Source organism: Spermophilus citellus (genome assembly GCF_964194105.1).
Source record: "Spermophilus citellus genome assembly, chromosome: 12".
In the NCBI taxonomy this organism is placed as follows: Eukaryota; Metazoa; Chordata; class Mammalia; order Rodentia; family Sciuridae; genus Spermophilus; species Spermophilus citellus.
The window spans coordinates 85,961,999-86,106,177 of record NC_138198.1 but is presented as its reverse complement, the minus strand read 5'-3'; the positions used below and the strand labels follow the sequence as shown (position 1 = coordinate 86,106,177).

The 144,179-nt window shown below is 41.2% G+C and overlaps 1 protein-coding gene across 3 annotated transcripts; it reads left to right on the top strand.

Moving 5' to 3' along the window:
• The first annotated feature begins 42,703 nt into the window (after positions 1–42,703).
• On the top strand, positions 42,704–143,358 carry KCTD1 (potassium channel tetramerization domain containing 1). Of its 3 annotated transcripts, none has more exons than XM_081263496.1 (5): positions 42,704–43,199; positions 92,696–92,874; positions 118,454–118,598; positions 138,776–139,081; positions 143,047–143,358. In XM_081263496.1, the coding sequence occupies exons 2-5, from the start codon at positions 92,711–92,713 to the stop codon at positions 143,203–143,205; spliced, it is 774 nt and encodes a 257-aa protein (XP_081119622.1). In that variant the 5' UTR covers positions 42,704–43,199; positions 92,696–92,710; the 3' UTR covers positions 143,206–143,358. The 3 variants fall into 3 exon arrangements, with proteins under 3 accessions (XP_081119622.1, XP_081119620.1, XP_081119621.1); XM_081263494.1 differs by lacking the exon at positions 42,704–43,199 and adding an exon at positions 43,498–45,357; XM_081263495.1 differs by lacking the exons at positions 42,704–43,199; positions 138,776–139,081 and adding an exon at positions 43,499–45,357.
• Positions 143,359–144,179: the final 821 nt, after the last annotated feature.

Sequence of the window (144,179 nt, the reverse complement as noted above, 5' to 3'; positions counted from 1 at the left end):
GTATAAAGCTGTGGAGCATCCCTCTGTCCAGTAAGACCTAAGACATGGTGACAGTCAGCCCTCCGTGTGCTTGTTTTCACTTCCACAGATACAGCCAACTGAAAATGGGAAATTCTATAAAAAGTCTTTCATCGGTACTGAACACATACAGACTTCTATCCCTTGTCATTATCTGTACCCCGAACAACATAACTATTTACATAGCATTTGCATTGTATTAGGTATTATGCTAATCGTGAGATGATTTAAAGCATAGAGGAGCAGGTATTGCTTATATGAACTACTTGGCCATTACCTATAAGGGCTTTGAGCATCCTTGGACTTTAGTACCAGAATGGGGTTTGGAATAAGTCCCCACCGACAGTAAAGGATGACTGCAGTTATACATTCAGACATTTGGGGAATGACATAAAACACAGAAAAGGGTAAAGAGGGGCCAGTGTGCTGGGGGTGATAGTGGACAGAGTGGAGAGCAGCCCCACAAGCCTCTCCTACCCAAGTGATGGCTACTGTCCTCTCCCAGGCTCCTTCCCCCAATGCTACAGTGATCAGAGGAGTATTTTGTGTGTGTGCCTTTCTTCAGATCTTTTGTGTCACAAATTTATCACTTAGCAGTAAGAACTGACCGTTGAGTCATGTCCAACTGGCATATGACAAATGAAGCCCTGAGTGAATCAGGGGAAACCCACAGGTCATAGAATCCCACCCAGCTGGGATTTCCTTGGCCGTCTCCACTCTCACTTGGAAACAGGAAATTAGTGAGGCAAATAAAAGAGATCAGAGAGGATGACTATTAATCCTTTTAAGGCAACTGATGGTGGTACACTGAAAGTGAACAGGTAACTACTTTTAGTCTCCGGACAAGGCTAGTTGTGAATATGATTGAAAATTTCATTGAGAAAATTTTTAGGAATTTTTAAATTTCAAGGAGTACTCTTGACTGCCCAATATGAGAAATTACCTATAAAGGAAAATCCAACACTGCATAGACTTGAAAATCACACATGGGAAAGTGCCAGGGTTTTAATGAGTCCCCAGAATCCACGTTTGGAAATATGATCCTCAATGCAACTGCATCGAGTGGTGGGACTTAAGGGATGTCTAGGTCACCAGGGCTCAGCTCCCATGAATGGGTTGGTGTCACCATTGTGGGGAGGGGTTCCTTATCTAGAGAGTGGGTTTACTATAAAAAGCAAGGTCAGCCTCTCTTATTCTTTCTTGCTCATAGGATGTAGCTACAAGTTCTCACTAGATGTAGCCCCTTGATCTTGGACTCCTCAGCCTCCAATGCCGTAAGCCAAATAAATTTCTGTTCCTTATAAATTAGAAGTCTGTGGAATTCTGTACAACAGCAACAACACAAAATGGACTAAGAAGCATAAGACAAGAACCAATATGTGGTTAGTGACAGATGTGGTGCAGGCAGGGTGAGGGTGGCCTGCATCACAGAAGGTACAGTGACATGTGCTTATAATCCTGGCTACTGGAGATGCTGAGGCAGGACGATCACAGGTTCATGGCCAGACTTGGCAACTTAGCAAGATCCTGTCTCAAAATAAAAAAATAAAAACAGGCTTGGGATGTGGCTCAGTGGTTAAGTGTCCAGGGTTCAATCCTTCAGTACCAAAATAAATAAGCAAAAATAAATAAAATGGAAGTGTCTCAGCTTCAATCCGCAGTCCAAAAATAAAAACAAAAAATGGAAAGAACAACATATACAAGAAACTTTATTCATAGTTTGGAAGAAAGATAAAAGAGAAATGATTATATATGCTAAACATTCTAGAAATTGTTTTTTCATTCACACAACAGGTATTTTTGGTGATATCATACAATGGCTGGTCCTTGCTCTCGACTAGCTCAGCCTAAGGGAGACTTAGTTCTGTGCAAGAGTAACTATGTGTTATATGCCATTTCAAGGTATGATGCTCATCAAAGAAAGTGACTGGATCTTCTCAGGCACGGACAAGAAGCTTTCCCAGTTAAGATCATATTTGATCTGGGGCTTGATAGATGAGTTAAGGAATTCACTAAGCTGGGGGGAAAAAGCCCAGCCATCTCAAGGCAAATAGCACATGCTAAACACTGTATGCTTGACCTGTTGCCACAGTGAATGTTGCAAAACAAGCCTCCTCAAGCTTATGGCTTAACACAGCAACCATTTATTATGTCTCATGAGTCTCTGTCAGCTAGACCTTTCTGCTGATCTGAGTCTGGCTGGGCTGATCTCAAATGGGTTGGCTCACAGATCTGAGGTCAGCAGGCAGGTCAGCTGAAGGCTTGCATGGTCAGAATTGGCCTTGGCTGGGATGATTCATCGGCACAGCACTTGATTTATCATGATCCAGCAGGCTAGCTCGGGCTTGCTCTAGTGACAGAGGTCCAAGAGACAGCAAACCCTCATGCAGATATTTTGCACATATTCCATTGGCCAAAGCAACTCAGTCCAGATTCAAAGCATGAGGGAATAGACCTCATCATTACTTGACCAAGAGAACTAAGTCACATTGTAAATGGAGAGGATAATCAATCTACCACAATTATGAAGATGTAAAAGAATATGTTAGTGGGAGACAGGGGAAGAATTTAATGTATCTTGAGCACATACCTCAAATAGAAAGGGAGACGGATGGAAGCCTAACTTGGAAGAGTAGGGTTACATTATGATCTCTGTGGAAATCAGCTATCTTTGTTGCAGAAATTGACAAGCTGATCTCATATATCCTCAGAATAATAAAAAATAATCTTGATAAGGAATGCTGGAAGACTCACATTTCCTTCAATTTCAAAATATTTCATAAGGCTCTGGTAATGAAGACAGTGGAGTACTGACATAAGGACTGCCATAAAGCTCAGTATGGTAAAATTGGCCTCAAAAAGCAGTTCCGGGGGAAAGAATAGTCTTTTCAGCAAATGGTGCTCAAACAACAGGATGTCCACATATGAACGAAAGTGACAAGAAAGTGACATAAAAGACATCATACATCATATCATATACCGAAGTACCATATGCAAAAATGAATTCTTACAACTAAGTATAAAAGCTAAAACTAACAGAAGAAAACAAATAAATCTTTGTGACCCAGGATTTGTCCATGGTTTCATAGATATGACACCAAAACCCCAGGTGACAAGTGAAAAAAAATAGATAAATTGGACTTGATCAAAATTTAAAACTTTTATTTTGCTTCAAAAGACATCATCAAGGGAGTGAAAAGAATAGACCATTTTTATAAACCACCATCTGACAAGAGATTTGTTTCCAAAATATATAAAGAACTCTTATGATTCAACAATAAAATGATAAGCCAATTTAAAAATGGAAAAGTGGTTTCAATTGACATTTACATGTTTGTATTTATAGGACATACCCCATTCCCAGCCCTGATGTTTTCGTCTTAAGGGGAGGTAGTATTATGGTAACAAGCAGCATCATTTATCTGAGTTTGAAGAAGCAACCTGGGCTTGGACAGCTCCTCTTCTTCCTCTCATGTCCTTCAGGCATTTCCCTGTGCTCCTTCAAGCCATAGTCTTGAAGGGTTTTTTTTCCCTCCCTCTCCAGCTGGGCAAGGTCTAGGTCAAATTCTACCTGAGACAGAGTGGGGGAAGTTTGCCTATGTCTGTGCTGGGAAGCTCATTTACCTGCAAATGTATTTTTGATACCTATGTGCAGATGCATTTCTTCATTGATGTTTCTAAACTCAGTTGGAGAAAAGAAGTGATTTTTATTGGGTCCCCTTAAAATCCTAAAGTTTTTATTCAATGAGTTACGTCTTTGAAAGTTAAAAATATAGAGCATAATGATGATGGGGAAATCATAGTAGATCCTGTTTGGGTGTTCTTCTTTCTCCTTCCCCTCTTTCCTTCCTCTCCTCCATCTCTTCCTTCTATTTTTCTTTTATATGAGAAACCAAATACCCACCAGATCCAATAGCACACACCAGTAATCCCAGCTACTCAGGAGGCTGACATAGGAGGATCACAAGTTCAAGGTCAGCCAGAGCAACTTAGGGAGACCCTGTCCCATTTCCCCATCACTACCCCCAAAAAAGGACTATAGATGAAGCTCAATGGTAGAACACCCCGTGGGTTCAGCCCCCATTATGGCAGGGGTGGAGGATATTTGCTGCATTCCTGGCCAACCTAAATGCTTTTGGCAGCCTGGGAGTAAGAGGGAACCATGGAAGTATTTCGTTATCCCAGGATTAATGTTAACCCAAACCAAGTGGTGGAGGATCAAAGGAATGAAATGACAGAACTTGAAGCCCCGAAGGAGATGAGAGATGGTGAAGACCAGCATTTATTTGAGATCCCAGAACAAAGTCTGCAGGCATGAGGAAGGGTCACAGGAACAGAGAGACTGGCTTCCCTGACTGTTAGCAATATCACCAGGAGGTTTCAGCCATCTGTAACCCACTAAAAAACTGCAAAGGAGGTCATTATTCTTCCTCTGTCCCAGAAAAGGAAAATGAGGCTCAGAATCACCAAGTAGTTTGCGTGAGGTCACACAGCCGGCAAAGGCAGAGCCAGTATTTAAAGACAGGTGTCTCTACTGTTAACGCCTGTCCTTTTGGAATTTTGTTGGTGGTGTTTTTTGTTTGTTGGTTTGGTTTGGTTTGGTTAGTTAGTTTGCTTTTGTCATTATGTCAGCTATCTCCAGGGACATGAGGAAAGTGGAAAATAGGCAGTTGCAGAGAAAGGGACATTATAATGCCTGATCTTTCAGAGCTGCAGCAGTTCCAAATGAAGATAAAGTTGAGAGCGTGGCCATGGGTGTGGGTGGCTGAAGTGGGTGAAAGACAAGACCTCTGGAGTAGAGAAGGTCAAGAACAGAAGGGGCTCATGTTGGAGAGATCATCAGCATGGTGCCTAGGAGACTGAGCCTGAACAGAGGTTGGGGAGAGAACTAGAGATTGGTAGATGTGGACTGGTGGGTACAAAGCCATCACAGCTGGATGACAGTAGCCATGGAACTACAGTAAATGAACAAACCCAAGGTGACTGTGGAATCTCACGTTTTTATCTTTTTCGTGTTTTTCTCTAAAGGATATGATACCATTTGATAGGGCCATGGGTATTGTCATGTATTTTACTGCAGAAGAAATAGTTTGGAAACTTTGCTTTGAATTATCTTTTTCTGGCAAATGGAAAAAAAATAAGTTGTTCCTAAGTTTTTGTGTTATAAGGCATTCTTTAAAGGATGGGTTTTAAGAATCAGATAGTTCTACTCTTAAGATATGTGACGCCTGTCTTCGCAACAGCCCAGGTGGCTGAGGCAAGAGGATGGTGAATTCAAAGCCAGCTTCAGCAAAAGTGGAGTGCTAAGCAACTCAGTGAGTCCCTGTCTCTAAACAAAATACAAAAACGGGCTGGGAATGTGGCTCAGTAGTCAAGTGCCCCTGAGTTAAATCCCCAGTACCAAAAAAAAAGAAGAAGAAAGAAAAAGAAAAAGAAAGAAAAGAAAAAAGAAGAGAGAGAGAGAAAGAGAGAGAGAAAGAGATGCTTGCTCGTGGGGTGCAGTGGTGCACGCCTGTAAATCCCAGCCACTCAGGAGGCTGAGGCAGGAGGATTGCAAGCTCGAGGCCAGCTTGAGCAACTTAGCAAGACTCAGTCTTAAAATAAAAAACAAAAAGGGCTGAAATGTAGCTCAGTGATAAAGGGCGCCTGACTCAATCTCTAGTACTGAAAAAAGAGAGAAACTGAGAACTTAATCCTCATGCTCTTACTATGTAGTAAAAAAGGCTCTGCATGAGGCCTTACAGTCACGCTTTCCTTAATGATGGGGACATGCTCTGAGAAATGTATCATTAGGCAATTTCATTGTTGGACACACGTCATACAGTGTCCTTATGCAGACCTAAGCGGTATAGGTCAATCATTCAATATGGCCTCTGGATGCAATCAAGGGATGGCGTACTGGTGCACACCTGTGATCCCAGCTACTCGGGAGTCTGAGGCAGGAGGATCACAAGTTCAAGGTCAGTCTGGGCAACTTCACAAAACCCTGTCTCAAAATAAAATTTTTAAAAGGGCTGGGGATGTAGTTTAATAATAAAGTGCTTGCCCAGCATGTGAAAGACCCTGGGTTCAATACCCAGTACCAGAGAGAGAGAGAGAGACAGATAAGGTCAATGCAAGATGAATGAGGTTCCTACCTGTGTCTAACAGCATACTATTTTATAGTAAACATTTTTAATAAATAAAAGAAGTACATTCTCAAATAATCAAAAGAAATATATAGTCTAGAAAATGAATAAGCCAGTGATAGTTATTATTACCACCAAATATTGTATGTAATATACACAATTGCATGTGCTATATTTTTATCTAACTGGTAGTGCGGACAGTTTGTGTCACCACAAATATGTGAGTATTGTGTTGCACTACACATGGCCACAATGTCACCAGGTGAATGGGGCTTATGGAGCCCCATTATACACGCCGTCCATGGTTGGCCAACACATTGTTAGGTTGTATTGGACACAGTAAAGACTTTCATGAATATGTAAAGGTGCTAGTAGAAGTTGCCACTAAAGTAACAAAGTAGTAGTCATGGTTACTGTATAAGTGCATAATTTCGTGTTCTGATGTTAAAAATAGTTTATTGTCCCAGGATTTTTGTTTGCTTGCTTTAGGTGGGACTGTAGAGCCGCAAGAGAATTCATATGGCTGACTCCTGTATGTTAGTCTCCGAAGGTTCTCCCACCCCCTCCTTCCACATACTTTTGAGCATTTTCCTGCTTATTACTATTTCTGTAGGAAGTTGGCCATGATGGTGAGGCAGGGGTAATTCTAGCATGCTGAACAGAACCCGGGATGTGTCTGAGCTCTGCAGTCAGGTAGACTTGACTCAGCACTGCTTTTCCTAGTTAGGGGGCCTTGAGCAATGTTTCTCTTTGATTGTCAGTTACCCTTTCTGTAAAAGGATAAACAGGGTACTTTGAAACTCAATCTGGAAATCACTATGGAGATTTCTTAGAAAACTTGGAAGGGAACCACCATTTGACCCACTCTCCCACTCCTTGGCCTATACTCAAAGGACTTAAAATCAGCTTACTACAGGGACACAGCACATTGAAGTCAATGTTTATAGCAGCACAATTCACAATAGCTAAACTGTGGAACCAACCTAGATGCCCTTCAATAGATAGATACACATACACAATGGAATATTACTCAGCATTAGAAGAGAATAACTTCATGGTATATGCAGGTAAATGGATAGAGTTGGAGAACACCATGCTAAGTGAAGTTAGGCAATCCCCAAAAAACGGAGGCCAAATCTTTTCTCTAAGTGGATGTTAATCCATAAGGGAGCGGGGGTGGGGGGTGCATGGGATGAGTGGAGAAACTTTGATGGGGAGGTGGGGAGGGGGAAAGAGATAGGAAAGATGGTAGAATGAGATAGACATCATTAGGTACATGTACGATTGCACGAATGGTGTGACTCCACTTCATGCACAACCAGAGAAGCAAAAATTCTGCTCCATTTGTGTACAATGAATTGAAGAGCTTCCTACTGTCATGTATAACTGATTACAACTAATAAAAAAATGCATAAAAGAGGTTGAACTAGGTTTTTTTTTAAATCTTATTTTTCTTTTAGGTATATTAGTGGAGTATATATATATATATATATATATATATATATATATATATACATTTAGAGAGAATTTTTTTAATATTTATTTTTCAGTTTTCAGTGGACACAACATCTTTATTTTATGTGTTGCTGAGGATCAAACCCAGCGCCCTGTGCATGCCAGGTGAGCGCGCTACGGCTTGAGCCACATCCCTAGCCCAGTAGAGTATATTTTGACAGTTATAAAACATGGAGTATGTCTTATTCTAATTAGGTTGAACTAGTTTTTCACTATATTTTCATATTATCTATCTAATCTGAACCATTGATTGTATATTCCCATTAGTGTGGATAATAAATAATTACCACTCCTGCTCTGTCAAATAAGCCAGCAAGGACTTGGAGTTTACCAACAGGATTATTAGACATGGGGATGTGTTAATAATAATAATAATTAAGTAGATTCCTTTAAAAATTATGGCTTATAAAACATACAAAGTGGACTCTAGACAAAATTTTATTGATAAAATGCTTTACTTTATGTATATAATAGATCCAGGTTTCTGGAGTTAGAAATATCAAAAATGCACACAGGCCATTTTCACCCACAATGGAACATAACCAGTAGCCTAAATAAGTCAATATTTGCAGCTGCATCATGTAACCTTTTAACATTGCTCTGCAAACAGCTATTCATTTTCAGCAGGTACAAATGTGCCAGACAAGCAGAAAAGAAGGCCTGATGAAGTTTATGTTGTCTAAGAGAAGCCTTGCTAGAACAAACAAGAGCACATTTTTAGATATTGCTTCATCAGCTATCTTTCTAAGTAGATAGGACAGTGTAAAAATTTGTTTAGGATACTTTGGACTGCATATAATAAAAGACTCAAAATGGCCTAATATATTTCTAATAAATAAGAAAAATAAATTGTCACTTCAGAAGTACAGAGATAGGACTGTTCCAGGGTTTAGTAATTCAGCAGTTCAACCACAAAATCTTAGTTCTGCCTTCTCAGAGAAGTTTCCCTCATGTTCACAGGAAGGCTACCACAGATCCAGCTCATCAGTAGTTCTGACTACACAAAATCAGAAAAGGTGCTATTTCTTCCCATGTATCTTTATCAGCTGGTGCATATAAGTTTCCCAGGGAAGGTGTGAAAGGCATTTTCCTCTTACCTCACTGGCCAAAATTACTTTGTGTGTCCATTTCTGTGAAGGAGATGGAATCATTCTGCTGAGGTAATATCAATCAAGTTTGATTGGTGTAGGAAGAGAGCAAATGTCCTTTGATATATGTGGCTAACAGATACCTAAATAAAACTGGAATTTTGTGGCCAAGAAAGGGAATCCCCAATGGGCAGGCCAGTATAGTGACTCCCACATATTTTGAAAGCACTGTTGGCATGCCTTTAATAACCTTTTTTCAAGTTTACTTAAAGTCTGAATAGACTTCATAGGACTGTTTGACGTGGAGAATTTCAGAAAACCTGGGTTCCACCACTGAGATCTGTGTCCTTTGTTCCAGTTACTTCATTTCTTTGTGCTTGTTATTTCTATAAATATGTGTCAGGTAACCTCAGGAAGGGTTCGTGAGGATGAAACAAGAATATGTTAGTTCTCCATTGTTGTGACAAAAATACCCAAGAAAATCAACTTAAAAGAAAGATTTATTTTTCTCAGTTTCAGTGGTTTTAGTCCATGGTTGATTCAATGGCTTTTGGAAATATGGTGAGACAGAACATCATGGCACCAGGAGTGTATGGTGGCAGAGGAGGCTGCTCACCTCATGGAGGCCATGACTCAGGGTTGGCCAGTTCTGACTGGGGACAGCACAAAGAATAAGTAAGCCAAGCCACATGGACCTCTTCTCCACTTCAACCAGAATAATACCCTAATCTGTATACTCCGTCAAGTAGGGCTTCCTGTTACATTCTGTTGCAAAAGGGTTTCTGCTACTATAGTAGAAGGTGTGAAAGGCATGCACTGGCTGATCTCTGCAGGGTTTTCAGGAAACTTCAGACCCTCTCTTGGCTCTGCAGAGTCTTGTCTCTTACGCAAAATTCCAACTGGCTGGCTTGAAGTCCCTCTCCAGTGGGCTCCTCCTTGTCCGTGCATTGCTTCCTTGACATGGCTTACAGGTCCTGAAAATAATTCTGATGATGGGTTTTGCACACATCTGCTACCTTGTTTCTAATGTCAGTTGCCACCCTTCAATGCTACATTCAGCTTTCCCACATTTAGCTCCCAGGACCAATGTGTTAGCCATTCTTTATGACTCTGCAGAGTTTTCACTAATTCCATACTCACTCATAAGCTCCACCTATGTTCAAGCTCTCTGTTTTCCAGAGAGTACATTTTTTTTTTTTGAGCCTATCACTATGCCAGCAGTTCTCAAAGTATGATCCTGGAACCCCTGGAGGGTTCTTCAACAAACTAGACATGGTGCCCGTTAGTTCATTATTTGTCTCTTTCACTCTCATTTTCCTCAATTGTACAGTGGAGTTTTCCAGAGGCCACGTTAACATGTGATATTGCAACAGATTTAATGCAGAAGTAGACATGAGAATCCAGCTGACTTCTATTAAGCCAGGCATCATAGAGATTTGTAAAAAAGCATAAAATCATGCCACATTCCTCACTAAATCTTTTGTTTTGAAAAATAAGGTAATTTGTACTAAAATATGTTACATATGCTCACTTGTAATGGCTTTAGTATTTTTAATGAATTTTAAAATAAATATTATAAAGCTTTCTCAATTTTAATTTCTTAGATGATAAATACTGAGAGATATAATCCATATAAAAGCTTTTGGGGGTCTTTAATAACTTTGAAGGCTCTAAAGGCATCCTGAGGCCAAAGAGTTTGAGAACTGCTGCTTTGCACTGTGTTGTCCTAGAATTTCCCACACAGTGCACTATATTTCGCAGTGTAATCTGGAGCATTCCCCACAAATAGGAGTTCTGTGATAATTGCTGAGTATTGACTTGAGTTGGAAAAGGCTCCCAAGCTACTGGAAAATCTATTGAGTTAAAACTGTGCCAGTCTTGTTTACTTATCTCATATTTTTATAAAACACTATTATTGAAATATGATACTTTTAAAGTTTTAACTACAGTTCATCATATTTGATAGATTTAAAAATTATTATCAGGAGCAACCTAAGGAGTGCTTATTGCTCACATTTTGCCAATTTTGCTTAAAAATATCAGATGCATCACACAGCATAATTCAATAAAATGTGACACTTTGAATAATAGTTGCAAAATATGTAATTACTTCTCTGACTTGGACCATTAAACTGAATGAGATTCCATTTTTGCTTTCTTGCCATTGTACCTGGACTTTTCCCAGTTAGAAAATTCTTTATTAGTGTGCATACCATTAACCAGACACTGTGAAAGTTAAAAGTCAAAGAAAACTACAGATCATTGAATTGAAACCCCTCATTAAAAAATGAACAGAGGCCCCAGCATGTTAATTACCTTGCTTAAGGTCACTCATTAAGTAGCCAAGCAAAAACTTCTGACTCCAGTATTTATTGCAGGGCCTTGGTCCCACATGGAATTCTTTGGACAGGTAAAGAATTCCATTTGGATGGTGAGTTTAGGCTTTAAGTAAATTATCAACAGGGGTAGTGATCTTACCCTAATTAAATATTTATTTGCTGAAAAGCATTGGATACCAAAAGCATGCCGGTGATAGAAATGAACAGGAAATGAACAGGAAATCACCTTCCTGATAGACATTAAGTTCTGGCTACACAGGTAGAGCCGTCAGGGTTCCTGTTAAGTTCACCTTTCTCCTCTGCTCTAAAAATCAATATCCAGCCTGGTATCAAGAGGCAGAAAAATATTCAGGAGGTGTCACCCCAAGTCAGAAGCAGGAAACACCTGGCAAAAAGGGCTTCTCATGATCTGGACCTACCTGCCAACTCCACTGTCCCTTCTGTGCACTTCCAAGCTCCACTGGGCCCCTTGCTCATCCCTGGAGGAAGCTGTCACCTTCTGCCTCCCTCTCTTGTACATGTGACTTTCCATGCTTGCAACTCCTTCCCCTCAGGTCCCCGTGTCTCCTGATCTGGTGAGCTCCTGACAATTTTTAGCACTCAGCTTATATTTCATCTCCTCCAGGAACCTTCCCCCGCCCTTCTGCATCACCACACCTTACTTAGGCTGGGTCAGGAGTCCTCAGTGCTCTCTCAGAACATCCTGTGGCTACTTGTCTCCACATGCCTTATCTTTCTCTTGCACTAAAATGAAAGCTCCTTAATGTCAGGGATTGTACCTTAGTCATCATGGTACCCCCTGGACCCAGCTCAGTGCCTGGCACCTAATAATCTCCTTATGCATAAAAGTGAAGGAAATGATTGAATGAGCTAATAGAAATATAATACAAGTCACATAGATACTTTTTAGTTCTCTAGTGGTCACATTAAAAAAAGTAAAAAGAAACAGATGAAAACAATTGTATTAATATATTTTGTTTAACCCAATGTATCCAAGCATTATTTTTAACATGTAATCATCAAAAGACATTAGTAATGATATGCAACTTTTTTTTGCCTCCTCTTCAAAATCCAGTATGTATTTTACATTTACACTATATCTCAATCTAGCCACATTTTAAGGCAAGTGTCTACTCTCTTGGACAATACAGGTAGACCCACTCCAAGAAATTTCTGTCCAGGGTATTGTAGCACATTCATTGGGCCACCAGAGCTCTCACTCCCATGCCTTAGAATCCTGGACTTCTGCACACAGAATGATGGAATGATCAGAAGTAGACAAAACCCTCAGGACCAACCCCAAACCCAGCTGGCTTCTGGAAAATGCAGAGAGACCAAGCAATGTATAGAATTTTCCCATGCTCCTCCCAACCCCCAGTGTGTGTGTGTGTGTGTGTGTGTGTGTGTGTATTTTGCTGGAATGGAACCCAGGGCCTCTCCCACATGTAAGTAAATTCTCTTTCGCTGAGTTATTACCCCAGCCTAGAACTTGTGTCTTGAACTTTGGGATGGTGCTAACTTGAGAATGCAAAACAACAGCTCAAAGTCAAAATCAAGGTAAGCCTGGTATTTAGTTGAAGGGAGACTGGGTAGCTGTTGTGCATATTAAGAAAGTAGCTCCCATTACTGAAATTATCACCACCTTTCTCCAGTTTCTTTAGGAGCTGGTTTTGTGTTGATAAAAATGTCCAACAATTTAAACAGAAGGGATGTCTTGAAATTTCCCAAAACAACTATTAAGGAAAGGTCGTGTAATCAAAATGATTACAGAAATAACTAGTGACCTCCCTGTATTGTGGTTGTGTTAAAAATTTAGATGATAACAGGATCAGATGAAAGAATCCTTTATTCATTTTAATGTCACTTATCTATAGTCAAGTGCTTTTGAATTCCTCTAAGATAAAGGAGAGTATCTCAGATATCAGTTGCATAGAATAAAGTCACAACAAAAGCAAGGTTACATGCATTAGATGATTTGGAAGTTGTCATTGTTGCTATAGTAAGTCCTTTTTCCCATCTCTAAATAAAAGCCAATGCTCACTTCTGCTCATTAAGCTTTTTTGTTATTATGTACCACTATCAGCCCTGGCAGAAATATATAATTTAAAAGGGAAATTCCTCATAATGTTAATTATTTGCACACTTTCAGACTTTTCTGTATTTATTCAATATTACTTTCAAAATTAAGCTCATACAATTCTCATTTCAATGTTAAATACATTTGTTAAATATGATAATAAGACCCAAAAAAAGGTACAAAATAAAAATGAGGCTCCCTTCCTGTTCCCCAAATACTTTCCTCTCTCAAATGCAATCAACACTCCCAGTTTCTGTTTCTTTTCTGGGGGGAGTACCAGTGATTGAACTCAGGGGCACTAGGACACTGAGCCACATCCCCAGCCCTACTTTGTATTTTATTTAGAGACAGGGTCTTACCAAGTTGCTAAGTGCCTGGCTTTTGCTGAGGCTGGCTTTGAACTTGAGATCCTCCTGCCTCAGCACCCCACCCCCATCCACTGGGAATTACAGGTATCTGCCACCGTGCCTGGCACCAATACCGTTTTCTTGTGTGTGTGTGTTTTTTAAAAGGTGGTCTATGCATGGAACTTCATATAAATTCTTTTTCTTTTTTTATTTAACAAATGGTATCATTCTATACACACTCTTTATACTTTTTTAAAAAACATAACTTGAAGATCTTTCCATGATGAAAAGCTACCTCATTCTTTACTAGGGCTACATGGTATTTTATAAGCTGCATTAATTTATATTTTTCCTATTGAGAGACAATTAAGTTACCTCCAATATTTGGAATTACAAATAATGCCTTCATAAATAATTTTGCAAATGAGTCATTTCAAAAGTGACTATTTCTACAGGATGACTTCCTAGAATTAGAATCACTAGGTCAAAGAGTATATGCATTTTAATTTTTGATTAGATCTTGCCAAATTATGCTCCCTAGAAAGTTTTACCAACTTTTAATTCTGTGAGTACAGTGTGTCCTCATTTTCTGAGAATGGGGAAAATAGTATCTCAGTTTGTTTTTCTCTTATGTAATTGACCATCTTTTCATAGGCTTAAGGAGTCATTTGCAGTTACTTTTCTATTTATATCCTTTGCCTTCTTTTCCACAGGGTCATTGATCTTATTGATTTGTGGGAGTTCATTAAGAAATAGGCTCTTGATGCTTTTTTGAGGTTTATCATTAGTCTGTTGAATTTGGACATGATGGTTTGCCATGCAAAAAAAGATTGTATTATTTTTTAAATATTTATGTGCCAAATTTATAAATATTTTCCTTTATAGGTCCCTAGATGTTATATTCATTCATTCATCGAACAAGCATAATCCCCATGGATCACAAGGTTCTGGATTCTGGGGATGCATCAGGGGGCCAAACAGACCATGGGTTACCTTCAGGGAGTTTATACCCTACTAGGGCTATTTCAAGGGGCCAAACATATTGCACTCAAATTGTTTTTGTTCATTTTACTTAACACAGACTGTGTCCATATAGAGACCTATTTTTTTCCAGCACATGTCATAAGTCTTACATAAAACCAGCTCCTTACTGAGCACAACATACACTTTCTTCAGCCAGGGGTCAGCAGCCTTTTTCTTATAGGACCCAATCATAAATATTTTAGGATTTGTGGGCCACAGGCTCTCATCACAACTGTTAATTGTGCTGTTGTAGCACAAACAGAGCCACAGACAATGTTTAAAATTAGCAAGGCCATATTCTAATAAAACTTTATTGATGGCCTCTTAAATTTGAATGTCATTTACGTATCATCACAAAACATACTTTTTAATGATTTGTTTACTAACCATTTAACCAAAAATGGGGGGGGGGATACATTTTTAGTCTTCTGACCCTATAAAAGGAATCATTGAGTTGGACCGGCCTGCAGGGCTCTACTGACCCCTGCAGCCTCCGATGTCCTCGGAGCTGTGAGTTTCTGTGGTTTGAGAATGAGATTTAGAATCAACAGGAATGTCTGTCGTTGTCAATGCCAACAGAGGTGACAGGAGAATAACAGCAATGATGATAAGTAATAAATCACATATTCGAGCTCCACGCTAAGGCAGTTGCTGAAGAAAACAAAGTCCTGGCCAGAGCAGTGGTGCCCGTCAATCCCAGTGACTCCGGAGGCTGAGGCAGGAGGATTGCAAGTTCCAGGTCTGCCTCAATGATTTTGCCAGGCACTGTCTCACAAATAAAAAAAGGGCTGGGATGCAGCTCAGTAGTAAAGCGCCCCCTAGGTTAAATCCACAGGAAAGGAGGAGAAAGAAAAGAAAGGGCTGCTGCCTGGCGCTGCTAATGCAGCAGAGTTGGTAAACACAGAGTGCGACCTGTCCTTTAATCCGAGTACAGATCTTTGAGGCTTCAGGTTCCCCAGGAATCACTCTGAGCCTCCGCGGATGCTTGGCGCCCTTGGCTCCGCCCCTCGGGGCGGCAAACCCCGCCCACCGCATAGAGCCATTGGCGTCCTGTTCTTTGAACCCAGGACACCTGACATTCCAGTGTTTTGGGTACTAGAATCAGGACGAGAGCTTTGCCATACTCATGCTAATCCCAGATCTTGGAACGGAGCTTGGCACCTGGTGGGATGACTGAATGAGTCACCTCTCTTCCCAGGTCATCCACTTGGCATTGGGCAGGTGGAGCCTGAATTCTCCTAAACTTGGAAAGCCTTACTAAAAATGGAACTTAGCTGCTTCAGAGAGAATCCGTGAGAACCAGGTTACTGTTGGCTGACTTCTCGATGTGGCTGGGTAGATAGAGGAGAGGAACTCACATTTTCTTCACTGCCCTATTCTTCTGCTGTTACTCAAAAGATAACCCTCTGTTCCTTCCTTGGCACCAGAGACCTAAGCCCCATGCGAGGGTGCTCAACGGGGGGAAAAATGGCTTCAGTTTTCTCCTTGCACCTTAAAAGTCAAGGACAAACCCCCTAGGCACCAAGTATTATTCTCGGGCCTTGGTTTGGCCATTTCTGGACTATCCACGGTTACTAAATGTTTCTGTGTGCTAACAAGGAAGATAGGAAAATTTGAAAGTGGAAAATATTACTTATGCTTTTTTTCATGCAATTTATGGAAAATCTGGCTTTTTTCCCCAAAAACATTTGTATATAATATGTACGCTCCAAGAGAGCACAACTAAATTCTAAGAAGGCAATTCAGCCTCTAAATTGGGTTGAACATGCCAGATGACAGTTATTGAAAAAGAAAAAGCAAATCTACCTTTGTATTCTCTATAGTCACCTGAAGATAGTTGTTTAATTAGTTCCTAAGGTTGCACATTAAAAAACAAAACCAAAAAAACCCCCAAGTCACCAAACATGGTTTGATCAGTAAGTGTATAACATAACATTTCTGGACACTTGGGGGGGTGGTGAATGTGGTTTGTGCGATTTGGGGCAGAGAGAAGAGGAATGTTTGATGTGGTCTTTGCCTATACAGACAGAGCAATTACAACCAAGTGACATAAACTTGCAAAAGGATCTTTGGGGCCTTATTGTTGCATCATCATACTGAATCTTAATTTTATCCCTTGTGAAATTAGGGTGGGGAGTTAATCACTAATGTAATTTCCAGCTCTCAAACTTTTTGTAAACTTAAATACCACCTGGCACATTCAAGCCTTTGGATGGTGTGTGTGTGTGTGTGTGTGTGTGTGTGTGTGTGTAAGAAATAGAGAAAGAAAGAAAAATCCCATGCTGCATAAAATAATTTTCTTTCCACTGTAGGTGTTAAAAAATCCAATAGTTATGTTTAAAGCATCACTATAAGCCCAACTAGGTGCTAGAGATAAAATAGTTTGCAGTCTAGTATGTTTCCTACTTCTAATCTCCATCTTCTATATGTATTCAGTATTTGGTAGAGTGAAAAAAAAAAAAAAAACAGGTAACAACACATCCTGTGGGAGCTATATGGGACACATAAAATAAATTTGGCTTTGTTGAAAAGCATTCTTATTTCCTATGCAATTGGCATGTGGTAATTATATTTGCTTTCTAATTCCTAATGAGCACTTCTTAAGTAATTGGCACCCTGTTCATGCTTCCCAGTACTAAGAATTATACTGGATAACCTCCACGGAAGTGGGTATGTGTAATTTGATGAACTGGAAGGGGGAGACAACCACTGTAATTGAAGTCAGTTTCCCTGGTGCATTTAATATTGGCATATCAAGAAAGGGAAGGGAAGTCATATAAAATTATGATGAAAAGGGAGTTTCTCAGACATTTCAAGAGCTGCTTCATATAGTCACCTAGGGAAGAAGTGGGTAAACCCATGGTATTCCCATGGCCTAGAGCCCAGAAGTCTGCAAGGGAGAATCCATAGAAACTGCCAAGGTCAGTTCAGTTGAGATCAGCAAACCTAATCCAACATGAACTACAAGACATGCACTTTGCTAGGGACAAATAAAAAAAAATGAACTATGCAGCTTTAGAAGTTCTTTATAATTCGACAATAGTTTTTCCAATGCTTTGGCATAGAATATAAGAACAAAGAGTGATGATAGTTTGTGATACAAGCAATTTCAATTCCTTGATAGAGTTTTAATAAATATATTTTATTAAAACCGTTTGGGTCTTTTACAAACAACAGTGTACTACCAAAGTTTGTAAAAGTGATGGAAGGATAAAAATGTGTCATTATTGATACAGAAGAACTTTGTTATTATTGCTTATTAGGAAGCAAGATGAAAATGAGCAAGGCCAGGCACAGTGGCACATATCTGTAATCCCAGTGGCTCAGGAGGCTGAGACAGGAGTATTGTGAGTTCAAAGCCAGTCTCAGTAATTTAGTGAGGCCCTGAACAACTTAGCCTCAAAATATAAAAAGGGATGTGGCTCAGTGGTTAAGTACCCTTGGGCCCCTGGGGTCAATCCTTGGTGAGAGAGAGAGAGAGAGAGAGAGAGAGAGAGAGAGAGAGAGAGAGAGAGAGAGAGAGAGAAAGAAAGAAGCAAATAGGAAAAACTATAGTGAGTTACAGTGATGGCAGCGAAATGATAATCTTGATTGGCTTTTCCTCACATCTTTAGCTTGTTTCCAACACAATTCAAGTAACAGACAGCATTGCATTTATGGTTAGTTGGTACAAAGAAATGCTTGTGAATTTATCAGAAAGAAATAATCACATTAAAAAAAGAACAGAAGAGAACCTAGTTCCAGAGACAGTCCAAGAATCTCATGTATATATCCCAACTATTCTACAAAGCCCATCAAGATAATAACAAAGATATTCCATAAAGAATATGGAATATGGAATATGGTCTATAATACTCACAAGATAGGTGTTATTAGCCAACCAAAAATAAATAAATAAATATATAAATAAAATCTCAAAAAAAAAATTCTTGAAACCAAAAGCAGAGGCATTGTATAGAAGAAATGGAAACTGCTCAAGACCGGATGTAAATATCATCAACTTTGACAGTGATGGATGGTGTAATTGAGAGATGTTTGAAGGCTGGAGGGAAGTGGGTGCTTCAACATCTGCGAAGCACCCAGCACACAGTAGAGTACCAGTAGCTGATAACTAAGGTTGATGGGACTATACAGAATTGTAAGTGCTTTATATAAGGTTACTAATGTAACCACTAAAATAACAAAACATAACAACAGAAAGGTCAGGAGGAGATGAGAGGGTAGAGAGGAGGTAGAATCACAGTACTAAATTCCTCAAGTTATCAAGAAGCTGATTGATCCTAAGTAATGTTGAGAAATCAAGAAATACTTTAGAGTTTTAGGGATAACCACCAAAAGTATTAAAAGTAGGCATGATTACAAGCATTTACCTGTGAGGTATGGCACAAGCAAAGGGCAGACATGGGCAAAGGCAATTTTATTCTTCATTTTATAGAGTTCTGTGCTGTTTGATTTTTTGAAACAAGTGTACCAACCATTTTATGTGATGAGTAAATAAGTAGGTAAATGAATACCTGAACAAATAGAAATTCTAAACTTAAACATAAAAAGGATGAGATGTTTTGTGTATTCAGTATAAAAGAGCAAGACAGAATAATACCTCAAATATAATGCCTGATGTTTCAAGAATGTTTTTGTTGGTATATTAAATACATGTTTATAAATATAAAGAAAAGCCTTTAATAGTGTCTTCCTCTGGAGGGAGTGGGGTTGATGAGGAGGGATGGAAAGAGACTCTGTTTTTCCTTTATGTGTTTTTTGAATTATTCAAAATGGTTACCAGGACCATCTGTAAGTCTTGAAAGCATAAAAACAATTTTTAAAAATTAGTAAGCTAAAATCAAGAGATTGGCAAAAATACATTAAAAATATTAATACACGTCTACACACCCAGGTATCCATTCACCATTTTAACAGACACCGAATTCCCACTGTGCATTATGAACGAATCAGAGGAGAAACCACAATAAACAATACAACCCCTGTCTTCAAGGAATCTGAATTCAATGGCACAATGGAAAATGAACACAATTATGATACATGGTGATAAATGCTGTGATAGATGTAGGAACCGAATGCTGCAGAAAGATAAACAAGAGACACCTGCCCCTAGCCAGGCAGCATTAGGAAGACTTCCTGGAAATAACTACGGCCAAAAGGAATACCAATATGTCAGTGTTAAGGTATATAGAGGGCATTTCCTTCTGTAAATATTTGCACTTAGACATGCAGATTGTCTGGAATGTGCAGTTATTTATATGAAGTAAAAGCAAGTAAACCATGCTAATAATAGCAAGAGAACTCCTGATGTTCTGGCTGACAGATCCTCCATCCTTAGCTGTTTTGAGAAGCTCCAGTAATCAAAAGATATGTACTGCGTGTTCAGCGAGGCTTTGGGGAGGCATGAGGAGCAAGGGGAGATAATATTCTGAACTTCCCGAGCAATCCAAATGCCCTGGGAAATTTGGGGAGCATAATGAAGTAGAATGAGCACAGACTAAAAAAAATGTACAAATATTTGAATAATAGTTGAGCGTCTTTCCTTGGATGATCCCAAAGCACTTGAGCAAATAGACTCCCCTTTTCTATCCAGCAAGCCCAAGGCTGAGAAAGGCATTTCCCCAGGTCACAATGACAGTGACTTGCACAAACTGGAGCACACGGTTCTGACTTGGAGCCTTTGTTAACTTCCCCTCTCTGAGAGACGGGAGGAAAGTTAGAAAGGGTTCTATCCAGAAGGTGGGTCGCAGGATCTGGTGTTCACCCTCTGGGTTTCTCCATCCCTGCCCGGTTTGCATGCACACCCCGTTCTTGGGAGACACTGCTTGTGGTTTGAGAGGAACTCAGGCCTTGGCAAGGCGCTCAGCGTGTTCAAGTCTGCATGTGTAGCCCAGTTGCCAGGACTCTGCAATGCTTTGCTGGCAGGTTAGTTATGCCCTGCAGTACTTTCGGTTGGTTTTTATGGTCTTTAAAGCCACCGTGAAAGTCAATGGGCCTGGAATTCAAACTTCTGAAATATTCTTCTCCATTGGGGGGCTTTGAGTGTTCAAACCTGTTTCTTTTTGCAACAGGATTCTCAGCATTTAAGACAAGATAAATTCGATAAGACAATGGCAGAGGAAACTGGAGGTTTATGTCTCCAGGTGGGCTAATTTCCAAATTACACTGGAGAAAATTGCTCAGGATAATTTCACAGATTTCCTCCATGGTTGGTAGTGGCAGGATTGTTGCACCTGCAAAATTTAATTACACGTTTATTTTTTTTTTCTACAGCGAAGATATCGCTATAATTGGAGGTTGCTTGTCTTAGCCAAACTTGTTTCTTGTAGAGCCCAGGAGAAACAGTTTTATCCTGGGAATGAATAATGATGACGTGGGGCTATCTCACATAATTACTCTGCAGATTTCAGGTTACTTCATTTTATCTCCAAAGAAATCACCGGAATAACCTAGGTGGAGAGTTTTGATCTTCACTCCAACTCACCTTTGTCTTCATTCTATTGGGAGACCATGACAGACTTGAAAGTGAAATATGGTACATTCAAATTCTGTCTGGAGGGATTGATGCAAGGTTGTTTGATTAATTTCATATTGGTAGGTATGATGAAGGCCTGGGTGAATTCAATTCATTTTGACGGATATGTTTTAAGTAACTTCTATGCTCAAAGCACTGTGACAAGTTCAAAAACAAGGAAGTCCTGCCCTGAGAGCACTTGCACTCTTGAGGATTAGGAAGGGGTGTGTGTGTGTGGGGGGGTGTGTATGTGTGTGTGTGTGTGTGTGTGTGTGTGTGTGTGTGTGTGTTGTAAACACTAAAGGGAAAGCATGTGGTGACTGGGACCCATTTTTAATAATGAGTAAATATTTCTTAAATGTCTTGTGGCTACTAGAGTCCCTGAAGGGCATCAGTATGGAGTCCCAATGTCAACATGAAGCAGGTGCTAATTTTTAAAACTGATATCAGCTCATTTATTTATCAGCTTTTATAAAAGGAGAGAAAAAAAGAGTGTTTGTTCTCTATTATTTGGTTTTCTCTTAGTTGGGCAGCTTGTTAAAATTATTTTATTACTTATTAATTATGATCCAAAAGAGATGATAGAAAGATGGGCTCTAAGAAGAAGGAATCATGGTGGAATGAGAAACAGATCACAGCATCAGTGAAAGGGTATCTGGGTCTGAGGCCTTGCTAATGAATTTGAGATTATGTGTATAGCGAGGTTATATTATCTATGAATTTCATTGCAGGACAAATATTTGTTGTAAAAATAAGATACTGAGTCTGACAGGGAATCTACTAACAATACACTGGCACAGTCTATATCTTAGAAAAATCAACCCTTAGTAGTAACTATTCGAAGTAATTTCCTCCAAACCTAAGCCATCTCAGGGAGGGCCTCTGTGTACTTAATCTTTTCCCGGATTTTTTCCGTTCCTACATTAGTTTGACCATCTTAAAATCTAATTTACTCTAGTTGACAAAATAAAAGTGTTTCACGTGGGTTGTGGTCCCATTGATTTGGCATCTCAGGGTTTCCCACCATGGGGCGCCATTCCTCAGCAAATCATTGATTGGTTGGTTGAAAGTTACATTAAAGAAAAGAAAACTGGAGAAGTTGGCAGTGCCAAGCCATCCATATAATTCCACATTCCATTTTACAGTTCCTGTCCCGGAAGCAACCAAGCACCTCACCCATTGCCAGAGCCCCACACCCTGACCTGTTCTAGCGGGAGCATCATATTGCCACAGTCGCCCTAAGGTTTGCATCCCCTTGCCCTGCTGATAACTCTGGCTCCAACCAAATCCCACCCAAAACCAATAAAAAAGAACTGGGTATAATATGACTCATGTACTGGTTTGTGCCATGCCTGTGACATTTCACTTTCCTTGAATTACCTGAAGTAATTTTCTCACAAAGAGAAATTTCACTTGTCATCTTGTAGTGGTGTCAGCTAAGAATAAAATCCTTACTTTAACATGAGGTCATGTTTTTTTTTTTTAAATGGATACAGAATTGAGCATTATCACTATTCCACATTCATAAAGAATAAATTCACTCAGTGGGTTAATTTGTTCTTTTGACAGCGACCCAAACACATCATGCTATTGTTTAAGAGATGAATGAAACATTATGCATGTTGGTCATTCTATCAATATTTGCTACTCTATGATGTTTTTAAAGGAATGTCTATTTGAAATGGATTATGCTGTAATTTCCAATTAACATGCACAACCACCATACGATCCAAGAATGTCTATAAATAACCAGATATGGGCATTTTTTAAGTATGATATCTTGATATTTTTAATTAAGACTATAGAAGTTTTCCTAAAGTTTGGAACTCAGTTATTCATTTACTCATTTACCCATTTATTCATCCAATAACATGTATTGTATTTACTGGCCCAGTGCAAGGGACAAGGGGCAACACAGTTTCCTGTTAATGCAATAGTGAATGAGGCTCAGTCCCCGCCTTCATTGAGTGAGAGAAGGATTTTTTTTTTCATATTTGGTAGTTTCTTGGAAATCTCTATTAAGCACTTACATTCCTATAAAAGAAAGCTGAAGAATCATAGATGTAATGGATATGTACCAGTAAAAATATTTTATATGATTATTGTAAGTAAGAGAAGTGAAGAATTTGGAAATATCGTCTAGCAAATATATATCCTTAGTGTCATGGAAATTCCTGGAACAAGCTCAGAGAGAATCGAGTTATACTCGGCATGATTGTAATGGAGCTGCGTTTCACTGGGGCTCAGAGTATACTGGAGCATCCTCAGAAAATAATAAAGTTATCATTACAGGAAGACTGGAACATTCTAGGACAGAGTAGAGTTACACTCAGATGACTGATGCATCATCCTTAGACACAGTAGAGAATTTCCTGTTCAAGTCAACTGAAGCATGGTTTTCCTTGTTCCCAAAGTCTGAATCACAGGAACCATCAAGTTCTTTAATATTAGAGAAAGAAGGCAACTGAATTGTTTTCAGACCAAGGAATTGAAGTCCAAAAAGATTCAATTGGCCTCAAGACAGAACCTCCATAATAAATTAGATGTTCTCAAGCAATCCAGTTCCCCTGATGAAGATTTAGTCACTGGATTCCTTCTAATCAACACATATTCTAGAAGATTCTCTTTGTAGGTCCCCTCAGATTTTGCCCTTCCTCTTCTCTAGTCCTCTGAAGTATCTTCCTCCTTCAAATTTCCCTGCAACTCTTACCATATTCCCAGAACACAGTTTTCCTCGTGTGCTGTTCTCCTAGGCACAAACTCTTCAGTGCCCTAACCATCCCCAAAGGGTAACACTCAGCTCCCGGCTCCATGAGGCCCTCATGGGTTTTTCTAAGGGTGTGTTTAGCTCTTTGGAACTGAGTTGCTTTACCACCTACATGTGAGGACGTCCTGATTGTATTATTTGGTAAATTTTACTAATATCTGTCTTTTCTCAAATATCAAAGATAAGGGTCTTTGGTCACAGAGAAATTAAGCTCTCCCTGCAAACTAATTTGCTCTTCTCACTCATGGGCCCTTCCTTCACTTGACCTTTAACAAGCGTGTCTTATAAACCAGCCATGTGGTTTGCACTGGCTTACATTAACCTGGATGCCAGCTCTATATGATCTTTTAACTAATTGACCATAGATATCTAATTTATTCAGGGAGAGGAGAGTTAAGGACCCAGTTAGAGGAGGACTTTCATAACCCTAGGTAAACTGGGAATTATCTGTTCTTTGTGAATACTCTGCACCCTCCCTCCCCCTCAACAATTAATGTAACAGCTTAGTTGTCATTGTCAAAGAGAATCAAGGCAATATGTGCCCCCCCTCCTCCTTGCTATGAGTCCCAAATGCTTTGCAAGAATAGCCTGACAGGCTGAATAGGAGAGAAGCCTGCTATTGGGGGCGGGAGAAAGGCGAGAGAGGTAGGAAGTGTTTCTTTTCCATGACATTTGAGCTGTGAGTTGTCAGGAAGGAAGAGATCTGAGTGGGTTTTTATCAGTTACTGAGTGAAAGTCTGCCCAAAGCACTGAGCTGATTTCTGAGAGTCCCGGGTAGTACTTCTGCAGTTCTTAGGTGGCAGCTGTGTGGTGTAGTGAAGGAATTTGGGATTTGGAATCCAAGCTTTGGGTTCAATTCTTAACCCTGCATCTTAATACCTCGGTTATTTGGGGCCAAGTTGTTGAATAATGAATAATAATAGCACTTTCTCATTTTAGTTTTGAAATTTAAATGAGATAATACATGGAAGAGTGCTTTGTAAACTCTTAACAGCTTATAAAGCTAAATTACCTATTATTACTTAAAGTATCTAGGCTTGGTCCTTATGTCGAAATACTGCTTAGGCAATGGAGGTGGGGTCAATTAAGAGCCTGGATGCTTTTTAAGAAGATTAAACAATAATTCCTTTCCTTTTCCTTCAACTCAAATCAAATTTTTATGCTCAAACCAAAAAGAAAAAAGAACACTGCTTATTTTCACAAAGAAAATACATCTGGAATGCAGCTTTGGATTTTTTTTAATGTTTATTTTTTAGTTTTAGGTGGACACAATATCTTTATTTTATTTTTATGTGGTGCTGAGGCCCTGGATTTTTAACAGTACCAACAAAGGTCAGTTTAGCACAAGAAAATATCAGAGCAGTTACACCTCCAATGTTTTGCTTCCAGTCTACAGAGCTATCAAAAGTTTATTAGTGGGGCTGGGGATGTGGCTCAAGCGGTAGCGCGCTCGACTGGCATGCGTGCGGCCCGGGTTCAATCCTCAGCACCACATAAAAACAAAGATGTTGTGTCCGCCAATAACTAAAAAATAAATATTAAAAAAAAATTCTCTCTCTGTCTCTCTCTCTCTCCTTAAAAAATATTTTTAAAAAAAGTTTATTAGTGGCAGCAAATTAGTTACAAAATTAGCAGGGAACAAACAGTGTTGGCCTTGATTAAGCCCTCAATGGATCCTGTTAATTATTTTTTACTTGTATCATTCTAAGGTATAACAGTTTTAGATGCAAGAGGGTATAAACGACTGCCTTTTTATTCTACCTCATTTTTTTAATGTCAAAGGGAAAAAATATTAAAAAATGCATGAACTGGCCCATTTATATTTGTTAACTACCCTACTTTCTCCCTTGATAATTCCTCTTATATTACTTTGGCTGTATTTAGAGTCTCATTTAACATTACCTTATGGAATCTGCTCATCATGCTTCATCAAGTAGAGAGGAAATGGGTAGGAAATGAATTTTCCAATGACCACAGAAGAAAAAAAAGACCTAAAATACTGTGCTAACTTAAAAGCCTACAAATGTTTAAGAAAATGATGGCCTTGATTATCTTGATTTTGATTTCATAAACAATATTTTTCTGAAAAGACATAATTCCAGTGTTGTTTTTCTTCCAATGAGAGATTTCCTTATTTTAAAATGCTGTTGAAAGAGGGAAATCAATTAAGTTAAATTAAAAGAAATCACAATCATCATCCTCAAAGTGTGGATTCACCTCTTCCTTTCCCTGTGAAAGATGTTTTAAAAGCAATACCAAACCTCCATCTCTGGACCAACAGTTCTGATTCCCACCCACCCCGGAGTGTCTTACAACAATGACTGTACCCTTACTCTCAAGAAAGCACCATTAAAACTGTAAGTAGATTCCAGAGCAGTTGTTATATAATTTTTATGTAAATAACTTTCCAATTTCAGCACCTTTGAATTAGTAACACATTTCTTGAAACACTTGAGAAATGCCTGGGGATTTCTTATCCTAACCCAGGGAATAGCAGAAACCATGCAATTCCCTGTTCTGGGGAATGTACTAAAAAGGAAGAAGCCCTGAGTGGTGATTGCTGTATCTCTTTATAAAGTGATTTGTAGAATATGAGGCAAGTGGTATCAAAGGAGGGCTGATCAGTATTTGAACTCCATAGCAGAGTCAGGATTGGCAGAAGACCCTCAGAACCCTTTGCTTTTATTTCTTCCTTAACTCCCAGAGAATCAAAGGGAAACTTCCTTGCTCTTTTGCCTCAGGGAGAAGCTCTTTGTGGCACTGCCCTCAAGGCTAATAATGCCTTAACCAGCCTGGGGACATTTTCCTGGATGGGGAGGTGGGGGACAGATGGCTGGGTCACAATCTCCTCCTATCCCCTTTGAAAACTCGCCTCCAAAACAGAGCTTGGGGATTATTGTCTAATGTTCTCCAAGTCACCAGAGGAAATGCCAGTTGTGTGGGCTGTGACTTTGGGATGAGACCACAGAGCCTGTAGAGTCAAGTTGAACCTCCAAGTGCCAGCCCTCATGGATTTCAGCACACAGGCTGCTCCACAGAATGTTCATGCAGATGCTCTGTGAACAGACTCCCTCTCCAATCTGCAAGTTCAGACTTCCCAGACAGATTTGACAAGTTGGAAATCTCTTCTCTATACCCATCTTTGCCCTCCCTAGGCAGAGCTGTCTTCTCCTAGAATCGTTAACCAGCTCGGAGCCTGGCTGTGCAGAGTGGGAGTGGCAGGTTCTATGGTTTGTTTTGGGACAGGAGGAGCTGGGTGGAACTGGTCCGGTGCCTTTGCAATGCAGGTGTGGGGCTTGTGGGGTAGGAAATACAGCCAGGGAAAACACAGGGCAGGAGGCGGCAGAAACTGTCCATATGGAAATTGGCTTCCTACTCTTTATTTAGGTCACAGATAAAACACTATGATCCTTGGACAGATCATGAAACCTTAAAAAGTTCAAGAAGAAAATGGTTAGAACTTCCAAAATCTTGCATTGAATTACTTGGGAGAGGAAGCGATATTTCATTTCAGCTACTTGATTGCATTTCAAAATGGCAAACCATTCAATTTAATTCAGTTCAGCAAAAAAGTTGTTGGTTCCCATTCTGTGCTTTGGTTCTGTGTTAAGCACTGGGTATTAAGTTGAAAACCAGAATAGCCACACAGTTCAGACTCCACCAAGATATGAGAGTTATCTTGGGCAAGAAATGTAAAGAACACTTGTGAAAGAAACACATTTTTCTAAAATAAAACTGAACGTCATAAATCCAAAGAGAAAATTATCCAGGAATAATACACTCCTGGAATGGCAAATTCCTATAATAATAACAAAAAATAGCAATGATACTTAGTACAGATCTATTTTTGCCTTTCATCTAATGAATTCAAAGAGTTTAACAACTACTGCTGAGTTAATCCTTAGTACTAAACCTGACTTTTCCATCCTTCTTTGGAAAAAAAAAATTTTTTTTTTGGTACTAACATCCCAACATCCCATAGGGAAGAAATTCTGGAAACAAAAAAATGCTGACCCCATACCAGCATCAAGCAGCAAATAAAGAAGTCCAACTCATCCAGAAAAGTAGGGTGGGATTCAGAAGAATCAAACTAATGCGCACAAAATACAAGCCACTGAAAAAAGAAGTATACATTTAATTTCTTGCAGGTAGACAGGAATACGTCTATCATTTACCATTGGATGTTCTTGATGGGATTTCTGTACCTCTCAGACACTTATGGTATATTCTGGGAAGGCTTGCTTCCTTTTCAAAAAGGGGATTTAAATCTTCTTGTTTAAAAACAGTAAGAAAGATAGATTTTGTCTCCCTAACATGACAAGTAAGGACAACCTGATTCCACTGATTCTCCAAGCCTTTTAATGGGATCTCTCAGAAGCATGTCCCTATGGAGGGAAAGGTTATGAATGAAAGAATTCAATTGTCTGCAAAAAATAAAGTGGGACTCTGCCAGAGATGGAGATGATCTGGAACAGAACTGATGCCTAATTACAAAGTAATCCAACTTAGCACCCTCACAGGTCTGTCTTCATCTTCAAAGGGTCTTACCCATATCAATGGATTCATCACTTCTGTTTCTTTCATTGATTCCAATATGTCTGCTCATCAATGGAAAATTGGCTTAACTTTTGAGTAGAACTGACTCACACTATCATATTCTAGGGTACAGTTGTTTCTCTTTCCTTTTGGTGCTTTGTGATGTTTCCTTTACCCTGGTTTTGAATAGATATTATAATTCCTATGACCCTGTAAAGCTGTTCTTAAAAAAATGTGCATACCTGTGCATGCACACACACACACACACACACACACACACACACACACACACACACACACACTGTAGTCTCTCTGAGAAGGTATTATTATAATAAAGTAATATAGAAGTATTACCGTAGAATAAAGATCAGAGATGGCTACAGTGATGGCTACAGTCTCTAACATGTATAAGCTTGGTCATAACAGATGACAAGTATGCAAAAGGGAAGAACTCCTAGGCAGAGGAGAGTTGCTTGGAGAAATGTCCAGAACATGAACAGACATTGATGGCTCAGATATAAATCTTCCAATGCAGCGAGGCCTTTCAGGCTAAGGAAGTGGTATAAGTTAGTTGGAGTGAGACTGGAAAAGTGACCTGAAGTTTACCCAGCTAGAAAGTAGCAGTATTTAAATTCAGTGAGACTCTCCGGCTGCATGTCCAGGCTCAGCCTAAATTTACCATCTCCCTGTCTCTCCTTGTACAGCGAGGAAGATGGACACAGGGAGCTAAGAATAATAGGAGCTCAGCTTAATAGGCAATGCAAGCAAGTATATCCACAACCACGATACATGCAACAGACATCTACAGAACACTTTCTGTGTGCCAGTAATGATACTACCTAAAGTGAATACAAAAATAAATAAGTCCTTCTCTTTTGATAAAATCCTAAGGACTGTGGTTAAGGAGAAGACTAGCAATTATAATGCATACAACTGCTAAGATGAGGGTCTCCCCAAAGTGCCAGGGAAACACAGGGAGATTTTCCATAGATAGTCTGAGAACATGGCTCGGGGGATTTGATTTGAGACTGGACGACGTAATTCTGGGGTGGAGCCGTGACTCCTGTAGGTTCGAGGTGGTTGCTAACATGCATGAATACTTCCAGAATGCTAGGCATTGTCCTAAGCACTTCAGCCAGATCACCTCATTTCATTCACACGTCAATCCCCTCTCTTCTACAAAGAAAGACGTAGACACAGAGAGGTGTAGCATTTTTGCCTGAGATCACACAACACACAAGTGACTGTGTCTCAATTTGTGCAGTCAACCATTACAGGTCTTGCTGTAGAGAAAGGGACACCCAGCCTGCTGAAGCCAGAGAAGGTTTCTCTAAGAGGAGGTAACATGGGAAACCATCCCAAAAGATCTCTGGGGGTTCAGCTGTTGAGCAAGAGGCTGAGGAGGATGTCAGGCCAAGGGAATCTGGAGCCAAGGTATGCAGGACGAGGGACAGTGTTGTCAAGGAAAGAACAGCTAGTAACTGGAGGGCAGGATGGGTGGAGGGGAGTGATGGCCCATCAAGGCACAGACAGGGAGCATTTGGGTCTGGTTCGTTGGTTTTCATGGAAGAGAAATGTACATAAATAGCTCCAGTTAAGGACATGAAGGCATCCCACACACATCCGGGGATAAGGAGCTGAACACAGCCTGGACACATTGAGAGGCCACTCCTCTGCCGTGGATGGTGCTACCTCCAGTCTGGACCTCTACTCTGTTCCCTGCATCTCTGAACAGTGGAAGGGGCCTGAATTAGGGCTATGCCGTTGGAACCAGAGAATATGAAGTAAATAAGACAGATTTGACATGAATATGAGGGTACCGTGGAGGTGACTGCCAGGTTCTTAGCTCAAATGCCCTGTAGAATGGGAAATAAAGGAGGAGCAGGTTTGCAGAGTGTGTCCCCCCACCAAATTCGTACAATGAAGCTCTAACCCCCAATGTGACTCTATTTGGACACATGGTGTTTAAGGAGATAAGTACAATAAAATGAGGTCATAAGGGTGGGGCCCTGATCTGGTAGGGCTGGTGCCTTTATAAGAAGAGAGAGAGACACCAGAGATCTCTTTTTCTCTCTCCACGCTCTCACACAGAGAAGAGGCCACGTAAGGATGCAGAAAGAAGCCAGCTATCTACAATCAGGAAGAGAGGCCCCACCGGAAACCAACCCTGCTGGCACCTTAATCTTGGACTTGTAGCCTCCAGAACTGTGAGAAAATAAATTTCTGTTGTTTAAACCAACCAGTCTGTATCATTTTGTTATGGTAGCACATGCTGACTAATACGAAGGAAAAGACAACTCACATAAGGATAAAGACACCTAGATGGATTCGAAGCAAACAGTGAGTTAGAATTGGCAGGGCTTGGAGCTTCCATGGAAGTGGAGTGGGGAAAGAACTTGGAGTGGGGTGTTGTCCAGATTTTTTATCTTGGATTGATTGAGGTGAATTTAGGTACCTTTCCCTGTGTCTGAGATATGAGAGGTAGTCCTAAGCAGAGGGTGAAGCCATAGTTAGTATTTCTTGGAGAAATTTAAGTCAGAGCGATTAACCACAAGGACGTAGACAGTCTCTAATGGAAGTGGAAGCTTTTTGAATATTCTAGAAGGGTCAGGCTCACTGGAGGCCAGAGTAAAAGGTAGATCTGGACACAGAGCAGCCCTGGGGACCTCAGCAGAAACTCACATGGGAATGGGACTGGAGTGTTTCTATGGCTCTGCCCCCATTTCTTTTCTGTACTGACTGACTGACTGGCTCTCACTGTAATTCCTCAAGAGACAGGCTCCGCAGCATTCAAGTTTCTGGTTAGCCCAGGAAATGATTGGCCAGGGACCTATCTCTGGTCACATCAGTTATAGCTGCTGGTCACGTGCTAGACAATTTGACTTGACAAAAGTGCCCCATCACCAATGGCTGTGGACAAGACAGCAATATTGCCTTGAAAGGTGTAGAAGCATCAGGTATTGGGGTGTCAGGTAGTGTAACAGAAGCATCTAGTGTGAAGGGTAGGGGTGGTTTCCGGCTGGCTTGGTTTGGAGGACCTGCCTGGCTTGCAAGCAGTGGACTCAAGACATATTCAATAGATACCTGGAAATGTGAGCCACTCAGAAGAGCAGTGAAGGCCACAGAAACAGGGTTCAGAGGTGTCACCCAAGCACCTATCTACTAATAAATAAACAACAAGGGAACACACTTCAGAGTCCAAAATTCAAACTATACCAAAGTAAAGAGTATAGAAAATTCAAGTCCCTTAATACTATGGCCTTCTGAAAGTCACCACTGTGAATTATTTCATGTACTGCACCCACCCCATGTATTTACATTTGTGAAATACAGGTTTATCATTTTATTCCTGTTTTTTTCAGTAGATACATACTTTAAATTAATGGTCTTTACTTGTTTAATAAAATGCTTCAGAGATGTGCCACTCAACATCTACAAATCTATTTTTTTATGTCTACAGATAGTGTTCTGTTGAGTAGATGAGACATTATTTATTTACCATTTTACCACTTCTAAAATTCGATTATGTCCAATGATTCGAAATTATAACAATGCTTTAAGAGCACCATGTACATGTATCATTGTGCACAGCTCAGACTCTTAGAAATGAATTTCCAGGTTGAAAAGTATACACATTCTACCCACCGACACTACTACCAAATGTCCTCTAAAAAATGGTGCCAATTTACACCTCTACCCATACAGAGGTTGCACATGCTTGTCTCTCCTCATCTGTGTCAATGCTGCTTAACTATTTTGGGTCACAGGCTCTCCTTTAAGATTCTACTGAAAGCTTTGGATCATTGTTCTAGAAAATACGCCAATGTACATATATGGAACATTTTTGCACACAGCTTCTGTGGGTTTGCAGACTCCTGAAGACCATCCAGAGAACCCTCAGGTCTTATATTCAGGACCCCAGAATAGAAACATGTGAACAGTTTTCTTAATCCAGGGTCATGGGTCTTTGTTGTAGCTGCACAGAAAAATCACCCATGCCCAGCTGCTGCAAGGTGAATTCAATCAGGGTCCTTATGGAAAGGATCTCATGAATATTTTGGGCAAATTCTCCAAGTGATTCTAATGTGCTACCAGAACCATTGTAGTGAGGAGAGGCTTGAAGAAGAAAGAAAGGAAGGAATTTGATAACAGAGAGCATATAAGAGACTCTCAGAGGCTCTCAGAGGCCTCCAACCTGCTGCAGGAGCCTTAGTAAGGGCCTCTTGCTGCTTGCTGGGATGGGACCTGGAGTAGATGCACTTTTTTTTTTTTAATAGTAAGACTGTTCAGCACACACAAGTAGAATACCCAGGAAACTCAGGTGACCTAAGTTAAGCACTTTTTAAAAAGTGCTTTGCCATATTTCCCTTTTTCTTTCTTTCTTTCTCTCTTTCTCTCTTTCTTTCTTTCTTTTCAAGAGAGGGCTGCTGTTTCCCTCTTATTCAGTGACATTGGCTTTTCTTCAAATTTCCTGATTATGCTACGGTTTGGTCAACATTGAGAACCACTATGCATTATGAAGCCTCCCAAAGATTTTTTTTAAAGCCCAAGGACCAAGAGCAGAAGAAAGAAAAGCCAGCTGCAACCCCAAGAACTTGCACATGTCCCAAGGGCCTAGAAGAAAGCATGAAACATAAAGATCACTCACTGCTTTTACCTTCATGGAAAAGCAGGATTTGGAGTTGGGCCTTGAAGAAGCAAAACAAATTAGATCAGCAGAGGGATAGGAGGAATATCCCAGGGGAAATTCCCAGGAAAGGAAGCCAGGATTTTAGGGCCAGGCCAACCAGGATTGAGGCCTCCTATCATCCTTCTCCCATAGGCTCAGCTAAGGGAGTGATATGAGAGATTCCTTCCCCTAGTCCTGCTGAATTGCTGCAGGAAGGCTCACTAGGCTTCATATCCTCATCTCCAGTTCCTTCTTTCTTTACTGTTTTAGTTTATTTTTCTGTTGCTATAACAAAATACCTGAGACTGAGTGATTTATTAGGAAAGAAGTTTTATTGTGGCTCATGATTCTGAAGGCTGGAAAGTCTAAGAGCTTAGTAAGGGCCTCTTGCTGCTTCAATTCATAATAAAAAGTGGAAGGGCAAGCAGGCATGTGCAGAAGGGAGGAAAAAATACACAAGGCGGTCTTGCTTTGTAACAACTCATTTTTGAGGTACCGATCCAGTCCCTGAAGAAAGGCATTAATCTCTCCAAATAACCTCATCACTTCTTAAAGGCCCTACCTCCCAGGTGCTTGGGATATAGCACATTCAGACCATAGTGGGTAGGTTTACCCCCTTCTCCCAAGCCAGTGGTTCTCACAGTGGGTCCAGGAACCAGTAGCAGTACCTGGAGATAGCATCCTCTTAGTGCCACCCAAATCTTGCTGCATCAGACGCCCTGGGGGTGGGGCCAGCACTCCACTGTTTCCACAAAGCTGCCAGGAAGTTCTAAGTCATGCTGAAGTTTCAGGATCACTTTTTGTGGCCACTGTTGTCCACATGTCTTCCCTGTGTCTGAACTTTGCAGCACTGTTCTCTCTGGAGTCCACCCCTACAGAGGACTAAGGAGATGCAGGAGATGCAACTAAGGACACTGGGAAATTAGATCAGAACAAGATAATGGGGAACTGAAACTAAAGAAAAAAAGCCATGATTTTTTTTTCCCCTAGTACTGGGTATCAAACCCAGAGGCATTTTATTACTGAGCTACATCCCCAGTCCTTGGTAGTTTTTATTTTGAGACAGGGTTTCATTAAGTTGCCAAGGCTGACCTTGAACTTGCCGTTCTCTTGCTTCACCCTCCCAAGTAGCTGAGATTATAAGTATGCATCACCTCACCTGGCTCATGATGCTTTGACCATCAAGTGGGGTGGGTATTATAGTGGTATTGGAGACCAGATTTTAAGAATGCAGCCTCTCTGAGCCAGGGCATAGTGGCACTCAACTGTAATCCAAGCAATTTGGGAGGCTAAGGCAGAAGGATCACAAGTCTTAGGCCACCCTTGACAACTCAGTGAGACCCTTTCTCAAACTAAAAACTACCAAGGACGAGGGATGTAGCTCAGTAATAAAGTACCTCTGGGTTAATATAAACAAACAAACAAATGATATAGCCTTGACCCCAATCCCTTCCTCCCAGAAACAGTAGGCAAAACTGAATTGTGCGTGTGCAACTTCTAAGAAAGGTTTCATAACTTTCATCTGATTTTCAAATTCTTGACCCCCCAAATGCTAGAGAAAAAATTATTTTATTATTGGATAAGTTATATTACCTTTCAGGTAGTCTTTCTCACAGGGTGGTCAGATAAGTATTAGAATTCTCTGAGCTGTGTTTGTGAAAAATGCACATTCCTGGGCCACCCCCCATGACCTAGTACATCAGTATCTCTGGAACTGGTACCCAGGAATCTGCATCTTAAACAAGTTATCCAGGTAATTCTGATGTACTGTAAAGTTAACATACCTCTGCCTCGGGCTCTGAATCTAAAAGCCAGCAGTTCTAAGAAAGTTAAATAAATCATGAATTGAGAATGCGTGTCAGCCACCAAAGCCTGGTGTTAAGGTCTAAAAAGCCCTTACAATATCCCAAATGTCACAGAACTGGGAATGATGCCACAGCAAGCACTTTCCCAGGCCTCTCAGTGATCATCCACTTAAAAAGCTGTATTCTATATGTCACCATATGGACAGTAAAAAAGGCCTAGAGGAGGGCTCCTCTTCAATCCCCGACAGTTCAACTCAGCTTCCCAGGGTGGGATGCGAAGTAAGGTCATGCGTTTTTCTATGGCAGATTGAAATAAGATAACCAGGAGAAAGGCAGAAGAGAAAGCGTGGACTGACATGCAGGCCTTCTGCAAGCTCAACCCTCTCTGGTGTCAGCTGAGTTTCCTCCTTCCTGCCTGCCTCTTAGCGTGTGCTTGACAGAGGTGGCCAAATCCCCACTGTTTGAGTTTATTTTCTGTTGCTGAATTCAACACACTGAGTAATTTCCTTTTTCATTCCTAGGGATTGAACTCAGGCCTGCTTTACCACTGAGCTACATTCCCAGCCCTTTTTATTTTGAGATAGGATCTTGCTATGTTGCCGCTGTCCTCATTAAATTCCTGAGGCTGAACTTGAATTTGTGATTCTCCTGCCTCAGCATCCAAGTGGCTGGGATTCTGGGATTATAAGTGTGCAGCCACCATGCCTGGCTAAACTGGGTAATTTATAAAGAAATTTATTTCTGGGAAGCCCAAGGTCAATGGGCTGATCTGGTTGAGAGCATTTTTTTGGGTGGGGGGGAGACTCAAAGGCAGTACCGTGCATCACATGCAAGACAGCAAGTGTATCAGAGAGAGTTTTTATAACAAAGCCACTCCCTCAATAACCCACTAACCCACAAATGAATCACCTCCCAGAAGTCCCACCTCTCAAATACAATTAACATATGACTTCAGGGAGTAAGCCTCCAACACAAAATTGGGGAGACACAGTCAAACCACAGCATCCACTGATAACATATTTGGATTTACAGACTTCAAAATATGTAATACTTACACAGTAAACTATATGGGGCTGAACACATAGAAATTCCCCAGAATATAAAATGGTTTGCTCTAGGCAGTGGAAATAGAACCAAAAGGGCTGGTCTGGTCAATTGTAGGGAAAATGAGTGTGCTTTTGGGTCCAATTTACTAGCTGGGTGATGTTAGGCGAGTTAATTAACCTCTCTGGCTTTTTACTCATGTAGAAAATGGAAATCATTCTCACATGTACTCATAAAAAATAAAGTTGACAGTGCTCATGTCAAAGACCAGACCCCCATAAAGCACTCACTAAATGTTAACAAGAAAGAAATATGGCATATATATTCTTCCAGATTTCTGTACTTTCCAAATCTTTGCCAATGACTGCTTTTATAGTCAGGAAAAGAATGGTAAACCACAGTTTTGTTTGCGTTTTTTAATTTAAGGGAATGAGCCATAAAGAGAGAAAAGATTGTAAAACGGATGCCATCAACATTGGGGGAGTTTGTTTTTATTTGGAGTAAGGACAACATGTGACCCACACACACCCCCGCCCCCGGGGTCTTGTAATCAAAGGACAAACTGTAGGAAGACTGAATATGAAAGATTGCAAATCTTCTACTGGTTGGATCATAGGGTAAAAGAGTTAGGTCACAGTGTTTCCTGCTTCCCCACCCCTCTCCAAAGCAGCCCTCCTCCATCACATGCAAAGTCTGTATCTTCAGCATCAAATTAAAGAAATAGAACAAACCCATCCAGGGCTTCTTTAAATATTCAGATAAACCCATGTGCCCCTATCAGTTAAATTAAGCTTTTCTAAGAAAAAGTAAGTCAATTAGTTCAAAATGTGGGTTAGTGCTTCTGGGTATTTAAAAGAGGATTTTTTTTTCTTTTTTAGTTCATTTAAAAACACAGCCACAGGGCAAGTACATACCCACTCTTCCGTGCATCCTGTGAATTGCCACCATATACCTAGGTATCAATTTCTGCTAGCTTCAAAATCTAGTCCTTAAACTTTCTCAAAGTCATAACAATACTGAAATATGACCTTTAAATTTTATCTTGTGTTGCTCTTTAGTTAATATCCTTTATCTTCATCATCATTATCAAGATATTTGTCAGTGCCTGACCTCACTATAGAACACTGAGAAAACATGATTCTACCCTCATTGAACTTCGTCTTTCTTCATTCAACAAATATTTACTCTTTAAACTTTTGTCAACAAAGGTAGGTCTCCAAGATATTATGAAATATCATTCTGGAGCACAATTTGTGACATAAACTGCAAAGCTCATTTGTCTAAGTTGTCTAGACATAATAAACCAAGCTAACCAAAATACAAATAAAAAGATGTTTCTTAAAAAGATGAATTTCTGGAAGTGATTTCTTGGTCAAAGAATATGAAAATTTTTATAGCTTTTGGAAAGGTTGCTTAATTCTTTCTTAAAAGGCTATCCTAATTGATACTGACCAAAAAATAATAATACGAAGAAGAATAACAGAGGTTTTGGGCACCAATATTTGAGTATAAAGTGGTTTTTTTAAACATTGTTGTTGGTTTTATTTTGATTTTACTAATTTAATAGACTTCTTTATTTGAACATAGCAAGTAGTTTCAGGAACATTTTATATTCTGAAACCATTGTAAATAGCTCCCTCTTTGTTAAAAAGGGAGCTATTTACATGATATTAACAAATATCTTTGGTTCCTTCTCCACCTTAGTATTCCATTGCAACATGAACTGCAATGGCATTGAAATAAACGTTTTTTAATAGTAGGACTAATATCTACTTCAATCCCACATACCCTTTAAAGACAAATGACTAGAAGATAAATAAATACCATAACTAATTTTACATTAGACTTTGACAACCTTTACATTTGAATTCTTTATTAACCAAATGAAGTTGCATTATCAGATTATTATAACAAAGGGAGGTAACACATTGTTAGGATCCACAAACACACAATTTACTTATGGAAAACTACATTCCACTTATATATTGTTTGTTTTTAAAATAGCCTAAGAAAACAGTAGGTGATCATTTGGTTGAAAGGTTCTGAATTATAATTAGCAGATGGCAATAAGAAACTCAATATTTTATTCCTGTCAATCACTATGTAGGTTTCCTCTGACCTGAAAAGACAGGTAATACCCTCCTTGCCCCTGGAAGATTTATAAAGAACAGCCCAAGAATTCAAGAGAAATCATCTCATTCTAGTCTGGTTGGGTTTGTGGGCATTTCTTTTTCTGTTTAAATTCCTCACTGTCATTTTTTTTTCCTAAGACACAAATGGGTTCCTACTTCCAGTAGCCCAGGAAAATAATGTCAGTGTACAGGTGACCAGGTGACAAAATAACACAAAATAACAGCCCATTTCTGCCATGTTCACAGTCCAAGGCCTTGACTTAGTACTATTCTGCAAGATTCCCAAATCAAGTTACACACCAGGGTATTTTAACAGAAGGGAATCATTCCCTTGAAGTCAGTCCCATCTGTCCTTCCTTCCTTCCTCCCTCTTTGCCTATTTTTTGGTTCCTAGAGGCTGAGTGTGGTCAAGAAGCTCAGGCATGAGCTATGGAATAGAGTTGCCTGCCACAGCAAGGCCTGGTAGACCTGGCCACATGGCTTAACCCTTTAATGTATCTCTAACCTTTTTTTTTTTTTTTGCTATTGTTAATGAAGCTTGAGAAAATTAGAGCCTTAATAAATAGGAGCTAATGATTAAATGCTTACTAATATTCCAAACACTATGTTATGTGCTTTACTGACTTATTTAATTCTCAAAACAACCCTTTATAAGATAAGTACTATAATTATTATTTCCCAGAAAATGTAATAATAAGAGAAGTGGAACATAGAAAGGGCATCAGGTAAGGCAAACTAGGATTCAAACCCATGCAGTCTGGTTTCAGAGAGGAAGCTGATCCACTTTGCTAGACAACCTTTGGTTGAAGTTAGCTCTCTCCTTACACAGAACTGTTTGTGTGTTTATTGAGTGTTTCCTATGTGCCCGCTACCCTGCTAAAATATGCTACGTAACTGAATTGGAAATGAATGGGAGTTACAGTAATAAGACATAGTTTCTGCCCTTGTGGAGTTATTTTTCTTTTCTTCCACTTTTAGTTAGATTACATGGACTCAGTTTTCATCAGAGTTCAAAAAAACATTACTCAAAATGATCTTCAATTGAATTCAACAGAATTAATAGTGAAACTGAAACAAAGATATGTCAAAATAGCTTCAATATGAATTCATATTTAACCTCCAAAGCACTTTATGAATCTTTTAGTAATCGAATCAAGAGAGTAGGGCATTCTCTTTTGATTTGTTTCTTTAAAGTGATTAGCTAAATGCTTTTCTGGCCTTTGCCCAAGAACCTACAAAATCCTTTGAATTTACCAATTTAAATCCTCTCCTAAACACCTCTTAACACACAAACACCTCCCATTCAGAGATCTGCCTTCGGAAAGGTCAACATTGGTTCCACTAGGAAAAACAAAAACAAAAACTGGACCTACACTCTACTTATACAATAACAGTATAGCATATTTCTCTAGAGAAAGAATTAATGTAGGAAAATATCAATTCAAAGTAATCATTAAATTCACTTTAATTCGAAAGCAATATGTTGTCTTGTAATTACTTTTTGTCCTGGTTTTACTTGCTAGAAACTCAGATTTATGATATTATATATTTCTCACACAAAAAAGTTTCCTGCTAAATGTAGGATTTAACTACACACAGATCCTATACATTCATTCATTCAATATAAATGATTGGAGTTCTCACCATGTTGCAAGTACCAGCCTGAAACTATAAAAGTATACTGTTGAGTAGAGGAAACAGGCAAATAAATAAGCAGCTATATATAGTTGTACATGTATGTGACATATTATGTTCAGAAAACTGGAATCAATTTATGGGTCAAAAAATATGAACACTTTCATAGCTTTTGGTGAGGTTGCCTAATTGCTTTTTAAAAAGGCTTTCCCAATTGATATTGATAATTAAAATATAATAATATATTTGAATATGTATCTATATGGTATAAACTTTCATAAAGTGTGAACATACAATACAAATAGAATTTAAAAGGGGAGAAACTTGGAGGTTTTTCTCCCCAAATAACTGCTTCACTGTCTTTATGTATTTTGACAGTGTAGTAATTACGTGTTCCATATTATACTGGAATTATTTTTATAATAAAGAAGCCACAGGTCTTGCACAAGAAACAAATGTCCTTTCAAAGGAGTAATGGGCAGCCATCAGTTTTAAGTGGTGGGCTGAACGGATTTCACGATGCTAAGAGTCGATGGAGGAATTAGCAGTGTCCTTATAGGATGAATAACTAATATTGTGTCTACACAAAAATAATAAGCAGAAAGCTTTTCTTTCGCTCAGTTTGGAATTATGTGTGTACAAACACAGGATGTTTTTAAAGGATCATTTATTAAACCTGGACTTAAACTCCTTTATGAACTCAACTGTAATTTTGTGTTATTGCATTTTAAAAATTAAGGCACTTTTTTTTTTTGGTCAAGGGGGTAAAGGGTACATATTTCCTTGATCCCCCCCCCCGCATATCCCACCTGGTGACTATTGTAGTAACTAACCTGAACTAGTCTTTCCCATTGTATGGAGTATCACTGGCCAACATGTATATATTGGTAGCGTTTCAGGAGCTGGTACGACGAAGCAGATTTACAGTCACCCGATAATCAGACCAAGGCATACTTTCCAAGGTGAGTTTTTAGTACGTAATTTAAGTGCGGGTCTTGCCCGTTGTTTGCAAACAGTCCAGGCAGTACCTGAAACTGCTGTTTTTCCAACTCCGTTAAAAAGTTATTCGCGCTTGGGGTTTTTTAGTTCTGCTACTCCCCCACCTCTTTCCCCTGGTTTTTGCCAGTAGAGACCTGCCCTGGGGGTTATTTTGTCCTGGGAGCAAAAAACTATTTTCTTTTCTGGAAATACGTTGACGTCAACTGGGAGCTGTTTTTGGTTGCTTTGTTTCCCGGAGCGTCCAACCCAGCACACAGCCTCCGGCAAACTGCAAGCAATTCAAAGCAGCTCACCCTGCAGGGAATGGATCTGGTGTGTGTATGTTGAGGCGGGGGCGCTCCCCAACCCTGCAGAAGTGGGGAACCGCTCTCCAATGGGCCGAAGCATGGGCCTAGACCCCGAGGCCAACCAGGAGCCCACCCTGTAACCAGCGAGGGCTCTGGGTTCACTGCGCTGGCGGTGGGGGCTGCCAGAGCAGTGGCCCCTGCTGGGTTACTTGCCTGGCGCCCACCTGAGTTCTAAGCGCTGCCGAAATTCTCCGCTCCAGTGGCGGGTGGCCGGAAAACCTGGGGGCATCCCGGGACAAAGGGCCAGCCCTCCGGAAATAGTGCACGACTGATGTGTGCCAGCTCTTGAGCTTGGGTCCTTGTGTGCAACTGACAAAACTGCCCACCGCCCTAGGCTCTGTCAAACTTATCTTTCTACATATTTCTGGGGGCGGGTGGGGCGCGTAGTGCATTGTGAACAAAGCGGACCACCTCTCTGGAACAATTTACGACGGGTGCAACCTCAGAGTTCCTTGCCTCCCAGGAAGGCTCTCTGCGGAAAGCAGGGCGGATGAGAGGGAGAGAAGGAGAAAGTGTGTGTGTGTGTGTGTGTGTGTGTGTGTGTGTGTGTGTGTGTTTCCCCAAGGAGCCGGAGGGGGCCCGTGAGGCTGGGACTTGCTTTAACTTGTTTCGCACCTGGCGCTGTTTCCCCGACGCTGCTAGGCGTCCAGGGCCAAGGCACGCAGAAAGCAAGCAATGATCTCTGAAGAAGATGTAGTCAACTCCCACTTAGATGCCCGCGCGACCCAGAAACCTAGTCTCCCTTCCTTTCTCTTTCTTTTTAAATGATAAGTTGATGGGTGGGTTTTTATTGATGCGTAAAATTATAAACTTCCCTAAAACAAGTCGGGAGAGCCAGACAAGGGGCAAAGGACAGTTGACAGACCTCACATAGCTTAAGTGCCCAGAATTCGAACTTTGAAACAAATTCTACGACGCACTCGAGGAGCTAGCAAGGCTACCTCCCGAAGAGAGGGCCTGGCTGGGGGGGGGGGGGGCGCACTCCTGGGCTGACACCGTCGGTTCTCCTTGGGCCTGGGACTTGGAGCTGGCCAGCGTGCCAGGGGACACTCGGGTTGCCAGATAAGGGGAAAGTTAGGATGCAGTGCGAGCTCTGGAGGCGGCCAGAGTTGCTTAGCCCAAGAGAACAACAGAGGTCCGGTGCAGCACTGGGGCGCTTGCCCCTGGGTCGAGGGAGCGAGAGATGGTGACGAGAGGACGCGCCCGGAGCTTGGGCGCGCCAGGGTCAGGCGTTTGGCTGGAAGTGGGACAGCGTCTCCTATGGGAAAGCGGGACCCGGCGAGGTCTTTGGCTGCCTTTCCAGTTTCCGAGGTGCCCGCCCCCGCGCGCCGGAGGCAGCTCAGCCCCGAGGGCGAACGAATGGCGGTTGGCAAACTTCGAGTGAGAGCGCACTGGGGTTCTGAATTGCCGGAATTGTGGCGCGGCGGGGGCGGCCGAGACCCAAGTTCACTTTTTCCGACCACCTGTGTGCCTGGCCTTGGGGACCCGCGCTGCTTTAACGCCAACCTGGTGGAGCGCCTCGCCGGAGGGTGTTGTTATTTTGCTTGGGGAGCTGGGAGGGCCGAGGTCTGGGGGAGTGGGAAAGGGGTCCCTGGGGTTCTGAGAGCCTCTTGCTGCGTCTCCCCTCCCACCCGCCCCTCCCAACCTTTTTTTCTCGCTCCCTCCCGAGGCTGGCTAGACCGGCGCGGACTTGCCCCAGACCTACAGGGAGCGCCCCAGGTCTTTAATGACAGCTTAAAAGTGGCAGTTGGAAAAGTCGAAAGGGATGAGGCTGACGTGGGGCGTGTTTCGCTCCTTTGCAAGAGTCGGAAAGGGAGCTGGGAGCCGCGCTGCTGGCCCCAGGCCCCCGCGCCTCGCCGCCAGCAAGTAGGTGGGGGAGCCGCCGCCGCCAGCCCCATCCCGCTCCCAAGCCTCGCCCGCTGCGCCCTGGCCGCGGGCGCTGAGAGGGTGCGGGGCCTCGAAGTGCCTCCTCCACCCTGCTCATTAACCTGCCTGCTCCACTCCGCTCCAGGCGGCCCCAGACACGGGCTTCTCGAAGCTGCACCCGCGGCCCGCCCGGCGCAGCCGCCGCCCGGAATCCCCGGTTCCGGGGGGCAATGAGGGGGCGGTGGAAGGGGCACTGCTCCTCGGGCATTACTTAGAGACGCGAGACCGCCCCGCCCTCCCGCCGGCCCTCCCTCTCTCCCGCCCGGGCCCGCGCGCCTCTCAGCCAGAGGGTAAGTTGGGAGTGTTTCGCCCCCATCGACAGCTCTCCCTCCCCTTCCTATTTTTTTTTTCCTTCAAAGTTTTGTTAGAAGTGGGGAGCGGGGTAGGGGAAGAAGAAGGTCCTGCCAACCTCCGTCCCTTACCCTCTCCCAGTCTAACTTACCCCCACCTCCCCTCCCCTGCATCCCCTGCGCGCCGCTGCCCCTCCAGAACAGCGCTCCGGAATGACAATTGGAGCGCGGCTCCTTTAAGAGCCCGGCTTTGCCTCCCGGTAGCTGAAGGTCATTAAACACAAAAGCTCTCAGCGCTGCGGTCCAATATAGCGCATGCGCCCTGCCCGAGGACTGGCAGAGAGACGGCAATATGGCGAGAATGCCTGGCAGCGGGGACTGTAACACCAGCGCGGGCGGCAGCGCCAGCGCCGCCGCCGCCGCCGCCGAGAACAATGGGGAGCGGGGCGAGGGCGAGCGCAGTGCTGGGGGCCGCGGACGCCGCCACGGCCGCCCTCACTACTGCAGCGCGGGCGAGGAGGAGGAGGAAGAGGAGGAGGAGGACGAGATCCAGGAGGTGCAGATAACGGGGGACGAGGAGGAGGAGGAGGACGGAGGTGGGGGGCTGGAGGAGGACGAGGAGGAGGAAGAAGAGGAGATGGGGCTGGACTGGGACGAGCCCCTGGAGCCTGAGGACTCGGCCGGGGAGGAGCTGGAGCCGGAGCCGGTCCATATGATAAATATGGACCAGAGCGCTGCGCTGGAGCCCGAGGCGCCGCCGCGACTGCTGGCGCCCCGGGCCCGCGGCGGGCCGGCCGGGGACGGCGCGGAGCTGGACCCCGACGTGCTGCAGCGCCCCGAGCGGGCCCGGCTGAGCGAGAACACACGGCTGGCCACCCGCTATGCCGTGCGCATCTTCCGGGAGTACCTGAGCGAGAAAGCGCAGAGCCCGGACTTCGAGACCATGGACAAGGGGGCGCTGTGCCGCGTGCTGCGCTCCTTCTATGCCGAGGCCCGCTCTAAGAGCGGCCAGCTCTACAGCAAGTCGTCGCTCATCAGCATCCGCAGCTCCCTCAACCGCTACCTCAACGAGCCCCCGTACTGCCGCACGCTCGACCTCACCAAGGACCCTGAGCTGCGCAGCGCCAACCTGACGCTGGCCGCGGTCATCCGCAAGCTCGAGGAGCAGGGCGCCGGGCCGGTGGTACAGAAGCAAGCTATCACGCGCGCTGACCTGCGCAAGCTCTACACCTCCAGCGTCTTCAGCACCAACACACCCTTTGGGCTGCTCAACAAGGTCTGGTTCGAGACGTGCATGTACTTCTGCACGCGCGGCCGCGAGAACCAGCGGGAGCTGGAGGAGGACTCTTTCGGGTTGGCCATGGACGAGGACGGTCGCAAGTTCGTCTACTTCAAGTCCCTCGGGCCCTACCACAAGTCGCGCTCGTCGTCCTGGAGCAAGAAGCGCGCTGAGAGCAGCGACGAGGAGAACTTACCCCGCATGTACGAGACAGGCACCGAATTTTGCCCCTATGCCAGCTTCGTCAAGTACCTGTCGAAGCGCAATCCCCTGTGCAAGGCATTCTTCCAACGGCCACGGGACCACTGCAGTGAGGGCGATGTGACCTGGTACGAGAACAAAGCCATCGGCAAAAACTTGTTGGGCACCAGGATGCAGATGCTCTCAAAGGCAGCCAAGCTGTCCAAGACCTACACCAACCACTGCATCGGCGCTGTCTCTATCGCCACACTCAACAGCATAGCGGGTATTGGCACCAAACTGGGCTCTCCGGCCCCGCAGGGCTGCTACGCCGAGGCTTTGAACGGGGCGACTCGCCACCATTCCCACCATCCCCCCACCCATCCCTCTCACCACCACCGCCCCCAGCCGCCCTCGCTGGGGAACACTTATATCCTTCCCAAAGACAGCCAGGTCGGGCCCGACGTGAAGTCCGAGGCAGCGCCCAAGCGCGCCCTTTACGAGTCAGTGTTCGGGTCCGGGGAAATCTGCGGCCCTTCTTCCCCCAAAAGACTTTGTATTCGCCCCTCGGAGCCTGTGGATGCGGTGGTGGTGGTTTCCGTGAAACACGACCCCCTGCCTCTTCTTCCAGAAGCCAATGGGCACAGAAGCACCAATTCTCCCACAATAGTTTCACCTGCTATTGTTTCCCCCACCCAGGTAACCAAACCAACCTCTATGCATGAAATATTTCTCTGGTACCACTTCGGGACTAACTTTTGTGCTAAACGTATATCTGGGTAGGGGGGAAGTTTTTTAAAGTAGCCACTATACTGCATCGAATCTGACTTCACTTTTTGAAGTTTAACTCTCTTGGTGCTTTTCTGGGCAGGGGGGATGTTTACACCTAACCATAAAAGATTTGGGCGGGGATGTGCTACCTAACAAATCACTGCTGCGCAGTAATGCTAGAAACTTCAAAGTTCCCAGAACAAAAGGATTAGCTGGCTCTTAAGTGCGGGGAGGAGCACATATATATATGGAAAAGCTACTTAAAACATTTGAATAAAGTATTAAAATACTCCATTACATACTCACCATAACTTAGGAAGGCAGAAAAAGTTATAAATTATTAAAAAGAAAACATGCCAATCCCATTTCCTGTTTTTTTTTTTTTGGTAAGAAAAGGGGTGGAGACTGGAGAGAAAAGTAGTTGAGTGCCCCCTTTATATTGTATGGTGCAGTCAAATCCAATGTAAAGTGACCTTTGGGGGTGTAGTTTCCATAAACTAAATTCACTCATTAATCACTTGTTAAGGTTATTATTCAGATGGGAATTTGGTCTCTGTGCTAACAGTCAGACTACACAGAAGTGTATAGGAGGTTCCCAGCCGGCTTGCTGTGGGGCACTGAAACATTTCTGCCTGTGTCTGTCCCTAGCTCTCCCAAGCTCAACATCTAGGGTAGGAGGAAGATAGAGTGGCACTGGAGCACCAGAGCAAGCAAGCTAGCCTAGACACGGAACCTACTTGGGCAAATCAAAATCAGTTCATCTCTCTGGGCTTCAAGGGTCCTTTATCAAAGATGTGGAACTACATCCACCCTAAAGTTACTTAATCCTCAACAGTACCAAGTACCAAAGTCCAGACTGGGATTGGGGCCTAAAGTGTTAGATGCTTCTTCCCTTATTATTTTACCTAGAGTAATGTATTCATGAGTGTAATTCAAGTTACACTCATTTTTGGGGATACTCTTCTCTAGGAGCCAGAAACAAGAGGTTCTGGGGATCCAGTTCTGCAGGCAACAGTAGTCATAAGAGGTTTTACCACTTCAGCCTCCTTGACACTGAGCAGAAGTAGGAATTTTGGCCCTAAAGTTGGAGGTGTAGTTCAGGCCTTTCAGGGACAGATGTCAGGTACCTACCTCTGTGCTTTTTCCAAAGTGGAAATTCCAGTTCTGGACAAACTGACCCTTTGAGAGGTTTACTAGCTAATTGGCAAGCCTCAAGGCCAACTGAGAAAGGGGCTGTGAATGGCAATATAAACAGCACAGTTCTCTAAAAATACACAAGACCTGTAGGCTGTGTGTCTTTTCTGTACTGCTGGTATAAGTATTCCATTTCGGACAGGTAGGTTGTTTTAGAGAGTTTTTAAGGATAGGAGTTTGTGTTTGCATTTTCATTGGAAGCAAAAATAAATGTTCAATGTTCATATTATTTCCTGATAAATTAGAAATCCTTAAACCCTGGGTTAGAATTGCACCTTAGTAATTAAAAGTCTAAGAAAGTTTCTTGAAGCATATACATACTTGGAATAACAATGAAACGAGTTGTCTTGGATCTGTCTGCTGGTCTCTTGACACTGGTGTCATAGAGAATTGTGACTTAACAATCCACAAAAGATTAGGGTCTTTTTGGTTGTCATGGTCATTGTTGGTTTTGTTTTGTTATAAGGAGTTCGATCCCCCTGCTACAGTCTTTCGTTTACCTGAGATAAATCAGTTTTATAAAATTATATACTGATGCTTTTATTATTCTTGAATTATTGTCAGGTAACTCCCAAGTTATATTCACATTTGAGGGTCCATGTGTTGTTTATGATTATGACTCTCAAACAAGATCTTAGCGTTGTCTAAGGCTAAGACTTAGCCTTAAGTGTCATTTTGTTAAAACACTCCATAAAGTTGTTCTGTTTGCATCTTTCTCTTTCCCTCTATTTCACTGTGAATGGAACCTAGACATTGCACATACTAGGCAAGCTCTCTTATCACTGAGCTACATCCTCAGTCCTCTTTGCACGTATTTAATTTTTAGTTTTTCACTTCTGTTAGAATAAACTTTTTTTCTAATGAACATTAAGATGTTTAAGGAACTCTTTAGTAACTTCTGAAGAACTCACGCTGAGAAGTCTGAGCAGTTTTAAGTATGAAACAGCTGTTTATAGTTTAAGTAGAAAGCCAATATTAAACTTTTCCTTCTGTATTTATTAAAATCACTGTAATGATTGAGGTCCAGGACATTTTCCAGGAATTAATGACTGGCCAGTGGCATTTCTTGAGGCCACCAAGTCTCCTGAATGGTTGTTAATCCCCAGGAAATGCCCTCTGTACTTAAGCTTCAGTCATTATTCCTTCATTAGTTCTTCACTCTAACCTCAGTACCGACAGGCCTCATCAAGTGGTGCCTCTGAGCCCGCTGCTGACCGCATTATTACAGACTTACTCATAAGACAGAGGTCACACACTGATGCTTTGATTCTCTTCTAATGCTTTAAGTCACCTTAAAGCATTAGAAGAGGTGACTTAAAACAAAATAATGAAGAATCTACTACTTAAAATGAATTTATAGCAGTCCCACTTTATCTATGGGATATGTGTTCCAAGACCCCCCAGCAGATATCTGAAGTCACAGCTAGTAGCAAACCCTATATATCCTACGTTTTTCCCAGACTTGAATTCATACAATAAAGTTTGATTCATAAATTAGGCACAATAAGAGATTAACAATAATGATAAAACAGTAGAACAAGCATAACAAAATACCGTAATAAAAGTTATTTAAAACGTATGAATTGTTCATTCCTGGGATTTTTCCATTTAGCATATTCACACTGTTGACCTTGGGAAGTGAAGCCATGGGTAGGGGAGGACTGCTGCACTCATTTTTTTTTTTTCTTTTTAAAGTCTTGATGGTGGTAACAAGTGTATCATTTATGGGACTGGTAGGAAATGAATGCCCCCAGGGATAAAAAAGATTATGGGATTTGGGATTTTTACTCTTATGAAATATCTGGCTTTTGGGAGGTAGGTTTTGTAATGATTCCTTTAACTTGTCAACTCTAATTTGGTTCAGTGGGTTGTGTTACAAGTAAAGGGTAGTTTCAGTCCCCTTTCCCACCACTAAGCTATTGAAATGATTCAGTTAATGGTGCAGCATGCTAGCTCCTAAGTGTCATTGCATTTAATATATTTTATTTTTAATTTTATTTATTGGGGGGGATGCTAGAAATTGAATCCAGGGCCTTGCATGTGCTAAAACACATAGTATACCACTGAACTATGCCACCAGCCCACATACTCCATTTTAAATAGCTTAACACTGTATCCTGCATCATCATATTTATTCTCTTTGCATGAAAATCACAGCATTTTTTTCCTGCCTCAGAGAACAGTATGGGTAATAGAGTTTGTAATTTTACTCTAGATCATTCATTAGGGAAAAATACTAATGGAATTTTAGATTCTACATGTCATAGTTGTTGCTAATGTTTTTGTAGACTGTGCCTCTCTTCAGTACCAAACAAAAGTATGCACATAAGCTCACTGTAAGATTGTAGGATGTATTTAGGGGCTGAAGATGTAGCTTAGTGGTAGAGTATGGGCTTTACCTGAGACCCTGGGGGGAAAAAAAACTACTTAGTATTTGCAAGCTTTTGACAAAAGTGTTTGGTTGTACTTGCTTGGCCCTAATCCAGATTATTTCCAGAACTACTTTTAAGGAATTCTGTAAGTAGGAAATCTATTAGCATAAAGATTCTGGTGGTGCACATCCACTTTTTATGTTTGACTGGCCTCACTGTGAACCAGATTTGCTCCTTACAGTGTCTAATCTAGACACAGGCTCAACCACCCAGCAGATGCACACAATTGTTCCTTAATTTACTTTGGGGAAGAAGCCAGAGGCTGACAGCAGTGGGAATCCAGTTTTCATTCAGGTACTACAGTGGGAAGGAAGAAGCAATATTGGATTTATGTATTTCATAGGGAAAAAAGCATGCAATTTATCTATTATTGAAGTAATTGCTGGAGTTCTATTTTGAATTTGAGGACTAGGTGGGAAAGAGAACTTTTTCCCCCTTAAAGATGGAATCAAATGTCTATGCTTATGAAAGGAGTATAATAATTGTAACAAGACTTCTTTGCAATAGTTATTTCTTTAAGGAGCTACAAAGATAACTGCATTGTTTTAAACAGGTATTTTCCTTATTTTGATGTGACTACATTCCTTTTTGTACAACAAAATGTTTACAGTCTTATGAAAACTTCAAGTTGGTGGAGGAACTGAATGTCATACATAAGTACATAACTTTCTTTATTCATTCAGGAAATAGTTACTGAGTACCTACCATTTTGGGTTTTGTACCAGTAATCTATAAATCTATAAATCAGTTTTCCACTGGCAAGTAATCTTGGTGAGATTTTGACCTTTTTATATATTAAAACTTGATCAGAATAAAAATAAAAGTTGATACATTCTGTGTTTTGCAGCAGTCATTTTAGGAAAGCAATCTGTAATTTTATATCCTCTTTTATGTACTCATATTAATATTGCAATCAGTATTTGAAGATATAAATGTGTGTGTGTGTGTGTGTGTATATATATATATATATAATCTCATACTAGGAATTGAACCTAGGGGCGCTTAACCACTGAGCCACATCCCCACACTTTTTTTTTATTTTCATACAGAGTTGAGTTGAGTCTCAGTTGCTGAGACTGGCTTTGAACTTGTGATCTTCCTGCCTCAGCCTCCACTAGCTGCTGGGATTACAGGCATGTGCCACTGCACCTGGATATTATTATTTGTTCTTTTTTAAAATATTTTTTCAAAGAGAGAGAGAATTTTAATATTTTTTGTTTTTTTTCGGCAGACACAACATCTTTGTTTGTATGTGGTCCTGAGGATCGAACCCGGGCTGCACGCATGCCAGGCAAGCGCGCTACCACTTGAGCCACATCCCCAGCCCTCTTATTTGTTCTTGAGATGAGATCTTGCTTTGCTGTTCAGATTGGCCTTGAACTCAAGCTTCCTGAGTAGCTGGAACTTAGGCTTGTATTACTACACTAGGCAGGGTATATTATTTTAAACTGATATAAACCATATCAAATGCTAATTCACTATGTAGTAATGCTGATGTATGAAGTAAAAAAAAAATGCTGCCAAACAAGAATATGCATACCATTAATCTAAAACTTAAATCTTTTTTTTTAAGTTGTAAATGGACACAATACCTTTATTTTATTTATTTATTTTTATGTGGTACTGAGGATCAAACCCAGGACCTCACAGGTACGAAGCAAGCACTCTACCGCTAAGCCACAATCCCAGGCCAAACTTAAAATCTTTTTTGAGCTTTAAAATCCAGCTGTCCATGCTGGGGATGTAACTCAGTGGTAGATTACTTGTCTTGCATGTGTGAGACCCTGGCTTTGATCCCCAGTACTGCAAAAATGTAAAGCATATTGTCTGCCATTAAAAAAAAAATCTGGTGCTCCATGCAAATATTACCTAAGGGCCACCCTCTTGTCATTGCTAAGTACATTTTTAGTAAGGAAAAGCCCTTCTTTCCAGAGAACTGCTAGTTTTATGTGAGATCACCTAGGAATGGCTCTTGCTTTGGCCTTTGCCAGTCAAAGACATCCACTTAAGTTATATAATAAAAACTTGGTTTCAAGTTACCTTTTGGTGTCTTAGCTGCCCCTTCAAAAGCAGAATCAATAGAAGAGATCCTGTATAGGTACCTGTGTTAAAAGTCTTGGGACCAAATGTGTAAACCAGTCATCTGTGGGTCTGTCATATGACAAAACATTTATTTCTAGAATCTGTTTGACTTCTATCCATGTACTGTTTGCTGCGTTATAGCAATTGGTCAAGGTGCCTTTTTAAAGACGTCTTTGGAGAATTTAGATAAGGAATGGAGTAGTGTGAATTAATTGGCCCCAAACAGGATATTGATTGACCTTGATAAAATGAAATGAAAGAAAATGTAGCCTTAGGATTTGAAACATTGAATGAGGACACTTCAGCATTTTTTTGATGTTCTGAGATGCTGAACACATTGTTCATGGAGCATCTCTGTGCTTGCTAGTGCTGCCAAGAGGAGCAGGATTCAGATGTCACTTTCAGTGAGGATTCTCAGAGGATGGACAAGTGAGTGGATTAATCTCCTGAAGCGGAAGACATTCTCTCCTTGATACATAAATATCTGAGTGGGAACAGGTGACCCCTTAAAGTTTGGAGCGTCAAACTTCTTTTGGGTTTTAAGATTTAGCTTGTACTTCTCCTTCAAGAGTGGACATCCCAGAATGGTACTGAGTTTCTGTACATCAGAAGGAGCTTCTGTGTGTTCTGGAAATGAATGATTCCACCCCTGAGATGCCTCACTGCAGTAGGGAGATTGCTGAATGTGAGGGTGTGTTATCTCATGCCCATGACTATAGACTGGATCGCATACCCTGCTGTACTTGCTGCGACTGTAGGAAACTGAACCCCAGAGAGGTTTTAGGTTTTCTGTGATACTCTAAAACCTTCTATTTAACACTTTGTTTTCTTATTTATTTTAAGTTTTTAAAATTTTAAGACAGGGTCTTGCTATATTGCCCAGGCTGACCTTGAATTTGAGATCCTCCTGCACCTCAGTCTCCCAAATCTCTGGAATCACCGTGCACCACTCAGCCTGGCTTCTCAACACTTTCTTTGTCATTGGATTGCCTTCCTTTCAGCTCTTCTTTAACGGACTGATGGAGTCTTCTTTCACCCTTCAAAAAGACCCATCTATTATAGAATGATGAGCTTGCATTAGTGGTACTTTTTTATATGTTATGTCTTAAATTTTGCCCAACTCTTGGGTAACAGGATATTTTTAAAATAACAGAAGTAGGAACCATGTTATAGTATTGTAAGGCCAGGGTATTTTTTTTTTTAAATCACATGTGCTTTTAAATCATTGTGCATGCAGTTTGCTTTGGGTTTTTCACATTTTCAGTCCCAGTGGGAACTTCCTTTTTACAGAGACCTTCTACATTCTGAGGTGTTTGACTTCAGCTCCTGCTTTCACCCAGGCAGTGACTTTCGTCGTTGTTTTTAATCTCGTGAGGGTTTAGACAGTGTGATGGTGCAGGTCTCCCATGGTGAGCCCTTATATAACTTGAGAACTGAGGGAGGCTGGGGTGATCTTGAAGAGGAGAATGGGGGACTGGCCAGAGCCACTCAGGTGTTTTCCTCCCAGCCCCGTCTCTACCAACGCCATCAGCCATTTAAAAATCCTCTTTGTAATTTTTTTCCTGGAGGATCCAGATTCATTCACACCTGAATTAGAATTACTGCTTTCTCCTGACTTTCCGGCAGCAAACCCTGCAAGATGGGTGTTTTGATATGGTCTGGGAGGAAGAGGGTAAAAATGTGCCACCAGAAGGGGCTGACAGATTTAAGACAGTTAGGTGGTAGGCTTCTGGAGAGAGGCAGAGGAGTTGAGAAAGGAATGCTGAGGAATGACAGAGACAGATGTGGCTTCCTCTGTGAGGAGTTCAGTACCAAATTAAAATGTCAAGGTTAGTTGGGAAGCACGTAGCCATCAATTTCTAGTTTTATTTCATGCACCTAGACCAGGTTAACCCAATTTAGTCCAGAGTCTCACCATTCAGTCCCCATACTTACTCTCTGGGCAGAAGGAAAGGGAGGTATTATTTTTATATCGTCAGTTCCCATTTGGGCTCACTCCACAAAAGTAGTGACATGCACTATAAATGTATTTAAAATCTAATATTTGTAGATTTCTCTATCCCATCCTTTCTTTAAACAAAATGATCACAGATTTTTATATATATATATATATATATATATATATATATATATATGTGTGTGTGTGTGTGTGTGTGTGTGTGTGTATGTATATATATATATATTTGTTTATATATAATATATGTATATACATATAAATGCAAATATAAGTTTGATACTTTAAAAAATTCTTCATTTTGTTATAGTCTGACAAGTAAGTGCTTATAACAAGTTTCTTGAACTTGTGGGTTAATTCTGATACCTCACACGCTGTGGTTTCTGACATGTTGTTTGAAGGACCATATCTTAGAAATGTGAAGTATTTCCACATTCCTGGCTCTCATGGGTCAGTGCGTGGAGCAGTAGACCAGATCCAGGCAGGAGGGAATGCAGGGAGTGCTGGGGCATGAGGCTCTCATTTCATTGGGCCAAAATCTTCAGAGACAAGTATGATTCATTCATTGCAGAGTTTCGATGTCAACTCTTACAACCTCTAACTGATTCTGTAGCTATGAAGTGAAATATAATCGTTAATAATAACCAAGGAATACTGAAGGCTGTAAAGTGGTCTGCTGATTGGCAGCACGCACATCACTTGTTGGAAATACAGAATCTTGCTTCCTGCTCCTTCCCCTGGAATCAGCACCTGTGTTTGGGCAGGGATCCTAGGTGGTTTTGTGTACTCTGGACATCTTACGGAGTGCTGGTCTGCATGGTCTTTCATATAATCCTATGGAGCTCTTCAGAGAGTTATGGTTATCTTTCCATTTCACAAAAGAGGAAGCTAAGGTTAATAGGTATTAGGAACTTGCTTTAAGGCCTTGCAGCCGGCAAATAACTAGGCTGGGATCTGAACCCAGGCCTCTCTGGTTCCAGAGCCTGTGCTTTTTAAATCCACGGTCTATTGGTTCCAGATTTCTCAACTCTTCAAATAAAAGAATCTAGTAGAGAAGCTGATAGAGCATTATGTCACCTCGCTACATTAGGTGTTCTCCCACAACAACTGAAGAGGAGGAGGGAGCCCATGGGAACACAGCATTACACGACAGTAATGCTATGTGTGGGAAACATGAAAGAGTATTTTCAGTAGGCAGTGTGCCCATGTGGCTATGTGAGAGCCCCTGGCCTTTTGCAGGGTCTGGAGACTGGGACATCCTCTCTTGACAACCAAATCACTAATGGTTAAGAACAGACTCCAGAGCCAGGACCCTGGACCAGATCTCAGCTCTGCCCGGGCCTCCCTGTGTGTCAGTTCCCCTCCTTGGTCAGATGGGGTATGCATCTGTCCCTCTTAACTTTTTGAAAAGTGCTGAGGACATGAGTACTATTGGAACATTTGCTGTCCTTTGATTCTCTTACCACAGAATGTTACATGTGAAAAACTGCAGTTCTTTATGATCAAGTCCCAGCCTCAGGCTTCAGCTTTTCTCTTGGAAGAAGCCTGTCCAGGTGCTAGGCAGGGCCCCTGTGCTGTATCTTTTGGGGCATCCATGGACCCTGGCGAGTAGCACTGCTACTGGTATTCTGGTACACATGAAATCCCAGGGCAGGTTCCTGCACTCCAGCCCTCTCAGACTATCCCTCTGCTCATGAGGACCTCACAGACCCATGCACGGGGAAGGTTTTATTCCAAAGCCTATTTCCCCCTCCACTGCTCCCTTTTAAGATTTGCCTGTGCTGTGGTCCAGGTAAGAGTTAACTCTACACCTTCTTCTAGGTTTGTTCTGCAGACCCTTCCTATTTGTCTTACAAAGCCTTAGGAATTTTCAAGTGTTAAAGGTGATTGAATATCCCACTTGTGGAAGTAATTGCTGCCCCAATCCAAGAGACTCAAAAAAGTTGATTTAGAATGAAATCAGCAGTCAGCCTGTCAGTCTGCCTGCCTCCCTCCCCAGCTCCTCCTTTCTTTCTTTCTTCCTTCCTCAGTCCTGGCAATGGAACCAAGGGGTGCTCCATATCTAAGCTATATCCCCAGCCCTTTTTATTTTTTATTTCCAGACAGGGTATCTCTACCCAGTTGACCAGGGCGTTGAGATGTTGGGATTACAGGCATGCGCCACTGTGCCTGGCTAACAGTGTTTCATAAAGACATTAAATTTGGTTTGAAATGACTTGGAATTAAGGGTGTGATCACAATGCTGGGATTCTTAAAACTGAAGGTTGTTTTATGTTTTAGCAATCACTGTCATAAATCTCCTCATTTGAGTATACTAGAAGTAAGCCTCTGGTTTGATCCTATGTTATGTATTTTCATTTCCCTAATGCATAAATGGGTTACAGTTTTCTAATACTTGAACTCTGTCTTGGATACTATATAATAATTAATAGGCCGGGCACAGTGTGCATGCCTGTTATCCCAGCTACTTGAGAGACTGAGGAGGATCTCAAGTTCAAGACCTACTTGGGCAACTTAACAAGACCCTGCTTCAAAATTTAAAAAGGTCTAAGGGTGAGTTTTAGAGTTCCCCTGGGTTCAATCCCCTGTACTGGGGGGAAAAAAAAATAGAAGTGCCTCTTAAAGTTGAGGTATACTGATAGATGTTGTGAATAGAATACAGGGTCAAGGTAATTGGTTTTTTGATATAATAAAATGCCCACCAATTAATAACCTCTAGTGACTTGTATTTAGTGTGACAAAGTATTCTTAGAAAGTAGAAATGATTCATATGATAATGTGGGATTGGTTACCTTTGCTTTATTTTTGCCCTTCAAACATTCAGTTTTGAGCCAGCATAGCGCTTGTCGGGTAAGTTTGTAGCTTTTAGACAATCTGCTTTGTGAAGACGGCTCATCTAGAATTTTGGTTTCTCTTTTATGGCTTTCATTTTAGGGGCAGTACTGGGGATTAAAGCCCAAGGTGCTTTAGCACTGAGTTACATTTTATTTTGTGACAGGGTCTCCCTAAGTTACCCCAGTGGCCTTGAACTTGCAATCCTCCTGCATCAGCCTCCTGAGTTATTGGCATTACAGGAATGTCCCTCTGTGCCAGGCTTGTGGCATTCTTTCTGACAGAACTATATCTTTGTAGGTTTTAGATATTTTAGGTATTTCATCTTGAACAAATGTCTTTTTGTTGTTGTTGTTCAAGGCGGGGGGGATAAAAAAGAAACTTGAAGAATATTTTTTTTCCAATGGATTGAGATAGCAATTTAAAAACATGTTGCTGTAGAAACACACAGCTCTAAATGAAAGTATAACAAGAACTTCAGAAAACTCATATGGCTAGCTTCATTTTCTGTTGCCCACAACCCACTGTTCATTCACATGTTATTTTTAAAAGTGGTGGCAGGGTATTCACAGAGCTGATGAATTTGCTGCCCTTCAGGTTCGTCATATGAGGGTGGTGATGGTTTTTAAGTTCCAGGAATATTTCTCAGAGTTTTTTTTTCTTCTTCTTCTTTTTTAACTTACAGGAGGTTCAGGGAATCATAGAATCCAATTACTTATGTATGTTTTCTAGAACCATCTCTTGGGATGTAAGTTATAATCTAAAAGAGATGGAAGGTGAAGGAGAATGCTCTACAGAAAAACTCTGAAAATTGGACTTGCTTCTAAAAGCATTTATTGAGTACTTAATGCATGCAAGGGTAGGAATTTGAAAGTGGGGGAAAATGGAGATATATTTAAGAGAAGATACTGGAGAAACTGCATTGGGATCTCTAGGCAAGTCCCAAGGATGGTGGGAGAATAGGGTCTCCTCTCATCTGGTGACCGTGCACTGGTAAACCCTGGGAACAAATAGCATATACTGGTATCTAAGAATTGGGACTCAAGGCAGCCTGACTAAACTAAAAGACTAAATATTTAAATCTAAATATGTGTAAGCAGAGTTTGGAAATTCAAAAAATAAAATAAAAATATTTGTCAAAACTTTAAGCCTTTTCTTTGCTATAACACTCCAGTCCTCTTGGGAAAGACTTAGTACAGGCTGAGTGTCCCTTATCTGAAATGTTTGGAACCAGAAGTGTTTCAGATCTGATTTCAGATTTTTTTTTATTTTGGAATATTTGCATCTACATAATAAGGTATCTCAGGGATGGGACATAAGTCTGAATAAGAAGTTAATTTATGTTTCATATATACCTTATACATATAGACTGCAAGCAATTCTTTTTTTTTTTTTTTTTTTTTTTTTGTGTGTGTGTGTGTGTGTGGTGCTGGGGATTGAACCCAGGGTCTTGTGCATGCTAGACAAGCACTCTACCAACTGAGCTATATCCCCAGCCCAGTAATTCTATATAGTATTTTTAGCATGCCTATATTTTACCTGGAACCCCTCAATGAGGTCAGTTGTGGAATTTTCCATGGAGGCTGCATATCAAAGTTTTGGACTTTCATATTAGGGAAACTAACCCATCCATTAGAATTTTGATGTCTGAACTCAGAGTAAGCTGCTACACATTCACTACATATCAGATTCTCTAAATATCCACCTGTTATTAATCCTCATATTTTAAGATTGAGTCTATGTATAATAACCCAAAGAATTCAGAACCAGTACTGAGTCTCAGTTTGTTTCACTTACCACTTTTATGATCACTAAAAGCCTGGCTCCTCTGGTACCCAGCATCAGTGACATCTCATGGTCTGTGGGACAGTCTTATTAATTATCAGTTTATAAGCTACACTTGAAGAGTGCTTTACAGTTTACCAAAGACTTTACTGTAGGTGATTTCAGTGTAAGAAGCTTTGTAGGCCTCTTCTGAGCATCAGGTACTAGGCTAGGTAGAACGTGGGATGGATAAAAAAAAATCCTCTTCCTTGGAGAGATTACTCATGGGGAGGCAGACACATAATGAGAAGAATAAGCTCTTATTGTCCGATAAGTCCTGGATGCTCTATACACAGAGGAAATGCCATGGGCAGTGGGTGCAAGAACCCTGAACATACCCATCCCAAAGATGAGAAAAACAGACCCACAGAGAGCTCCGCTTTTCAACTTCTTCTACCTATGAAGAAGCCAAGTTAAAGTTCTAGTTCCAACTCCAGGTCCAGGCCTCTCACAGAGCATACTTTTTTGTTAGCTATTGTACTTGATAGCTAACAATATAAACATGGTGCAATTAGCATTAAGGGCAAAAAGGACACTGAGTACAAGTGTGTGTGTGTGTGTGTCTTTTACATACTAAGAGAATTTTAATATGATTTTTTGTGTGTGTGTGCTTTTGGAGATTCAGAGCAATAACAATGACATTATGAATTAGAGTAAAATAGAATGGCCCCGTCTTCCAAATGTCAGTGCTCACCCCAGATAGCAGTAACTAGAAGCTGTGGTCTTAGGTTAATTTGGGAACAGATTCTTAATTCAAAGTCAAGCTCCCCTGCAGAGCACTTTCTGCAGTGCCTGAGTGCTGGCTGGTTCCTTGCTGGGGGACGATGCTTGCTGGGACCAGTCCCAGGTCCCTGCCACTCCTTATCTATTCTCTGACTTTTTGGCTCCCCAAGGCCTTCAGTCTTTTCCAAATTACTCAGAGCACTTAATTAAAAGAACTAAAGAAAAAAAAATGAACATGATTCTGATGCAGAGTTATAACAAGTAAAAAGAACCAATAAAAATGGCTATAAAGTGCCTGACAAATAGAAAATGTTTAATGACACTAAGGCACTTTACGGACAAGGGTTTGCTTGCTGGCACAGGACAACAGGCCCTCCCTGCCTGGGCCTTTCCCTTGCTGGTGGTTGGCAGCTCTTGCCCAGCCAGAACAGGCAAGTAAAAGGGGTCAGCCCTCTTGGAGCAACCCGGCTTCTTACTGCAGGAACATCATTGAGAAGTGACATTCATAGACACGTAGAGCTTTTGTTGGTGAAGACAGATAAGACCAGGGATAGAAGCCATTTTGGTGACATGGGAATAAAAGGGAAATCAAGATAAAGTCACAGGAGGAAAAAAGTATAGGGGAGGCAGATGGGGAAGGCACCTCTAGTCAAAGAGGAAAAAAGTACCGTCTGTTTAGAACAAAACCCATTCCCTATTGATTCCAATAGAATCACTGTGGGATAAACCAAGTTCAAGTTGTGTGAATAATTAACTTGAATGGCCGTGGGCAAGTTACTTCTCATCTGTTAAATGGGGATAATGAGGGCACAGTAGATCCCTCTTATCCTCGGGGGATACAGTCCCAGACCTCCACATGGGTGCCAGAAACTACCTATTGTACTGAACCCTGAATACATTGTTTTTTCCTACACACACACAGCCATCATAGCTACACCTGTCACATACTGTGGTCATAACTTTTGCAGTTTGAGAAGCAAGAGCAAAACTAGCACACATTTCTTTTTCCTTCTGTATAGTTATACAGAAAATTCATGCTTAGTGTAGATCTCAGCAACATCATCATGTGATTTTTTTCTCATTAAAATAAAAAACTTCCTCTCCCCTTTGTTTTAATCTCAATATCTATCTCTATCTTCCCTCCTCCCCACCCCTCTCTGACACAGTATCTTTATTTATTTATTTTTATGTGGTGCTGATAATTGAAACCAGTTCCTCATGCATGCGAGGCAAGCGCTCTACTACTGAGCTACAACCCCAGCCCCAGACTTTCACCTTTTAAAGAGAGTATTCTACGGCTTCTCTTTGGCACATGTGAATCACCATGCATCACCACCCTTGCACTTTGGGGTGACATGAACACAATCACTATGATGCCCTGACAGGAGATCCCATAACTGAGGTGGCCACTAAGTGATTCACCATGGTGAGCCCGGATATGCTGGACAAGGGATGGTCCGCATCCCTGGGATAGAGCTGGATACAGGATCTCCTCGTGCTACTCAGAATAATATGCAACTTGAAACTTGTAAATTGTTTACTTCTGGAATTTCCCATCTAGTATTTTCATACCTCGGTTAATCAAGAGTACCTTAAATCTCTGAAGGTCTAATCTTGGATAAACAGAGGTCTAGTAGCTTATATTAAAAATTCATAGTGGAGCTGGGGGTATAACTCAGTGATAGAACACTTGCCTGACATGTCCAAGGCCTGGGTCTGATCCCCAGCACTGCAGAAACAAACAAAAACCAAACGTAGTAAGTGCTCAGTAGATAATAGTTTTTTTAAAAATTCTGTTGTTTACAGATTACTAACAGGTTAGAAAAAAACTAGAGTGTTATATACATTTTACAGCTGATCCTCAGTATTTTCTTTTAAAGATAAATGGTCTAAAAGAAATCAAATATTTATAAACACAGATGAAAGAATGGAAATCTGTAATCATTTGGGAAACTTACACATCTATGGTAAAATAATAATTAAAGAAAAATGGAAGTTTAGGAAGAATGAATATTAAATTATAGGTATTCCAGTTTGAATTAATATGTGACTCATTAAAATATAAAAATAAAGTTCTCAAACTTGTATTCCCTCATTTATATAATGAAGAGGATAACAAATATTCTTTATATAAAATTTTACAGGACTAATTTTGTAGTAATTTTCTTTCCTATGTAGCAAGTGCTCTTATTACTGAGCTACATCCCCAGCCCCCTCCCATCCTGCTTTTTCTTGAATTTTGAGATCAGGTCTTGCTAAATTCCTCAGATTGGCCTTGAATTTGCAATTCTTGTGCCTCAGACTCCTGAGTAGCTGGAACTACAAGTATAAACCACTATTCTTGGCAACTTTAAGTGGATTTTAAGCAGAAAAAAAAATAAAATAAAGTGACTTACAAATATTGACAACATGTTTTCAGCATTCAATAAAACTACCCATCTCGTCAAAAATACATAATTTGATTTTCCCTAATATAAGCCATGAATTTATAGTACTCACTTTTTTATTAGAATGTTGTGATACCAGTAAAACAGATTCTAAATTTGTTTCAAGAAACAGGGTTTTTTCTCCCCGAATTTGTTTCAAGAAGTGAGTAAAACCACTTATTTTTCTGGAATGTACAACTAAGATCTTTTAAGCTTTCATCATTAAAAACAGCACATAAGACCAGATGATATTTATAGGTTTTGTAGATAGTTTTTAAAATATTCTCATGGCCACTGAACCAGAAAGACCTCATCCAAATACAAGGAAGAATATGAAACTTTCTGGCAATGTACTACACAGAACAGTGGTATTCTTTGTGTTAAAGTGCTCATTTGAAAGAGATTATGTCATTCTCTTAACCCCCACCCCAACTTGTCTGATACATAAATCATCAAATAATTCACATTCTAAGCCTACTTCAGTTTACTTACTGGTTTAGAATTGATGTCAGCACCATCTATATCATGAAGTGTGATCCCAGCTGGATTATTAGCCTTCTCTGCATTGCTTGATCACAAGGCTATACTTCTTTCTGAGCAATCCATCCTCATGATCAACTTAGTAGCTGACATATATGTACAACATGTTACCATAAATTCCCAGTGTATGTTATTACATATAATCTTCCTAAAAATCTTGTAGGCTAAAGAGGTTAAATGACTGTCCCAGGAAGTATAGTTAACAAATGGCAAGTCTGGGTCTATATTCCAGGTTTCTCACTGGCTCAGTCATTCAGCAGTTATTTACTAAGCACCTACGATGTGCTGGTCATGGAGGACCCAGCGAGGAACACAATAGAGAAGGTCTAATTTCTCGTGGATTTGCCATATTAAATGGAAAGACAAACCTTGAAACTAACAGAACTGTCATTAAAACAGTGAAGTGACTGAGCAGCTGCTTTACACTCCTGGTAACATGCATTCCCTTTTTGGGTCCCACCTACACAGAAGCAGGTCTCACACACACTGACAATCAATCACAAGGGGCACTCCATGCAAACCTAGGGCACATGAAGTTGTGCCTGGCCTCATCTGCTCTTGGGTAGAGGTGGTCTCTGTCGATTAGCTACATCAGATTTGGAGTTCCCTAATTAAACTGTTAGGGGGACGATGGGTAGACTGTATCAGAACAGGTATTAGCAAAGTTCTTTTTTTTATGAACTCGAGTGGGGAACACATCTGACCTCCCCAACCTGTTGTCAGGTAGGGTGGACAGCTCAGTTGAGGAAATGGAGGCCCAGGGAGTTTAGGGAGCAGAATCTGGACCGGGGCCAAGAACTCACCCTGACTCACAGATGCAGAATCTCTTTCCTGGTTGACAAAGCCCTATGTCCTCACATGCTAGATTCTGCTTGGCTTTACAACATGCAGTTGGACAGTGCCTCCTCAAACCAGCCTCATCCTGGGCAGGTCTCCCACGCCACCCAAAAGCTGAAAGAGTCACTCAGGACTGAGTTCTTTCTTCTCCCAGACACATACTTTCCCCCAAACTGAATAGGTCTGTCAGAAAATGTGTCCTGTCTCCTCTACTTCTGTCAAAGAAAGCAGCTACAATGTTATTGATGGGATCAAAAGAGACTGTTAAGGTTGGTAGGCACTTGTTCCGAATTCTGAGATTAGTTTTTGAGACTGAGAGCTCCTCAGGCAGGGTTGCTGGACCCAGTTAAACCATCCTGCCCTTCCTACTCCATGTTGGACCATCACCAACCAATGTAGAAGAACCCCTGCTGAATGGGACCATGAGGATCCAGGAATAACACTTGGCCAGATGAGGTTTAGAATTGCTTCCTATCCTCAGAACCTATGCTTCTAAACTGGCAAAATGTTTGAAAATTAAAAGTTTGTAAATTAGATCAGAGTTTAAATACACAGAGGGAATTCCATTTTAGAGCTCTCATTTGTCCTTGATGTGAATTCCAATATGAGATCAGATTATTTAATGATAAACATACTTTTGTCTACAGATACAACAGTCTCTGTTGTTAATTCCAGTTAGCATTTATATGCTTTAAGGGTGTGTCTTTTTTTTTTTTTTTTAACAATGTTAGACTTCATGTAATGTATGCATTTGAGTAACTGAATTTCAACCAATGATTGAAATTTTGTAATTGATTTAGGGTTGTTTTATTCTTTTATTCACTATATGCAGAGTAGTTCTTTAAAAAAAATCTGAATTTTTTAAGAGTGTTAATAGCTTCATGATCTTTATTCATTGTATCCTTAAAATATTTTATTTTATTTTATGGTAGTGGGGATTGAACTCAGGGGCACTCGATCACTGAGTCACATCCCCAGCCCTATTTTTTATTTTATTTAGAGACAGGGTCTCACTGAGTTGCTTAGGGGCTTGAAGTTGTTGAGGCTGACTTTGAACTTGTGATCCTCCTGCCTCTATTGTCCATTTCCTGTTGACAGGAATACTGTCTCTCTTGCTCACTGCTCTATTTCCCATGCCTGGCCTACATTAGGAAATTGGAAATGCATTTTAAGGTTCATTTATCATCTTTGCCCTCCTCTCTGTAAGCAGAAAAGATCTAAATATTTTATACTCATTTGAAAATATGAAAAAACTAATTTTTTAGCTGTGAAGTTTAGAAATAAAAAGATTTTCCAGTTTCACATAAAGGAGAGAGAGAGAAAAAAAAAAAAAAAGCATCCACTACTCTTAAATACTTACCTGCTACTGAGTGCCTGGCACTGCAGTCTGCTTGGAAGGGTCAGGGATTAAGATGGCATCCCTGAAGATTAAAGTCAAGTTCTCTGTTGTCCATGTTCCAAATCTAATTTATCTTCTGTTGATTAGTTAGCACATGGTGGGAATTGCATACGTTCGAAATCTCGAAATCTCACCTACCCTGTCAACTGTGATGTCCTGTGAGTCCCAGGTGGCTCTGGTTGGCAGGTTGAGCCCCCCTGGAGATGAGGGAGGTCCAGGACTAAGATGAACTTGCCCAAAGTCAACTCAGATTCTCTGCCTGGTCTGTGACTTAGGTCTGTACCCATGTTCTTCTGTTCTTCCCCTCTGTACCCCAAGCCTGCTCATGCTTTCTTTTCTTTCCTTTTTTTTTTTTTTTTTTTTTTGGTTTTGCTTCCTCGTAATTCTCCTGTCTCCTCCACCCTTCATGGGCTCAACCTCCAACCATGGAAAGGCAACCAGGAAGAAAGCCTTTTATGAAGGTATTTATTTCACAAAATCATCCATCCATATATAGTATTTGCTCAAAGTATAGGTCCACAGAGCAAAACTGAGAATTTCTTCAGGAGGGGACTCCAACTTTGAGGACCAATGTTATAATTTGGGTTTAGGGAAAAGTGTAAAAGAAACTTTGGACATACTGCTCTGAAATACCAAGAAAATAAACATCAACCATTTCCAAAGCAAACTTCTAGAGAAGAAAGGGGAACGGACCAGACAAGGGCTTGTATCCTGTCTGTCTGTCTAGCCATCAACCTTGGGGCTTCGCTGATGTAGTTATTGTTTAGCATGCTCTTCTCAATCTCCTATTTGATTCTATTAATATCAGCATGCATCATGTACTGTATTAGGAAGTACCAGAGTTTTAAGTACAGGAGACTGAATTACAGGAAGGATGTGAAGTAGAGTGACTTACCACTAGTCCCATTATACAGGATTTGATCACAGACCCAGTCATCTTGATCATTCACAACTACAGAAATTAAAATCAGTCTTCTTAAAGTTATTTACTATCATTTGGAAATATGTGTTCCTTTCAGCTTTAAAAACAAAATCCTTGTGTACCATTTTATTTTAAATTTAAAGACTATGATCTGAGAGGACACAGTTAATAAAATGATTAAAAAAAAAACCTATCTGTTTTTTCTTTCATTCTGACACTTTTTTTTTTCAATTGGTCTGTTTCTCTGGTCCCTATCTTCCTTTGGGATTTACTCTTTGTTGTCCCTTCTGGGGGTGCAGAGAAAGCAAAGGAGGAGAAAAAAGATTCTGAACTGAGAGACTTGGTAGATGGAAATGCATGAGCAGAGGCCTTTATACAGGAGAGTTTGTGGAACATTCCAGAATATTCCAGAACAGAAAGTCTACGAGCTTAGAGCATAAAGAGGGATAGGGAAGTGGTGAAAGAGAAAATCGAAGGGCTCTGCATGGCCCCATCCTTCAAATGCCAAGGCCATGGGAAAGGTTTCAAGCTTCACCTTATAGGCAGGGCAGTTATGGAGGGGTCTTAAGTAGAGAATAGAATCCAGCTTACTGGCTCTTCCTCCTCCTCCTCCTCCTTCTTCCCCCCTCCCACTTCTCTCCCCGCCCAGCATTGAGACTGGAGATGTGGATGGTGGGTTGTAGAGGGACCCGGGCAGGAGAGGGGTGATGAAGGACAAGGACTCGGATGGCCTGCTGGGGTGAGATGTTGATATTTGGGAGTTGGCAGCCCCAGGTCTTGGAGGTGCTGGCATAGCAACAAGGTGAACTGGGGTGCTGCATATTGAAACAGGGGCCCCTGCAGGGGAGCTGGGGGGAATTTGACAGGTTTATTGGATTAGGGAGGCTTATGGGACAACCAAGCCAAAATGCTGGAAGAGTAACCAGTCTGGCAATGGGGCGGGGCATGGGGGACAGTTATCACTTTATAAGTGATAATTGAAGTCATTTGGGTAGATTATTTTGCTTAAAAATCAGAGAGAAGAACAGGACACCAAAAAACTGGAACATCTGGAGGCAGGGCATAGAAGGGGTACTGGTGGGGTAGGGCATGGCAGGATCCTGAGGACATGGTGTCAAGGGGTAGAAGGAGAAGCCATGGGGTATAGTTTCAGGAGCAAGGGAAGTGGTGGATCTCATTAAATGCAACTGAGATCTCAAGATGAGACTGCCTTCTAAGTCCTTTGACTTCTCAGCAGGGAGGCCATTAATCCCCTTTGCACCTTTATGAAAGGAGCCTTACTGGAGTTGAGGAAGGAGACGCTGCTAGAAGCTTATTTCTGTCAAGGAAGGAGCAGTGGAGCAGTATCTGGGGCAGTGGGCGGTGTTCTCTATATTTTCAAGATGAGAGAAATATAGTGTTTAAATAAAGCAGGAGCCTGTAATCCCAATGGCTCAGGAGGTTGAGGCAGAAGGATCATGAGTTCAAAGCCAGCCTCAGCAAAAGCGAGGCACTAGCAATTCAGTGAGACCCTGTCTCTAAATAAAACACAAAATAGGGCTGGGGATGTGGCTCAGTAGTGGAGTGCCCCTGAGTTGAATCCTTGGTACCCACCCCCCAAAAAAAGCAGGAAGATGGTGGCATGAGTGTATGGCAAGATCCTGATGACAGGTGGAGTTATTGGTTTTAATTAGTTTTATTAACTTTTTAATTACTTTTTTAAAAACAGGGACCAGAAAGATTGACTCAGTCTAGACCAGCACTTTGGCCTCACCTCCCTGGCCTGGCCCAAGGGGACCTTTCCCCTCTGCAGGGCTCCCAGCCTTCCCTTGGGAGTCCTGGTTTGTAAAGGATCCTGGCTCCTCCATAAAGGATGTCCCTCATCGAAACCCAGTTGAACTGGAACATCATTTTTGTTTGTTTGTTTCTTTCTTTCTTTTTTTTTTTTGAGTACCGGGGATTGAACTTTGGGGCACTCGGCCACTGAGCCACATCCCCAGCCCTATTTTATATTTTATTTAGAGACAGGGTCTTACTGAGCTGCTTAGCACCTTGCTTTTGCTGAGAATGGCTTTGAATTCGTGATCCTCCTGCCTCAGTCTCCCTAGCTTCTGGGATTACAGATGTGGGCCACCGCACCCCACTGGAGCATCATTTTTATTTGAAATGAGTCTGTGACAAAGCTGAGGATCAAGTTTATGAACACCATCTGCACAACATGCTGGGCCTGGTGTTTCTTAGAATTCAAACAGGCTTAGTGCCAGGCATGTTGGCACATGCCTGTAATCCCAGTCGCTCAGGAGGCTGAGGCAGGAGGATCACAAGTTCAAAACTAAACTTTAGCAGCTTAGTGAGGCCCTAAGGAACTTGGAGAGACCCTGTCTCAAAATCAAAAATAAAAAGGTTGGAGACTTACCTCAGTGATTAAGCGCCTCTGGGTTCAATCCCTGGTACTAAAACAAAACAAAACCAGGCTTAGCATTACTTTATTGATTTTTATTGATTTTAAGTAGTGTGCCTGTGTGCAGAGAGACAATGTCTAGATTTTAGGCTGAGTTGGGTCTGCTTAAACCCGGTAGATGTATGTATTTTATTTTTATTTTTTTTTCCTGGAAAAGTGTTACTGATTTATATATTTTTTCCTCTTATTTATCTTTTCTTAATTAATAAACTTGAATTTTTTAGAGCAGTTTTAGGTTCAGTAAAATTGAGTGGAAAGGCTGGGCACGGAGATACGCAATTATGATCCTTACTACTTGGGAAGCTTAGGCAGGATTGTGAGTTCAAGACCAGCCCAGGCAATTTAGGAAAATGATGTCTTTAAAAAAAAAAAAAAAAAAAAAAAAAGCCTGGGGATGTAGCTCAGTGATAGTGTTCTTACCAAGCATGTGCAAGGCCCTGGGTTCAATACCCAGCCCAGCAAATAAATAAAATTAAGTGGCAAGTACGGAGAATTCCCCTATACCTCCTGTCCCCAGTGCTGGCATTCAGAAGTGGTGTATGTGTTCCAATCAATGAAACTGGCACATCGGTATTGCCAAAGTCCACAGATGACATTTGGGCTCACTCAGTGCTGTCCAAATATGTAACACCGTGAGTCCACCTTTACACTATCATTCAGAACCACTGCCCTAAAAATCCCTTATGTCCCCTATTCACCCCTCCCTCCCCCAGTGATTTCCTTATTTGCAGTAGTTCTCTTCCCTGTTAACATACAAATTTGTTTTTCGGTCTCACCTTTCTGGAAGATCTGGATGGAGCTTTATTAATAGCTTTGTTTTGGTTTGAGTACACAAGAGAAAAAATTAGTCACTGGCTTGGAATTAATGACATTAAAGCAATAAGTTACTTAATTTGTGTAATTGTCCTTATCTAATTCCAGCTTTATTCTTCTCCCGTCAGTACTCCCTCCCCCTCTTTAAAGCTCTCAGTAGTTAACATTTCAACAGAAGCTTTTTTCCCCTTTGGGCACTGGAGGGAAAAGCCTGCCCTTGATCTGACTCTTCCTAAACACTGGGGGCAGTCAGCTAAGGACCTGTGGGCCTCTCCTGTGTCCTGCAGAGTGGACTTGTATTCCTAAAGGGCAAGGAGGAGATGCTGTAACTTTTTAAAGGCACTCACAGTGATCAGGGATGTTACAAGAAAGAAGTGTAGTGTGGGGATTAAGGGGTTAAAGCACTCCTGTTCCTTGTTCTGCTGCTTCCTTATTATACTTTGTACAAATTATATATATATAGAAAATCAAGGAAACTGGCCAGTGTGTATCTTGTGGTTTGAGAGCTGTTGAGGGGACAAAATCCCAAACTGTGCAGAATGCATTAGACTAAAAATATCATTTTTCCAGGGAAAGGTGCCCCGGGAATTGAGCATCTTTATCCACCTAAAAGGTTCTCCTTCACCAAGTCTGGACCCAGTGAAGCATCTCCTTCTCCTTGCCTTCTGGGTGCTGCACAAAAGGAGCAAAGAGGAATCCCTCCCAGACTTCATCATGCCCCTGTAGCTTGAGTCTTGCTCTGAGAAAGCAATTTTGCCATGTTCCTGTTCACCTGGTGTCTTTCTGTTGGTTGTTTTAGCCTCAAGAGATAGTAGCCACCAAATCACAGGTTTCGTAGGCTAGTTAGATTTTCCAACATCTGCTAAGACGCCTGCATAACTATTTAGAAACAATAAAATAGTCACCCACAGACCATGTCAGCTAACCCTGCAACTCGGCAGAGGCTACATGATCCACTTTAAGATCCCTCTAAGATCCCAGCCTCCAAAAGCTGGAGGGGACCCTGCAGAGTTCTTGAACTTTATTGGCTGGGGAAGGTCCTTGCACATGAGTGACATGGTCTCCCTACTCAAATCGCTCTTGGTTCCCCAGAAATGCATAACTAACACATGTATCAAGGAAAGGGCTGCTCCTGTGCTGGTGTCTTTTAAAAAAAAATTTAATTGGTGAATTATAATTATGCATGTTAATGGAATTCATTGTCACATATTCATTCATGTACACAACATAATTTGATTAATTTCATTCCTTTCCTCCCTTAGCTGGGTCCTCTTCCTCTATTACTGATTTCCCTTCTGTTTTTATGAAGACCACCCCCTCCTCTCTCAGAACACATGCAACCCTTGACTTTCTGAGTTTGGCCTATTCCATTTAACATTTTCCTGCAAACAACATAATTTCATTCTTCTTTATGGCTGAATAAAACTCCATTGTGTACGTATAGCACATTTTCTTTATTCACTCATCTGTTGATAGATACCTAGCCAGGTTCCAGAACTTGGCTGTTGTGAGTTATGCTGCTATAAACATGGATCACTACATATATGCATGGATCACTACAGAATGCTAACTTTGGATCACTGCAGAATGCTAACTTCTTGGATAAATACCAAGGACTGGTACAGCTGGGTCATATGGTGATTCAGTTCCTAGGCTTTTGATGAACCTTGTGCTGGTCTCTCCTCACATTTAACTAACTGTCACAACTTCTTGCATCCTTAGATTTTTTGTGTGGTTGTTGTTACTTCAAGGAAAATGCTATTTAAGATTGGCCTCCTACCTTCAGGAACAGAAGATCTGAATTCCATTGTGAACTGAGAGCCCCAGCCCTGGGGGCTGGGATCAGTAATCTGCATATCACTCCCAGTTACTTTCATTGAACACCTAATGCAGGAGCTGTGGAAATGACAGCTGGCAACCAGACTGACAAGGGCCCTGCCCTCTCAAGCTTAGGTTTTAGGGGGGAAATGAGATGGATAAAGTGGGGACAAGAAGAAAAAACTACATGGTAGTAAATGTTCACAGGATATGAAAATGAGGGGAGGTGACAAGTGGTTGTCAGAGGAGTGGGGCTTCTTAGATGGGACTCCAGGAAAGATCAGAGGCACGACAAAGCTGACCAGAGGAAGAGCATTCTAGACAGGGAACAGGTTGTGCAAAAGTTCCGGAAAACCTTTGGGAAATAGCACATTGCTTCAATTTGACTTGGGTACCGAGAAGGGAGATGAGGTGGGACAGTTTGTTGGACCTTGCTGGAAGCCAGCAGGGTGGGGGATGCTGGTTTTCAAGGGGGAATCACACCCTACAACTCAGACCTAGAACTCAGTGGAGGAAACCAGAGTGCACACACGCTGGCTGTCACAGTCTGTTGTGTGGCCTTAAGCAGATTACTCAGTCTCTAAGCCCCAGTCCACCTGTGAAGAGGAGACCCAAGCACCCCTCCAAGCAGCAGGGTTCACATGAGTGGAGGTCAGCTAGTATCCTCTTCTTCTCAACCCTGGAGGATTCTGGGAAGTGTTTACTGGTAGGGGGTGAAAAGAGTGCAGGGGAGAAGGGAGGGTAAGTTTGCATGTGAGAAATAAACCAAGATTTTAAAAGTTGGTATTTGGATCATTCTGGTTTGTGCCACTCATCAAAGGAAGGCTTTAGAGACTGGAGGCTGGAATTGGCTGGATTTTCTAAGGAGGGGTTTTTTTTCCCCCTAGGGAAATGAACTTTTTTGATATTCAGCCTTCTTTCCAGAGGCCCTTTTTGAGTGCATTGCATCCAGGCAGTGCCTGGGGACTGTGAGGACAAGGCATTTTGCTAGAGGAGGAATAGAAGTTGTGGTTCTAGCAAATGACTCTCAAGGAGCATATGTGGTTTGGTGTCTCTGGATTTTTTTTAAGTTAAAAAAAAAAGTCTTAAAGTTTAACACATGTACATGTTAAAATTTAAAAATATACCATGAAAAATGAGCCCGCCTCCCGGTTCTGACTGCCAGTCCTTCGTTTTCGTCCCCAGAGACAACCACTGTTAACATTTTCCTATGGATTCTTCAGATATATGTGTATGCATTGCATATGGTTTTTGAAAGGTAGGACTTTCTTAAATGTTTGAAGGGCATCTATTCAAAGGTTTGGGGAAAAAAATAGAACAGTAGAGAAAGAAAATGGAATAATGTCATCGAGATAGTGATGTCTGAGCATTAGTAAATTGGGAACTTAATGTAAATAAGCATCATTGCTATGGGGTAAAATGGAAGTAATATGTAACTGTTAGATTGAGCTCCTCTGTCTGTACAGCAGGATGTTTTGAAATAGGACCTTGAATTTTCTCCTTTTGTATGCATGAGGGAAGGAATCATCTGGAGTCTTCTCTATCAGCAAAGCTGAGATGGGAGCTTGTGAGCTTCCTGGGACCTTTACCTGGCCGGTAACCCCTAGCAGAGAAATATGTCCTATAAGGGGCGGGTGTGATTTGGCCAGATGCTTCTCCAAGTGCAATAGAGATCACCTAGAGCTAGACCCCAGGGCTACCTCCTCTTCTGGCAGCAGCAGGAGGTACCAGCAGGTGGCCTGGGGGTATTTGCATTAGAAGCCCCAAAGTAGCAGTTGAGAAAGTCCTATACTAACTCCTACCGCCATTATCTCTAGTGCTACAAACTCTAGCCATCATATCCTGCTTAGGTGGAGGAATTCCAGTACCGCAGATAAAGTCTGACCTTGGCTTGAGGCCACATTGGCCAACTGTGAGCATTCCCAGATCCTAGAGAAGTGGGCTGGATGTGTGCAGGGGTCAGGATAGGGGGGGATCATTCTTAATGGCACCAGCCAGGATTTGATCACTTAAACCCTAAAAGTTGTTTCACAAACCATTTTTGTTTTCCAATCTGCCAGAAGTTCTTCTCAAATTGGGCAGGAGGATGCATACCTGTAATTCCAGCAAATCGGGAAGCTAAGGCAGGAGGATCACAGCTAAACTGCCTCAGCAGCTTAGCAAGATCATATCTCAAAATTTAAAATAAAAAGGGCTGGAGAATGGAGCTCTGTGGTAGAGCACCCCTGGGTTCAATCCCCAGTAGGGGAGCGGTGGGAGGATTCTTAATTTACAAAAGGAGAAACAACAAGAGATTACCAGAGGCTCCCCACCACTATTTTTCCAGATGCAAATATATATATATATATATATATATATATATATATATATATATATATATATATATGTTAAATAGTAAGATTTCTTTTTCCATGATACCATACATTGCTTACTTTAAATATATGATTTTTCAGTTTTTAATGTCCTTCTCACATATGTCTAATTTGATCCTTAGAACAACCCCTTGAGATGGTAGGGGGAGAAAAGGACTGTTATCTATATTTCACTAATCCAAAAATCGAGTTTCAAGATAGCCAAATCCTATAGTAATTTTATACAGAGAGTATGTCATTGGGATAGTTTCCCAAGGTTAAAGGAAACACTGGTTCTGCAATAGGTATTAGAAAACATATGGTTCCACCATCAGATAAATTCCGGGGAAACAGTGCCATCCTCTTGAAACCTCATATAAATAAAATTGGATTTTGTTTTGTTTTGATTTTTGCAGTGCTGGGAATCTAACCCAGGGCTTCTTACATGCTAGGCAACTGCTCTGCCACTGAGCTACACCCACAGCCAGAGAAACATGATTAATTCAGTGTTTCCTAAATGTACTCGATCATTAACCCTTTCCCTACCCCCACTTGGTCATATTTAATCCCGCAATTTCTCATAACAATTTGGGAAACACAAGTCTACATTGCCATGAAAAAATAAATACTTTTTCAGTAACTTGAAATAAATTTCTGTAACTTTGTACTGTTCAAAATAATTTTAATTTTAATATAGAAACTCCTGAAGTCATCCATGTGGCTAGAAATAACATTTCTAGGTTTATGGAGAGGTGTACAAGGTACTGCAGGAGGTGCCTGCAGTCTTGTTTGGGTCTCAGCCAAACCAGCTTTGTGCATTGATTGAAGTACTTAGCCTTTGTAAACCTGTTTGTCTTTTTGCAAATGGTATTCTATGAATTCCTACTGTGGTTATGGTAGAGGTGACACTCAGAGCACATGACCCAGTGCCTGGCTCACAGTAAGTGCTCAGGAAATACTGACTTTAATTAGTACATAAACTGAGCAGATTTGCTGCTCAGAAGAGTCCAGCGGACTGTCTTGGGGACAGCAACGGGCTTGACTGGAAATAGATGCCATCAGATTTGATTGAACTTAAGAAAGTGGCAGTTGGCTAATGTGTCCAATCCTATACAGCTGGAGAAAAGAAATTTACCTGATTATTCATTGCCTAGGGCTGCCATAATAAAGGACATGCACCAAGTGGCTTAAACAACCAAAATTGATTGTCTCACAGCTCTGGCAGCTAGAAATTTGAGATTAAGGTGTTGGCAGAATTGATGTCTTCTGAGGGCTATGAGGGTGTATGTGTCCCATGCCTCTCTCCTGGCTCCTGGTGGTTTACTCGTTCTGTTTTTTTCCAAAAATATGGGGTCTCACTATGTTAACCACATTGGCCCCAACTCCAGAGCTGAAATGATCCTCCTGCCTCAGCCTCTCAGTAGCTGGGACTGCAGGTGCATGCTCCCACACCCACTGTCTACCTTGGCATTCCTTTACTTCTAGATGTATCACTCCAATCTGTGTCTTAACATTCATATGGCATCCTTCCCATGTGCTTATCTGTATCTAAATTTCTGGGGCCCACACTAATAAGCCTCCATCTAGTAAGACCCCACCTTAATTCATGGCATCTACAGGGCCCCTAGTTTCCAAATAAGGTCACATTTTGAGGTTAGGAATTCAACATATGAATATAAATTCAACATATGAATATAAATATGAATATCCACCAATACAATATATAGTCCCAAAAAAGAATATATGAGAGAAGAGATTTGATTAAACATATAAACCATTTCCATCATTTTAGAAGCTTTCTCCTACCTATAGACCCCCTCTCACACCCTGGCAACAAGCAATCTCTGACCCACCTCCTGCCACGCCAGAGTTTCAAGCAAATGAAACTATCTAGCACATATTCTTCCTTCTAGCTTTTTTGTTCGTGTCTGCTTTTAAAGTGAACTATGAGTCAACAAGAATCTAGTGCAGTTTCTAATAACTATAAATCCAGCCCTTAGAAATCTATAGTTAGTAGATGACAATTTTGATCTTGTAAAAAAAAAATAATTGCTTTCCTATTATCCCCCCTTGGCTCTTTATTAGTATCCCATACCTCCTGTCTGGCTGACTTTGAGCTTGCAATCCTCCTGCCTCAGCCTCCCAAGTCACTAGAATTATGGGTATGTACCACCTTGCCTGGCCTTTTCCCTGTTTATTAAAGAGGCTGTTTCTAAGGATGTATTTTTGTCTTTTTAAGTCTTTGATTACTGATATCTTGAAAATAGCTCTAATTGAGGGAAACTTAGCAATTTTGCCAAGATTAGCTCTTTAGAATATCGGAGTATGCTTGTAGCAATATTTCCAGTGCAGTGTCACAAGATCATTGTAAAGAGTAAACGAGACAGTGCATGTTTCCAACGGTGCTGGCTCCCAGTAGCACCTCCAAAACACTGTCATTGCTATCATTAGAGGACTCACAGGCTGTCACACAGACCCCTCTGTGATGATCTTGGCCACAGCTCTTCATCCTTCAAGGCCCTGGCCATTCCATACAACTTCAAGGAGTGTGGGTCTGTCCCTTCCTTAACCTCCAGTGGCCCAGCAGCTCTGCCTGTTTCTGCTATTAATCCATCTTAAAATGTACGCACTCCCTTACAAAGAGAAGGTTCCACAATGAGCAAATGTGGCCACCCCACCAAAGGAGTTCTGCTTCCTTGCTTTTGGGTGTGGCAAAGTTTAGCAGCCTTGGGCAGCAGATATGTGCAAAGAGCATTTGAACCCAGCTCCACTGACCTCTAGCCTTTAGGAAACTTAAACAGGGGAGATGCCAACCCAACCCTGGGATATTTCGTATCCCATCAATTCAGACTGGGGATTGTTCTCACCTATCTCAGAATCTCCAGTGCCAGATAAATTGGAATAAAACTTTGTAGTAATTAATAATTTTAGTTTCTTGCTTGGGACATATTAAACATTTTAGAGCAAAAATATGGAGTTGGCTGATGCCACCTTTTTAGCAGTTATTTTTAGTTTTTATTTTTTCCTAGCTCTAATTTGTCATATTTCCTCATCTCGTATCCTTCATATCACTTTAGAAATACGTGTGAATTAAGGTCAATTAGCGTGCATGTCGACATCCACCTCCAACTAAATCTCTAAATTATCTTTGTATAAATCTTGAAGAGGTAGTAATTTCCGCTTAAGTGGCAATTAAAAAGTAAGAATTATACTTAATAACCTCCATGGGGGTACCTGAGGTCTTCTGTTGTAAAAGTCTTAGCAACTACTGTTAGTCATCAATAATGTAGGTGGGTATCATCTGACTTCCATTTGGTTTTACAAGGTTATGCCGCCTCCAGTTCTCTCTGGTGAGATGGCAGAAAGAAAATAGCTGGGCAGATGTGTGCATTGAAGCCAGCACCCTCCTTAGGAGGGTACTTCTCAGCTGTAGACCACCCCAGCTCTCTAAGCCTCAGTTTCCCTTTTTTTTCTTTTTTTTTTAAACAATCACAAGCCAGCTCTTTTCCAGATCTGAATTCACTTGCTATTCATTACCAATACGTTAGCATGCATTCTGTTGTAGAGAATGGGGTTCTGTGTTACGGGCTTAACATTAATTTAGTTAAGCGTATTGTCAGATCTGACATTGAGGACATATTCATGCTAATTAGAACAGGTACAGTGAATAGACTCTCACTAGAGCTGTCTCATTAAGACTGAACTGAATTGATTTTGATGCTTTCTTACAGATTTTTAAATTAAGAGTAACAAATGGCAGCAATTGGCTCTGAATATATAGACTTTCACCTAGAGCAGCTACGGTCCCTCACCACAATTATTTTTTACATTTCAAATATGCTAATTTCTTACCTCCTCCTATCTCTCTTTATTATCATCTAAATTGTATTCGTGCAACTGAATATAGCTTTAGAGAGCAAAGTGGTAATCACTACTTAATTTGTTTAACATCTTAATATCTGCATACCAAGAACACAAAACAGGATAGCAAGTATATTATCAGCAGATGAAATAATTCCAGTGATAGAATTTACTTTTTTAGTTTATCTAAATGGCTGAATGACTAGGAATACTTGGGCCCTCTTCTTTGGATGGTAATAAGCAGGCCAGAAAATTAAGTGCCACTATTGTCAATTTCATCAGATCACCTTTTAGTTGAGGATTTCCATTAGAAGGCTAGCACATTTCAAACAAAAAGGATAATTTTCAGTTTGTCCCACTTTTCCATAAAAGTAATGGACTAACATACAAACAAGTAGTTAACATTTTAGCCTCACATCACTCAACTTTTGCCTGTGTGATCTGTAGAAGCACAGACAGGGGCTATGTTCTGTATTGCTGAAAGCATTTCCACTTACATGGGAATTCTTTAAACAGTGGCTGAGGCCATCATTAGTTAGCAAGCAGCTCTCTGTGTACAGGTGAAAAGCAGTACTTGTGAGATTTAAACATGATTGTGAAAGTCAGACAAATTTTCATTCACCATGTGTCTTAATTGAGATAGAGGCTGTATTTTTAAAGCTTTGGCAATGTAGTAAAAACTGGAAAAATAACGAATTTACTACTTTTTTTTTTTTTGGTACTGGTGATTGAACACTGAGCCACATCATCCCCAGCTCTATTTATTTATTTATTTATTTATTTATTTATTTATTTATTTATTTATTTATTTTTAGTTGTAGATGGGCACAATACCTTTATTTTATTTGCTTCTATTTTTTTTATGTGGTGCTGGGGATTGAACCCAGTGCCTCACACATGCTAGGCAAGCATTCTATCACTGAGCCACAACACCAACCCCTTATTTTTACATTTTGAGAAAGATCTCAACTAAGTTGCTTAGGGCTTCACTAAGTTGCTGAGGCAGGCTTCAAACTTGAGATCCTCCTGCCTCAGCCTCCTGAGTTGCTAGGATTATAGGCCTGTGACACCATGCCTGGCTACTACTTAAGATTCTTAATAATTAATATCAAAGTTCATTAGTACACATTCAACCTCAGTCACAAAGAAAATACTTGTAAAGTCTAAGTTTCTGGGTATTTGTATGGCATTGCATCCAGGGCAATAAAGAGAATGCTGAGTGATATTGCACAGCAAGTTTGGAACCACTGACAAAGAGGGGAGAAAGAGAAGGATGGGGTGTGAGCAGGGTTATGCTCTGGGCACTAATGTTTTTCATGAATTGCTACTTTGTACATGAGTTATTGAGTTTTTATAGTAACCCAAAAGACATAATAATGTTATTATTATTATAATATTAATATCTGAAGTACTGAGGATTGAACCCAGGGCCTCACACAGGTCAGGCAAGCACTTTACAACTGAGCTAAGCCTCCACCCCATAAAATACATTATTAGTGGGGCTGGGGTTGTGGCTCAGAGGCAGAGAATTGCCTAGCAGTGTGAGGCATTGGGTTCGATTCCAGCACTGCATATAAATAAATAAAATAAAGATCCATTGACAACTAAAAAAATATTTTTTAAAAATGCCACAGGTTATCTGGATGCCTGTGCCAAGACATTTAAAAAATACATTATTATATTATTATTATTATTACCATGTTCAGGATGGGGAAATTGAGCCTGGCATGGTGACACACGCCTATAATTCCAGAGAGTCAGGAGAATCACAAGTTTGAAGCTAGCCTTGGCAACTTAGCAAGACCCTGTTGCAAAATAAAAACTAGAAAGAGCCAGGAGTGGATGTAGCTCAGTGGTAGAGTACCCCTGGTTAATCCTCAGTACCACAAACAAAAAACAAACAAAAGATGAGGACACCGAGGTGTGAAGCAGTGAAGTCATACAGCAGGTATGTGCTACAAGTAAGATGGAAGCACCCCCTGTGGCCCTGGAGCTGTCATTCCTCCTGCCTGTGTAGCACAGCTCATGGCTTAGGAATATTTTTTCCAAAAATAATTTTTTGAAGAGTGGCTGTCAATTTATAAGATTATACCTTAAAATATTTTGCTTGATCTCAAAATGTTATTACTTGCACACAAGTAAATGTACATCTCAGCTCCTCATAACATCTCTCCTGGTCTCTGTGTACCGGTAACATGTGGCTCTATTGCTGGATGACATTACTGGAAGCTTTCTGCCTACTCCAGCCCCTGGTGAGGTTTTTGTTCCTGCTTCTGCTTCTGTTCTCTATACTGACTTTGTTTCTGTTTTATATGGTCATTGGAGAGAAGAAAAAAAGTCTATGTGAAAGATGGAGAACCATAGTGTACCCTCTTTTCAATTCTCTTCTGTAATTCCATATTAAGTTATTCAACAAATGTGTACTTAGTACCAGGCTTACTAGAGACTGGGGGCAGGGGGAAGAGGGTTACAGTGAACAAAATCCACAGTTCCCCTCCCTACAGATCCTACAGTCTGGCTCATTTCCAAGAATGATTCCAAGTAGTGCATTTTATTTTACCCCATCCACACTCTGAGAAGCAGGATGTTAGGAGGCAGATACTGGTATAGTTTAAAAACTGACCAGAAGGCAACCAAACAACTGGGTGGGGCTCTTTGGTCATTCAACCAAGTGTGGACATGGGAACCCTGGAGATTCCTCCACCAGAAGGGCTGCCTAGTTTCTTGTGGCACTGGAAGCTTTACTGTGCAGTGTGACAGCATCAATATTTTTGTCTTGGAAAATATTACCATTTACTTTATTTCCACAAAATCCCTATCAGTTCATTAGTACTTAAGTTTTCATTAATTCATGGGTGTTTATTAATGCTGTGGGATTTTTTTTCTTTTGGTTTGATGGGTGGGATGGTTAGGTAACAAATCAAAATGCATTTGAAGGCCACTGCCCTAAGGGATACATCACTGAGGTCATTTACTGGAAAAAGATCAGAGCACTCAATTATAGAGCCTTACAGACTTCCTTTATCATGGGCAGTACTGTTAATTCATTTTTTACTCTGTGCAAAAAGAAGAAAGTACTCACAAAGTACTAGGGGGAGTTGATAGGAAAAATGGTTTGGTGGTTTCACTCTGATTGCATCTGTCAGCTTTCAGTGGTACCTGTGGTCTTCCATTTTACCTGTTAAAACCACTCATCTGAACTCCTGCATTGACTCTTTCTATTGGGGTCAGGATTCTAAGGTACCTGAATCTCAAAACATTAGGCTTCAGCTCCCACCATCTTCAGAAGAAAGCTATTCAGAGACACATCACTCAGATTTGTTAGCAGCGTGGAACAAATTGCAAGCCCTAGAGACCCCTTTAGCCCTTGATTCCAAACTTGTTGTGGCCGCACATCACAAGAACCCACTCACAAGGGATCAAGTGCCCCCACTGTGGAATAAACAAGAGGACCTACAGGCAAACAAAAGGGCTTTAGAAACCGCCCTCCAGCAATCCAGGAGTCCAGTGTGACCCTTCCTCTCCTCACACGCCTGTTCTTCCCGCACATCCTTCTTGTCACCTGTATTTTCCATCAGTTTCCCCTCCCACATCCCTCTCCCGCTGTTTCGCTGATTCTTGTCACTTCTTCCTCCTCTTCCCCTTGTTTCCCATTTCTTCTTGGCCTCTTTTCCTGGGCCGCTCTGTCCCTTTCCTGCTCCTCTGACCATGACCCCCTTTAATCCCCAGACACATTGCTTTTACCTACCTCGCTCTCCCGCCCCCACTGTTGTCTTGACGTTATATACCATTGCTTGTGCTTAAATAACCGGGTAATAAAATTAAGCCCGGCCTCCTAAGAATACCCAAAACAACGCGCTGCAAGCTCCGGCCCCGCGGGAGTGCTCTAGCACTGCGCATGCGCAACCAGTGGGTGGGAGCACTACTGGGTCTGACACCACTTTCTATGACTGCACCTGTACAGTGTGTGTGTGGTAGGATAGCGGGTGGTGGTGGTGAAAGTAAACCCCAGAATGTTTTGCCTCTAATTCTCAGTGGACCAACTTTTCTGACCCTGGGCAGCTAATCTAAATATAGCCTGTTCCTTTTTTGCAAAAGATGGTGTTGGCCTTGCTTCGCCCCGCCCCCGCCCCAGGACCTTTTAAAAGACTTTAAGGTTACGGTTGTTCACAAAGACTTGGAAGTTCTGGAATCTGGTAAATAACTACTTCATATGCATTAGGCAGTGTGTAAGGTATGACTTTTTTCCTAATGCATTTCCAGTTTTACAGCAAACTTTTCTTCCCAATCAGGTTGATCTTTAAAAAAAAGTTGGTTTGTTTTTTAATCCTGTTGGTATTTATTTTAAGATACGTCTCTAAGAACACAGATGTCCCCTTTACAGTGTGAAACTTGTAAAGAATAGCTCAATGCAATAAAATACTGAGAAAGCCGATGACTTCGCTGGGTCCTAGTGCTCCTTCAAACCCTTCTTCCTAATCTCTGCTTTCCATGTGAATTCTCATCCTCTGCTCCTAAGCCAGAAGTTCCATAAACTTCTATCCTCTCCGAAGTATCCCAAGAAACAAACCTCCTGTACTAATGCCAAGCCAGCAGTTCTGCTGCCAGGACTCCTAGGGTTATTGGCCTCAGTTGACTGTGGGCAGACCTGCTTCTGTCACACCATAAAGAGCAGATGCAGAGAATGCCATTCATTTATCTCCATATTTGTTTATTCAAAACCAGTTCCCATTAGCAGCTCCAAATGGGACCATGTGACAAAGAACCAGGATGACCCAAAGACCAGAAAAGAATTTGTCCTACATCTTCTGAGGCTAAAGATCCCAGCAAACACCAGGTATCACCTAGGAGAAGAGTTTTTGGCAAACCAACAGACTTCAGGCCTGCCCCCCAGCAGAATATATGGCCCATTGGTTCTAGTCCGAAAATATTGATATTTCTTCCCTCCAGTGCCTCCCTGTCTTATTTTTATCACTGTTGCCTTTTTGTCACTGTGACTTAAGGAGGAAAAGTTTATTTGGGGTTCACAATTTTAGAGGTTTCAGTTCATGGTTGGTCGGGTCCATTGCTCTGTTGAAGTAAGGCAGAAAATCATGGCAGAAGGGTGTGGCAAAGGAAAACTGCTCAGCTTATGGCATCCAGGAAGCAAAGAGAGAAAGAGAAGGGAGGGGACTGGGTCAAAAATACTCTTTCAGGGTATACCCCCAGTGATGTACTTCTTCCAACTGTGCCCTACCTGTCTACAGTTTCCACCACCTCCCAGTAGTCCACTCAGTGGATTAATCCACTGATGAGGTCAGAACTCTCATAACCAATCACTTTCCAAGGGCTCCCCTTCTGGACATTGTTACATTGAGGACCAAGACTTTAACACATGAATCTTTGGGGGAACACTTTATATTAGAACCAGAACAATCACCCAGTAAGTCTTAGGAGAGATTCTTATATTAATTTTAAAAAGTATCATTATATATCTCTAAACCAGATTTTTCTATTCTCAAACTACTTTAAGATCACTCTGATATTTTAGAACAAAGCAAGATATAAGCAAACAAATAATACTCCAATAAAGTGATATTAAGTAAAGAATCTTTCCCTAGTAGGCATTTTGCACATTAAGCACCATATTTTATTGGTCATTTCCTCCTGCTAGTGAAAGCAAATAAAAAGAAGTAGTGATTAAAATTTAATCTTCTCAATCAGCTGATGAAAATGGTGTGATTGTTAAGAAATCTCCCCGGGTTGGCCTCTTTACACTCATGCTTTTGGAATGCCTTTCATTACATGACCAGTTCTTCATTCTTGCAAAGGAATTTAGAATTCCTGTTCTAACCTCCTAAAATACTAGCTTTCTGAAGATATTTGCATCTCAATAGTTTATATATTTTTAAAATCATATGATGGGGAGTGTAGCTTAGTGGTAAAGCACTTGCCTAGCATGTGTGAGCCCAAGAACCACCAAATATTTTTTTAAAAAATGAATAATAAATCATACAAAATAGTAAAAATTCAGAACTGGAAAGAGTATTATAGACCATCTGGTCCAACTGTATATATTATAAATGGGACAATTGAAGTTGAGAGATTTTATACTTTGCCAAGGCACATAATCCATTGGTGACTTAGCTTAGACTAAAGCTTGATTTCTTTTTTTCTGCATCTTCAAGAAAACATTTCTGAGTTTAGGAACCTTGATCCATGTCAACACCTAGTTTCCTATTTAACAGATAATTGGGTGGAGTTCGAAGTATCGTTCTTATGATGTGAAATTCCAAATATAGATGTTATTTAAAAATAATATGGCCTGGATTTGTAAGACCAAGACTGGGGCATTCTTTGCTCTACCAAGGTATTGTTTACCTTCAAAATAATTAACTTAAGGGCATCCAGAAGTAGCTCTCAGAGCATGTAAAGCATGCTCTTAAAATTTTATTTACATGGGTGTCTCTTGTCTTCAGTAATTCCATGTGCATATGGCTAATTTCCACACTAAAGTCTCAACTCCCTGAGGAGATGACTTCCATAGGGTCCTAATGTGGCCCCAAATAGAGTAGCCAGCCAACATTTTCTAAATGAATAAACAAACAAGCAAGTGAACTTTATATGAATGCATCATTATATAAAGTAGAATAAGCCATACATTTATAAAACCTATGTATCCTATTTTTAAAAACTTTTTTAATGGAGAAAAAGTCAGGTAAGTGGACACCTAAAAATCTAGGAGGAGGTTTCAAGAGACTGAATTAAGGTTGGAAGGAACACATTTGGCTTTGGATACTGTACTAGGCAAGGAATTTTTATGACCATATCTAAGAAATCAGTTAAGTCAAGCTTAGTGTCTATTTAGAGGCAGCTGGTCCTGTAGTTAGCACCTAGAATTAGGAGTTGGGGGAGTAAATAAAATGCCAGATCTCTGGGGAGAGGTGATAAGGAGACTGTGGCAGGCAGCAGGGGGGGGGGGTGTCCGGTCCACTTTCTGAGCCAGCTGGCTCCTGCCTCCTCTGTGACCACTGCTCATCCTTCTAGCCTTCCAGCCAGTTATGGTTGTCCCTAGACAGGCCGGGTGAAGGAATGTGAATGGGACGCACAGGAACAGACATCCCTTCTGGGAAAGCCAGAGCACATATGTAATAGGATAGTGGCAACCTTATCTTGGTACACAATGGCCAGCGTGTAAAATATCACAGTAAATCCATTACTAGGTAATTATAGGCTAAGCCACTTGACCTCAGAGTCAACTTCCTTCTCTGTGAAATGGTGATAATACTTAACATCGTGTGGAGGTTTCTGGTTTCAGTCTAGAAGGCCTGCCATGAGTGTTAGATGCCAGTTTGTTGCCAACCGTTGCTGCCATTTGCATTTTCCCTGCAAGAGAGTATGCAGAACCTGAGCTCTGGGAGGGTGGAGGTGTAGCTGTTCTGCACCTGTCAGGCCCCAGAGCCCAGGATGAAAGCAGTGGGGAATGGGAGGCAGGTGACCACATGGGCTCCAAGAGTGTGGAGACCTTGGGTGCCTGCCCCTTTCTTTCAGGATCAAACTAAATAGTCCTGTGTGTCAGCTGAATATGAGCGTACCATGACCTGAGGCCCATTTAATTTTCTGTTCCACACATTTCCTCCCTGGCAAGGAAATAAAGGGAAGGAAGATTATTCCTAAGTTGAGTTCCCATTTCTGTCTTTCTTCATTTAGTTCTTTTAAAAATGTCAAAAAAAGAAGAAAAAAAAAGAAATCCCTATTATGAAGGTAAAATATAGCAGCATGCCAAAAGGATTACTAATTGATTTAATGGGGCAACACTGTGCTGGGGATTTTTTTCTTTTTTAAAATAGCATTTTTTTTTTTTGCATTCCAAAAGTAATAAATGTTCAACTCCTTATAACATAAAAGAATTTTAAAATCCCATAAACTGTTAACCCTGAAACTGCCAGTCATTTGAATACTACATTTTCAGTTTTTAAAATTAATACTTATGGTTGAGCTGTAGTGTGTATTTAAAAATATCCTAGTGTTTTAAAGTACATTTTTAAAAATCTAAGCAATCTAAATTACTTGAGCTATAATAAACACATCAAAATGTCCTTTTTCCTCAAGTTCATTTTCCTTTTGAAAAAAAAAAAAACAGCAGAGAAATATTGGCAAATAGTCTTTTCATGGCCTCAGCTTGGTAATCTAATAAGGGAATTTCTCAGATGCACATTTCATTAGGGAAAAGGCATGTGGAAGCACTCACTCCAGATCTGCCAGAGAGAGACTGTGCCTTGAAACAGATAAACAATAGTGACCCTTTGTCCCGGCCACAGCAAGAAAAGTAACAACTTCAGATTAAGAAAGCATTGTAGATTAATTTAACACGGTTACGGTCATTTCGAAACAACTTTGAAGCACCCTGTTTTTTGGGGGTTTTTTTGGTTTTTTAATTTCTTTTTACTCTGTGTAGTAAGATTTTTTTAATCTGAAAGGGAAAATTGGTGCAGCTCAAGTGCCATGTCATTTAAGGAACCCACAGTGATGATTTCATTCTGTTTCCTTTCATGCACTTTCTCCAGAGCATATAGCGAGCTCTTGGTCTGCTCTGACTTGTTTTCTTTTTATTTATCTGTACTTTGCAATATCATGCTTCCTCATATCAATATCAGACGGTCTTTTTCATAGTCCTTGACTTCTCAACTACATAAAAGAGGTTCTATTCTTCTCACTGGGTACATAGAAGAATCTTCTGTACATATGGTTTGAGGGTTTCTTTGTGTGTGTGTGTGTGTGTGTGTGTGTGTGTGTATGCAGACGATCAGAAATACCCTTGCCTCTCCATATCTTCTGGGGATCGATTGTCCAACCCGCAGATACCAAAATCCAAAGATGTTCAAGTTCCTCATACAAAGTGGCATAGTAAGAAAGAGGATACATATATACGAACTGCTGTGACTTTTCCCTTTACATTCTTAGCATCAGTAAATGAATAAGATGTTGGAAACTTTATTGAAAAGCTGCTATTCACGATTTTTTTGTGTAGTGAGCTGACTGTATATTTTACTATTGTCTGTTTATAAAAGAAGAAAAATTGTAATGTATATCCTTGTTCAGTTTATCATATTTAATTGATTCTAATTTGTTGTTAGAATACTAACTCAAATTTTCTAAAAAATAAAAATAAAGAAAAATAAAATGGCACGTTCTTTGCACAAAACTTAATGCACATCTTCCCATAGACTTTAAACCGTCTCTAGATTTCTTATAATACCTAGTGCAGTATAAATGCTATGTAGATTCTTCTTATATTAATTAGTAAGGGAATAATGACAAGAAAAAAATGTCTGTACATGTTCAATACAAATGCATTGTTTTAAATATACTTCTTGTCCTCAGTTGGTTGAATCTTCAGATGTGGAACCCAATGGGTTCAGTAGACCGACTGTAAACCTCATAGGTCCTTCTCTACGCCAAGCTCTGTGTTACACACCTTCACAAACACTGTCTTATCTCCTGCCATCCTGACCTCACTGGCAGTGGGAAGGTTTATCTCCATCCTTGAGGTGAGGAAGCTGGAGGCAGGGTTTGGAACTTCTCCAACATCACACAAAGGATGGAGCTGAACTTAATGCTCAGATTCCCCAAACCCAGGGCTCTTTCTCCTGCACCTCAATATATTCTGAATATGTAACTTTTAGCTATATACTTTTCAAAATTCTCAACTTAAAAAAATGCTTTTCATTACTATTTTTGGATGGAAATACTTCAATTTATTGTGTACTTCACAATCTGATTCTGGGGTTTGATTTCTAAATGATTTAATTGTGGATGGTTTTGGTAATTAGCTATTGTCATAGAGCTAGAAGACAGAAAATCACACTTTTTAGAATGTGTGAGTTCCAAATAAGTAGACTTTATGAATTTGAAGGGGGATTTCATTACTGAAGTGAATAGAAATCTTGATGTCAAATTCGGATGCTCAGGAGGTTTTTGGTCTAATTTTTTACTGTCTTCCAAATGGTTAAGATGAACAGAAACTGTCATCTAAATTATGAGTGCAGTTCTCATCAAATGTGAAGCACTTTGGTGTTTTTTCTTTTCTTTTTAAACTCTTGTGAAATTATCAGGAAAATTCATTCATATCACTTACCAGGGTCATTCTATTATTTGTTAAAACCCATAGAAACTAGTGAGCTTATGAGAGGTACCCAGTAAACAATGCTTGAGTGAATGAAGAAACAAATGAGGCTTCTTTCAAAATACATCAACACTGCGGTTGGGTCTTGCTAGAAGATTAAGTAACTATGGTTAAGAAAGTGATGTTTTTCAACAAGACCCGTTATTGAGAGTCCAAAAGGATTGGGTCATTCCTGAAATAACACTCCCAAGGTAACCACACATTTCCATCCTAGGAAGCAGGGTCCTTGCCCAAGATACTTTGATTATAGTTGGGCTGCCAAAGGCAGATGTCAGAACTATCAGAAGTAGAATGAATCAGAATGTTCCCTTCTCCAAGTATTCTGTATGTGTGTGTGTGTGTGTGTGTGTCCTGTGTGTGCTGGGGGGCAAGTCCAGAGGGGATTAACACATTTTAAATCCAGTTTAAAATTTGTGGAAAAGTTCTGACCTATACTGTTTTCTTTTTTTTTTTTTTAACTGCTGTATTGAATGCTATGAAATAAAACATCAAATAACATATTCTACCATCAACACGCTTATCTGGAAGTGTCGCTAAAAAGACAAAGACCGTTCTTTCCCTAGCAAGAGGTGATAGACTCCAACTTGATAGTGAAATGTGACATAAAACAGCATCATACTTTCTTAACAAATAAAGTCATTAAAACTCATTTTAAACTTCAGCTCATTTGTTCTAAGCAGTGCCCCAGGGATCCTGTTTCAACAGCACACGGGTAGTTTAGACTTAGGAGACAAATTTTTCATTAGCTTCTTTTGGAAAATGCCTGAAGTCAAATCCCTTGAAGGATTATACCTCCAAAAAACTCATCGTTACTCTGCTGGGTAGGTGAGCAAGCTGCAGAAAACTGGAGGCAGCTGGGAGATGGAAATTTTGAAGATAAACTGATCAACAAGCCTGGAAATATGTGGGAAAAGATATGGGAAAGGGAGGAAGTAGAAATAAAATGCTAGAGGGATGTTTCATGTCAGAGTAGTACAGGCTGATTCAGTGAATTATATGAAAAGAAATAATACACACTTTTTTTTTTAACTGTTGCTGGGGATTGAACTCAGGACCTTGCACGTGCCAGGTAAGTTGTTCCACCAAGCTATACCCACAGCCCTTGGCTTTTCAAGAAGGCAGCATTTCAGCTGGGCACAGTGGCTCATGCCTATAATCCCAGCCACTCAGGAAGCTGAGGCAGGAGGCTCACAAGTTCAAAGCTAGCCTCAGCAAAAGTGAGGTGCTAAGCAACTCAGTGAGACCCTGTTTCTAAATAAAATATAAAATAAAGCTGGGGATGAGGCTCAATGGTCAAGTGCCCCTGAGTTCAATCCCTGGTACCCCCCTCAAAAAAAAAGAAGAAGGTGGTGGCAGCATTTCACAGAAAGTTGAGTGAATATTCAAACAAGAAAATGTTCTGATTGGATGAATTTTTTCCAGATTATTTTTAGTAGAGCTTACAATAAAGTGAGTACAACTTTGGAGAACATAGGTACACACCTGTGTGACCACACAGATCAGGAAGTTGGATTTTTTAGGTCTCCAGAGGCTTCTCCTGGATCCTCCCAGCCAGTAGCCCTGGAGTGACCAGTGTTCTGGTCTTTGTCACCACAGATGTGTCTTGCCTGCCTGTCACTTCACATGACAGAACCACACAGGACAGGCTCTGGTCTGCCTGGCTCCTCTCTGTCCAATCCAGGGGAATCCATTCTGTTTTCCTCATTGTGTGGCTTTTAATTTCTATCGTTTTTCATAATGTCATCGAGGAAGAGAGAGAAATGCCATTAGAAAGGGTGAGGAAAAGGAATGTGTGGTGTGGGTCCGATGACTTTTTTGTTCACTTCTAAAATGCCCCTTCTCCATCACACAAGCATTATGATCAAATATTGTAAATATTAAGAAATATTCAAGCCCAGTTGACTCTGCCATCCAATATGATAGGCACTATAGCCACAAGGAGCTAAGTTAAAATTTGCATTAATTAACATTCATTAAGATGAAAAATTCATTTCCTCAGTCACACTAGCCACACTCAGGTAGCTACCATAGTGAATGGTACAGATAGAGAACACTGGTGCAGATAAAGAACATTCCCATTACTGCAGAAAGTTCCACTATCTATTAGCTCCCTCCTCCTCCTCCTCCTCCTCCTCTTTCTCTTCTCCTGGTTTGGTTTTGTTTAATTATAAATTATTGTTTAATTCTGTGGCTCTCAGATCATCATCCTGGTTTCTCTTTCCTACATTATCCTACCACCTTGGGGGAAGAAATAAGTGATCGAATCCTGGTACCATATTCAAGTTTTAATTTTGAGAATGTACCATGGCTTCTCCTACTTTGGGGCCTTGGCAGTACTGCCTAGAATCGTCTTTTCAGCACCCCAATGTCTGTTAACTGCTCATCCATAAGATCTCATCTTAGACTTTCTCTGGGGACCCTTCCCATCCTCCCCCGCCACCCACAAGGCTGGACTAAGTGACCCTTCCATTAAGCTGCTGTAGTAACCATACCTTCTCCTGCCCTGATCATATGCATTTCTTGGTCTCTCTCTTCCCCTGTTCAACAAGCATGGAAGGCCAGGGCCCAGTCTGTCTTGTTCTCTGGTTGCCTAGCCAGTGCCTGGCACTGAGGAGATGTTAATAAACACTGTGGAGGGAAAGAACAATGGGCTGCACAAGGAAGGAGCAAGAACCACCTGGCTTAATACTGGGGTAGGCTTCCTTTCCCTGGGACAGTTCCAGAAGGGGTTTAGCAGAGACAGCTTTCCATCTGACCAGCTTTTGGAATATCTTCGGTGCTCTCAGCTGCTTCTTCAACAGAGTAAAGGCACATTCAAGTCCTTTGTACTCTTTCTGGTTAGAGTTTATGGCTTTCCTGTCTTCAGAAGTCATACTGAAAGATATATGCAGACAAAGAAGATGATGGGGGAAATGATTAAAGGGAAAGATAGATGGAAAGTGGAGTTGAAGAATGGTGATAACATGTTAGAAAATTCTGCTGTGTCTATCAACAGGAAGCTGTTCTTAGCCTGACAGGCTGTGTCTCCCAAAGCTGAACAACCTCCCAGGGAGGCAGCCATAACAGGAAAGATATTTTACCAGGAGAGGGGACAGAAATCCCAAGTCAGACTAGCTTGAAAAATAAAGATGGTGGCCAGGCACAGTGACACATGCCTATAATCCCAGCAGCACAGGAGGCTAAGGCAGGCGGATCATGAGTTCGAAACCAACCTCAGCAACTTGGTAAGGCCCTGTCTCAAAAATAAAATATGAAAAAGGGTTGCAGATATAGCTCAGTGATTACATGCCCCTGGATTCAATTCGTGGTACCAAATAAATAAACATGGTTATTTTCCCAAGTAGCAAGAAATCTGGAAATTGGAGGCTCAGAGTTGGTTGATTCAATGAGGACCCAGATTCTTTACAATTCTCAGCTCTGCTGTCCTGAGCACTGGATTCATTCTGGCTTCCTAGGCTTCTAGGGAGAGGACTATGGCATTGTTAGTAGGGCATCCCACACAAGATCTCAATATCTAGGTAAAGATGAAAAAGTGTCAGCTCCAGTCACTGGAAAGGGGAGGGTATTGCCACAATTGCATTCAATGAAGCAACTTGCCTGGGGCAGTGGGGCATGCCTGTAATCCCAGCAGCTTGGGAGGCAGAGGCAAGAGAATCGAGTTCAAAGCCAACCGCAGCAAAAAGCAAGATGCTAAGTGACTCAGTGAGACCCTGTCTCTAAATAAAATATAAAATAGGCCGGGGGATGTGGTCCAGTGGTCAGGTGCCCCTGAGTTCAATCCCAGGTACCCCCCTCAGCCAAAATGAAGCAACTAGAGTAGATGGGATAGCTACTGAATGATAGCTCCAGCCACCATTCAAATGCCAAGACTTCCCATCTCAAGTACTGTCTCCCAGCCCCAGTCTATGGATTTTAAAAGTTCTTTCAGTCTATGCCCATACAGAAAATAGCAAATGAAATCCCGACTTTATTAGCTAATATCAGTTAATGCCTTAGAAATGACTGTGTCCGAGGGAACATGTACAGAGCAAGAAGAGCCCAGAGATGGGGAGAGAGCCTAGGAAGGGAGCCTCAAGGTCTCAGCAAGACCAGTTCTAATCCTTGCCCCTAAGAGTTAATCCCCCATACCCAGCTGAAGAAACTGGTTTAATTTTAAATTTAGCAATATCCATCCATTTATGATTTACAGTGTAAATGGCATATATTCTGAGAAATCTGGAATCCTTCAACCAATCAGTTATGCTTTAATTTTTTTTCCCTCCTTCTATGGAGACCTCGGAGTGTTAGAAGCTGTGCTGAATGAGGTCACAGTCTAACGACAATATTAACTCTGCAAATCTGTTCATTTTCGCCTGAGCACCCTCAGGCAGAATAGAGAACGTGTCCAATTGAAAAACTATTACAGACTCCGAAGTACCGGGATGGGCTGGATTGTAACAGGGAGGGGTGTGTGTGTGTGTGTGTGTGTGTGTGTGTGTTTGGTCAGGAAATAAGTTCCTCAAAGAAGTCAGGTAGTATGTGTCTCTTAAAAATAGGAGTTATATGATTACTTTTTTAAGAGGAAAATGTGTTTGCTTTCATCCACAATTTAAAATGCTACTTCTAATACTTGTGAACCTTAACTGTCTTATATGTCCTACCATCTGTGATTTTTTAACTTTTCCCCTACCCAATACCCCTTTAACTCCCTCTCTTTGTGCATTGTAAACATCATTTTGTGCCTTTAATCTCTATTTTGCATTATTAAAAATACCCAGGAGTAGAATAAAGAATAGTGAACACCTAGGAACCCACAAGAACTAAAAGACTAACTCTTTTTTTCTGTGATGATATCTGGGCTCTGTTTAATTCAACGTGCAGAGAGGCACCACACAGATGGTAAACATTTTGTGCAAAGGCCCAATCACCACTCCATTCATAGTGGATGTTGAGTTTCAGAAAGCACATGCAGTCTCAGTCTTGCTTGGACATGTGGTTAATGCTAACTAGACTAACAGTTGTGCCCCAGGTAACTCCTCAAGCTGTTCCAGATCATGAAACCTATGATGTTTTGCAAATTTATATTTTATCATGCTGTGTTTTAAGCACAAAGACTTGATGACTTCCCCTTTGTAATCTCCATCAAAGGCATTTTTCAAAATCCCCTTAGTAGCCTTATCACTGGCTTTGGCACACATTGTGTGTATGTGTTTGAAAACAGTCTCCGGCTAAATTATAAATCTGAAAGGATGTGTATATTCTCAGTCTTACAAAATTCATACATAAATGCTATTTTAGCTTATTCCTCCATTGTATACTCTAAATATTTGACCCTCATTCAATGCCAGGGACCTGACTTGAGTTGTCTGTGGTTTGGGCTCTAATTTGAAAGCAATCAACCCTGTTTGGATAGTGTTTGAGACACTTATATTGTGTCCATGGAAAAGATATTTTATTTTCTCAAGGGTACAGTTTCCTAAACATGATATGGCTGCCACCACACGCTGTTCCCATCCTGGTCTGGTGGCTCAACTTGCACCTCTGCCTGTTCGGGCTACTTATTGCCATGACAACATCTTCCTCACTTCCACTTGGGGAACCTGGTTTCTTCAGGCACAGGATGTGAGGGTGATCTGGCTGCAACATCTGTCACCCTATTGAATGCTAGGGTTGATTTGGTTGATCTGGCCGAATAGGCGGGTGTCCCCTTCCTCCCTCACCGCTCTTCATGCATCCCTCCCAAAGCTGCACGTTCCATCCCAGAAGATGACCTTCCCTGACAGAGGAGGATGATTCTTCCGTAAGGATCTATGAGTAGCTGCTCTCTCCTGCTAGAACTTCCAAACAAGCTCTCAAGAAGTGAGGCATAGAGAAGAGCCACTTGATCATGGTTCACAAGCACATATTTATCACCTGAGGGTATATTCTTTTCTAAGTGTCCCCAGACCCACAGTCTCATTGGAAGAGAAACAGGGAACAAGCCGGTACAAACAAGTAGAATATCAGTTTGTTTGTTTTTGGTTTTGTCTGTTTTCAATACTGTGGTTTGAATTTAGGGCCTTAAACATTCTAGACAAGTTCTTTACCACTGAGCAACATCACCAGCCCTCCGTTGATTTTTTTCAATCTGTTAACTAATACATGTATCATACCTCTTTGCAAGGTTGTAACTATGTGAGCTGATGGCTAGAACTATTATGCCCTCTTTTTCTTAATTCAAAAAACAGAAATTTAAGAAAACACTTTGTGAACATAGTGCCGAAGGTCTGTTTTGATGCCATGTGCATAGCAATGAGGAAGTTTCCAAAGAGAAATATAAATCATACATATTTTATTTAGATGTATATTATTTTAAGTGTTGATTATCTTTTCATTTGGGATGAATAGAAGTTCTCCACGTGCCGTTTACCAATTGTTAAATGTGAGAATTCATTAGTATAATAAACCCTCATTGCCCTCAGAATTACTCAATTTTAAACACATGAAAGTTTTCTTTTGTTACAGAATTTGTTTTTTTGATAATCATTCTAACAAAAGGGAGAGAGCTTGATGATTTTTCAGATTTTATTACCAAGTGAATATCAGCATTATCACTGGCTTATTTTTTTATGATCCATGTATTTCCTTTCCACTGATAAGAGAAACAATGTCTAAACTTGCTTATCTCTCTGTAGGACAGTCGGCCCAATATGTCAAGACCTCTGATCACTAGATCCCCTGCATCTCCACTGAACAACCAAGGCATTCCTACTCCAGCACAACTCACAAAATCCAATGCGCCTGTCCACATCGATGTGGGCGGCCACATGTACACCAGCAGCCTGGCTACCCTCACCAAATACCCCGAATCAAGGTAATCTGGAATATGGGAGAATCAGACTCAGAAGTGCATGCATTTGATGACTTAACTGTTTTTCCTTTGACCAGCAGAGCAGCATGGCCTGGCCAAGGCCAGAGGTAGAACACAGGCTGCAGAGGCTGCTCTTGGACGTGTCTGTGCATCTTCCCCCATCACAGTTTGGTCTGCAGCCTAGTCGAGTACATGTACAAATGTCACTCAGGAGTGGAGTTCTTTGATATTTTGCTCAACCAAGCAAGATCTTTATGATTCTCAATGTCATACAAAAGGGACGATGATTTTCCCCCCCACCCCACCTCCTTTTTTTTTTTTTCCTGTCCTCTTCTTCTAAAATATATATTCTTAAAAATTCTGACAATCTTTTTTTAATCTATTCTAATTAGAGAGGTCACCTGGCCTATCACTTTGTGAACTAGGAAAAAAAACCTGAGACACTCTTATCAGTTTCCTATCAGCTTCTCATCAGCACCATATTTAGAATAGTATGCAAAAGCCCAGGAAGCCAAGATAGTCTTGTTAAAAGTCAGGGGTGGAGGGAGCATACAGCTCAAGGCATATAAATAGTACCAAGAGGGAAAACAGTTTACAAATAGGTAGTGTACATTTATGATTATCCTCACCCACCCCTTTCTAAAGGAGTTACAAGGAAGAAATTTCCTTTGCACCCTGGGACATTCCCCACCCAGCCACTGGCTCTGCCCAGATCCTACATGGGAATTTATCTTCACCAGCTTAGCTGGCAGCTGAGGGAGGAGGTATGAGCTCATGTGGGCCGATGTCAGGAGAAAGGGTGTTTCTCTACTTTCTTCTGTTCCTTGGAATTAGAGATGCACTACCTGGGCTTCCAGAGGGCACCAGTTTGCATTTTTTTTAAAAGAGAGATAGAGAAATTTTTAATATTTATTTTTTAGTTTTCGGTGGACACAACATCTTTATTTTTATGTGGTGCTGAGGATCGAACCCAGCGCCCCGTGCATGCCAGGTGAGTGTGCTACCGCTTGAGCCACATCCCCAGCCTACCAGTTTGCATTTTTAAAGACTGTCACATAAAGTGACCCATACCTGCTAGCTTATAGCCTAAGTAGATAGTACTGAATAAAACTCACCATCATCCTGAAAATGGCATGAAGACTGCTGTTTTGTTTTCTAGTTTTTTAAATCTCTGACAACTGATATTTTAGAAAAGTAAAAAAGAAGAAATATTTTTTTGATTTCCAGATTTACTTTCCCTAATCAAAATGAAATGTTGTTAAAAAATTGATTTCTATTCAATCATCCACAAAACTATTTTAAAATAAAAAAATAACTATTGAGTCTCTACCTTCCCTAAGTAGACGCTACAAAATCATGTTATAATAATGCTATTTTTAAGAGTATTATTATATAAACAGTGTTCTTTAAAAAAATGCATTTTTCCATTCCTGCTAACTTTTGCTAATATAAGTGCCAACAACAGGAAATCACTGTTGGCCCTTCAGAGGAGAGTTAATTCCAGGAGCAAGCCATAAAATGTGCATGAGCGTCAAATAATCAATCCTCACTGGTATGAAATTCACTGGTCTATAACCTTTTGCCTCAGTTTGCCTTTTAAACTTCTGATATAGGAGGGAAGTTAATACGGGTGCAGGATACCTTGTCTGAAGGGCCTGGGATCAGGGATGCTTCAGATTTTGGATGGGAGGGGGGCGTGGATATTTGCATGTAAGTAATAAGATCTTTTGGGGATGACACCCAACTCTAAATACAAATTTCATTTATATTTTATATACACCTACATATGTAGGCTGAAGATAGTTCTGTACAATATTTTTAATAATTTTGTGCATGAAATAAACTTTTATAGAGTGGAATTTTCCATTTGTGGTATCAGGTTGGCACTCCAAAGGTTTTGGATTTTGGAGCATTTCAGAATTTGGATTTGGGGGTTAGGGATATTCACCCCATAGTATGCCATTTCTCCATGCCTTAGGCAGCTGGTTTTCTTCTAGCTGCTCATTGCAGCTGGGTGAGTCTTGTTCCCTGACTAATATCCCATGGGATTTGGCTCTTTGTGCAGCTCCCTGGTCTCACCTAGCCTCTTAGCAGAGGTAGAAGATAAAGCATTAAAGACTCTTTTCCTTCAGCTCTCGTCTTTCAAATAATTTGCCACTTTTATCATTTTGATGCTGCATGTTTTAGATAAAGACCTCAAATTGTGTCTCACTTGAAGAGTCTTCTCCCTCTCTCTCTCACCACCCCCCTGTACCAGGGGAATCAAACACAGGGGTGCTTTACCACTGAGCCATATACCCAGCCCTTTCTCTGTTTCACTTTGATACAGGGTCTTGCTAAGTTGCTCTCTTGCTAAATTGCTGAGGCTGGCTTTTGAACTTGCGATCCTCTGTCTTAACCTCCCTAGTTGCTGGGATTATAGGCTTGTGCACAGCGCTCAGCCATTAGGGATTCTTTTTTAGTCCGACTTGCCGAAAAAGAGTCCATTTTTGTCCCTTATTATCCACACCCTACAAATGCACCAGATTCCTCAGATCTCATTATTCTCTAACCTATAGTGCCTTATGATAGTGGCCACATTCGGCTTAAAATGTGACCAGTCCAAACTGGTCAGCCTTCTAAGTGAAAAAGACATACTGGATTTTTAAGAAATAGTACCGGAAAGAAAATTCTATAAAATATCTCAATGTCAGAATGATAATTTATTGAGTAAAGTATATTATTAAAATTAATTTCACTTGTTTCTTTTTACTTTTTTAATGTGGCTACTAAAAAATATAAAACTGTAGTGTCTTGTTTTCATTTCTATTGGATAGTGCTAAACCATGAATAGGATGTTTACGGATCCAATTAAACCTGCCCTTTCCCCAACCTAATACTTATACACATCAAAAATTGAATTTCTCTTTCACCAACATAATTAGGAAAGAATGGTTCATCTTCCTTTCCCAAACTTTCCCTGTGTTTCCTGTCATGAGAGCAATTGCAAAAATCTTTCCCCCACCCCTGGGGCACTAGGGATGGAGCCCCAGACCTTATGCATGCTAAGCATGGGCTCTACCACTGAGCTATATCCCCAGCCCAAGTAAAATTGATTTGATCTGTTCGTTCTGTGTTTGGATGCAGACTTTGCTATTTGCCTAGCAGTTGTTAGGTGGGCAGGTAGGTTTGATTGCTGACTGCCTGTCTTCTGTCTTGTAAAATAGGCACACATATGTCTTCTTGCAAGGTTATTGGAAGGATTAAATGTGATTATGAAAATCTTGCCTTGGCCTTCTGCCCAACACTAGTATAATTTTCTGCCAAACCCGGCAATTGTTTCTTTTTAGACTGCCTTCCAAATTCCACACAGATCCCATTCCTTCCTTTTCTAGGCCAGGCAACAGCCTGACACCTGGATTACCAAGTTCTCAGGGAACTCCTCACCTGCACCTCTTGTCCTTCCTCTTAAATACCCCCACCTCATGCTTATACTTATCTTTAAGAGATATTTTTAGCATGTATCAAGACGCTTTGAAAGGAGCCTTACAAGGTAACTTCTGTTTGGGTTGCTCATGTCTAGGTCAGGTGACACTGGCTTCAGATGTTGGACTGACCATTGTTTGTTGCTTTGCCCCTTCTTGGGTCTTATGGGTTTTGGGGTCAGTAATTAAATGGTTATTTCAAAGTAGCAGTCACTTCCTGGGCCCAAACCCACATTTGAGTAAAGTATACAGAGAAGCAGCAGATCTTCCTGCTGTCCTGGAGGTGTCGGTGTGCTTCCAATTTCTGGGGAAATCTCTTTCATAGTATTAACCTTTTGGGGTTGAATCTTGGGACGTGAGGTTGCTCCACCGAATCACAAATAAATCCCGTTCTGCTTCTCTGGATTCTAGGGAGTGTCTAGCACTTCCTTTCTTATAGGACCTCTCCTGCCTGACCCAGTTAGAGCCCTGCTTGCCCTCTCACCTGCTTCTTCCTTGGGGTAACCCAGAGGAAAGTTCTGTTTTTGTTTTTTGTTGTTTTTTTTTTCCCCTAAGACTCCAGTGGGGGATTATAGTTGAAAAGTACTCCTTTGACCATAACACAGGATGGGGCTGGTAGGGGCCCAGCTGAGTGGTTCAAGTGCTTGCCTAGAATGTGTGAAGGCCCTGGGTTATATCCCCAGCACCAGGCAAGTTCCTTTCTATAAGTTCCAAGGTCCTACAAGGAAACTTTACTCCCTTTTGAGATATTGTAGATGATTTTCTGTCCTATCTCTTTTTAACCTGCCCTCTGAACAATCCCAGACCACTGTCCCCAAAGAGTGGTGTGCTGTCCTCTACAACTGAGTATCAGAAATACCTGGAAAGCATTAAAATATCATTTGAGGCTCTGCCCTAGACCAATAAAACAGGAACCTCTGCAATTTTCCTAGGAGGTCCTGGTGTTCACCATCTGGCTTTGAATGCCACCAAGATGGCTAGTCTCTGCAAAGGAATATGGGCCTCTTCCTGAATGAATAGTTCATGCTGCATCGTAATGGCCATTTCACCAAATGGTAAAACCTTTCCATCGTCATTTCTTTTATACCAAGTTTAGTGTTTGCCCACGTTTACTTAAAAAAAAAAAAAAAAAAACTCCAAGTGGTGATTCAATAAGCAGCTGATTTTTATGTCTCCCAATAAGGTTAATCACTCCCATTTTTTCACTTCCACCATCAGATGTGTTTTGCTAAAGATACCGATGTTTTCAAATCAACTGAAGTATTTTATCCATCCAGGATATACTCAGTCTTCACCGATGTTTGAATAAGATGCAAATTAGTTCTTTGAAGGTGTGCACAGGACAAAGGCTGGCTTACACCATTTCAGTGATAAACACTGATCCCTTACGGAGGATCCTGAGTCTCCAATTCTGATGGCCAGTTTGAATTGAAATTCTCAAGAGAAACACCTTGTTCAGATCTGCAATAATTTTACATCAAGTTTTCAAAAAGCCAGAAAAAAATGTATCACTAGAAAGAAAAATATTTAAATGGATATATAAAGAAGGTAGAACATGCCAGGCCTGGTGGTGTGTGCCTGTGAGCCCACCAACTCAGGAAGTTAAGGCCGGAGGATTGCAAGTTCAAGTTCAGCCTGGGCAATTTAGTGAGGTCATCTCAAAAATAAATAAATAAATAAAAAGGTCTGGGAATTTGACTCAGTGGCAGAGTGCCCTGGGTTCAAGTCCCAGTACTCAGTGGTGGGGAGAGAAAAGGAAGACAGGATGTATTTTATTGAACAGTCTGTTGGATTAATACATAGCTGGTGTCTAGACACATGGGAGGGAGGTGAACTCTTATCTTGTCTTGGACCCTACAAATTTTTGAACCAGGGATTTTGAACCCAAGGGTGCTTTACCACTGAGCTATGCCCCCAGCCCTTTTTTATTTTTTATTTTGAGACAGGGTTTCGACAAGTTGCTGAGGGTGGCCTTGAACTTGGGATCCTCCTGCCTCAGCCTCCTGAGTTGCTGGGATTACAGGCATGCAGCACCATGCCCAGCTCATCTTTAAGAGGTCTTGGCATAAGGATGTGATATGAAAAATACATTCCAAAAATACAAAAAATCAGTAACTGCTTTAGAGAAAGACACATGCCTGAGTTCAAAGCTGGGCCTCTTTCATCCTTTATTATCACCTCTAACAAAACCAATCTTAGTAGCAGCTTCCTTGATGAGTGTTCAGACATTTTCAAACCAGGAAGTGGGATTCTACAAATTATCAGGACCCATGGGGTGCCAGTAAGGTGGGGGTCTCAGTTAAACAAGAGCTCATTGTCAATCAATGACCCACAGGTAAAAGAGATCTTATTCCAGTCCCTAAGCCATCAGATCTGATGGCTTGACAGAGCTTTTGTGTATTTTAAACCCAGTACATGAGTTAACTCCCACATAAGTAGATTATGCTAAATTGGTCGCTCCGAAATAGCAGCAGAGTTACTAAGCACACTGGCGTATGTAGGTAATTGCAAAACTCAAAAGAGACTCTACTTGCAGCTTTGCAGTCGACACCCATGGCCACCCAAGGGGTGTGTGTATTCGGAGCTTTGGGGTGGAGATGCCAAGTGTGCGTGCCTTGCCAACAGTGATCTGGCTTCTGGCGTGCGTCACTCTTGGATGTGTTAGCCATTACAGGATTGTTTCTGTAGAGCTACACTGAGAGAAACATCAGATGAGAGCAATATTAAAGGATTGGCTTATACAATTGAATTCTGTCGTTTGGTTTGTTTGTCCTAAGCCAGCCTAGGGAGCTTCCTGGAATCCTGCTTCAGGACAAGGGATCCTGTGCCATTGCATTCTATGACTCCCTGGTTCCAGATTTAACACCATTGTCCCTAGACCTGGGTCCTTCAGTGTCATCACGCAGCCCCATGTTTCATGGATCTCAACAAAAATGTCCAAACAATAAGTGCCTAGACTTTGCCAAACAGTTTGCTGAACTTTCTTGCAAACTTATTGCATGGCATTGAATGGAAAGCTTTTTATGGTAACCTGCCCTTTAGATCCTCATGTTTGGTAATTCAATGTCTATATTAAATTAAAGAGAATAGTTTACTGGGGATTTTAAAAAGAGTACAAATCAAACGGCTGTAATAGTCCCCACACAAATGCAAAGGAGAAAATATCCCTGCTATTGGAAAAACTCTTAAGGAAATGCATAAAATGATGAACAGCTCTGATCTGAAGATAGGCTGCTCTTTTGAAAAAGCAAATTAGTTTACAGAGGGATTTAAGGAGAAGGGGGGGAAAAACACCTGGCAAGTGGAAAATGGAGAGCTTCTCTAGGGTAACAGGGAAATTTTTCTCTTCTCCATCTCTTCTTTTCATCTTACAATATTGCTTTTCCAAAATTGCTCCTCTGGTAGATAGGCAAAGAATAAATGAAACAATTGGCTTCAAAAGATTTTTTTTTCTTTTTTTAACAGCGAAACTGGGTTTTCTGTTTAGGGCAGAAAAGATCATCTTTTCTTAACTTTCACTGTAGTGCTGGGGAGCTCGGCAAACTTCCTTTGCCACCAGGGACAAAATAGGCCTCACTTTTAAGCAATCTGACTTCTAGTGTCTTGTATTAGAGTGTCATTTAGAGGAAAAGACAGTCACATGGTGTCTGCAGTTCTCCCTGTCATGTTCTGTCATTCATTTAGCAGATTTATTATGTACTGCCCAATGGCTGATAAAAACCCTCCCTCTCTTGTAGCTTCCAATAGAGGGGACAAACAGTAAACAAACCATCAATAAGCAGTAATTCATTAAGTCTCAGGTGAGATTAAGAAATGGAGGGAACTATGCAGGATACGTGTTGTTTAGCCCTTTCTATTATAAAGTCTAAAAATTTAATTTTATTCCCACATGGTTATTTCTCCCCAAGAACCATTTTGATTTGTTCATCTAAATTTTCAAGACAAAATCTATTTTTCCTTTTAGATTTAGAAGCAGCTTCTTGTCACATCAGTGTCCTAAGTCACACCTGATCTGTGATTACTGGCATCTTCTGAGTCCTGTTATTCATTGTGAGCTGATGGGTGGCCAATGGGTCTGTTCCCCCTTCATCTCAGTGGGAGGGAACCTCACAGGAAGCCTGTCTCCTGGGCTCCTGGCCCTGGGTGTGGGTGGCTGGAGGGCAGATCCTCTTAGATTACCTTGCTAGTGCATTACCCATAATACTGTCTCTGATTAACATTTTCTTTCAATTTGCGTTTATTGATCACTGAAGTTATGTTTGGTTTTGACAAAAATACTGAATTAAGAGACATTGAAATACAGGCTTATAGAAGCCCCACAGAGGCAAATAATCTCAACACTGACTTCTTCCTAAACCCATTCCTCCTTTTTCAGGTTAGACATGGGAAGAAGGTGAAGGCCACCCTGTCAGCCACAGGCCCTTTGCTCATGAGCCCCTGCTGGTTCCTTAATGGCATAGAGTGACTTTGGAGTAATACTGGGTGTCACAATATGGAACAACTCAGTAAGAACCGTGGGTGGGTCTATTCTCAACTTTTATTAACTTCTCACTTGTGAGCAACCTGTCCTCCTCTTAGATAGAAACCCGCCTCCTTGCAAAGCTCTCTCTCTCTTAGTTTTCATCCTTGCATTCTTGGGACCTAGTACTGTGCCTGCTGCAATAGTAGACAGTCACAGGTTTGCTTAATATGTAAATGAATGAATGGGAATCACTGTACTCAGAGGTCAGATCCTCCCAACAACAGAGAGCAAATGATTTAATAAAGTTCTTTAAATTATAAAGTAAGTTCAAAGGTTTGGCTGGGTTCATTACACATATTACCTCATTTATGTGCCATGATAACCGTGTTAGGTCAGAGGTAGGGACAGCACTGACCCCACTTTTCAGATAAGTCACTGAAACTCTGAAAAGTTGAAGTGACTCAACCTTCAGGGGAAAGCCAGCATTCCAGTCCCCACTCTGACTCTAGGTCCTTACTCTCTCCTGTCTAGTCACAGTTATTCCCAACTGCAGGGGCATAACAGAATCAATGGGGACCCTTAAGAATAAAAACAATGGAGACCCAGAAAGGAGGATCACAAGTTTGAGGCCAGCCTCAACAGTTTAGCAAGATGCTTAGCAACCTAGAGAGCCCTCAAAATGTCTCAAAATAAAAATTAAAAAGGACTAGGGATGTAGCTCAGTGGTAGAGGACCTTGGGTTAAATCTCCAATAAAAAAAAAAAAAATTGAACAATGCCTGAAGCTAGGGGTATAGCTAGCAGTGGTAGAGCACTTGCTCAGCATGGATGAGGCCCTGGGTTCAATTCCCAGTACCACTAGAAAAAAAAAAAAGCCTGAATGGCTGTGCTCAATGGTGCACACTTATATTCCAAGCCACATGAAACGCTGGGGCAGGAAGATTGGAAGTTTAAGACCAGTCTCAGCTATTTAGCAAGACCCACTCTCATAGTTTAAAAAAAAAATTAAATGGGAGGGGATGTAGCTCAGTGTTAGAGCACCCCTGGGTTTAATCTCCACTACTAAAAAAAAATTTAATAAAAAAAACCCAAAATAAACAAAACAAAAAAACAAGAAATACCTGGCCCTGCTCCCAAAGAATAATTTTATTGGTTTGGGGTAGGGACCTGGCATGGAATTTTTTTATTTTTTATTTTTAAGGCTTTCCATGCTCAGCCATGTAGTCTGTATGAGTCTGTTTTCTGTTGCTATAACAGAACACCTGAGGTTGGAAAACTTATAAAGAAAAGATTTATTTATCTCATAGTACTGAGGTCTAAGATCATGGTGATGGCATCTGCTCAGCTTCTGATGAGGGCTATATGCCATCATGCACAATTGGAAAAGTGGAGGGGGAAGTAGGCATGTATAGATGAGAGGTCACATTTCAAGAGAGATCAGAGGAGTGCCAGGCTTGCTTTATAACAAACTGCTCTCATGAGAACGGATTCATTCCTGCAAGACCTAACTCACTGCTGCAAGATCTAATCTGGGCTGGGGAGAACCTAACCTGATTCCTTCAAGAAGGCAGTTAATCCATTCATGAAGTTGGTGCCCCATGACACTAATCACCTCCCACTAGATCCCACCTCTTTAAGGTCCCACCACCTCTCAATACTGTTACCTTGGAGACCAAGATCCATCACAGGAAGCTTTGGGGGACAAACCATAGCATAGACCATCACACCACCTTTCAGAAGTGTGTTGTAACAGTGGTCTTTTAGCCAAGAGGGCAGGTTATCTACAGTACTTCAAGCCACTTTATTCTCAAGGTGACCTCTACCTTATTTCCTAGTCATCAAGAGCCTCTGGGTCAACCCTGAGGCACCTGCCACCCCTTCCCTGCCAAGGTAGCCAGAGTTCCTTGGACAGTTACTTCCCACCAGGAGCAACCTTCTCTCCCTACCTCAGTGTTATATAAGTTCCATGCTATGATTTTTCTCTGTGTATCATGACTTTTAAAAAGTTTGAATGGGATACATGGGTCTTGTTCCTAGGTGCTGGTGGGTTTCTGAAAGTTCTTTTTCTCAGGCCATCCAATGTACAAGTCTGTCTACAGCAATGAACAAAGTTGGCCTTGGACCAAAGACCTTGCCACTTGCCTGATGGCTGGTTGGTTATGACTGTGAAGAGAAACTGTTAGCAAAACAGTCAATGACCAGCTCTGACCCCAGCCCAGTGTGCCCACTGAAGGAATGGGGGACACTAGGACCCTGAGGGAGCTCTTCAGGGTGGAAGTACCTAGGCCTTGTGTCAGTCACCTCCTTCCTCCTGGGACCTTCCATTCTGCCCCTCCAACGCAGTTTTGTTTCTACACAAAACACAGGCATGCACGTGCATGCTCGCGCCAACCCAGAAAGATTTTCTTTCTTTTTTTTTTTTTAATGCATTTGCAAAATAGACCTTCTAAACTCATGCCCTGGGTTTGGTTTGGGGTACTAGGGATTGAACTCTGGGGCTCTCGATCACTGAGCCACATCCCCAGCCCTATTTTATATTTTTTAATTAGATACAGGGTCTCACTGAGTGGCTTAGCGCCTGTGCCATTGCTGAGGCTGGCTTTAAGCTTGCAATCCTCCTGCCTCGACCTTCCTGCGATTACAGGTGGGCACCACTGAGCCTGGCTTTACCCTGGGTTTTTAAACAAATAAAAGACTCCCTGTAGGGTCTTGCACGCTGTGCCCAAGTGCTTGATAAATAGCAACTGAACACTGAAAAAGTTTTGCTCTATATTTCTCTCTCTGACTTGGGGCAACTCTGCCTTCCAGGCACTGCTATGGCATAAAGGTCAAATATTGTGAATCATTAGGTGCGTGGGTGACCCTAGGACTTGACAACTGGCCTCCTTCAATCTAGGCAGCCAAGATTTACATCTTTTTATCCTCCTAGACACAAACTAGAAAGAGATTTTCTAGCCTCGTTACCCTGAAGGGAAATAATGATGAGCCAGACTGACAGAAGGGTGATCTGCTCTCCTCAGTGGATACCTCCTCCTAACCCCCCTCCCATTGGCGTTGCCTCAGGGAGCTTGGGAAAATGCAGGGTCCTGAGTTCCACCTGCTGCTTACTTGATCTGTGTCTGACAGGAAGCATGGAGCAATTCACATGCATCACCCAATCTGCAGAGTAGTACAGAGAGGGGTTAAGGTATCAACAGGCCGCTGTGGGCACCATGGGGCCTTGGAAGGAGACAGCCTGGGAAACAAGGCTTTTTTTTTTTTTTTAATTGATTCTGGCATGATTCATGTTGCTTAGGACAATAATACTGAGTGTACTTGTTTTTGATCTGGTGTGATGAATAGTGTCATTGAGCAAGGACAAGGTCATTTTTATTGTTTTTCTAAAAATCATATTTTCATGTTTTCCCCTCACCCTGCAAGGAAGCACTTTTATAATACTAAAATGCTATGGTCTATTTATTTGTTTGAAAAATTAATGAAGTATTTCATAGAAGATTCAGGTAATTTCTTGCAAGGTTAATATGTGAAAAGTACGTTCCAGTTTATTGTGTTCTATTAAAGGAGTGGAAATGCTTAAATATCTTTTCATACAGTGCAGCTCGTGAATTTCATACATCTCTTTTCTGGGGCTCACTTTGGTACAATAAAGTCTCTAGTTTCTGTCAGGCACATAACCATGATTTGGGATTTAGCACTTCATTTGGGAGCTTCTTTATAGCAAATAGTGACCAATATTAAAACATTTTACATGAACTTCCAAAAGACAAACTGCATTTTGCCTGTGGAGGGAACTTCGAAGGCATTCAACCACTGAGCCACAACCCTAGCCCTATTTTGTATTCTATTTAGAGACAGGGTCTCACTGAGTTGCTTAGTACCTCACTTTTGCTGAGGCTGGCTTTGAACTCCTGATCCTCCTGCCTCAGCCTCCTGAGCTGCTGGGATTACAGGTATGCACCACTGCACCCAGCAGTTTTTTTCTTTTTTATTAAACCAATGCAAAAAAATAAGCATTTCCAAACAGAAGCACTTATTCACGACCAAACATATTTATATGATTTTCATTTAAAATCTGAGCAAACTCACCAGCCTCAGTGGCACACGCCCATAGTCCCAGCCACTTGGAAGGCTGAAGCAGAAGGATCATTTTGAGCCCAGGAGTTCCAGGCCAGTCTAGCTAACACAATGAGCTCCCATCTCTTAAAAATAAATTCATTCATTCATTCATTGAAATAAATATTGAGCACTTAAAAATAAATCTCCTATGAGTAGTTTCTTAAAGTCACACTGAAAAATGTCTCTTGGGCCCCGTGAACACATCATTGCTCTCTACTGGAACCTGAGTTGTGGAAGTAGAAGAATCCTGTCCACCACATCTACCAGACAGTTAGCTCACTATGGTTACATAAGTCACCTGTGAAAATATCACTTATTTTTGTCAAAAATGCAGGATACAGGCCTCAATTAGATGAATGATCAGTATTCACCTTCTTCTGAAAGGTTACTCCCAAGATGACTATGAATAGAAAGTGGCAAGCTTGTCCCCAGGAGCTAGCTGAAGTGAGTGAATAATGCCCTCTGTGCTCCTGGAGGGGGCATTAGAAGGTGTGTGGCAGGAATGAGAAGTCACATGTCCTCTTGCAAGGTGTGTGTTTTCATGCAAAATTGTATCCCAGAGGCTCCAGAAACTCCAAACGGGTGGCAAAAGAAAATGATGAAAACCACCCTGAGGTTTCAGTCCCACAGTTTTATCAGCTATTTGTGGACTGTCTGGATCTAATGAAATACAGTGTCCATGGAGATGGCACTGCCCCGGACAATGGCACTGCCCCGGACAATGCTGTTTAAATGCCATGTGTTGTCAGGTTGCTTAGAAATGACATTGCTGTTTATCTTTTTTAGTGCCAATGATTATTTTTGCTCTTATGCAACTTTTCCTATCATGTTCCCCATATTGAGAAGATAAATTGCAACCATGCCTAACAGTTAACCGGAGCTTTCAAACAGTGGCAGACCTTGCCAGGCTGGGAGGGCTTCATAACAAAGGTGAATCTGAGCTCGCCTGAACTTGTTGAAGCTGTGTGAGTTCCAGGACTCCCACCCAGCCTCGTTAGGCTCCATGAGGCCCCTCCACCCTCCAAAAATTGATCTCTTAAAAACAACTTAGAAAGCCCTGCGGGCTTTAGATCTCGCCTAGAAAATAAAAACTCTTCTAGTCTCAAAGTAGCTCAGTCAATATAGAAGATGAAAGAAAGAAAGAAAAAGAGAGAGAGAGAGAAGGAGGGATGGAGGGAGGGAGAAAGAAAGGAAGAGAGAAAGAGATTGATTTTTAAGGGTATCTCACTGATCTGTCATTGAAGGGCCCTAAGGAAAGTACTTCATTAAGATGTCATTAAGATGATACCTGTAGAAGGAACAAGATGGCATGAAGGAGGGATTGTGAGAGAATTATTGGATGTATTAAAATGGATCGGATTAAAGGTTGTAACAACCAAGGAAACCATTTGGTAAAGTTCCTTTCTTCACCTGCTAGATGTCTCTGATGATTGAAAAAGCTGAACAGCAGAGATATGCTTTTATTTTTAATTACATGGCATTCTAGGTTCTTGAGGAACCCATGTGTAAATTTTTATGCAGTATTTTAAAACAGCAAAAGTATTTATTTTTCATCCAAAAGTTCTGAGTGAAGTTAGAAGAACAGCAAGTTACGGGAAGCAATGTTATCAAATGACTACTTAAGCTTTTCAACTTCTATATATGATCACCTTAAAAGAAAGAAAAAAAATGAGACGTTCCTATTAGGCAGCAATCTTCTTCTATAGATAATTTTCAGGTTAGAGCATGGTTCTGTCTTTTTTTGGAAGGGATGGGGAGGAGTATCTATAGATATACCTACTGTCCAGTGTGCCTACAGACTGGCTTGTTGCCTATGGTAAATTCTGGAAATATGATCAACCAAGCTTGAGCCCAGCAGGGTGTGGACAGTTGCTCAAGACGCACACCTACAGACTGAACATTGTTGGCCGTGGGGCCGCCAAGGGCAGAATGCTGTCAGTGGCCTCCTTGGGTATTTCCCAACCACACACAACCGCCAGTGTTGTCTTTGAATTGTGAGCTGATATAAACTTATATTTTTTCACATGTCATTTTGACTTGGTGACTCTTTAAGTAACCATGAAACATAAATTAAAAATCTTAAGCTTCTTAGAATGGATCATGATCCATCTATTTAAATGTCTAATTGCTTTTTTTAAATATCTCATGGATCCATCATGATGTGAAGAAGCAATTAGGCATTTAAAAAGAGAACATTGGGTGATGTGGGTATTTGAGATATTCCTTTTTTATTATTTATATATAATAGTGGAATGCATTACAATTCTTATTACACACACACAGCACAATTTTTCATATCTCTGGTTATATACATAGTATACTCACACCAATTTGTGTCTTCATACCTGTACTTTGGATAGTAATGATCATCACATTCCACCATCATTAATAACCCCATGCCCCCTCCCTTCCCCTCCCACCCCTCTGCCCTATCTAGAGTTCTTCTATTCCTCCCATGCTCCCTCTCCCTATCCTACTGTGAATCAGCCTCCTTATATCAGAGAAAACATTTGGCACTTGTTTTTTGGGGATTGGCTAACTTCATTTAGCATTATCTTCTACATCCATTTACCTTCTTTAGCATGTTTCTATACTTTGGAAGCTGTGTGAGGAGGACTCTTGTCCTAATTTCAGCTTTCATCTCTTCTTTGAAGGAGGAGGTTTTTTTAGACACTCACAGTCCTGGGGCTAAATCTCATCCCCTTGGCTTTGTCATTGTAAAGTCAGCCTAGATTCTGAATGTGTTTGAAAACTTCCTCCTCACTGTGAAGTCACACAACAACAGAACATATCATCTTCATTCATCTGATCACCTTTTGATACTCTGAATATTTAAATGAGACTCAATTGCTGTGTAAGACACTTGAATGATGTCAGTAATGCAGGTGTGTGTGTGTGTGTATGTGTGTGTATGTGTGTGTGTGTGTGTGTGTGTGTGTGTGAGAGAGAGAGAGAGAGAGAGAGAGAGAGAGAAAAGAGAGGAGTGAGAAGAAGGTACAGAGGTAGATTCAATCGTTTTTGTCCATACAGCTGAAAAGTGTTCAAAAGCATTTACCTGGTCTCTAGGTAAACTATATATTTGTTCTTTTTATTAAATACTGTTAAGCCTGTGGTTTTTTTTCTTATACATACTCAGCAAAAGATTTACATGCTTTCATTATTAAGCTGCTGTTTTGTTGGCACGACTGCAAGTGGGAAAACTGTTCACATGGAATAGAAATAGCTGGCTTGGCCATCGTCCTCTCATGTAATTGCTATGATGCTTGTATTTAGAGGGATGAGTGTGACATATTCCAAAACTCCATATTCAAAAAAAATGGAGTTTGCCCCCACTCAACACCAATGAGTGGGGGCAAACTCCATTCCTGTCCTGTCCTCATCGATGACCACAGAGAACAGTACAGAGTAGGCCACCTGGAAAACAGCAATCCCAGGGGGATGGGCCCGGAGTCGGCTCCATCTGTTAGAGATACTGATGACATGGATGGAAGAGTCAAGAATGTTTCAACACACAGGAAGGCACTGGTCCCATACATATGGTTGCCAATATCGAAAAGCCCAGGACTAAGGACAGACTTCATAGATAGCTGACATTCCTTGGGAACGCTTGCAGAAGAGTTTGTCCTGTCACAAGAAACCTAGAGCACAACTGCAAGATGAAGAAAGATTGGCAGGAGGTGCCAGAGCAGAGGACACTGGTGTTCTAGGACAGATGGACATTCGGAGTTGAAGACAGCATCATATGCCCAAGTTTGGTTTTGTTTTCGTTTGTTGGCAGTGCTGGTGATTGAACCTTGGGCCTGACACATGCTAGTGCTCTCTTCCACTGAGATGCATCCCCAGCCCCAAATTTTAGTATGCCTAAGGTTTTCTGGGTGGTGGGCGGGGGGGGGGGGAGAAGGACAGCATCATGGACGAGCTGGCCCTCCCTCATCAGGGAAAGTAGACCACATAGCTCAACACTCATCATCAAGTGACATGATGGCTCCGTGCCTCGGTTTCCTCCTTAATATAACTAACATATTACTTGTACATGCTTGCTAGAACTGTTGTGCAGACTTAAGCAGATAATCCATAAAGTTTTCTAGCAGAGTGCCTGACACAAACTTTCAATAAATGTTAGCTATTATAATATTTTTTAGTGAATGGTAATTATTATTATAAAGTGGGAAACATATTCTAGAGTTTTAAATGTAGACAAATGACTAAGGAGTATGTCAAAAAATATCTCCCAATGTAGAACAGACTGTTGAGAGGAGGGAGGGGTGGCTGTGGGGGCAGGCTTGTGTACTTATGTTCATGCTTGCCTGACCAAATAAAAAGCAAGAGAAAACCTAAACAAAAACCGTGTTCACTGGGGGGAAAAATAAAAAAAAAAAAAAAAAAAAAAACAGTTGGGCTTCCAGGAAAGTTATATCTGATTCTGGAGAGATCTTAGAAAAATAGCTAATTGCCCTAGAAATCATTTTAAAACAGATACTTGTTCAAACCATAGAGCGAGCCTATGTGATCTTAAAAGTTTTCTTTCAATTCAGTGGGATTTTATAGAGAGTCAGAATTCTGTTTGGGGGCATAACTCTTAATCTCCTCAAAAAGAAGGAACATCTGCCAGAATGTCGTGAGCCCATGCCAGGTGCTTTACAGAGGGGTAGAGGGTCCCTTGGCCTGAGAGGAATAGGTTCAAGCCGGACTACACATCCCAACTGCCTGATGGGAGTTCTGGCATCCTTGTTTATTAGCTGGCTACAGCATCCTCACCTGTAAAACGGGGACCACAGTACCACCTCAGGGTTCTACAGACCCAGAACCAGGACTACCACTTTAGTAAATACTGGCCAATGCAGGTCTTATCGGATATCCATTTGTTCCTCATAAGAATTCTTTGAGGTAGGTATTGTCCCATTTCACAGATAAAGAAACAAAAACTCAAACAGATTTGGTCTCAAAGATGCTAAAGCCAGGTTTCAAACCCAGGTCTGAGTCACAGCCGAATTTTCTAGGGGCTGCTAAGACATGACTGAATGTGCCACCAGTAGCTCTCTTGTGAGCAACTGTGCACCACAGCCTTAGGTTGACACAGGAAGAGAAATGTCCTTCGCTTGCTATATCGCTACCTCACCCACTGTGTTCTTCCTGAATTCTGTGGCTGCACTCAAGCTGAGCCCTTGGTCTCAAATTTGTTCTCCAAGCCCTTTCGCCCATTCTGCTTATTCCCAATGATACCTCATTTTCTGTGGGCAGCCTTCCCACCCACCTTGGCTGGATCTCTCACCTCTGTCCCTCCCCAGCACCCACTCAGACTGTACCATGCTCCATTCAAGAGGCCCACAGAGCACTGGGTACATGATGGGTGTTCAATAAATGTAGCAAAAAAAAGAGGACTGCTTATGTAAATTCTAGTGATTTTTTCAAAAAACTCAAGATCATTATACATTTTTTTTAGTAAACAGTCAATGTACCCCTCTTTTAATTTTTTAAAATTTTCTAGCCCAAGAGTCATGAAGAGAACTCCTAAAATTCCTAGAGAGCAAGCAATGCCCTGAGGGCATTGAGCTGCCCCTGAGCTGTCAGTGCCGCCATCAGGATGAAATCTCAAAGATGCTGAATTCCTGCGTTGTTATTATAATCAGAGTTTTTCTTATATAATTTAAACTTGCATTTCCTGGCTTCCCTACTTTCTTTGGTTCTATATATCATTTAAGAAAATGATGCTGCCTCAGGGAACAGGTACTGGGAACATTACTTCCCCATAAGTAGGTAAAGATTTGTTTTGTTTTTACTTAAAAATTATTTTCTCCCTTCCCTTAAATTACTTCTATCCATTTCTATAACAAGCTCTGAAGTGATTTTTATCTGTGATCATGAAATATAGATGAAATTTACCAAGTCTGGAAACTCTAAAGAGCTATTCCTAGAATTTTTTCAGTTATAAGACTTCAAGCAAATTAAATGCTGTTTGTGATCCCTCAGACTTCGAAAACAGTAAATTGTAATTTTTTTTCACATTGCAATAATACCCAGCAAAGTAGTCCCCTTCTTAAAATAAATCTTTTTATTATAAATATTTAAAAATAAATTCATAAATAGGTTTAGAAAAAAATAGGAAGAATTCAGTCTTGAACCTCATGTTTCAAAAAGTATCAGATATTAATCTAGGATTTCTCTGCCTTTCCTTCCTCTTTGTTTACTTCCTCTCCATCTGAGCAGAAAAGAGAAGAAGGTATCTTTTTTTTGCAACACTGTCTCTTCTATTCATGTCTCCTTCCTTCCCTGCTGTCCTGAGGGCAGATTCACCCTGTAGTCATAGCTCTCCCTAGGCCTCAGGTTCCCAGGAATGCACACACACCCACCCACACACAATTGTGCAAGCACACACAAGCATACACACCTCCACCCAGACCTCTACTCTGTTTGCCATCCACCTTATGTTTCAATTATGTCCTCAACTCTGAGGTCAGAAACTTGATTGGGAATCCAAGTTAGAATACTTAAAAAACAAACAAACAAACAAACAAAAAAAAAAAAACAGAGTCAAGTTTGTGAAAACAAAGTAATCCAATAGAAAAATACTCTTTAAATCAGACTTTTAAATGCCCTCCCAAATGGTGAGCTCATGGCAGATTGCTTTACTATTTTGCTGCTTTTCACCATCTATACTTTAACAATTTTCAACAATGAGTAGGTATCACTTTTATAATTTAAAAATATCTCCAAATGCCAAAGAGGTCATTTAGAAGTGGCCGCTGAATCTCTTTGCAGCCAAATAAATCTGAACCAGAAACTAAATGAAATCTTTTCCTTAAATCCAAACCATATTTTTCTGTGGCTTGGAAACCCAGAGGTAGAGAAATAAAAGGTATTTTTTTGGCAAAGGAGAACTACATGGGTAAAAAGGCCCAGCAACTGGTGCCCTGCCCTTTTCTCATCCTCTTTATCCCTTGGTCGGGCTTTTCACTTCATTCCCCAGGGATCAACTCCACCCTCCCTGGGCAAGTCCATCCTGCAGCAGGAGTGCTCCCTCTGTAATTATCCTGTGTGGAGCAGCTGTGGAGGGCTGAAAGGATTATTCAGCTTGCCTCTAGGTAAAACAGAGCCTGGTGTCATGTGACCGGCATGGCCAGGACCTGACAGGGTGTTCACCATGCAGCAGCAGCCTGGGAAGGAGTGGGTGTGTGGAGCCTGGACACAGAAGGTGGCCTCAATAGGGTTGAAGTCCACGTTGAATTTCCTTTGCAGCCACAAATCCCATAGGAGTGTGTCCAGATTAAATGTGAGGAAACAGCAAATAACGTATAAGGTGCGTGGAGGCAGATGTGTACTGCTTCTCCCAGGACCAGTTTCCATTTCCCCAAGTCCCCACGCTCCCCCTGTTCTGACACTCCTTTGCTGTGCTCAAAGCAACCTCAGAAGTCTTGGGGTGCTTCATTTTGGCTTGCTTTGGTTTGATTGGGTTTAGGATGTGAGAAGACATCCTAAATGAAGTCCCAGAGCCTCCACTTTTTGAATGCCAGTTATCAAGCACATTTGTTTACCTACAAAATTGATAATAACCAAATAACATTAACTATTGGGACATTGAGCTCTATCAAACTAAAACAATGAAACATTTCCCAAGGGAACATGTTCAGTCTTTTTTTGTTTTAAATACAAATGAAAAGGCAGTATAGTTAGTGGTCAAGAAAGCAAACTTTAGATTCAGACCTGGGTGGGCACCTAGGCTCCATCATTTAAAAGCTATATCCCTTTGGCCAAGTGACTTAGCCATCTGGGCTTGTTTCCTTGTCTATGAGATGAGAAGAGTAAGCCATTTCAGAGGATCATTGTAGAGATTAAATGATATAAAGCCCTTAAGAAAGCCAGGTCCCTCTTTGGTACATGATACTATTCACCAAGTAGTAACTAGCATTAGAGCGGTTGTCCTCCAATGGCTTCAATGTGACAGTTCTCCCCATATTGCACTAGGGGCAGCACAGAGAGGTTTGGAGTAGCTCTGTGTCAACCCAGCTATGGATCCTTGAGGGCTATATATTTGGGACTCTGCTTATACGTTTTTAAACAGGAGGCCAAAGTAGGTCATCCTGGGGATCTTTCATTTCTAAAAGTATGGTTGACTTTTAAGGGTGTGCTGTGACAGTGGAAAGTGAGAACATGACTAACAGAAAGCATTTCAAGCTAATAACATTAACTTGCTCTTCTTTCCTCTCTCTGTTCAACCTCATTTTTACTGGTTTTCAACTTAATTGAGACTTACTTGGCAAACTTTAAAAAATACAGATGCCTAGGCCTCGCTCCCACCCAACTACATCAGAATAACTGGGAGTGGGCCCCCAGCGTCAGTATTTTTTAAAAGCTCTCCAGGTAAGTCCATTGTACCCTCAGGGTTAAGTGCCAAGGTACTATGCAAATGACAGTCAAAAGGTAGGCAAAGGAGAGAGAATTTGGATAAGCCAGAAGCTGCATCTGTGAGGAAATATTTCAGATATGGCATCTCAATTCTGTCTCACTTCTAAATATGCTTTTTTCCCCCTTAAGATCCCTGAGGGCATGGCCTGATATCAGTCCCCATCACTCTGAGACCAACTCTAAACATCTTGACCTAGCTTGTAGGGAGGGCTCTTTTTCATCTGGCATGGGCTGCTCCAGCCTCATTTTTCAATCGGCCTGAATCTACACCCCAGTGAAGAGTAATCACATGGCAGGCTTGTTCAGTTTCAGACCTTTATCACTTTGCCACCCCTCTCCTTTTAATCTTACCTCCTACCCCTGTACTTGGCCAGCTTCCTTGTCCTTCAGGTCTCCAATGAGCTTTCTCTTTCTTTCCTGCCAACCCACAACTGAGTTTGATGAGTTAGAGGCCCCTCCTGTGTACTCTTACAGTCCTTCTATACATCACTGACTCCCTGGATCATACTGCACTCCTAGCCCCACAGACTGTTGAATTCCACAAAAGCAAGAACTGTGGCACATCTCCAATCTGAGCATTGTCAGGCTCAGTGAATACTGGTCTGAAATAATTACAAAAAAAGAAAGAGAAATTCCTAAGGAACTGAGTCACAGTGAATTAGAGAAACCAGGTCCTATATGTGAATGAAGACACAAGAAAAAAAAATTCTTAACAAATGACTCACTCAGTGAGGTAAATGAGATATTAGCCCTACATTCTCTTTCTCTTAAGACCATTCTGTAAATATGCAGTATGTACCACACTATAGCAGGGAAAGAGGGAGTGGTAACAGGAAACCAGACTTACTTCCCTCCAAGGGCAACCTGATTTCCTCCCAGGTTAGGTCCTTATTTAAGTGTTCCTGAAAAAGCAACAAAAAAGAATATAATTCAACACCAATTAATGCATGTTTTAAATGAACCTTTATAATCCTAGTCATTAATAAAACATTTACAGATAAAATGAGGTGATGTTAAGAAATTTACTTCAAAGATACCTGTGAAGGAGATTAGGGCAAGAGGTAGATGTTAAATAGATGGGCCAAGAGTTGATAGCTTCTGAAATTGGATGATGATTGTGTTGGAGTTGATTATAGCATTTTCTCTGCCTTGGTTATAAGTTTGAAATTGTCCAAAATAAAATGGCAAAATGATGATCCTTTTCAAAAAGTGTGGAAGGAAATCTTTCTCCACATTGCCACGTGGGTCAATGAGTGTAAAAACAAGAAGAAAAACCCAGCCATTCATCATCTGCAGCCAGCTTGGTCTTGGTCAGTTGGAAAACAGGAATGTTATCCAAGGTTAGTAAACTGTAATCAGTTCCACATAGTTTTCAGGCACCAGAGTTTACAAATCACTGCAGTTTGACTTGTAACTCCATTCTTATGTCCGCAAGAAATACAGCCTGTGTCGATTTCCCCCTTTATTTGCTTTGCCAAACCATACTTTTCCACGGCACAGCCAGCCAATCTCAAAAACCACCCAGGGACGCCATTTTATGATTACTGGCACCGCCTTCCCTCCCCTTTTGCATTGTTTTCACAACTCAAAACGTTCCTCCTTTTAAAGCTGGCAGAAAGCAGCAGCAAAACAATTCCTTTTATTGCTTCTAACTTTTGTTGCTCGGAATAGGGAACTTGTTCTGCTCCAAGAGGCCTTTCACCTCACTCAGGTATGAGCGTCCATGACCCAAGTGTCCTCCCCTCCAGTCCTTTCCGTTTTCTCTGCTCCCACACCCCACGCAGCCTTAAGCAGTGGAAGTTTCTCAGCCACCTTCCACCACCCTGGAACCCCCACCATCCCCGTCTCAGGTCTCACAGGAGCACTTCCGCCTCACCCGGCCCTTCCCTATTTCTGTTCCCACTGAAGCACTTCCGCCCCACCTGGCCCTCTCCTATTCCTGTTCCTTTCCTATTCCTGTTCCCACTGGAGCACTTCTGCTCAGCGTGGCCCAAGGTTCCGGGGCACACAACCTCCAGCTGGTATGAAAGGGTTGGGGATGACCTGGCTACCGCTTTCAGTTTACTAAGGAGGAGAGCATCCAGACAGGACTCAGGTTCTTTCTCTTTGTCCTTTGTAACCCAGACTGAGTTTCCTGTAGTGCTGGTTGAGTTTGTCCCTTCCTTTGCTTCTTGTCTCTTTTGGTCTTGATTGAGTGCCCCTGGAGATTCTGTTTCTCCCTCATCCACAGCTTTGCCCAGAGGCCACAGCTATCTCTAGGTCCACAGGTGGGGCCGGCTTTTCTGCTCATGGTCTCTGTTCAGATTTCTCTCCTGCCCTTTCCTTTACGTCTTTTTTTTTTTTTTTCTGTTCCACCTAAATCTAAAGTGAAGATGCCTTTGTATCCATGCCCAATTTCCTGTATCCTCCAGAGGCTGTTTTTGGTTTTGAGTTTTGCATCCAAAAAACCATTTCAGTGACACTTCTTTCTATTTTGGAAAGGTCTGTGACAGTGTACTTCTCTGCCACAGTTGTTCTTTTTCTTCCTTAAATCCTGTTCCTTTGTGCCTTCAGTCTTCTAAGCATTGCCTTTGTAGAAATTTTTGTTGGCTGGCTTAGAATACCTTCTATTATCGTGAACCCATGACCCACTGGACTTTCTCATCAACCCTGAGCATTATACTTATTTTATAAGATAAGCTGAGATAATTTTATAAAAGAATAAAGACACAGAGAAGTTGATTCATTCAGATTAAAGCTACTAACTAGCCAGGCCTCATTCTCATTCCACATTCCTCAGTTATTCTTGATTCCTTTACTTATTTACTTGATATAAATTTATTAATCACTCATTCTGTGCCTGGGTATATCCAAGTCTAAACCTCGAAAAGGAGCTTTTATCTAAGAATAAAAAGCACAGGATTTATCTAAGAATAAAATGATTTTCATCTCTTCCATCTGTTTACTAGATGACTTACGATCATTAATACTGATTTATTTCAGGTCCCAAAAATTATCAGTGTAGGGGCTTAGATTTCCTTGTAAACTTCTTGCTCAGCAAATACAGATAGAAATAAAAACTCTATACCAAAAGCTTTTCAGTCAGTAATGGCCATCCTTTTGATTCCCATCAGTGTGAGGAGGTACTTTCTGGATCAGACATTATACAAATCCCCCAATGCTACTTAACTAGTTGGGCAAGTTACTCATCTTTTCAAGCCTATTTCTACATCTTTAAAATGAAGATAATGGATTTGTTACACGAATAAAGTGCTGAGGATAGAGCAAGGCATCTAGAAATCACTTAATTAATGTAGCTCCCTGTTCTTCCCCTGTCAACCAAAAATTTATCATGTTATTAACTGTAAAGAGTGAAATGTTTTAATAAGAGGCAAACCTGTCTCATTCTTTCCCATCCTGCATCAGACTGTCCTGGAAACATTACAAGTAAGTGACTAATCATTTGAGTTTTGGGCCTACCATCTGTTTGACTAATGTGTCAATAAGCATGCAGTGAAGGAATCCCAGGATGACTGTAATCCACACCCCAGATCACCACCTATAGTTTATGGAAAGCTGGATAAAAACACTAGCTCAGAAAAATTGATTGAGTTTTACAAAATCTACCCTACTATTGTTTTCTTCTTTGCATACACTATCTTCAGATAGAGAATAAATTTTAAAATTATCTTTTAAAAAATTTTACTGAAACAAACATGCACAGGGAAGCAACTCCTACTTCTTTGCTTATTGTATTTTAAGAGGGGTGAAACTGATTTACATTTCCACTGTCCCATTTCAACATAAGATTAGAAAATGATTTAAAAAAAACAACAACAACAACAAATTCAAGCTGTGAGGCAGGAGGATCGCAAGTTCAAAGCCAGTCTCAGCAACTTAGTGAGGCCCTAAGACCTTCTCTCAAAATAAAAAATAAAAAGATCTGGGGATATGGCTCAGTGGTTAAGCATCCCTGGGTTCAATCCCCAATACTAAAAAAAAAAAAAAAAAAAAAAAAAAAAAACCTTCAAGAGCAAAGTTTATAACTCTATGGTAGAGTGTTTGCCTAGCATTCATGAGGCCCTGGGTGCTCCATCCCCAGCACCACAAAAAAAAAAAAACTTTTCAAGTGAATACAGTAACATTCCAAATCAGAGATAGACTTGTGAGATCAGCAATTTTTTAAAAATTAAGAAATGGAGCCATTTGCCTGCCTATAGTATAATGAAAAGTAAAATAAATCTTTTGGTAAAGAAATCTATTTCTAGTGTGCAAAATCTATTTTCAGATATAAAATATTTGTGTATCATTAGCTACTCCATTGCTTGTTTGTAGAACAGATATGGCCACTTTCTGTTCACTGAATATATACTAAAATATGTAGGTTCAACCTGCCTTAATGGGATAAATAACCCTGGATGCAAAATGCTTTAACTGTAGCATACTGTACAAATGGGAAAAACACATTACAGATCCCTGTTTTTTAAAAATTACCTGGAGTTGCTTATTCCAAAACTAGGTCACATTTCTGGGTGATCAAATATTTATTTTTTTATGATGATGCCTGGCTATTAAGATTGCTCTTTTCTAAGACTTAAGAAACTAGACTGTAAAAGGAGAATATATTCTCCTAGACAAGTGATATTTTAAATTTTTCTTTTTTATAATAGATGTTGGCATATAGGCATTATTAGAAGTTTGGGATTATGAATGTAGAAAACTCAGAAAATAGATTTCTTAAAAACAGAATTGCTTCTTTAGTGTCAGTTTTAAAGGTACTTTGGAGCTATTACTTTTTTTTTTTTTTTTTTTGAAGTAGCAGAGAAGGTTGTTTTAAGTAAGATCAGGGAAAAGACAGGAACTTCCATTACACTGACAGCACTTAGCCATAATCACCACATCAGGAACATTTCCTTTGCAGGTGACACTGAACAAAAGAATATTCTTGAGAAAACCTGAAACCATTTTGAATTATCTCGTCCTGAGATATTATCAAGCAGGGATAAGCACTTCTGAGCAAGACATAACTATTTAATGGATGATTTTTCCCAATTTCCATCTGCAAAAGTACTACCTTTGACGGTGACACAGAACTGTAGCTCTTAGTCTTAGTGGCCAGTTGATCTAATTGTCTTCACTGTTCCTCTTTTCTATCACAGAATCGGAAGACTTTTTGATGGTACAGAGCCTATTGTTTTGGACAGTCTCAAACAGCACTATTTCATTGACAGAGACGGACAGATGTTCAGATATATCTTGAATTTTCTACGAACATCCAAACTCCTCATTCCTGATGATTTCAAGGTGAGGGCATCCATGTTAAATTAACAATATATATGTGATTTGTTTTGACGCGCTCCAAAAAAATATTTCTAGTTCTATATTTTTAACATATGCCAACTTTCATGGCATCAGAGGTCTTTTTGAAATGGTTTTACTGTCTTTGTGAAATACAGCATATGATCATTAAAGTTTTACATGACCGAAAGCGGATTGCTTTTTTTTTTTTTTTGAAAAAGATTTTAATGACAATTAAGTTCAGTGCTCGCTTCGGCAGCACATATACTAAAATTGGAACGATACAGAGAAGATTGGCATGGCCCCTGCGCAAGGATGACACGCAAATTCGTGAAGCGTTCCATATTTTTTCCAGTAAGATTGGCAGCCATTATGAAGTCAAACAGCAACATGTGCTGGAGAGGATGTGGGGAAAAGGGTACACTTGTACATTGCTGGTGGGACTGCAAATTGGTGCAGCCAATTTGGAAAGCAGTATGGAGATTTCTTGGAAAGCTGGGAATGGAACCACCATTTGACCCAGCTATTCCCCTTCTCGGTCTATTCCCTAAAGACCTAAAAAGAGCATACTACAGGGACACTGCTACATCGATGTTCATAGCAGCACAATTCACAATAGCTAAACTGTGGAACCAACCTAGATGCCCTTCAATAGACGAATGGATAAAAAAAAATGTGGCATTTATACACAATGGAGTATTACTCTGCATTAAAAAAATGACAAAATCATGGAATTTGCAGGGAAATGGATGGCATTAGAGCAGATTATGCTAAGTGAAGCTAGCCAATCCCTAAAAAACAAATGCCAAATGTCTTCTTTGATATAAGGAGAGTAACTAAGAACAGAGTAGGGAGGAAGAGCATGAGAAGAAGATTAACATTAAACAGGGATGAGAGGTGGGAGGGAAAGGGAGAGAGAAGGGAAATTGCATGGAAATGGAAGGAGACCCTCATGGTTATACAAAATTACATACAAGAGGAATTGAGGGGAATGGGAAAAAAACAAGGGGGAGAAATGAATTACAGTAGATGGGGTAGAGAGAGAAGATGGGAGGGGAGGGGGGATAGTAGAGGATAGGAAAGGCAGCAGAATACAGCAGATACTAGTATGGCAATATGTAAATCAATGGAAGTGTAACTGATGTGATTCTGCAATCTGTATACGGGGTAAAAATGGGAGTTCATAACCCACTTGAATCAAAGTGTGAAATATGATATGTCAAGAACTATGTAATGTTTTGAACAACCAACAATAAAACTTTTAAAAAAATAAAAATAAAAAAGAAATCAGTGAAAAAAAAAACAATTAAGTTCACTTCTAATGAGTCTTGGCAAGCTAGAGAATAACAGGGAATTTTATACAAGAAGACAACTTTGTCTCCTATAAATCAAAAGGAAAGATTAACAGTAAAAATTCAGAACTGTTCCCTTTAAAATCAGTAACAAGTGTTAAAGGTGGTCACACCAGAAAATACCACTTTGTGCTAGTAACTCTAGGCAACAGAATTGGACCAGGACTTATAGGAAGCATAAGTGTTAGGAATATATGAAAATGTGATTTTTGCAGCTGATAATGTTTCCCTAAATAGGAGACTCTAAAGAACCAACTAAATACTGTTAGAACTAATAAAGACCTCATTAAAGCATATAAATTCAGGATCAATATATTACAATCAATACCTTGCTTTAGAATAGCAAGCCTCAATTTCACAGTATAAAGGAAAATTTCATACCACAACAAAAATTATAATACCTAGGCATAAACCTAACAATAAATGTGCAAAGTCTGATTACAGAAACAGCAAATCTCGACACGTAAAAATAAGAGTCGGCTGATGAAGGAACATTCTGTGTTCCTGGGTGCATAGCCTCAGTATTGTTGTCAGTTATCCTCAAATCACTCTAGACACTCAATGCAAACCCATTTAAGTAATAGATTTTTTAAAATAAAATGAAATCTGACCCATTTATAAAGCTTTATAGAAGGAAAACAAGCTTCATAATCAGAAAAAATTATTATGGGTTGTGCAATTGGTAGTAATGGTGGGGGATGGTGGATGTGTCCTACCAACATCTGAACATACTATCAGGCAATAATTTAAAAGTATGATTTGGACAGAGCTGAAATGTACAAATAGATCAATGAAGAAGAAGATCCAGAAGTAGAAGTAGTTGTGTGTGTGTGTGTGTGTGTGTGTGTGTGTGTAGCAGTTTGATAAATTATTAAGGTGAGTATTCCAAACCAGTGAGAAAAGAAAGGAATAGTCAATTATTAGCACTGAGACATTTGGAAAAATTTGGAAAAAAGCTAGAGCCCCTATCTCATGTCATAAATTCATAAAAATTTAATAAATAAATATAAAAACTGAACTACAAAGATATTAGAAAAAATACAAACGAATTTCTAAAAGTATAATTTTGAGGCAGAAAGGGCTTACCTAAATAAGACTTACTACCCAGAAGGCATCACTGTAGAAGAAATATTTGTAACAAAAGATTATTATCCATCAAAAAACAGCTCCTAAGATATAAAAAACATACAAACCCAGTGGAAAACTTTTTAACTATAAACAAAATTTTCCCAAAGAAAAAAAACATATGAATTGCCAATAAATATTTTAAAAGATACTCAATCTCTTTAGGCTCAAAGAAACAAAAATAAAATGATACACTCCTTCTTATCCTTTAAATTGTCAAAAATTTAGAAGTTGATATATGCAGTATTGGGGAAAATAAAGTGTGGCTGGGAATGAAAGATATTAACCATTTTTGGAGGGTAATTCAGCAGTAGCTATTCACATTCAAACATATACATGCCTTGATCTAGCAATTTTATACCTATTAATTTATCTTATACTAATATTCATATAAATATGTAAACATATGTGTACATAGAATGTTTATTGCAGTCATGTTCGAAATACCAAAAACTGGACATAGCAAAGTTCAACAGTGTCAGATGGTTACAAATAGTTCACAATATTCATACACAGAGTAGTTTTGGAGAATGTGGTTCATGTATCTGCTGATGTATTGGAGGGAAAACACCAAAAGTTTATTATTTAAGAAAATGCAATTCACACAATATTATATTCACATTTATGCAAAAAAGAGGAAGAAAGAAAGAAAACCCTTATATATGTGTACATCTAAAAACAGAGAAAAAGGACTAGAAGACAGCCCAAATTAATAATGGTTCAGGAGCCTCTCATCTATCTTCTGAATTTTGAACAGTAGACCATGTGCCAAGGATTATTCGTGAAATGGAAAAGAGAGTACAGAGGAGTTACATTGTGTGCATATTTATTTTATATGAAAACAACTAGTGCATTTGACAAGAAAATAAGGGAGAGAGGAATAACTGCAGCCAGTGCATGCAGGTCCCTTGCTACCCTGGAATAAACCTGAGGAAGACTCCTGAGCTTGCTGCTCGCAGCCAGTAGCAGTTCCCAGGGTGTGCATCTCACCATGATGAATGTGATTCCAGGATCTAAAGATGTGGGGACTTGGTTTGTGTAATGTGGCTCCTAAATGAAAAGTCAGCCACTTCATCAGTGATGATCTCTTCCAAATCAGGAAGGGAAGTGTATTAAGAAGCTGCTTCCAATATGGCACCCTCCTACAAAGTTTGTCAAGGGTAATTTGCAATGTGTACAGTTTTTTCTTTACATGCCAACTTTTTAATCTTTTTCCTATATTTTCCTGTATGCTATTTTATTAATAAATTTGGGCAAAATTTTGTCTAGGCCTCACAGGTAGTAACTGGATTAGACAAATGATATCTCTTACTCTGGTCCTCCTGCTAGGGACACCCAAGCTCAGACACCACAGCAGAGGAAGATGACTGGGTTTAGGTGGCAGTTCCAAGGCCACTGAGCTTCAAGAAAGCAAGCTCGCTTCCTACACTAGCTGCAGGTAGAACAAAGAGGTAGGGAGAAAGTCATGCTCACCACAGGAAACAGGCACTGGCCCCATGCAAAGAGAGGAAATGGGGCACAAATTCCAACAGCGTCCCTGACACTGATCAGACCTGGTGCCACCAATGTCAGGCACTTGCCACGTGGATCTGGACTTTTTTCCTTGTGGAAGGACAAGATTAAAAAAAAAAAAAAGGCAGGGGGCTAAGGTGTGACATAGAAAGGTAAAGAGGCACTTTTGTTCTTAATCTCATAGTTTCCTAGAGAGATGGAGTGAGGGAAGAAATTTCACTTTTAGTTCTCTACACTTTAGTTTGAATTTTGTTATTTTATTTACAAGGAGCAGGCATCCACATATTACTTAAGTAATTAAAAGAATATGATGAATTTTAAAAATGAAGTTGTCCCAAAAAAAGTCAAATTATTGTGGCTGAAGACATGTAGAAGGAAAAGCAGCCATAGGATTCCATGTGTTTTGCTATCAAAGTTGTATATACCCTGGACTTCATCACAAATAAGTTTGGTTGGTGCAATACTAAAGTCACCTCATTTTTAGGTGATTGCATTTCCAAATGCCCACTTGGAATCCCTACCTAGGGAATTCATTAGCTCCTTAAATACAAGCTGCCTGAAAGTGAGTTCACCCTGGCAGCTTCTCATTCCCCACCACCACCATGAAGCCCACTCTCCTTCCCGTGTCTCTTGTCTCAGGAAGATGCCAGCATCTGCCATGCTCAGGGCAGGCACCTAGGGTCATTCTGGACTTTTTCCTCTTCTTGGCCTCCTACATACATCCCATCTGTTAATCTGTCCATTTTACCTCTTGGATACTTCTGGAATCAATCTACCCTCTCATCCCACCTCCCTGGTCCCAGGCACAGCAACTCTCAAGACTACTGGGAGTGGCTTCATAATGGTCTTCCCTCACTCATCAACTCTTTGCACCAGGAGGCACTTATTTTAGTTCCATTTTTTTTATTTTGACATGATTATAAATTTATACACACTTGTAAAAAATACAGAGGGAGGGCTGAGGTTGTAGCTCAGTGGTAGGCATTTACCTTCCATGCATGGGGCCCAGGTTCAACCTCAGCACCACATAAAAATACATAAATAAAATAAAGATATTGTATCCATCTAAAACTAAAAAAATTGTTTTTTAAAAAATACAGAGGGATCCCATGTTGCCCAGTCCCCTTCTCCCAGTAGCAACATGTTGAAAAATGATAATACGCCAGCACAACCAGGATGTTGACACTGGTACTGTCAAGGCACAGGACAGTCCCATCAGCACAGGGTTTCCTCTGGTTGCCCATTGATACCACACTCACCTTCCTTTCTCCATCCCCCATCTCCACCCCATTTCCGGCCAGGTGATCATCATCTATCCTGCCAGAAACTCTGCAGGATCTCCCTGTTATTCCTGGAGCAAAGCACTCTATCCTTGCCAGAACCCACGAGGCTGGGACGGCCCTGTCCCTGGCCACTTCACCCAGCTCTGCCTACACATATGCCCTACAGGACTTGCCTTAGCTCCTCAGTCCCCATCTTCTTGCACCCTTAGGAACAGGCCTCTGCCTGCTTGTCTGGTTTGCACTGCTAGTTTCCTGGATTTCATTTGAATTCAGGGCTCATCTTGCTCATCACACCCCCAGGAAATCTTCCTGGGACTGCCCTATCTTAGCTTTCCTGTGCCCCTGACTCTCCATGGCCATGCACAGTACATTTGTAATTTTCTGTCTCTGTTAATTAGCACTAAACACCCAGTTGTAGGTTTGGAGTGCTTTCAGCTGCCAGGGTCAGAATAGCCAATTAACAGTGGCTTAAAGGAATGGAAATTTGTTTTCCTCCCATAAGAAGTCAGAGGTGCATGGTTGTTGGCAGAGCTATCTGCTCAGAGATGTATCAAGGACTAGGACTCTGTCTTTTTGTTTTGCTATCCTCAGTGCTGATGTTCTGGTCTCATGACTGTCACCTCAGAAACAGAAAGTGAGTGCCATAGCTCCAGGCATCACATCTTTATTCAAGGCAGGAAAAAAGCAAAAGGTTCTTTAGTCACAATACTCTATCTTCATCAGAAGGTCCCCCAGAAGACTTCCCTTGGTGGTTCATTGGCCAGAACTGAGCCAGCCACCCGAGCTTCAGAGGAGGCTGAGAAAGTGATAGTTTTCCCTCTTTATCAGTCTCAGTAGTGAGAGAAATAGGTAAGGGGTAGCAATTGTGAATAGCTGTTTGGAAAGCCAGCCATCCCTGTCCGTCACACTTGGTCAATGCCTGCCAGTAAACATGTCGGTACCTGTGGCACAGGCAAGTGCAGGGTTGGGTGAATGAGTGACTCTTACGTTCACACCAGACTCTGACTCATAGCAGCTCACCTGAAACCTGGCCATGTGTATTCTCCTATCTGACTATGAATATGAGTGTTGTGCATACGTCAACTTCCTTACTGCATGTGAGGTTCTTACAATAGGGACATTTTTATGTGTTTCTTGAGGACAATGTGTACTGGGCCCACAGTAATTTTTTTCTTCTCTCTTTTTTTATTGATTCTTTTTAGTTACACATGACAGTACAATCCATTTTGATATAATTATACTAGCATGGAATGTATCTTATTCTAATTAACATCCCAGTCTTGTGGATATACATGATGATGAGATTCACTATGGTGCATTCATATATGTACTGAGGAAAATTATGTCAGATTCATTCCACTGTCTTTTCCTACAGCCCCTCCCTTCCCTTCATTCCCCTTTGTCTAATCTATTGAAATTTATGCAGTTCTATTCTTCTTCTATCCCTCACCCCTTATTGTAGATTAGCCTCCACACATCAGAGAAAACATCAGAACTTTGGCCTTTTAGGATTGCCTTATTTCACTTAGCATGATAGTCTCCAGAGCCACAATAATTTCTGAATTAATTTAAACTGCACAAAAGCAACAAAATCACAGGAGACCAGAAGCTAAATATAAATAGATAATGCACTGCTTAAATCATATAGGACTAAACCAAAAATATGAAGCATCAGTATGTAATATCACCATTCTTAGCAACTTATAAGAGTGAGATATTAATTTATAATTCCTGTTATTAAAGGGGACACAGACTCCAGGGAATCACAAAACAATATGTTGGGAATTACCATTCATTTTTAGTTGCAGCATGTTCCAGAAAATGAGCTAAGTATTTTAAACACATGCTTTGGTTTAATCCTCAGCACATAACCCTACATAGCAGGCATGACTTTTCCTCCAAGAGCATTCAGATTAGACACTGAGGAGGAAAAGTCACCCACATGAAGTCCAGCTGCGACCGATTCCAGAAGACCGTCCCTTGAGGACTCACCCAGTCACAAACCTGCCTAGGACTGGGACAGTCGCTTCTCTTCACTTTGCATATGCTTCCAGAGGTTTTCGGAGCCCTCAAAGGCCTGCCACTCCTCAGTTCTAAGTACAGACCACATCCTTTAATTGGCTAGGTTTGGGGCTGCAGCCCATGCTTGGGGGAAAAATACCAAAAGCATGTCAAAAGAAACTCGCATATCCCCAAGCTTTGAAAGGTTTCCCACGGAACCTCTGGGTGACAGGCCATAAATTAGCTCCACGGTGTTCTGGGACCTGTGAGGAGCAGCAGAAGGTGGGTGGAAGCTGAGGTGGCCATTGAGCTCCTGTGGCCTAGGATGAAATTGTACCCCAGCAGTCGGTCAGTTCATGCTCATCACGAATGCCAAGAGCACCTCCAAGCTCTCTGTCTGTACTTCCTGAACAGTGGGGCATCCCTCCCCTCTGGAGCTTTTCTCTGATCCTGGATAAGGGACATGGCTCTTTTGCATGTGAGAATCTCTTACTGGCTTTGCTCGGTACCACATTGATTACTGGCTTCTCTTTCCCTCCATTGAATGCTTAGTGAACAAGTGCATGAAATCATAGCATTCTACAACCCTTAAAATCTCACTCCATGAATGTGCTGTGTGAACTAGATACCTGCTAACAATTCAGACAATTTCATGTGTTAAAACACCATTTAAATTGTACCCTGGCTTCCACTGAAAATTATTACACTCTGTTTTCTGGTCAGTGATTGCAGAACTTCTCTGAAGTGTTTTATTATGGATATAACAGTCCTCATTCCTTCATTTCCCCTACCCCCAGGTATACTGGGGTTTTTTTCATTTCAATTTTATTACCAACATACAAATATGGATCCATGCATGCATACATGCACACGTGTGTGTGCATGCACGCGCGCAAACACACACACACACACACACAGAGCAGCCATTTCCAATTTCCCTTGAGTCCAGAGTTTTGGTCCTGTTTTTAATGGAGAACCATAAAATTCTCTCTCTCTAGCCTTTTATTTTTATTATTTTTTAACATTTTTTTATTATTAGTTGTTCAAAACATTACAAAGCTCTTGACATATCATATTTCATACATTTGATTCTAGCCTTTTATTTTTAACATCATCTTTAGTGAGTGCCCCACCCCCACAATACTAACATCTCTTGTAATCTCTCTCTGTGACTGCCCACTACTTCTAGATGCAGACAAATATGTTGCCAGGTAATCCCTGACTTACATATCCATAAGTTACAAGTCCCACAACTTACATGGCTATGTTCAAAAATGTAACAACCTTTCAAATATTATAGAAGAACCAGATGTACATTGTAGAAAATTTGAAAATATAGATAAGTAAAACCAAAACTCCAAACAATGCATTCCCCTTTCTCAGATTGCCAATGTTAAAACCTTAAAAGAACAGCCTCCTGGATCTTTTTCCTATGTTAGTTTTTTTGGACAATAATCCACTACTTTTCCATTTTACTAAAATTTTATCTCCTCTAGTACTGTAATCACATGCGAATTTCCCAGATGGATCCCAAAATGTCTTTTAGAGGTAATTTTTCCAAGACAGTATGGCCACATAGTGAATCAGGTTATGGCCCATAATCCTCTTATTATCTGTTTATATGATAGTGATATATGATTCCTGTTTATATGATAGTGATCTGAAAAAGAGACTGGGCCAGGTGTCCTACAAAACATCCCACTTCTAGATTTGCCTGGTTGCCCTGTCATACATAGTTTAGTTCACTAATCTATCCCTTAGTTTCCTGTAAACTGACAGGTAAATGTTTGATAGGTGTAAGTTAAACATTTTGGTGAGAACACCTCTCCAGGTGTGTTGTGAACCTCATGTTCCATCACATGAGCAAACCTGTCCACCAGCCACTGATGATGCTAGGATTGACCATTTAATCAGGATGAGTTACATGTTCCTTAAGCTGAAGCAAAAATGATCTCTGTCAGGCTCAAGAGTTTTTAACCTCACCACTGTTACACATTTGTGACCAAATAATTCTTTGGGGTGGGCCTGTCCTGTGCAACATAGGATTCTGAGCAGTACTCCTGGTATCTCCCTACCAAATGCCAGTATCACCCCACACACATCAGTTTCAACAACCAAGAAGGTCTCCAGACATTGCAAAATCCTCTCAAGCATCAGTGACTGTAGTTGAGAACCAGTTGACTCATGGAAAATGGAAAGAAAATATTTATGGGAGGTATTTACCAGTTTCCCTCATATAATTAGTGGATGTATTCTCCCAGGGGTGGAAACCCCAGGACGTTCTGAGACCTCGGATGTGAGATTTCCTAAAAGCACCGCCATTAACATGGACCTGCCCCTGGTCGTCCAGGATCTCTTTCCCTTTCCTTGGTTCTACAGCGAGACCATCTGATTGGCTCAGCTTGGCTCCAGTGTCTACCCTTTAGCCAATCAGCAGTGGCAACGTATTCAACGTACCCAAGGCTTCTTGGTTTTGAAGGCAGAGTGGTGAACTGGATAACGCCCCCAAAATTTCTTCCCCAGTACCTGAAGGAGTGCCCACCTAGGACTTCTACCCCAGCCCCGGTGTCGGCTGTTGCCATCTAGGATTTCCCTGCCTGATCCAGAGACTGTCACTGACTGGTCCTCCTGCGCACACCCACTTCTCTCCCCGTTGCATTCCCTCAAAAGCAGGGCCAACGAGGAGCGCAGAGCAGCCACCGGGGCCCCTGCCTCACCACTGGGGAGGCACCCGGCCTAGTTCCGGTGGTGTAGAGTCCACGTGAAGTGCCCAGCCAGAGTGGTGCTTCAAAATGCTGATGGATCTGCCTCCAGTCCTGCCTTCAGCACCTGTCATTGTCACCCTTGCAAGCTCTAGTCTCTGTGAGATTCATAGGGTGGGGGCGGAGATAGTGACAGAGCACAGAAAGGACACTTTGTTGCTTCCGTTTCCTTTAATAGCCATTAGGATAAATCTGAGGCTGGACACCCTTCCCCCAGAAAAGCAAGAACAGTCAAAGGAACTGGGAATTGGTGCCACCAGATAGGGGAGGGAGACTCCTGGCCAGAAGTAGTAGTGGGAACAGGTGAACAGGAGGAGAAAGTGGGCCAGTTCCATCCAGGCCTTGAAGAAAAAAAAAATGTCAGCCCATGGCAGTGTTGCAGAGTATCAAAGAACTTTAGAGAACCCAAACCCCAAACACCAACACACCCATGGCGACGGCTAACCTTGTCTGGAGGGGCCTCTTAAAGAAAGTAAGCCCTGCAGAGACCTGTCTTTTCTTATCATGATTGTTCTTTAGATGCTGTTCTGTGAGAAGGGCCTCCAGAGCTCCTGGCTGGTACTGGATGTCTTCCCCATAAGAAGACCCTCTGTGTCCCACAGTACCTCAGTGGCATCTGGCACATAAACATTTTTAAATGAATGAGTGAAGCCGGGAGCAGTAGTGCACACCAGTTCAAAGCCAGCCTCAGCAACTTAGTGACGCCTTAAGCAACTCAGTGAGACCCTGTCTCTAATAAAATACAAAATGGGAAATGAGGCTGGGGATGTGGCTCATTGATTAAGTGCCCTGAGTTCAATTCTCACTATCAAAAAAAAAAAAAGATCTTAAATGAATGAGTGAGTGGTTGAGTTGCCTTTTGAGCATAAGGACATGTCAATCACTATGAAAAACTTCAATCACATTAGGAATTAAATAAGCCTTTGAACAGTTTTGTGTGGTAAGCTAAGTTGTGACCCCAGAAGTCCCAATCCCCAGGCCCTGTGACATGTTACCTTACATAGCAGAAGGGACTTTACAGATGGGATTAGGTTAAGGGTTTTAACTAGGGGAGATTATCCTGGATGATCCAGGTGGGTCCTGTGTAATCACAGAAGCCCTTCTAAGAGAGAGGCAGGAGGCCCAGAGCTAGAAAAGGAGATGTGACAGAGGAAGTGATGTGATTGCTGGCCACACGCCAAGGAATTCAGCAGCCTCTGGAAGCTGGAAAAAACAATAAAAGAGATTTTTTTCCACTAGAGCTTGAGACAGGCAGGCAGCCCTGCTGACGACCCCTTGATTTCAGCCCACTGAGATCCATTTTGGATTTCTGACCTCCCGAACTGTAAGGGTATACATCTGTGTTGTTGTTTTGTTTTGTTTTACTTTGTTTAAAGTATTTTTAGTTGTAGATGGACACAATACCTTTATTTTTATTCATTTATTTTTATGTAGTGCTGAGGATTACACCTAGTGCCTCAAACATGCTAGGCAAGTGCTGTACCCCAGCCCCACATCTGTGTTGTTTTAAGCCACCAAGTTTATGGCAATTTCTTACAGCTGCAGGAGGAAACTAATATGACATGTGTACAGTGTTCCTCCATCCAAGGATATTTTCTGAATTTTATATATTTTATCAAAAAATAAGTTATAAACTAAAAGTTGGTTCTTCGAAAAAATAAATAAGATCGACAGACCTTTAGCCATGCTAACGAAGAGAAGAAGAGAGAGAACTCAAATTACTAACATACGGGATGAAAAAGGCAATATCACAACAGATGCTACAGAAATACAGAAGACAATTAGAAATTATTTTGAAAACCTATATTCCAATAAAATACAAGATAGTGAAGACATCGATAAATTTCTTAAGTCATATGATTTGCCCAGACTGAGTCAGGAGGATACACACAATTTGAACAGACCAATATCAATGGATGAAATTGAAGCTGTCAAAAGACTACCAACCAAGAAAAGCCCAGGACCGGATGGGTATACAGCGGAGTTTTACAAAACCTTTAAAGAAGAATTAATACCAATACTTTTCAAGTTATTTCAGGAAATAGAAAAAGAGGGAGCTCTTCCAAATTCATTCTATGAGGCCAACATCACCCTGATTCCGAAACCAGACAAAGACACCTCAAAGAAAGAAAACTACAGACCAATATCTCTAATGAACCTAGATGCAAAAATCCTCAATAAAATTCTGGCGAATCGAATACAAAAACACATCAAAAAAATTGTGCACCATGATCAAGTAGGATTCATCCCTGGGATGCAAGGATGGTTCAATATACGGAAATCAATAAATGTTATTCACCACATCAATAGACTTAAAGATAAGAACCATATGATCATCTCAATAGATGCAGAGAAAGCATTCGACAAAGTACAGCATCCCTTTATGTTTAAAACATTAGAAAAACTAGGGATAACAGGAACTTACCTTGACATTGTAAAAGCTATCTATGCTAAGCCTCAGGCTAGCATCATTCTGAATGGACAGAAGTTAAAGGCATTCCCTCTAAAATCCGGAACAAGACAGGGATGCCCTCTATCACCACTTCTATTCAATATAGTTCTCAAAACACTAGCCAGAGCAATTAGACAGACAAAAGAAATTAAAGGCATAAAAATAGGAAAAGAAGAACTTAAATTATCACTATTTGCAGATGACATGATTCTATACCTAGAAGACCCAAAAGGGTCTACAAAGAAACTACTAGAACTAATAAATGAATTCAGCAAAGTGGCAGGATATAAAATCAACACGCATAAATCAAAGGCATTTCTGTATATCAGCGACAAAACTTCTGAAACGGAAATGAGGAAAAACACTCCATTCACAATATCCTCAAAAAAAATAAAATACTTGGGAATCAACCTAACAAAAGAGGTGAAAGATTTATACAATGAAAACTACAGAACCCTAAAGAGAGAAGTAGAAGAAGTAGAAGATGGAAAAATATACCCTGTTCATGGATAGGCAGAACTAACATCATCAAAATGGCGATATTATCAAAAGTTCTCTATAGGTTTAATGCAAAGCCAATCAAAATCCCAACGGCATTTCTTGTAGAAATAAAAAAAGCAATCATGAAATTCATATGGAAAAATAAAAGACCCAGAATAGCAAAAGCAATTCTAAGAAGGAAGTGTGAATCAGGTGGTATATCGATACCAGACTTCAAACTATACTACAGAGCAATAGTAACAAAAACAGCATGGTACTGGTACCAAAACAGGTGGGTGGACCAATGGTATAGAATAGAGGACACAGAGACTAATCCACAAAGTTACAACTATCTTATATTTGATAAAGGGGCTAAAAGCATGCAATGGAGGAAGGATAGCATCTTCAACAAATGGTGTTGGGAAAACTGGAAATCCATATGCAACAAAATGAAACTGAATCCCTTTCTCTCGCCATGCACAAAAGTTAACTCAAAATGAATCAAGGAGCTTGATATCAAATCAGAGACTCTGCGTCTGATAGAAGAAAAAGTTGGCTCCGATCTACATATTGTGGGGTCGGGCTCCAAATTCCTTAATAGGACACCCATAGCACAAGAGTTAATAACAAGAATCAACAAATGGGACTTACTTAAACTAAAAAGTTTTTTCTCAGCAAGAGAAACAATAAGAGAGGTAAATAGGGAACCTACATCCTGGGAACAAATTTTTACTCCTCACACTTCAGATAGAGCCCTAATATCCAGAGTATACAAAGAACTCAAAAAATTAGACAATAAGATAACAAATAACCCAATCAACAAATGGGCCAAGGACCTGAACAGACACTTCTCAGAGGAGGATATACAATCAATCAACAAGTACATGAAAAAATGCTCACCATCTCTAGCAGTCAGAGAAATGCAAATCAAAACCACCCTAAGATACCATTTCACTCCAGTAAGATTGGCAGCCACTATGAAGTCAAACAACAACAAGTGCTGGCGAGGATGTGGAGAAAAGGGTACTCTTGTACATTGCTGGTGGGACTGCAAATTGGTGCGGCCAATTTGGAAAGCAGTTTGGAGATTCCTGGAAAAGATGGGAATGGAACCACCATTTGACCCTGCTATTGCCCTTCTCGGACTATTCCCTGAAGACCTTAAAAGAGCATGCTACAGGGATACTGACACATCGATGTTCGTAGCAGCACAATTCACAATAGCTAGACTGTGGAACCAACCCAGATGCCCTTCAATAGATGAATGGATAAAAAAAAAATGTGGCATCTATACACAATGGACTACTATGCAGCAATAAAAAATGACAAAATCATAGAATTTGCAGGGAAATGGATGGCACTAGAGCAGATTATGCTTAGTGAAGCTAGCCAATCCCTAAAAAACAAATACCAAATGTCTTCTTTGATATAATGAGAGGAACTATGAACAGAGCAGGGAGGAAGAGCAGGAAGAAAAGATTAACATTAAACAGAGACATGAGATGGGAGGGAAAGGGAGAGAACAGGGAAATTGCATGGAAATGAAGGGAGACCCTCATTGCTATACAAAATTACATATAAGAGGTTGTGAGGGGAATGGGAAAATAAACAAGGAGAGAAATGAATTACAGTAGATGGGGTAGAGAGAGAAGATGGGAGGGGAGGGGAGGGGGGATAGTAGGGGATAGGAAAGGTAGCAGAATACAACAATTACTAATAGGGCATTATGTAAAATTGTGGATGTGTAACCGACGTGATTCTGCAATCTGCATTTGGGGTAAAATTGGGGGTTCATAACCCACTTCAATCTAATGTATGAAATATGATATGTCAAGAGCTTTGTAATGTTGTGAACAACTAATAAAAAAATAATAAAAAAAATAAGTTATAAGTATGGCCTATTCAAATTCTGGAGTCTACCCATATTTACCTTGTTATTCCATGTACCTGTATAAGGTTTCAGGGAAATTCACCTGTAAAATGAGATCTTGATCTTTGTGCCTTGAAGAATCATTGCAAATCTAAATATATATATATTTATATTTATATATTTATACACACACACACACACACACACACACACACACACACATATATACATATATGTTTTCTAGGATTTTAAAATCACTTAAGCACCACAATAGATCTATGCATAACTGGTTTCCCTTTAACTGAATATGGGGCTAAGCAAGTAACATGAATGATGCTTTCTTAATCAGAAATGATACAAGGGGCCCGAGAGCCTTCCCTGCTGTGCTGCACCACAGTCTTGGGTTCCTTTGCTGAAATCTCGCTCAGAAGGGCTGAAAAGTGGATGGTCTGGATTCATTTCCTTAAGGAGAATCGCTGGTGCTGAAGCAGCTGCCGCCCCTACACTATTTCCAAGTGCCTTGCGAAGAAGAGACTAAAGTTATTTAGAGTTTTATAAAAGCCAAAGGAAAGACACTGTCAGATCAGAACCGAAACATGCAGAAAGACTGAGAGACCAGAAAGGGATGAACCCAGTACCAGAGAAGGCACCATGCTAGCCTCTGAAAGTGGGATTTAGGTAATGAAATTAAATGAGGCTGCTTAAGGGAGGAGAGGAGGCCCAAGTTTCTAAAGGAAGCAGCGATGAGATTGACTGCTCTCTGCAGGGAGTTTTCTGATGAGCCAAAAATGGAAATGTCCCTGAGTTTAACTCTGCAGAAAACGGTAGCACAATAAAAGGGACCTTTTTAGCAATCCAGTTGGCTACGGTTAGAGGCTCCTCGACCTGGGGAGCCTTCCATGGGTGCTCAGCTGTTCTCCCACATCACCCCCACCCCCAGCATAGGCAGAAGCTCTTCCCTGGAAAGCAGACAGAGCAGCACAATAAAGGAAAACCACGGAGTCAGAGAAGTCAAGGAGAGCCAAAGAACTCCTGACAGCTTGCAGCAGTTCAAGGCAAGGCCCCAAGATGTTGTCCAGGGATCAGGTTGACCATGGAGGGCCCTTCTAAGCCTTCGCTATTATAACCACAAATCCTTCAGAAATCACTGAGCAGGACCAAATGTCTCAAAAGGGCCATTAATTTTCTAATTTTCTGAAAGCAAGACTTCAGAACAGTTTGTTAAACATGTGGTTTATGAATTTAGAGGTAAGGAAATGGTGAGGATTCTGAGTCAGCCTAGGGACTTCTAACCCAAGTCCTCTTAGCCTCATTACATTTTATTTTATTTTATTTTTTGAGGGCTGGGAATCCAACCCAGCCCCCAGCATGCTAAGCACACATCTACCACACCCTCACCTTCGGGTTATCCTAGACAAGTTGGTAGATCAGGGCTTTGTTATGGACATAGACACGCAGAATATTAGGGCCAGAAGCACTTTTAATATAATTTGTTTCCCTCATTTTGCAGATAAGAGGACTCGAGCCCTAGACAGTCAAGGAGAATCCCTGGGCAGTATGGAGACTTGGGCCCCTTTCAGAACTCCATGTCCCCTCAGAGTCCACCCAGACATACAATATTTCAACAAATGCCATGATTATGGGCTGGATCATCTTAGAATTACAGGTTTTATAACTGCTTGAAAAGCCGAAATCCAGAGTCTTAATTTCTTATTACTTGAGCATCACCCTGAACAAAGGGCCATACATAGTCCCATCTTCTCAGTCCTTTGAGAAATGATTTACACAGAAGCAGAATAAATGACACAGGTGAGAGGGAGACTTAGGATGCTGGATGAGCGAATCTAGGGTTTCTCAAACAGAATACATTCCAAATCTACAGTGTGAAAGTTAAAGAGTGACAGATAATGAAGGATTCAAACACTTTCACAAGGCCAGGCATGGTGGCCCATGCCTGTAATCCCCAAAACTCAGGAGTCCGAAGCAGGAGGTTCACAAGTTGGAGGCTATCCCAGGCAACTTAGTGAGACCCTATCTCAAAGTGAAAACTAAAAAGGGCTGAGGATGTGACTCAGAGGTAAAGTGTCTTCTGGATTCAATCTCCAGGACCAGAAAATAAAAAAAATAAATAAATAAGAAATAAATAAAATTTTAACAAACACTGAATGAGAAAGAGCTAACTCACAGAAGCTCTTGTGAAAAAGGTTTAGGGATTTCACTGAAAGCAAAACGTGAACTACAGAGTAATGAGATGATGAGAAAGCTGAATTGGCCTTATACTATGTGGTAGGCAGAATAATGGCCCCCGCAAGGGGTACCATCCTAACTCCTGGGAGCTACAAATCCATTACCTTACATGGCAATATGGAATTTTCACATGTGATTAGCTAAGGATCTTGAGTTGGGGAGATTATCCAGGATTCCCCAAGGGTGCTCAATGCCTCTTCTAAGTCAAGAGGGAGGTAGGAGGGTCAGAGCAGGGCCACAGGTCAGGGACAGTGGGCAGCCTCTGGAAGCTGGAAAAGTCAAGGAAGTGGATTCTGCCGTGGAGCCTCCAATGGAAACAGCTTTACTTCTGACTTTCTTCTCTGACCAGAGCTATGAGAATAGATGTGTATAGTTGCGTGTGTGTGTGTGTGTGTGTGTGTGTGTGTGTGGTTGTTGTTGTTTGGTTTGTTTTTTCTGCCAGGAATTGAACCCAGGGGTGCTTAATCCCTGCGCCACATCCCCAGCCTTTTTAAAATATTTTATTTAGAGATAGGGACCCTCTAAGTTGCTGGGGCTGGCTTCGAACACAGGATCCTCCTTTCTCAGCCTCCCGAGCTGCTGGGATAACAGGAGAGCAGCACTGCACCCAGCAGGGTTTATGTAGTTTTAAGCCATTCAGTTGGTTATGGTTTTCCCAGTTGTGATAAGAAACCAACAAGGGCAGCATTGATAATAACAGTGTTAAAGCATCAATCCAGGCCGGTGCTATGAGCTGCACTCACTGGAGCACAGCTGAAATGGCAGGCTCTGTTCTGGTTAGGATATTACCGAGCATGCTGACAAATCAAGGACACGCTGGATGTTGAGCACCTCAGATTCCTAACAAATGAGGCAGAGCTGAAAAGATCAAGTATGTTCCGCCTGAAGAATATGAAGACCAAACAGTCATCTCCGAATTTTCTAAGAGTTGGCAGGTCAGTGAAAGATCAGAATCACCATAACTCTAGAACAAATATGCTGGTGCTACTGTAAGATTTAGATCTTCCTAAGGAAGACATCTGCAGCAATGCCACACCTCACTAGGTAGTGAGTCTCCTGTCCCTGGAAGCACTGCTGAGCAATCAATGTCCAGTGATGTTGAAGGTTCTTCCAGAAGATCAAGGCTGGTCAAGAGGACTGCTCTCAGCACCTTTAAGGTAGCTCTAGAAAGATCAGGCATATTTTTCACAGGAGTCTCAGATCCTTCCTTCTGCTAAAATTTGTAATGAAATCTCAGAAAAATTAAAAGCTGCCACAGAAGTTCTCATTTCTATTGCTTGTGTAAGTCCCACTGCTGGCTTTCCATCTCTTTGGACGCTGTCATCTTGATAAGTAAGTATTTAGGTCAGTATCTCACGGTTGGTGTGATTCATAGATGGCACAGCCTGGGAGTGGGGAGCCAGGTAGGCCAGGGGAACCTGTGGCATCTCCCAACTCCTCCCTAGAAGGCTGGGCTGGGGGCCCCAGTTCTGCCCTGGCTTGAGAGTGGCCACACCTCAGCTTAATCCTCAACTCCTTAAATCCAAACAGTATCTCCTTACAGGTCAGGAGGCTAGGCAGGTAGGAGCATGTACAGGGAAGACTTCAAGAGCAATGGCTTCTTCTCCTGTGGGGAACCAACACTCCTGCATGCCCGGGCTGCTAAGAGGACAGAATAAGAACACAGCTGATTCTGCTGAGTATCCATGAAAGCATCTTCCACCTGGCTCTAGTTTCTCAGTCTGGAACGTGGATCCCCAGCTAGAGGCAAGGTACCTTGTCTCTCCACAAGGTCTTCTCTGGAAATCCTGAATAAAGCTGCTGCTGCTGCTGCTGCTGCTGCTGCTGCTGCTGCTGCTGCTGCTGCTGCAACTGCTTGATTTGCAAAAGAAAGAACAAAGTACAACATGAAAATAGTTCCCCTGTGGCCATCCTCAGCTCCAGGTGGCCCACGCCATGCTCTTGGAGGCATCAGGCCACAGGTTTACAGCACTGACTCTCATGCAGGCCCCAGGCACTGCCCGCCAGCTCCGGCCCATGCAAGGAAAGCAGAGATACCTGTGTCACTTGATTAAAACATTCTCAGTCAACATGTCTAGACAAGTATCCACTTATCAAACACCCAGAAATGATTGTGACCATAGCTACGTTTAGACATAATATTGACCAGCTTGTTAACATTGTCCCTAAGTTGCTGCCTCCCACCCCCGTTCTGTTTTGTCTTCTGATCTTCTCCTTCAGTGGCTTGTGTATTTTAATGCCTATTGGATTTCTGGCTTTAGTTCAATCATCTTTTTTTTTAATGCTAGAGGAAAAGAAGCCCTATCCAAAAACTGGGTGACTGTGCTCTCAGAAATGGACAAGTTCCCTTTTTGCACCTGTAACTTGCAGGTGTCAGGGTTTAATGTTTTCATTGCTGGCTTTCCATGGCAGCACCGACAGAGGGCTTGCAGGCAGGGCAACGATGGCCTTCGCATCTCCAGCTGCCTCCCCTAAACCATCACAGATCAGCACAGGTTTAGGCAAACACTGCATGCTTGCTCCCGGGAGCCCCTCCACAGCTGTCTCCAGGCCCGCTCCCTCCATGCCCCGGCCCCATGCCCTCCCATGGTGGGTTCTGAAGCTGCCACTGAAGGTGACAAGAAGTGTGGGCTTTGGTGACATGCACATTTGCACAGCTGTGCCCAACCTTAGGGTATGAGTTCTATCCAAGAGGAAACGGGGATTCTCACCAAATCAAACTTGAAGTGCCCAGAGGCATTTTTCTACTAAAAGAGAAAAGTTTGGGGTGAATCCTTTCACATTTCAGTTTTTCGCCTGCAAAATGGGAATGATAATGGTTTCCTATTGACTGGGCCAGTCTGAGGACTTCGGACTTAATTCCTGTGAAGTACTAAGGAGCCTGCCAGGCCCTACTCCCCATAGCTCCTCTTGTCTTCACTGAGCAAATAAATGCAAATCGAATCTTTATAAATATGTTATATGTGAAAAATGTACACCTAGATTTGACTATTGAAATAACGACAGAGGTGAAAAAGTATCAGCTGTTAAATGTGGATGTTTCTGGTACTTTATGTTTGTATCTTGCACTGTGAAATGCCTTTTTATTCCCCACCCCAGGACTATACTTTGTTATATGAAGAGGCCAAATATTTTCAACTTCAGCCAATGTTGTTGGAGATGGAAAGATGGAAGCAGGACAGAGAAACGGGTCGCTTTTCACGGCCCTGCGAGTGCCTCGTGGTGCGTGTGGCCCCAGACCTCGGGGAAAGGATCACACTCAGCGGTGACAAGTCCTTGATAGAAGAAGTGTTCCCTGAGATTGGCGACGTGATGTGTAACTCCGTCAACGCGGGCTGGAATCACGACTCGACACATGTCATCAGGTTTCCACTAAATGGCTACTGTCACCTCAACTCAGTCCAGGTACAGCAACACCTGCTGTGTGCCATCAGATGACACTTTTAGTGCTGTTGCTTGACTTCACCTTGCTAGCATCTTTCTTCCCATGAACCAAGACACTCATGTGGGAGGGTGATAATTCTTCCCTCTTTAGCATTCAGTCAGTCAGTCACACATCTTCATTGAGCACCCACTGTGTGCCAGGTGCTGGTATAAGCACTGAAGATAGAGAAGAGAACAAGATAGACAGCAGCTCTATATTGGTGGGGTGTGGTGGGGGTAGACATTGATCAACATCAATATTGTCCAAGTAGCAGTTAACAGGGTATCTCAGGTAAAATGTTCCAGGGAGAGGGATCAGCAATTCTGAAGACCCCAAAGTGGGAACGTGCTTGGCATATTGAAGAATATCAGGAAAGCCACTAGTGTGGCTTGAAGAAAGTGAATCAGGGAGAATGGGTGAATGCTGGGACACAAGGCCAGCAGTGACTGGGGAAACTTGCAGACAGCCCCAGAGAAAGCAGTGAGCACTCTAGATTTTTTTTCCTTTGGTTTCTTTTGGTTTGGGTCATTCACAGATGTGAGTCCAATGGAAAGCCATTGGAGGATTTTTGAACAAAAGAGTGACCTGATGTAGTTTGTATTTTAAAACAAATATTCCTTCAGCAAGTGGAAAAGAATAGAGGCAAGGAGACCAGTTAGAAAGCAGTGTGCCAAGAAGTCATTGAGAAGTATTTGACTCTGAGTATTTTGAATGGAGAGCTAGCAAGGGTTTCTGACCAGGACTGTGGGTGGCAAGGCAGAGCCCCGGATGCCCAAGCTTCTTGACAGAGGAACTGATGAGTGGAATTGCCATTTTCTGAGATGGAGAAGGAGACCTGGGCTGGGATTCAGAACTCTGGTTTATACCATGTGAGGGGCCCCAGCCTTAGGCGCTGATAGGTGCTGTCATCGTCATACTAACATGTGCTGAGATCTGATGCTGCCCTCCTGGGCAATGTCCAGAGTGTGCCTTGTCTTCTTATCAACAACCCTAACAAGTAAGCCTGCTAATCCCCCCGTCTTGCTGCAAGAAAACAGACATGTTTGTTTCTTGACTGCAGATCAGTGTGACACGAAACTATTTGAGGTCCTTGGAGTGAGGGTTTGGCTTTCTCCCCCTCTCTAAATTTGCAGCGGGCCCATGACTTCATTCAATATCTAGCTAACAAAACTTCTCCCGAGCTCAGACTAGAAACACTCAGTAGAGCAGGCTGCCTCTGGAGGATTGTTCCACAACTATTTATAATTTTTAAAATGTATGAGCAGATGTCTGAGAGCAGAACAGAAGAAAGCGCTGGCAGAAAATGACCCACAAGCATGCTAGTGGAAAGCACATACTCTCATCACAGCTCCAGCAGGAGACATTCACATTCTCCCCTGTGTGGATGGCGCCCCCTGGAGGTGTTTGGCTGCATTGCCCTGGCTGAACAGCCTCTGTGGCTTCTAAATGCCTGTAAAGCCCACAAAGCCTTCCCCTTCCCATGCACCCCGCCCAGGCCCAGGTTCTCCACCAGAGCCCTAGGAGGACCAGAACCACTCAAAACCAGGACAGCAAGTCCGTAGTCCCCACTCCTTGGCCTTGAACCTTTTCATCAGTTCATGTGCTTGACGCATTTCCCAGATCAGATGTGAAAATGTTCATCTGCGTTAACATCATCCTACAACAGGGCCATGACCCACTCTTGCTTCCTGCTTCAACCACCAAGAAACAGATGTCTGCCTGCCGGTACTCAGAGACTTTGGGATAAGGTGTCTGATGCCTCAAATGCCACTGAGTTATTTAACATTCTCGAATGGTAGCTAAATCTAAGCAATTTTGCTGATGAGTTGGTATTTAAAAACTAATAGCATCAAAAGCTATTTGCATTATATTGAAATGAGTACTTGGCCACATTCAAGGTAAAATTGGATCATATGGGATAGTTATCATATTATGTGTATTAGAACCCCTGGGGAGAAAAATACTAGGGATTTCTTTATATTAGCAATTTAGTGACTATAACAACACTGAGAGAAAAACAGGTCTCAGAAATTATATGCATTATTGTTTACAATTTCTTCATCTTTAAATTTCTTCTCCAAATAATGGCAAAGAATCCTTCCAGAAAAAGCAGGAGCATCTCTTGCTGGCAGGCTATACTTATGCTTCTGCTGGAGAATTCCTTGGAGTAGACACTTTTACACCTTTTTATTCACCTGTTCCCAATGCATATCTTGATTTTGAACTTGAATTATATTCTTCATGCTGCCCGTAGGCTGGCTGGCACTTATGTGCATTTTGAATTTACCTATGGAGCCCTGGCCTCATGGTTGCCCACACTTGTAATCCCAGAGACTCGGGAAGCTGAAGCAGGAGGATTGCAAGTTCAAAGCCAGCTTCAGCAACTTATCAAGGTCCTAAGCAACTTATCAAGACCCTGTCTCAAAATTAAAAACTTTAAAAAGCCTGGGGATATGGCTTAGTGGTTAAGTGCCCTTGGGTTCAATCCCTGGTACCAAGCAAACAAACAAACCAGAATAGATCCCTGCACATAGAATATTTATTTAGATATTTAGAAGGACTTGGGAGTTTTCCTAATTTGCCAGAATTTGAGGTTTTAATTTTTAGAAAACATACTCTCCTGCTCTCCAATCTCATCTAGTCAGCTGTTTTCAAGGTAGCAGGTTACGTTCCATATCGAGGGAGGAAACCAAATAAATAATATTTTTTAAAAAGTAGGAAGGGGGCTGGGGATGTGGCTCAAGCGGTAGCGCGCTCCCCTGGCGTGCGTGCGGGCCCCGGTTCAATCCTCAGCACCACATACAAACAAAGATGTTGTGTCTGCCAATAACTAAAAAATAAATATTAAAAATTTCTCTCTCTCTTTCTCTCTCTCTCCTCTCTCACTCTCTCTTTAAAAAAAAAAAGTAGGAAGGGGTCACTTTATCATTGACTATATTTTGAGAGTTATTTAATAACACTTCACTTCATTCCAAAAACAAGTAAAGCAAGGTATTTTTAAAAAATTATTTTGGTGTCCTCTTGTCTATAGAGTGATGTAGAGCAATTTAATTATAGGCAGAACCCTGGCAGGGAACATTTACAAGCCTAACATTAGTTAGATTCCTAAAGAAACAGAATGCTTTAGGTGAGTTTCCTGTGCTTCTGCCTATCTAGAGTTGCAAGTACTGTTTCCTGCAATTAAGAGTATCAGACATGTAGTGACAAATGCAGGGATCTTTCTGGCACTAGGTATTTGATTACAAAATTAAAGATTAGATCATCTGACTTATGTGAGAATTTTAGAATGTCTAATGGATATATTTCCTACTACATAATCGGTGCAATTTTTCTTCTCTCCTGAAATGCATGCAAAGCAATATACCTATTTTAAATACCACGAACAGAGAACAATGTAGACAGCAGCTCTATTGTTGGTGGGGTGGGGTAGGGGTTGATATTGATCAACATCAATATTGTCCAAGTAGTAGTAAGAGGAAAAATAGTAGTAGTATTCTTTATCACCTCATAGAATATAATTTTGAAATGTGAACTTTTTTTTTTAACAAAGAAGGCAGCATTGCATATTCAAAACAAAACAAAACAAACAAAAAAAACAATGGGATTTGAGGCCAAACATACTGGACTTGGAAACCCAGTTCCATTACTTCCTTACTACTCATGAGTCTCATTTTTCTAATCTGTAAAATGGAGCTCTTAGCACCAACTATTTGTAATTGGTATGTGAAAAGCAAGCATGCATGTTTTAGGTATTAGAATTTTTGCTCCCTCCCTCCTTGCCCATTAATCCAGGATCTTCCTTTGAGCGTAGAAATGCCAAAGGAATAAGGGTGGGCTAAGGTGGCCTAGACCTGCACGTGACCTCCAACTTTGGAACCATCCTTTGGTGTGTTTATGTCTTCAAAGAACTTACCTCACCCCTAATGAGATGCTTGTCCCTTTGCAGGTCCTCGAGAGGTTGCAGCAAAGAGGATTTGAAATTGTAGGTTCCTGCGGGGGAGGAGTGGACTCATCTCAGTTCAGCGAATATGTCCTTCGGCGGGAACTAAGGCGGACGCCCCGAGTACCCTCTGTCATCCGGATAAAGCAAGAGCCTCTGGACTAAACAGACATATTTCTTATGCAAAAAAAAAAAAAAAAAAAAAGGAAAACATACACAACAAATAACGCAATCAGAAAAGGGACATTATGTGCAGTTGGGACAGCAAACCAAGTTCTGGACCTAAAATTGAATAAAAGACACATTTATATCCAATAGAGATCACACCTGTATTCATATGGGAACAATTGGAATAGTGATATCCTCAAGGTGTAAAAAATATATAAATATATATATATGTCAAAAGGTAGGAAATGCAAAAAAGAGAGAAAAACATTTTTTAAAAGGTGATAGCTACAGTCGGTGCTGATGGCCGTGAAGTGTCCTGGGCCTCTCGAGGCCTCTGACCAATAAACAAGCCATGAGCGGAGGACACAGTCTCCTTACAGTTTCCATTGCCAATAGCCATCCATTGTTTCTTTTTCCTTTGTCTTTCTTTTTCCTTTTTTAAAAAAACAAAAACCGACAAAAAAAAAAAAAAACCCCACCTTGAATGGAGTTTCTTTTCGTAAGGAGGTTTCATGTCTCTTTAGGCCGGGACCAGGCAGGATTTCAGAGGAACTGTCATGAGCACATTGCATTGGACGTAGACATGACATTTTAAATGTAGTTTGTACAGGAGTGACACTTTTTGTCCGCCTCACAGATGTGAACTTTACTTTGTTTTTAAACTGATCAGTTTTGCAAAGGGGCCAGAATTCTTACTTGTTAGAGATGCTCCAGTTTGAGTCCGCTGCTTTCCTACAATTTTTCAAATTTTATAATGTATTAAATACAATAAACTCTGTTTAAAAAATAAGGTCTGTGTGAAACACACGTGTTGGGGTGAGGCTGCATTCAAATGAAATTTTTCCTTTTCTCTGTGTTGAGCATCGGAAGAGAGGCCTTTCTGGTGGGGCTGGCTTTGCAGTCAAAACCCATCAAAGGGCTATGATCAACTGTTCTAGACCTTTCTCTTCCAACTTAGCAACTGTTGTTTC

Bases quoted from the DNA above. Each gene is read 5' to 3' on its own strand.
- KCTD1 (XM_081263494.1), top strand. From the start codon at position 43,552: ATGGCGAGAATGCCTGGCAGCGGGGACTGTAACACCAGCGCGGGCGGC. The intron at 45,358-92,695 runs GTAACCAAACCA...ATCTCTCTGTAG, and splicing joins CTATTGTTTCCCCCACCCAG to GACAGTCGGCCCAATATGTC. The intron at 92,875-118,453 runs GTAATCTGGAAT...TTTCTATCACAG, and splicing joins ACCAAATACCCCGAATCAAG to AATCGGAAGACTTTTTGATG.